The sequence below is a fragment of the Xyrauchen texanus genome, chromosome 32, assembly GCF_025860055.1.
Source record: "Xyrauchen texanus isolate HMW12.3.18 chromosome 32, RBS_HiC_50CHRs, whole genome shotgun sequence".
NCBI lineage: Eukaryota > Metazoa > Chordata > Actinopteri > Cypriniformes > Catostomidae > Xyrauchen > Xyrauchen texanus.
Window position 1 is genome coordinate 19,799,340 of NC_068307.1, and position 144,179 is coordinate 19,943,518.

Below are 144,179 nucleotides of genomic sequence, written 5' to 3' on the forward strand. Positions count from 1 at the left end.
AAAGCTAGAAAGGTGCGCAGAGCTCGCCATCCACACATGCATTCACACACACACACATCTTACATTACTTGAATTTAGGAAATATGATTTTAATATGATATAATCTTGGTTTTTGGAAATATTATTTTGTGTATTTTTTTTTTTTATACATTTTTGAAAATTTCTAATCCATATAAATTTCTGGTTATGTGACTTGATGATGTCAGACCACCAGTAATACATTCACACACACCTAACACACATTTTACAAGACTTGGTTTTTAGAAATATTATTTTGTGTATTGTTTATACATTTTAATTTTCAAAAAAATTTGCTTCCTGGTCATGTGACCTGATGATGTCATACCACATGTAACACTTTCAAAAACAAATCCTACACATAATAATAATAAAATCCATCCCATCACTGCATTTTGAAATATCCCCCTGAACATTTGGACTTGGAGCATAAAATGTTTTAATTTTTCTTGGCTACGTCATGCTTATTAGGCCCTTATATTTATTTAAGTAGTAACACTTACAACACTCACAATGTGTTAGGAGCTGTAGAAAACCAGACTATTACAGTAACAACATGTTTTTACTTTGTATAACTCATTACTTACTTACCTATGTGCTTACACACTAATATAAAGTCCTCACAGTTGAATTGTTACAGCTGTAATTGCAGTGCACTCAAACGCCATAGAAAAGAGGGAAAGGAAATCATCTCTGTTATGTATGTAGCCTCGGTTCTCTGAGATTAAGGGAACGAGACATTGCGTCGCTGGTGCTATGGGAACTTCCTTTCTCAACGACCTAGTTGTAGCCCTTTGTACAATAATGGAAATTCAAAAAATGGCAATGGTGCTTCAGCCCCACCCCTTTGCAAAATTGGCCTATATAAACCATGTGAAACCATAATTTCTGAGGGACAAGGAGCACGACGCTTGCACCTCAAAGCTCTGGGTCAGTAGTGCGGCCAGTATAAGTACTTGACATCCAGGGTTGGGAAGGAAGAGTTTAACAAGAAACACTCTTAATTTTGACAGTGGCCTACATACCAGCGGCTGTGTAAAAATTATAGCATATAGCCCGCTTGTATAAATGACCCTGGGCTCATCTGCTGAGTGTTGGTACAATTAGCTCTCTTAGACCTTGTGGACCTGTGAAGAGAGGCCACATCTAGGTTATAAAACCACTTACCCATACCCATGAAGTGGCCATGCCTCTAGTCGAATGCGCTTTCACACCAATGGGGTAACGCACACCCTGTAACTCATGAGAGTTTTTGTTTGGAGACAGATGCCTCCATTTGTAACATTTGTGTATCCTCCAAAACAAACAAAGAGCTGATCCGACAGTCTGAACTGACGGGTACGAGCCACAGAAATATGTAATGCCCACACTTGGCATAACAAGTGCAGAATCTGCTCCTCATCTGAATTAAATGGCGAGAAGGAAGAAAGCTTGAAGGCAGATGACCTGGGCCCTGTTGGGTGTGGATAAAATCTTAGTCATGTAGCTTTTCTGGTTTGTCTATGCTGTCAGGAAGATTCCACCAAAAAGGCTAAAAGATAAGATCCCTTCTCACCAATGAAGAATCCTCCAGCAACTAAAAGAAAATACACTGGATCAGAGGGTAAAGAAGGTATGAATGCCATCTTGGATACTATAAAACATCTAACTGACAAAGTGGATTAATTTGTCACGCAGCTACAGCAAAACACCGTCATGCTAGCTAGCATAGTTAAGACTGTCAAGTTCAATGCGGAAGAAATTCAAGAATAAAAATACCAGTTACAAACTACTGATCGAGATATGTTGGCTTTAAAGAAAGACAATGCAGAGCCAATGGAACGTGTCTTAGAACTCAAACGGTACAAGCGCTGCTGGAATCTTAGGATTCGTGGACTAAAAGAAAAGGAAGGTGAAGATATACACGAGGTGGTAGCTGATTTGCTGATGAAAATCTCCCCATCATGATCCCAAATATCAACCACATCATGGATTCGGTTCACCACGTGGGCAGACATGAAGAAAACAAAACAAGGCACGTCATCATTCAATTCACTCAGAGAATACACAGAGATGCGTTGTGGCAGATGACCAAGGATCTCGCCATCTGCAAAGAACTTGGAATCGGCTTCTTCGAAGATCTCTGTAAGGCTGATAAGGAGATGCAGGCAGCGCTGTGGCCAAAGATACAACAGGCGAGAGCAGCTGGAAAACGTGCGTACGTGCGTACTACAGAAGCGGTGCTGGGTACATCACTGGACAGAGAATCACTTAGGAGTAAGGTTTACTGACGAGGGCCTGTTGGGTTAAGGATTGAAAAGGTCTTTGTTTTGTTTGTTAGAATTCAGAATGGATGGCATACATGCAATTACTGTATAACGAAGGGACTTTGCCTTTTTCCATGCTTTTTTCTTAATTTGATATAGTCTGTTGGATTCATTAGCATTCTCTTGTGGTTACTAGTTTGTTTTTTGTTATGAATATTTTTTTTCTTGTATTTAACGTAATGCTAGGGGCTTAAAAGACAATATTAAGAGAAAGTCAATATTTTTTATTTGTAAGGGCGAAAAAGCAACGCACTCAACCTGACTATGAAAAATTCTGGGTAAACCAATGGGGAGACAAACATTTTTTTATCACGTTTCATCTAAATCTGGGTTAGCCATTCTGTTTTGCAATTCACCTGGTAAATTAGTGACTTCTAGGGGTAGTAATAACGGTCACTGGTTAATTTGTGTTTTGAACTTTGATCAATATATTTTTCTGATTAATGTTTCTGGTTTTAATAATCTAGTTCAAAACAGACAATTGATGACCTTAAGCTCTTCTATCCTAATGGTAACGTAATTATGGGTGGCGACTTTAACATGGAAATGGCTTGATAGATCCCCTCCTAAATGTCATCATAGCTCATATAACCCTACCCTATCTGATTTCTGTCGCACGCAAAACTTATTGGATACCTGGCGCACCAAATATCCAGACTCCAAGCAATATTCTTGGTTTGAACCAAATAATGCAGCTAAATCAAGAATAGATTTCTGGTTAATCTCTTTCTCTGTGATGAACTTTGTTTCTGACTGTTGTATGTCAGCTGCTTCTCTCACAGATCAGTTACAAACTACTGATCGAGATATGTTGGCTTTAAAGAAAGACAATGCAGAGCCAATGGAACGTGTCTTAGAACTCAAACGGTACAAGCGCTGCTGGAATCTTAGGATTCGTGGACTAAAAGAAAAGGAAGGTGAAGATATACACGAGGTGGTAGCTGATTTGCTGATGAAAATCTCCCCATCAATATATTTTTCTGATTAATGTTTCTGGTTTTAATAATCTAGTTCAAAACAGACAATTGATTTCAGATGTTTCCGATGTTATTGATGACCTTAAGCTCTTCTGTCCTAATGGTAACGTAATTATGGGTGGCGACTTTAACATGGAAATGGCTTGAGAGATCCCTCCTAAATGTCATCATAGCTCTTATAACTGTACCCTATCTGATTTCTGACGCACGCAAAACTTATTTGATACCTGGCACACCAAATATCCAGACTCCAAGCAATATTCTTGGATTGAACCAAATAATGCAGCTAAATCAAGAATAGATTTCTGGTTAATCTCTTTCTCTGTGATGAACTTTGTTTCTGACTGTTGTATGTCAGCTGCTCCTCTCACAGATCACTCTGTTATTAAGTTGGTTCTTAAACTTTCTGATGTTAGCTTCAATAATAAAGGGTATTGGAAATGTAATCATTTATCATATTTATCTAAATTCAAGTAATGTAAGATGTGTGTGTGTGTGTGTGAATGCATGTGTGGATGGCGAGCTCTGCGCACCTTTCTAGTTTTAATACTTTTCATGTCATAAACCGGTGAAATTCGATTTAATAATTATTAAAATGCCAATCATTCCAGGGGGGTATTAAAAATATAATCTCTAATGTTATGAATGATGATTCTCTAACATCCTTTATTGTCAAATGGGAATTCCTTCAATTTAAAATGAGAGAAATTAGATATAAGATTTAAACAACTATTATAACAGGACATCACTCACGGATAACGATAAACAGTAGTTACAATCTCTGCTATCTAAACTGGATGATATGTATTTTCGAAAAGCTGAAGCCTTCATAAGATCCAGGGCAAAGTGAATTGAGGAAGGGAAAAAGAAGCACCCTAAAGTAGGCAGGAGTGACTTTCAATTAAAGCATTATTGATTAATGGCAATGTAGTTACAGATCGAACTCTAATTGCTAAGGAAGCCGTCTCTTTCTATAAAAAATTATATTTTACTCTGATGATGCTGAATCCTTCTTCAGCCAAATTAAAGATCTAGTGCCCCATATAGATGATGAGTGTGTGTTGTTATGTGATGCTGATATTACCTCTGATGAGCTGGATAAAGCTGTAGACAACTTATCGTTAAACAAATCTCCAGGTAGCGACGGCCTTACAGCCAATTTCTATAAACAATTGTGGGACTTATTAAAAGACCCTTTCTCTCTTATGTTAAAAGAAGCAACAGATTCCCCCCTACATTCCATTGTAGAAAACTTTAGACCAATTAGCTTATTAAACACGGATTACAAAATTGTAACTATTATCTATGCTAGCAGATTGAAACAATTCCTACATAAAATTATAAGCGACTCTCAATCTGGTTTTATGAAAGGAAGATCCATCCACAATAATATCTGTTTAGTGCTTGATATTTTAGATTATAGTAATGTTATAGATGATGATGGTTTTATTTTATTTCTCAATTTCTTTAAGGCATTTGATTCAATTGAACACCCATTTATTTTCCACTGTTTTAGTTTATTTGGTTTTGTAGAGAAATCTATAAGCATTATAGAATCTCTTTATGAAAATTCAAATAGATCCATTTCCTTACCAGGAGGTACATCACCCAGATCCTCAATCAAACGTGGAGTTAAACAGGGTTGCCCTTAATCCCCATTTCTCTTTATAATGACTACAGAGCTGCTTTCTATCTTTATTAAAAATTCTAACATATCTCTGTAAAGCAGACCAAGGAAGGGACGGGAACTCAACTCAACTCAACTCAATTTTATTTATAAAGCACTTTCAAAAACCACACTGGGTACCAAAGTGCTGTACATGGAGTAATAAAAAATAAATAAAATCACATTACTACAGCTTAAGAATGCAAAAAAACATTTAAAACCTATAAAACAAGAATAAGATAAAATCTACCTAGTACAAATTATAATGCAATTAATTAAAAGCTAGGGAAAATAAATATGTTTTTAAGGCACCCTGGAAAGAGAATAGAGACGGAGATGATTTTATGACCAATGGAAGCTCATTCCAAAGTCTAGGGGCTGCCACCGCAAAAGCTCTATCACCTTTGGTTTTTAGGCGAGATCGAGGAACTGACAGACACAGCTGATCACTAGAGCGGAGAGACCTTGAAGGTTGATTCAAACTTATTAAGGCAGAGATGTACTCAGGTGCAAGACCATGAAGAGCCTTAAACACATACATCAACACTTTGTACTTGATTCTGTATTGGATCGGTAACCAATGTAGTGAAATCAAAACTGGGGTGATATGGTCTCTTTTCCTGGTTCCAGTTAAAAGCCTAGCAGCTGAATTTTGGACCAGCTGCAGGCGAGAGAGAGAGGCCTGACTCACACCCAGATACAAAGCATTACAATAGTCCAATCGAGAGGACACAAAGGCATGCACAACCTTCTCCAAATCATCAAAAGAAAGGATGGGCTAAACAGACGTCAGCTTAAGGGGTAAGCTTTATTTTTTCAGTTTAATTAATTTAATTTTCACACACACACACACACACGTAATCTCTGCTGTGTTGTCAGCCTCCGGATGCTCTGTGGCTGCTGGCTTTTATCCGCTCTCCTCACGCTACTGCAATTAGAGACAGGTGTTAGACATAATTTAGCTCAGGTGTGAGCGCCCTTACCGCTTTTCTCTCCCGGACGGGCGCTTGACCACGCCCCCGCTGCCACATACCCCCACCGCCCGACTCAGGCCGGGGCGTCATCCGGCCTGCCTACCACTCCCCCCCATTTCTGGAGAGGAAGTCAGCGGCAGCCATCTGCACCCCCGGTATGTGGACCACCTTGAACTTAAAAGGCTGGAGCGCCAGATACCAACGGGTGATCCGGGCGTTAGTATCTTTCATGCGGTGGAGCCACTGCAGTGGGGCATGATCCGAGCAGAGGGTGAAGGCCCGCCCCAGCAGGTAGTATCGGAGGGTGAGGACTGCCCACTTGATGGCCAGACACTCCTTCTCTACGGTGCTGTACTTAGTCTCCCTCAAGGAGAGCTTCCGGCTAATGTACAGCACCGGGCTCCTCTCCCTCCACCACCTCGCGAGTACGGCCCCCAGCCCTCTGTCTGAAGCGTCCGTCTGCAATACAAAAGGGAGAGAGAAGTCAGGTGCATGCAAAAGCGGCCCCCCACAAAGTGCAGCTTTAATCTGTGTAAACGCCTGTTGGCACTGCTCTGACCATTGGACTGGATCTGGAGCCCCCTTTTTAGTGAGGTCAGTCAGCGGGCTGGTGATATCCGAATAGTTAGGCACAAATCTTCTGTAATAGCCAGCCAGCCCCAGGAACTGCCTCACCCCCTTTTTGGTCTTGGGTCTAGGGCAAGTCGCAATCCCCGCGGTCTTGTCAATTTGGGGACGCACCTGGCCATGACCCAAGTGGAACCCCAGATACCATACCTCCACACGCCCAACCGCACACTTTTTTGGGTTTGCTGTGAGCCCCGCCCGCTGCAGCGATCTCAGGACGGCCCTCAGATGTTGCATGTGCCCTTGCCAATCATTACTATAAATAATGATGTCGTCTAGATAGGCAGCGGCGTAAGCAGTATGCGGTCTGAGGATCCTATCCGTGAGACGCTGAAACGTGGCCGGTGCCCCGAACAAACTGAAAGGAAGCGTCACAAATTGGTGTAATCCGAACGGCGTGGTGAAGGCCGTTTTTTTCACGGGATATTGGTGTCAAGGGGATCTGCCAATAACCCTTCGTTAGATCCAAGGTCGAGTAAAATCGAGCCGTACCTAACCGATCGAGCAGTTCATCAACACGGGGCATTGGGTACGCGTCAAATTTAGACACCGCGTTGACTTTTCTATAATCCACACAGAATCGTACAGACCCGTCGCTCTTGGGAACAAGGACGACCGGGCTGGACCAATCGCTGTGGGATTCTTCTATTACTCCCATCTCAAGCATCGCGTCCAATTCTTCTCAAACTAATTTCTTTTTATGTTCGGGCAAGCGATAGGGGTGGCAACGTACCACCGCGCCCGGCTCGGTCTCGATATGGTGATGTATGATGTTTGTGCGGCCCGGTAGAGGAGAAAACACGTCCGCAAACTCCTTTTGTAATTCGGAAACCTCTGCGAGTTGGCAAGGAAGGAACCGGGATGTTGAGATTGCAGGCTTTGTTTACCTCCGGTCCGAGTTCCGCCCTCTCCGGAACTACCGTGGCCAACGTCACAGAGGCCGCCTCCTCTCCACAATTTCAGGAGGTTGAGGTGATATATTTGCCGCGCACCCCCTCTATCGGTACGTTTAACCTCATAATCGAGATCCCCTACTCGTCGTGTGACCTCAAAAGGTCCTTGCCACTTGGCGAGTAATTTAGAGCTCGATGTTGGGAGTAATACAAGCACTTTATCTCCCGGTGCAAATTCCCGTAGCTGAGCACCCCTGTCATACAGCCGGCGTTGGCGTTCTTGAACCTGGAGCAAATTCTCTTGTGTTAATTTCCCCAGTGTGTGGAGTTTTGCTCTAAGATCAAGAACGTATTGAATTTCATTTTTACTATTGGAAGGTCCCTCCTCCCAAGCTTCGCGGATGACGTCGAGGACCCCGCGTGGGCGTCGCCCGTACAACAGTTCAAATGGGGAGAACCCCGTGGAGGCTTGCGGGACCTCTCATACTGCGAATAACAGAGGGTCCAGCCACTTATCCCAATTCCTAGCGTCTTCGTTCATGAATTTACGAATCATATTTTTGAGCGTCTTATTAAATCGTTCCACCAGTCCATCTGTCTGAGGATGGTACACGCTAGTGCGAATCGACTTAAATGCCCAAAAGTTCGTAAAGTTCGCGAAGTGTTCGTGAAATAAAAGTAGTGCCTTGGTCGGTGAGGATTTCTTTCGGAACCCCCACCCGGGAGATTATCTTGAAGAGTGCCCCTGCAACACTACGTGCTGAGATGTTGCTCAAAGGTACTGCTTCCGGATATCGCATTGCGTAATCCATCAGGACTAACACAAAGCGATGTCCGCGTGCCGTTCGTGCTAATGGCCCGACGAGGTCCATTCCAATTCTTTCGAAGGGAACCTCGATCAATGGAAGGGGGCGCAATGGCGCTTTTGGGGTGGCCGGTGGGTTTACGAGTTGACATTCGCGGCACGCCGCACACCACCTGCGGACGTCGCCGCCAATGCCCGGCCAATAGAAACAGGCTATTAGACGGAGAAGTGTCTTTCTTTCCCCTAGGTGACCGGCCATAGGATTATAGTGAGCCGCCTGGAAAACCATTTCCCAGCGGCTTCGTGGAATCAACAATTGTGTCACTTCCTCCTTTGTTTAAGCGTCCTGCGTCACTCTGTACAACCGATCTTTAATAAGCGAAAAATATGGGTATGCAATGGCGATGCCCGGCCGGAGCTGTTGACCATCAATTACTTTCACTTGGTCAAGAGCATGTTTAAGGGTTTCGTCCCGCGACTGCTGTAGAGGGAAGTCCCCCTCAGGGAATTCCCTGAGAGGAGGGGCGGCCACCTCGCCCCTTCCCTCGTCATTCCGAGCAGCCGAGGACGGCCCCGGCTCCGCCTCCCCTGCCAAAGCATCGCACACCGCACACCTCTTTATGCAGGACCCATCTGCACAAATACCCTCTAAAATATCTTTGAAATTCGGCCAATCAGTACCCAAGATTAGCGGATGGGTGAGGCGGGAACTAACCGCTGCCTCCACACTATGTTTTTTTTCCCTGAATTTAATCGTCAAAGTCACCATGGGATACTTGTGAACATCCCCATGCACACACCTCACCCTCACCAGTTTAGCTAAACCCAAAGCCCCGGGTTGAACCAAGCGTTGGTGGATGGTGGTCTGGTTACAGCCGGTATCCAACAATGCTTGGTATGTACCCCCTTGGATCCTTACTGGAATACGGTACGCTCCAGCCCAATCGGGGGCAGCCTGCGGGAAGTCGGAGACCCGCACCACCGTCCCTATTTCCATCAGCGGACACTGATCCCGGAAGTGGTCCGGGTCTCCGCACCTCCAGCAGACCGGCCCAGGCGCCACGGCCGCACCCGTGCTGGCGGGCGCCCCCACCTGAGGAGGAGAGCGGCTGAGGGACGGGGAAGGGGTAGGCGGTTTCTCCCACGGCCGGGAAGTTGGTCTCACAAATCCTCCACGCCTGCGGGGGGCAGGCACTGACCCTGGGGAGAGAGCAGAGCGAGAGGGAAGAGGGGAGGGGAAAAAAACAGGGGAAGACACAGGGGAAGGGGAGAAAGAGAGAGATGGCTCATCCGCCCTTGGAATCGCCGCCATGTGGTCCTCCGCGAGTCGTACGGCTTCCTCCAGCAACGCCGGGCGGTGGCACTGGACCCACTCTGCCGTTCTCCTGGGCAGCCGTTGCGCGAACTGCTCCAGCACCACCTGATCGATGACTTCCTCGATGTCGCGGTCCCCTGCAAGCAGCCACCGCCGACAGGCGTCCCGGAGCCGTTGAGCAAACGCGAACGGGCGATCGGACTTTTCTAGCTTCATGCTCCGGAAGAGTTGGCGGACCCGTTGCAGTATGACCCTCTTCAGGTCAGCATAAGCCAGGAGGTTTGTCGCCGGCAGTTGTTGCGCCACGAGTTGGGCTTCCCCGGACAGGAGAGGGATTAGGCGGGCTGCCCACTGTTCGGGCGGCCAGCAACAGATTTCTGCCGTCCGCTCGAACAAGTCGAGGAAGGCCTCAGGATCATCTACTGCCCCCATCTTCTGTAACGTGGGCGGGGGTAGCGTAGCGTGGGTGTCCGGGGTCGCGGCTGGGGCCGACGCAGTCTCCTGGCTGAGGAGGCTCCGGATAGCGAGTCGGTCCTCTGCCTGAGCCCGCATGATCTCGAAGAAACGTCGATCTTGATCCTGCCGGAGCTCAAGCAGGAATTGTTGGTGGCCTTGATGGAGAGTAGCGAGGGACTGGAGGACTTCCGCCAGCCGGGAGGACTCTATGGGGCGACTCTGTTCCATAACTTGGAACACAAAAAAAAAAAAGGGTGTTCCTTCAATTCCCGGGTTTCGGCACCAGTGTAAAGCGGACCAAGGAAGGGACGGGAACAGACGTCAGCTTAAGGGGTAAGCTTTATTTTTTCAGTTTAATTAATTTAATTTTCACACACACACACACACGTAATCACACGTAAACCTCCGGATGCTCTGTGGCTGCTGGCTTTTATCCGCTCTCCTCACGCTACTGCAATTAGAGACAGTGTTAGACATAATTTAGCTCAGGTGTGAGCGCCCTTACCGCTTTTCTCTCCCGGACGGGCGCTTGACCAAGCCCCCGCTGCCACAATCTCCATTAGAGGCTTTTGGCCAGTAATCATCAGCCGTTAGCTGACAATACTACCATTTTTATGAAGCAGCTGTCAGAAATTCCGTAAATTCTACAAATGATTCACACCTTTGATAAAGCCTCTGGGTTAAAATAAAATCTGAACAAGCGTGAGTTAAGGCCAAATCATCAATGTCAGTTAACCGAGGCCTACAACATCCCTATAAAATCCACAGTGAAATATTTAGGAATATATGTTTTCAAAGACTCAATTGAACACGAAAATATGAATCTGTGGAAAGTTGTTGATATGTGCCAAACTAAACTTAACTCCTGGTTATTAAGAGATATTCGTTTATTGGGAAGAATATTTGTAACTAAAATGGATAGTTTATCAAGGTGCATTTATCCTGCATACTCATAATTGAAGAAAATGATTTTAAAAACAAACCCTAGCTTTTTGGTTTTATTTAATTTATTTATTTATTTTAGTTGCGCTTTTGCACCTGATTTCATTGTTATATTGCAATGATATACGATTATTTCCATGCTGTTTGTACATGATCTTATTCAATAAATTGTAATTTTTTATTTTAAAAGTATTCCGTTTCCTTTGTGAGCAATGCATAGCATATACGGCTGTCACATGACAAAAGAACGAACGACTCGGACCAAAAGAGTTGAAAGGTGAGCTAATAATTTCTGTTTCATGTACAGCGCCTACGCTGTTTTACCATAAAAAAACAAACGGAGGTTGCGCAATGCACATGCGTGGCCAACACAAAATGAACTAATCACTCTCTGAGACTACTCGTTCTTCGGAGTCACATAAAAAATGTTTTCAAAATAAACTACTCATTCATCAACGACCCATCACTAACAATTACATTGAACGAGTCACAGCATGAACCGTAACTATTTTGTGATTAGTATACATCCCAATTAATGTTAAAGGAAGGATTGAATGTCTAAAGAATATCCAATATTAAAACAACTTTATCAGTCTTCAAGCTGTGGATGTACTTTGATAGCCTCCGTGCTTAGTGAAAATCCAAAAGACGATACCAAATATTACAAATATCTCTGTAAGAGACATCTGGCCATCTTCTCGTGTTATAGTTAAAGAGTGATAAACAGGGAGGTAAAAAGGGGTGCAACTACACGCGCACACACACACACACACACACACACACACACACACACACACACACACACACACACACACACACGTGAAAGTACGTTCCGTTTTTCAAAAATTTTAATCACATTTAAGCCTCTTAATAATGTAGAGTGACACATTAATTTTAAAAAGTACAAGTTAAATTTTCTTTAATGTTTTGAACTGAAATAATGTTAGGTCTCACTGTTGGAAATGTAATTTGAACTACACATTTTAACACACATTATTACAGTTTTTCTCAAATGCTAAAACACAAAAGCCAATCCTCTAAACCAAATGACCAGTTGTCTAAACATATTTACTAAATCTAGCCATCATTTTCCAATATCATTATATCAAACACATTTCAAACACATTTCACATGAAGACACAATTCACAAAACACAATCCTCCGTTCTCATAAATCTTAACATATTTTTCCTTGCTAAAACACAAGTTGCAAAAGAACTCTGGTCATATTCTCAAATGAAAGCTCATGTGATGCAAAATGCTTGCCACAGTCAGCAATATTTGAACACAATGAACGCACCTGGCCGTCATTCATTACACACAACGACTCAAAATTGAAGACACTTGTTGCTAATGCTGTGACCACATGTATAAAAGCAAGTTCAGAGTGCACAGTTTGCTGAAGATTCCAAACAAACACAATGGATGAAGGCAGAGTCAGGGGAAGAGGAATTCGAGTCAGAGGAGGGAGAAGAGCTGGCCATGGAAGAAGAGGAGCAGGCCAACGAGGAAGAGGAGGAGGCCAACAAGGGAGAGGAGGAGGCCAACAAGGGAGAGGAGGAGGCCAACAAGGGAGAGGAGAAGGTCCAGGAGGGAGTGCAAGACAACCTCGCACCATCATTACGGACGAGATGCGAGCAACAGTCATTGACCATGTCATTGTCCATGGCATGACAATGGCTGAAGCAGGACTAAGAGTCCGTCCAAACCTGAGTAGGTTCACCGTGGCCACCATTATCAGGGCATTCAGACAACACAACAGGTATTGTACTCTATTGCTTTCTTTGTCACAATACAATTTTACAAGCCTGTGAAAGTAGTCTATTGGTTTCAAATCAGTTGTTACTGTATTGTAAAACATGTCAATTGACAACACATGTTTTTTTCTTTAGAGTTGAAAGAATGCCACATAGAAATGGGAGGGTTGCCATATTTACAGCGGCACAAGAAACCCTCATTGTGGATATGGTTCGTGAGAACAACCTCATCAGACTCCGGGAGATCAGAGACAAAGTCGTTGCCGATTTGAGAGCATTGATGATGTCAGCTTGGCCACAATAGACCGAGTTCTCCGGCGCCAAAAGATGCGGATGAAACAGGTCTATAGGGTTCCCTTTGAGCGCAACTCTGCGCGACACAAAGACCTACGTTACGAGTATGTGCAAGTATACATCCATGTTCACAGTACAGTTAGTGGACATACTGTGTTGCTCAGTGGCCTACATTACTTCTGGACAATACTGTGCTGCCTGATTGACTGTTGTTCTGAACACCTGTGCACTTTCACATTTTCACAGAGGATATTACAGTTGGACGCGATGGCCAGACCTCATGAGTACCTCTTCCTGGATGAGGCTGGCTTCAACCTGCAGAAACGAAGGCAAAGAGGCCGTAACATCATTGGCCAAAGAGCCATCACTGAGGTTCCTGGCCAACAGGGGGGAAATATTACTCTTTGTGCGGCCATGGGTTTGGAGGGGCTTGTCCACCGGCATGCTGTCCTTGGGTCTTACAACACCCAACGTCTCCTCACCTTCCTAGAGGAGCTAAAAGACATCCTCCTGGACCGCCAACAACACCATCCTGGGCCCGCACATCACATTTATGTGATCATTTGGGACAATGTACGCATCCACAGAACAAACCAAATCAGAGAGTGGTTCACCACCAACAGTAACCGCTTTTTAAACGTCTGTCTGCCACCCTACTCCCCTTTCCTGAACCCTATAGAGGAGTTCTTCTCATCGTGGAGATGGAAGGTTTATGACAGACAACCATACACTAGAGAGAACCTCCTAAGGGCAATGGAGCTGGCCTGTGTTGACATCCCAGTGGAGGCCTTCCAAGGATGGATTCGCCATTCCAGGGCGTTTTTCCCGCGGTGCCTGGCAAGAGACAATATAGCCTGCGATGTGGATGAGGTGATGTGGCCCAGTGCAGCTCAGTGACATGATGCCACACAGTGAGTGTGGTGTGAATAAAGTAAATAAAAAACTTCACACCCTGATCATGTTTTCAAGAGTACTGTTGTGTGCAATAGATTCTGTTTTTGCATTGAGTTGTGTTACAGTAGTGTACATGCAGAATTTACTATAGATTTATACTCTTCATATGAAACTCACAAATCTAAATGCCTAATCCTCTGCAGAGATCTAAGAAGATCCATTACTGTAAAGTTTCTAAAAATATGCATTGGCAGTTATGAAACAAAGAACCTTCTCACAAATTGAGCATTGTGTTTTCAATTGTTTTGCTGTAGTGTGTAATGATGTGTATAGTGTTTACATTTTTGAAAGCTTCGAGCTGCTCTTTTGGTGTGAAAGTTTGAGTTTTGAAGTGAGAAGGTGTGGTTGTGTTTATGTAGCTTTAGAAAAGGGTGTTGTGTTTAGACATTGGGGAACATGGAGGAAACGTTTGTGAAATGTGTTGTAGCATTTGAGAAAAACTGTAACAAGCTGAAACCTAAAAATTAAGCAGAATTACATGTATAACAATTAAATGCTTGTATCATTACAAAGTGCAGTGTGTCATAGCTGGCTGAATGTGATCTGCCAGGTCCAATTTACCTCTGTGGGTGTCAGAAAAAACAAATATTTAGAGTGACAGCAGAACACCTCATGAGCATTTTCACATAGTAAAGGGGTGGTGTTGTAGTCACACCATCAACTCTTGGGGAAAAATACTTTCTGTGCTCCCACACATAATCAATTTTAATCGACTCTTCTCAGTAGCTTAAATGCAACCAGGAAGTTAGATGACAAAATGCGAAAGAGCGGAGCGTGGGGCTGAATAAGGTGAATAACAATCCAAATGTCATGGCTAAAGCTACTGAAAATATGAGTAGCCTGTACTTTGCCATATTTGTATCAACATCAATTAAATAACATTAAATTAAACCAAAGCATAAAATATCAATACAGGTATGTTTACAGAACCGAGTAATATATTGAAATTTGTATTATCCATTGGCTTTGGGAGCCAAAAAAGGCAAGAATTACATTATGGTTTGTGCTTTAAAAACCCAAACACTGTAAAAGAGATAGAAAAGAGTAGATAAAACATTCCGTATGTTAGAAAAAAGGAAAATAAATAATTGTCTGAGAGTGAATGTTCTGAGCCAAGCACTTATCCTTGCTCTCAGTTCATTTCATAGTGCCCTGTTTGTTTTTCGTAATAAGTGGTCAAGCAGTCATAAATTAAAGCAGTCCTCCGATCTTTTGAAAGGAAACCCCATTCTTTATCTTCCAGACACAAACATACGCACAGCCATATGCTTTAATTAGGGTACATTTCATAAAGATGAAATTACAAACAAAATCTATCTGCAACATTGATTGAACCGGTAACAGTCAACAGATCTATTATTTAAACAAAGGCACTGGAATAAGCACAAACATTTCCAAACCAGGCAACTTCCTTCTTTTTTACACAGGTCTAACTATCTTTTGAGTCAAATTAGTTTGTTAACTTTGTGTCAAGGTGTATTTGTTAACATTCACAAAGTCAGTGTTTTATGTTTCTTATTTACTGGTTATGCCATTTCTGAGCTGTAGAGTAATTATTTCTTGCACAGTTGCATGGTCTCAGAGTTATGCTTCAAATAAAAACTGCTGAAAGGCAGAAAACAATCTTAGTCATTAGATACTCTTTTAAAAGTGACAAGTGGGTATTAGAGATAAAGTTCAAATTTAGGCAATGAACATTTGGCGGTTTGCTAAGCAATCATTTGTTTTGTAATACTGACATATTTCTCTAACTGACACCTTATAAATGTTCTGCTTCTGTTTAGAGGGTAATACATGTTAGAAGATGATATATTTACTCTGGAAAAAATCCCTTACACCTTGTTTTGACTTTTTCAACTAGTTTGAATGAACTAGAACTTAGCCGTCCATCCATTTAAACACACAAAATCATAATAAGCACCTTAGACAGTTCATCTTTTACTCTTCAGATCCAATCTGGAGCAGCTAAAATGAACAAATCTAAACCAAACACTTGTCTTCTCCTTGCAGTCTCACAAAACCCCTTGAGCCTCAACTTCCTTGTTATGTGGAGATTTAAAAAGGCTCTTGGACTATGCTCTCTCAACCTACTACAGAGAGGTGAGGGTGTTGTTGGTGTGAGACAGGAAATAGAAAAGCACTGCCGTGTGGGTGGTGTTTAGGAGCAGCAGCAGGTCTCTGTGTTACTGGCTGTGCACAAACACATACACATTGATCCAGTCTGTGTCTACACCCTTAAACCTCCTTCTCTCCAGAACTTGTAAATGATGTTCGTCTCAGCTTTTCCTTCACTTTAATGAACTCTGGAGCGTTGAAATGACTGTCCTCAAGTCTTGCTTGCTCTTTCTCCAACTAAAACACAAAGAAAGTTATAATACTTTCCAACGGAGCTGAAATGTTCAATAAAGCCTAAAATCATTTACTCACCCTCATGCCAGCCCAGAAGTGTATGAATTTCTTTCTTCTGCAGAACACAAACAAAGATTTTTAGAAGAATATCTAATCTCTGTTGTCCCTTGCAATGCAAGTGAATGGTGACCAGACCAGGTTGGGGGGTTGTCCCCCGTAACGTAATATATCATTAAAATATGTGTATTGTAAATAATATAATGATATATTCTTAAAATAATTGTTTAAGAAATAAAATAATATAAATTCAAACGGGGCAACAACAAAAAACCCCTTGGTGTCCCCTTCAAAAATTGCTCTTGAGAATTGTTATGTTTATTGTCCCCCCCAACATTTTGATGAAATTTTCGCCCCTGGGTGTGGGTGAGAAACCGATCAATATTTAAGTACCAATATTTAAATTTTTACCATAAATCTCCACATTCACATTTACATTCTTTCACATGTTGAAAGTGAAAGCAGAGATTTATGGTAAAAGAAAATACTTTTTGATCTGTTTCTCACCATCATATTGCTTTTGAAGGTCACTTCATAACATTTCTGAAGAAGACATTCTTTCACATTTTGAAAGTGAAAGTGGAGATTTATGGTAAAAACAGACTTAAATATTGATATGTCTCTCACCCACACCGATCATATTGCTTCTGAATATATAGATTTAACCACTGTCACATGGATTACTTTTATGTGGCCTTCTTGTGATTTTTGGAGCTTCAAAATGTTGATCACCATTTACTTGCATTGTAAGAACTAGCAGATGGCAGAGCTTAGATATTCTTCTAAAAATCTTTGTTTCTGCAGAAGAAAGAAAGTTATACACATATGGGATGGCATGAGGGTGAGTAAATTATGAGAGAATTTTCATTATTGGGTGAACTGTCCCTTTATGGCAAATGACCCATCGGTGGACAGACAGAGTAATAACATATTCATTCTGGCCTATAATATCATGTGCACATTAGCCTACCATATTAATTTATTCACATACTTTGTTGTGACTCTTACATTGAAAAGCCATTAAAATAATAATTATAGATGTACAGATTCATATACCTGTATATTAAAGGAAGATTTCAGGTTCAAAACCTGTTAAGCTGAATCGACAGCATTTGTGGAATAATGTTGATTACCACAAAAATGTATTTATTCCTTTTTTCTTTATAAAATGCACAAATATGAGACTCTAACAATGGAAGTGAATGTGGCCAACCCGTAAACATTAAAATACTCACTGTTTTAAAAGTAAAGCCACATGACATAAACAATAGTTTTTTTTTTTGTGATTTTGATGTGATAAAATTGCTTACTAATTTTTTTTTTGTGTAAAGCTATATACAAGTTATAGCTTTACACAACTTTGTTGCCATGACGACATGACACCATAAACCCTAAAATGACTGTAAAAACTACAATTTACAACAAAATAACTTTACAACTCAAATAATACATGATTTTCAATAGAAGAATTATTGTGTTTTTATAAAATTATAAGCTTCACATTTCTTCCTTTAAACCCTCCAAAAACTGACCACATTCACTTCCATTATAAGTGCCTCATTGTATCCTAGATGTATTTATTTTTTTTTTTTAAGAAAAAGGAGGGACAAATTAAATGTTTTTTTTGGTAATCAACATTATGCCTTAAATGCCATCAACTGAGCTTAACTTATAGTGAACCTGGAATATTCATTTAAATTGTAATTTTACTTATTACGTTTTAAATAGAGAGGGACAATGAAACATTTAGCTGATCTTTAGCTTAACTTTTAGCATTGGTTAAACTTAACTAGTATTGTATTTTTGGTTAACACATTTACATTTTTCACAAAAATGTATTTGAGATTAAACAATAATTGGCAGACCCCCTGCAGTACTGCAGTGGGCCCCTGTTAAAGACCCATATTTAATTTGAACATGGTTGGTACATATTGCACTAACAATAATAAAAAGATACACAGGTGGCATATGTAAACCCCAGACACAGTTTAGTATTGTTAGACGATAGATAAACTGAAAGGTAACATAGAACCTCATTAGCCCAGGTCAATATTACAAAAGTGTAGATGAATGGTTCCTACCTCCTCCAGTTTATGGTGTCTCTTGAGGAGCTCCTGTTCCAATGGAGAGATTTTCCTCCTGGCTGCCTCCTCCTGATTTTTCTGTCTTATTATCTGCTCTCTATTCCTTTTCTCCAAGACTCGCTGCAGTTCTGGCTTGTTCTCTACACCAATACCTCTGAAAAAGAGAGGGAGAGCAGAACATAACATAGCAGAACAGAAACTAGACTGGAGACACAACATTTCATTTATGGATTATTATTATTTATTTTTCAAATAAAACAGCACATTAGAACAGAACAGAATGAACGCCATTGTCCAGTGTAGTCCATTAGCCATCCAGCATGTGGCAGTATTGTCACATTATATAAGATTTACATTCTTACAGTATGATGAATATGTGTGCATGCGTGAAAAATGTATGAATCATGTTGGGAAATCGGAGTCTAATAATCTGTTTGTGTCTGTAAATCTCTAATTTAGCCTGCGAATATGTGTAAAGGATATTTAGCACACCTGAGGTTTGGATTCTGTTATTCTCTGATTTTGAGAAATAAATAAAATAAAAAAATAATTTGGCTTGTGTCATGTTGCAAACTGGTTCTGATTGGTCATTAATATTCGCGCCAGTAAAGAGAGTGGTTGTGGTGGGTGAGTGCTCTCCAAAAATGTATTATTTTTGTTGTTATTTTTATATTTTGACATGAATGAGAATATATTTAGCTTCTTTCTTGCTGCCAAATCGTATTGTAATGGTCAATGTGCACACTCCATTACAGAACTTGTAAGAATGCTGTGAAACTGATCATCACATTTGAATACGTTTTAACAGGTATATTTCATACTATATACGTCTGTATTTTGCATATTGTGTTGTATATTTACTCTGAAAAAGTTCAGATTATTATTTGCACCAGTCAAAAGAGTGGTTGTGAACTTCTTGTAAGAATGCTGTGAAACTGATCACCACATTTGATGTGTTTTAACAGAATTAACCCAAGGCATGAGATGGTGTTGTTGGTCTCCATTATTACACACGACACATATAGGAAGTTAGGAACCGTTACATTAGCATCATGTTAAATGCTAATCAAATGCTAGCAACATCTAGTTAAGTGCTAAAACACTTAGCTACATGCAAGCAACATCTGACAACAAAAACATAATTTACTAGATTTTGCTAGATGTGGACATTAGATTAAACTTTCAGACCAGGCTTTTTCAAGCCAACCTCAAAGTTTGTTCACAAACTAAATTTGTGTAGTTATATTATTATTCTTAGACAAAATGTCTCTACTCCTCTAACACCTCCTAGAGTTTTCAAGCTGCATGCACCAAACTTTGACCAGACATGGAATAATGTGCTATTCTATCTTTTTTAACTGATCAGACATACGGTTTTCCCACAGCTGATAATAAAATGTCACTTTCTTTGACGGAATGTTCAGATGAGCCAAGACAATTCAAACTCCAACTGTCAAAATTCAAATGAGCCACAAGACTTTTAATATGCCTTTAGCTGCTCTATCGAATATGTACGTATTTCTTTCAATTCACTTTATCAATTCAATTTAGCTTTATTGGCATGACAGTTTAATAACATTATTGCCAAACCATTACAAAGTAATTTTTCTAAATAGATTTTAAATAAATAAATATAAAAATATACAAAAAAAATATGCAATAATACAATTTATAATAGTGAAAATGAGTGAAAAATGTAAATACTAAAAAATATTACATAGGGGGAAAAAGCCAAATGACTTTATCTTAACTATATCATATATTGTAATGGAAGACACACATTTAGCAGCTAGTGTGGTTGTGTTGTCATGTTCTCCAAGTACATATGTGAGTTTCTCTGTATCGTCATGGTTACTAATGTAACCTCCGTTCCCTGATGGAGGGAACGAGGCATTGTGTTGATGTAGTGACACTAGGGGTCACTCCTGGGAGCCCCAGACATCTCTGATCTTTGAGAAAAGGCCAATGAAAACTGGCGAGTACAATTTTTTAGAGTGGGAATACATAACATGGTCTTACCGAGTCTGGTAGGAAGAACATCATGTGGAAGTGTCCCCTGGTAGATCCTACCCGAAGGGGGACACAGTGACCAGGGACAGAGAGGCCTCTGCCCAAGTAAGACGTTACCATCGGGAAAACCCATTTGAAAAGACGTCACATGCGGTTATCAACGGGATAACCAATGCATGTGGAGCACCACCCCAGTACAGGGCCTAATTGACATACGTACTAGTCCGGCAGCGAGTTTGCCCGAAAACTCACCAGCCACAGGGCTAAGCAGAAAGGACATCCAGGGTCCACAACTTTGTGAATGTGACTGGGAGAAGTAGTGCACATCTTCACCTCAAAGGCATTATACGCAAGTGGTACACCTGGCCAGCTGTCCTGAGACTTACCTGTTTGAACCTGACAACATGGACGAAACCGGCTCAACACGGAGGTTATAGAACCTCGCATAGAGGTTAGGTGTTGCCCAGCCTGCCGCTCTACAAATGTCTGCTAGAGAGGCGCCATTGGTCAGAGCCTAGGAGGGCGCTACACCCCTGGTAGAATGGGCATGATATGCCATGGCGATGGCGTCAATGACCCAGTGGGTGATACTCTGTTTGGAGACAGCGTTTCCTTTCCACTGTCCACCAAAGCAGACAAAGAGCTGCTCAGAGCTTACAAAGCTCTGTGTGCGATCCAAGTAGATGCGCAAAGCTCGCACTGGACACAGCAATGCCAAGGCTGGTTCTGCACATAGCCCGGTCGGGGTCTCAGTATGAATTGAGAGTAACCCGGACCGAACTCCGGGCATGGTTTGCTAACAGAGAGATCTTGATGGCAGAGAATGCATCAGGAGGGCAGTCTACAAGGAGAGCATCTTTAACTCAGCTGACTCTAGGGGCTCAAATGGAGCTCCCGGTAGGCCCTGAAGGATCATGGAGAGGTCCCACGAGGGAATGAGGCAAGGACTTGGGGGTTAAACCTCCTTGCACCTCTCAGGAACCTGAAGATCAAGTCGTGCTTCCTTAAATACTTACCATCTACTGCATTGTGATGTGCCAACATAGCGGCAACATGCACTTTCAAGGTGGAGGGGGATAGCCGCCCCTCCAGCCTCTCCTGCAGAAAGGAAAGCACTGAGCTGTTTGCGCATCTCTGGGGGTCTTCAAATCGGGAAGAACACAACTTTGCAAACAGACACCTTTTCAGGTCATTCAGGCCCCTCGTCGAGGGAGCCCTGGCCTGAGTGATCGTGTCCACCACTGCCGGTGGTAGGCCACTTAAGTCTTCCACGTCCAATCCAAGGGCCAGACGGGGAGATTCGAGAGGTCTGGTCGTAGGTGCCAGATGGTGCCCTGTCCCTGAGAAATAAGGTGCTTCCTCAGGGGAATTTGCCAGGGGGGACTGTCGCAAGGAGCGTGAGGTCCAAGAACCCAGTCCAGGTGGGGCAATAAGGTGCCACTAGGATGACCTGCTCCTGGTCCTTCCTGACCTTGCACAATGTCTGCGCGAATCAACTGGCTGGTGTTTTTACGGACATTTTCAATCTGTCCCTCTCCCTGTCTGTAGTCCCCACATGCTTCAAAACATCAACCATGGTGCCTGTACCGAAGCAAGCTATAATCACTTGCTTAAATGGCTGGCGTCCTGTTGCTCTGACCCCCATCATCAGCAAATTCTTCGAGAGGTTAATCAGAGATTACGTCTGCTCTGTTCTGCCCACCTCTTTGGACCCATTGCAGTTTGCCTACCGCAACAACCGCTCCACTGATGATGCCATTGCATCTACAATACACACTGCTCTCTCCCATCTGGAAAAAAGGAACACATATGTGAGAATGCTGTTTGTAGACTACAGCTCAGCATTCAACACCATAGTGCCCTCCAAGCTTGATGAGAAACTCCGGGCTCTGGGCTTAAACAGCTCGCTGTGCAGCTGGATCCTGGATTTCCTGTCAGGCAGACGTCAGGTGGTTAGAATGGGCAGCAACACTTCCTCATCACTGACCCTCAACAATGGAGCCCCGCAGGGCTGTGTTCTCAGCCCACTCCTGTATTCCCTATACACACATGACTGTGTGGCAACACATAGCTCCAATACCATCATTAAGTTTGCTGACAATACGACGGTGGTAGGTCTGATCACTGACAATGATGAAAGAGCCTACAGAGAGGAGGTGCACACTCTGACACGCTGGTGTCAGGAGCACCACCTCTCCCTCAACGTCAGTAAGACCAAGGAGCTTGTAGTGGACTTCAGGAAGAAAGACGGAGAACACAGCCCCATCACCATTAACGTAGAGAGAGTCAGCAGTTTCAAGTTCCTCGGTGTCCACATTACTGAGGAACTCACATGGTCCGTCCACACTGAGGCCGTTGTGAAGAAGGCTCACCAGCGCCTCTTCTTCCTGAGACGGCTGAGGAAGTTTGGAATGAACCAACACATCCTCACACGGTTCTACACTAGTACTGTAGAGAGCATCCTGACTGGCTGCATCACCGCCTGGTACGGCAATAGCACCACCCACAACTGCAAAGCCCTGCAAAGGGTGGTGCAAACTGCCAGAAACATCATCGGAGGTGAGCTTCCCTCCCTCCAGGACATATATACAAGGCGGTGTGTGAAAAAAGCTCGGAGGATCATCAGAGACTCCAGCCACCCGAGTCATGGTCTGTTCTCACAGCTACCATCAGGCAGGCGGTATCGCAGCATCAGGACCCGCACCAGCCGACTACATGATAGCTTCTTCCCCCAAGCAATCAGACTGTTGAACACTTGATCTATCAGGATCAATAATTACTACATGATAGCTTCTTCCCCCAAGCAATCAGACTGTTGAACACTTGATCTATCAGGATCAATAATTAGCACTGCACTTTATTCATCTATAATCTCACACTGGACTATCAACATATTCTCCTCAATACAACTACTTATATATATTTCATATACTCTTACTTATTGTATATTGTGTATTTTATATTGTGTGTACTGTCTACTGTACATTGTATATAATTATTGTGTTGTGTAAGTATGTGTACATTTGATATGTAAATTGTGTTGTGTAAGTATGTTGTTTACTGTAATTGGTATATGTCTCGTCACTGTCATGACTGCTATGTTGCTCGGAACTGCACACAAGAATTTCACCTACTGTTGCACTTGTGTACATGGTAGTGTGACAATAAAGTGATTTGATTTGATTTGATTTGAGTAGGCTCACTGGGGGAAACGTATACTTGCGCAGCCCCAGGGGCCAGCTGTGTGCCAGCACATCTGTGCCGAGGGGATCCTCGGTCAGAGAATACCAGTGCGAAAGTGGGAGGATTCCCAGGAGGCGAACAGGTCCACCTGCGCTTGACCGAATCGACTCAGCTGGACAACTTGAGGGTGGAGTCTCCACTTTCGCCTGAGCATGACCTGCTGCAACAGCATGTCCACTGTGCTGTTGAAGTTGAGCCGAGGAAATGAGTGGCTCGCAACAACTTCAGAGGAGGAGACAGCGGGCGAGTTGCAACATTTGATGAGAGCATAAGCCACCTTGGTGGTCGATGTACGCAACCATCGCAGTTTTGTCCGTCCGGACCAACACGTGCTTGCCCCGGATCAATGGCAAGAGCCTCTGCAGGGCAAGCAATACCGCCAGCAACTCCAGGCAGTGGATGATTCCACTCCAGCCTGACGCACGCAGCTGCCCAGGCAAGCATGGCCATCAGCTGTGGATGACATCGGACTGAACCAGCCTGCTCTCCAAAAGCTGTAACCGAACGCTCATCTGCTTTGTGAGCCACGAACAAGATCATGGACTCCCCCTGAGACGAGCCGGCAGTCCCATCGCAAACGAGCATGCTGGCGAATGGGAGGTCCTCGAGGGGTTTCCTGGCGGAGCAGCTCCCATTGAAATCCCCAAATCGCTCCCAGTGCTAACTGACGTGGCCTCGAACCCGTAGGAAGAAGGACCATGGTGGGGAGCCGCTGGGGGGCTTACCCTAGGGAAAGCAGCGAACACAACGTTGCTATAATCATGCTCTCGAAGTGAGAACATGACCCGTCCATGAACGCTGTAGATTAAATGTTTAAAAAATGTTCAAGAATGTTTCTCTTACAGTGTGGTACTTTGGGCAAATAGAACAAAGAGAAGGGAAGAGTTTTTCTTCTTCTATTTGGTTTATATCACACTGTCTACATATCCTTTGCTCTTTTGTTTACAGGATTTGTGATGTCTTCCTCGCTCAAACTCTAGATCATGGTCACTTAGTCTATATTTTTACAGAAACTTTTATTCTTTAAAATGTAAAAATTTATTTGCAAATTTGGTAGTTCTGTTTAGGGCTGAATACCACGTAAGTTTGTTGTGGAGTTCAAGTTTTTAATATTTCATCGCGATCATGTTTTAGGTTTTTGTCAATTTCTTTAACAATATGTTTAGATTTGTGGATATCAATTTTGCTACAATACAGCATGGGTTTCATTGCGAGGAGGGATTTATATTTGATAGATTCTGGATCAGACTATTTGCGGTGATGCCAAAATTGTATGACTCTTTTCTGAATTTCAATGCTTAAGGGGCATAGACCTAAATCAGCCCTACAGGCACTATTTGAAGTGCTTCTATGTACACCTAAATTCTTTTTTGCAAATTGCAAATGCATTTTTTCTATTGAATATTTATCCCAATGGTGAAAATCTGTTATGGGTCCCCATATTTCTCATCCATATAGTAGTATTTGTTTTATTATAGAATTATACAATTTTGTACTAATTGAAATTGGTAATTTTATTTGGCCGAATTGTGATTGGATGGCATTAAATGCCTTCCAAACCTTTTCACCCAATGTTTTTACAGTCAGGTTAAATCCTCCAGATGCACTTATTTCAATGCCAGATAATTGTAGGTGGAGCTGTATTGTAGGACCTCTCCTCTGTAAGTGAACTGGAATCGGTTTCCTTGAGATCTGGTCCTCTTCAACATAACTCTGGTTTTATCCAGGTTGACTGAGAGTGCCCAGTCGTGGCAATATTGGCTGAATCCCCTCTACTGTAGGTAACAGCAGCAGAAGATCATCTGCATACAGCAGACACTTCACTTCAGTGTCATGTAGAGTGAGGCCAGGGATGCTGGACCACTCCAGAGATTCTGCAAGATAATTTATCTAGATTTTGAATAGTCGGACTCAGACTGCATTCCTGTCTCACTCCACGGCCCTGCTGGAAGAATGCACTTCTCTGATTTCTAATTTTTACTAAACATTTACTCTTTGCGTACATGGATTATATAATATCAAATGTTTTCCCACCAATGCCAATTTGAAGGAGTTTGTAAAATAAACCATCATGCCAAATTGAGTCGAATGCTTTTTTAAATCTACAAAGCATGCAAATATTTTCCTTGGGTTGCCCTTGATGGTTTTGTATATTAGGATATGGAGAGAGTAGATGTGATCTGTTGTGCATTGTTTTAGTAAAAAGCTAATTTGTGATTTATTTAGGATTTTGTGTTTTTTAAGAAATTTGACTATAAGAGTATTTAATATACTGCAAAATAACTTCCCTAAGGCACTGCCTACACAAATACCACAATAATTATTGGGGTCAAATGTATCTAATTTTTTTGTATATAGGAGTGATCAGTCCTACTGACCAGATCTCAGGGAAGATACCAGACCATAAAAACAAATTAAATAATTTGACTAGAGCTTAAATTAAGTTGTGGCTGCTCTATTTAAGCATTTCATTTCTAATGTCCAAATGCTTTCTTTAATTTAAAATCTTTAATACGGTATGTTATTTTATTTCTCACATTATATACTGTATGTATCCAAAGAGTTTGGATAGATTTGAATTGTTTTCATTACGTTTTTCGTGAAATTGTATTTTTTTTTTTATGTAGCTTTTTAAAGTAAGATCTCCAAATTCTGGCATTTTGGAGTGGTGTTTCAGATTTAGGTCTTTAAATTTTTTTTATACAGACTACAAAATGTGTATTGGTCTATTCATTGATCAATTTAATTAATTGTAACTTTAAAAGAGTTACCTCTTTTGTTGCATAAGAGTCTTTTGCACTTTTTCAGGCAAAGTGAGCCTTGTTAGGCATACCTCGTCTTGTTTCACTGTTCCCTCTTGTTTGCCATTTTTGTCACTTTTTGCATTCCATAGTTTTCACTTTTGTCCCGTATGTAACTCCATAGTCTCTTTGTTAGCGTTCGTGTTTTCCGTCATTGCTTTCACCTGTCCCTCGTTAACTTGCCACTTGCCTCTGTTTCTTCCCTCGTTATCTTGTTTGGTGTTCTGTTTGTTCATTGGCCCCTTAGTTCTATGTTCATGTATATCCTGGTTTTTGGTTCAGTCCTTGTCTATCGTTGAAAGTTGTTAGCCTGGTGTGTGTGTGTGTGTGTATGTGTGTGTGTGTGTGTGTGTGTGTGTGTGTGTGTGTGTGTGTGTGTGTGCGTGCGTGCGTGCGTGCGTGCGTGCGTGCGTGCGTGCTGCCCGTTTTCATCAGTCTTGTGTTTATTTCCCCATTGTGGGTTTTCCCTTTGTGTTTGTTGATTGTCTAAGTCAATAAAAGTAAGTTTGCATTTAGATCCGCTCTCTTCGTCTGCCTCCATTCGTGACAGAACGATAGACTGCCAAATATGGATCTAGCAGCTTTCTTTATGGAACTGGCCCAGGCGGATCTGACCATCCGCGAGTACTCCCACTTCTTTTCCGCTGTTGCCATCCACACCGGCTTCGACGACACATCCCTGAAGACCATCTACCAGCTTGGGCTACCAACATACCAGCTGTGGGAATTGCCGAACTCCAGAGACCTCACGTGAAGGGAATATGTGAGTCTAGTCTTGGGAGAACTCGCTGCCGGGGAACCACCTCTCTCGAGCCCGGTTTCCGCCTCTGGGCTTTCCGTGCCTGCCACGGCCAACGAGCCAGCGTTGCCAGCTTCGTCCGCCCGGCGGAGGAGAAGAGGAAAGGCTTCTGCTCCCCAGTCTCCGCCTGCCACGGCCAGCGAGCCAGAGCCCACGCCTGCCACGGCCAGCAAGCCAGTGCCCACGCCTGCCACGGAAAGCGAGTCAGCGCCTACGCCTGCCACGGCCAGCGAGCCAGCGCCTACGCCTGCCACGGCCAGCGAGCCAGCGCCTACGCCTGCCACGGCCAGCGAGCCAGCGCCTGCAGCCTCTACCGTCCCAGAGCCAGCGCCTGTAGCCTCTACCGTCCCAGAGCCAGCGCCTGTAGCCTCTACCGTCCCAGAGCCAGCGCCTGTAGCCTCTACCGTCCCAGAGCCAGCGCCTGTAGCCTCTACCGTCCCAGAGCCAGCGCCTGTAGCCTCAACCGTCCCTGAGCCAGCACCAGTAGCCATGACCGTACAAGCCCCAGTGCCAGTAGCCATGACCGTCCAAGAGCCAGTACCCCCCGAGCTTTCCAGAGCTCCGCCTTCCGAGCTTTCCAGAGCTCCGCCTTCCGAGCTTTCCAGAGCTCCGCTTTCCGAGCTTTCCAGAGCTCCGCCTTCTGAGCTTTCCAGAGCTCCGCCTTCCGAGCTTCCTAGAACCCTGTCTTCCGAGCTCCGCCCTCCGAGCTTCCCAGAGCTCCGCCCTCCGAGCTTCCCAGAGCTCCGCTTTCCAGAGCTCCGCCCTCCGAGCTTTCCAGAGCTCCACCCTCCGAGCTTTCCAGAGCTCCGCCCTCTGAGCTTCCCAGAGCTCCGCCTTCCGGGCTTCCCAGAGCTCCGCCCTCCGAGCTTCCCAGAGCTCCACCTTCCGAGCTGCCCGAGCTTTCCAGAGCTCCGCCCTCCGATCTTTCCAGAGCTCCGCCTTCCGGGCTTTCCAGAGCTCCGCCTCTCAAGCCTCTTGAGCCTTCCAGGGCTCCGCCCCTCCAGCCTCTCGAGCCTTCTATGGCCCTTCTCCCCGAGCCTCTTACGGCTCCGCCTCCCGAGCCTCCTACGGCTCCACCTCCAGAGCCTCCTACGGCTCCACCTCTCGAGCCTCCTACAGCTCTGTTCCCAGACACTTCTGAGCTTTCCAGGGCTCCGCCCCTCAAGCCTCTCGAGCCTTCTCCCCGAGCCTCCTATGGCTCCGCCTCCCGAGCCTCCTACGGCTCCACCTCCCGAGCCTACTACGCCTCTGCTCCCAGAGCCTTCTGAGCTTTCTAGGGCTCCGCCTCTCGAGCCTCCTACGGCTCCGCCTCTCGAGCCTCCTACGGCTCCACCTCCAGAGCCTCCTACGGCTCTGCTCCCAGAGACTCCAGAGCTTTCTAGGGCTCCACCTCTCGAGCGTCCTACGGCTCCGCCTCCTGAGCCTCCTACGGCTCCGCCTCCCGGGCTCTCTAGGATTCTGCTCCTCAAGTCTCTCGAGCCTTCCTGGGCTCCACTTCCCGAGCCTCCTACGGCTCCGCCTCCAGAGCCTTCCAGGCCTCCGCCTCTAGAGCCTCCAATGGCGCCACCTCCATCGGCCCCGCCGCCAGAGCCTTCCAGGTCTCCGCCTCTAGGGCCTTCTCCCAGGGCCCCTGACCCTGTTCCTGATCTGTGGCCTCCGCCCAGGTCTCCTGAACCGGCCCCTGTCCTGTGGCCTCCTCCCAGGCCTCCTGACCCTGTTCCAGTCCTGTGGCCTCCTCCCAGGCCTCCTGACCCTGTTCCAGTCCTGTGGCCTCCTCCCAGGCCTCCTGACCCGGTCCCTGTCCTGTGGCCTCTTCCCAGGGCCCCTGACCCAGTCCCTGTCCAGTGGCCTCCTCCCAGGTCCCCCAAACCGGTCCTTGCCCTGTGGCCAGCTCCCAGACCACCTGAACCTGTCCTTGCCCTTTGTGCCCCCCAGGACTCCCTGCCTGCCCTCTGTGCCCCCTTGGACTCCCTGCCTGCTCTCTGTGCCCCCCTGGACTTCCTGCCTGCCCTTTGTGCCCTCCTGGACTTCCTGCCTGCCCTCCGTGCCCCTTGGACCTCCTGCCTGCCCTCTGTGCCCCCCTGAACTTCCTGCCTGCCCTCTGTGCCCCCTTGGACTTCCTGCCTACTCTCGTGCCCCCCTGGTGTTTTTTTTTTATTATTTGTTTTTTATTTATTTCGGATCGTCTGGAATCCGATCCTTGTGGGGGGGCTCTGTTAGGCATACCTCGTCTTGTTTCACTGTTCCCTCTTGTTTGCCATTTTTGTCACTTTTTGCATTCCATAGTTTTCACTTTTGTCCCGTATGTAACTCCATAGTCTCTTTGTTAGTGTTCGTGTTTTCCGTCATTGCTTTCACCTGTCCCTCGTTAACTTGCCACTTGCCTCTGTTTCTTCCCTCGTTATCTTGTTTGGTGTTCTGTTTGTTAATTGGCCCCTTAGTTCTATGTTTATGTATATATATACCCTGGTTTTTGGTTCAGTCCTTGTCTATCATTGAATGTTGTTAGCCTGGTGTGTGTTCTCTGCCCGTTTTCATCAGTCTTGTGTTTTTTTCCCCATTGTGGGTTTTCCTTTGTGTTTGTTGATTGTCTAAGTCAATAAAAGTAAGTTTGCATTTAGATCCGCTCTCCTCGTCTGCCTCCATTCGTGACACTTGTCATATGATTGGCTGGTTCTTAATGTTTTTTGTTGGAAAGTTGTCTTAGTTTTCTAAGACATTTACGTTTACATACAGGCAGCATTTTATATATATATATATATATATATATATATATATATATATATATATATATATATATATTTGTATTGATTTGCTTTATATTTGTTTGGTTGTCTAGTGTTAGATAGAATGGCCAATGTTTCAAATATGTAATTCATTTTGTCTGTTGCAAAAGGTTTTTGTTGCTAAAATTAGTGGACATGAAATAATTAGTGGACATGAAATCATATAACATATGTAATATTGTAAAGTAGCTTATGTTTTTGAGTTTTTCTATATTTGATTGGTTCCATTTAAGTTTGATTTTCAAAGGAAATAACTGTTCAGATTCTTTGTTCAGGTCCATTCGTTTGATTGTTTTTAAGACTGTTTGACTGATCAGAAATTGGGAGTTGAGGTCTGACTGTAAATGCATTGATGAAGTGTCAATTAATGTCTGTAATTGAATAATTAACCAAACTAGCCCCCAATGTGGAGCAGTACATAAATCTGCTTTCCATTTGTGTTGACTAAATTGTCATAGCTGTTTCTTGGACTGATAATTGATGTTGTTTGAGATATGGTGTCTTCATATACACTGGCAGCAAAAAGTTTGGAATAATCAGAATAATCAGAATCGCAATCAGAATCAGCATTATTGCCAAGTATGAGTATAGAGGAGAGTGGTGGCACTCCCAGCACTCCCCTCCAAGGCCGGTAGGACAACATCGTCCCTGATGGTGAAGCGGACATCCCCGTCTTTCGAACCTCTTTGAAGGCCCAGAAGGCTAGCGTATATATATATATATATATATATATATATATATATATATATATATCAGTGGGGATTTCTTTAAGACTGCAAGGGAAGCTCAGCTTCCCCTATAATGTCAAAAAAATAATGGTCAAATATGTACTATTGTGTAAACAATTTATTGACTAAAAATGCATTAGAACACGTTCATCTCGAAGACGAGTTCGTTCAGAATCAGCTACATTACATATAGCAGGTCGGCTGACTCGATTTACTTCTCATACAGTCCCGTAGCGTCAGTGCATTTCCCTGTTGAAGCCGAGCATCCATTGACTTCAATGGGGCTGCTCTGAACAGTTTTTTTCAGTGCTCCGAAAATAGACGGTCATTAGATAAATGCTGCGATTATGTCCCGCCCACGGACGCTCAGCGTCTCTGGGGGTGAATGAGGAGTGGGCTGGCCCGGACTCCGGGCTTCCGCGTGATGATTGGAGGATCTGTCGAAAGACTGCATCTCCTTTTGATTGACAGCGAATCTGTACTATAATAAGTCACTGAAGCTATTTCGCGCTCAGTCCCATTGCGGATTTCTCAAGTGTAGTCGAAAGACAAACTGCTGCAACCTATTTCTTTATAGTTGTTTGGCGAAATTGCTAGTCAATTTGCATAATACATTTCACACAATTATACACCACATTCCTTGTTTCAGTTTTACCAAGTTTAATATATTTTGTTTTCGAGCGTTCGTTCGTTCGTTCGTTCGTTCGTTCGTTCATTCATTCATACAGTAGGCTAGGCTAGCGTCGTATGGGTGAAACTGCGCACAATGGCAGACGGTGCTAATATTGTCGACCTGATTTTGGCGAAGCCATTTGAAAGTCTTCCTTATGAGGAAAAAATTAGAATTAAACAGCAGGGCAGATCAACACCTAAGATTGATTTAGTGCAAAAAATAGGGTAAATAAGTTTATAATGTAGGCCGAAAATGAGCTTCCCCTCTTTGAAAGACCAGCAGCCGCCACTGATATATATACACATACACGGTTCCTGTTCCTGACTGTTCTGGTGCTCAGTGCTCTGTAGCACTGCTCTTCCAGCATTTTTCCTCAATCTGGAAGTGTACAGTTCTTGAAGGGAGACAGGGGGCAACCAATAATCCTCTCAGCAGCCGAACTGTCCTTTGTAGTCTTCTTATATCTGATTACGTAGCTGCACCAAATAAGACACTTACTGAAGTGCAGAGGACAGACTCAATGACTGCTGAGTAGAACTGTATCAGCAGCACCTGTAGCAGGTTGAACTTCCTCAACTGGCAAAGAAAGTACAAACTCTGCTGGGCCTTTTTCACAATGAAGTCAATGTGGGTCTCCCACTTCAGGTCCTGTGAGATGGTAGTGCCCAGGAACCTGAATGAATCCACTGCTGCCACAGTGCTGTTTAGAATGGTCCCATAAAATGGTTCTTCCTAAAGTACACAATCATCTCCACCGTTTTGAGCGTGTTCAGCTTCAGGTTGTTTTGACTACACCAGTGAGCTAGCCGTTCAACCTTGCTTCTGTATACAGACTCATCACCATCTTGGATGAGGCCGATGACACTAGTGTCTTCTGCAAACTTCAGGAGCTTAACAGAGGGGTCCTTGGTGGTGCAGTCATTTGTATACTGGGAGAAAAGAAGTGGGAAATGCACACAACCCTGGGGGGCACCAGTGCTGATTGTACATTCTCTGGAAGTGAATTTCCCCTGTCTCAATAGCTGCCGCCTGTCCATCAGAAAGCTGGTGATCCACTGACAGATAGATGTGGGAAAAGTTGGTATCATTTAGTCTGGAGAATAGCTGGGATGATGGTGTTGAAAGCCGAACTAAAGTCCACAAAAAAGATCCTTGCAAATGTCCCTGGTCTGTCCAGATGTCGATAGGCAAATTGAAGGGGATCAATATAGAGTCCAGTGATGTCGTTCAGGTGTGCCAACACCAGTCTTTCAGATGATTTCATGACCACAGATGTCAGAGCGATGGGTCTGTTGCCATTAAGTCCTGTGATTTTAGGTGTCTTTGGGACAGAAGTTATGATTGAGCATTTGAAGCAGGATGGGACTTCACATTGCTCCAGTGATCTATTGAAGATCAGTGTGAAGATGGGGGCCAGCTGGTAAGCACAGGATTTTAGATAAGCGGTTGAAACACCATCTGGGCCCAGTGCTTTCCTTGTCTTTTGTTTTTGGAAGACACTGCACAGATCTTAAGTGCAGGTGAGAAGCAGGAGTGGGGAGGAGGGTGGTTGCAGGAGGTGTTGATGTTTGTGTGAAGTGAAGGTCAGAGTGAAGGTGAAGAGATGGTCTCTTGAAGTTAGTAATGTCTTTCAGGCCGCTCCACACTGATGCAAGTGTAAGATTATATATGCAGAAGAATTCCACCAACATGATTTGAAACGAGGAAATAAAACAGCCTTTTAATTTGGAATGTTTTAACGTCGTAAATCACCGACCTTCACAAGAACCCCCACCAGTTAAAGCAGACTTTTCTTCTGTGCAAGGTTACCATCAGATTTGCACAACTCTTAAGATATTTCATCTTAGCCTTGCTAGATAATGCTGAAAATCACTTTGAACTGTGGTAAAGTTTGTACCTGAAAAATGAATGATTGTAGACTGATGTAACTCTTTAAAATGTGTGTAGCAATGCACAATCATCTATAATTGATAAATATAAGCTTTAATTCTGTATGATTTATCTCATTCTACTAAGAATGGTAACTATAAGGTTTAACTTGATAAAATGCAATGATGTGTAAAACCAATATGATTTTGAAACCAGAGATTTTCATGTTTTATTACCTACATGTATAACATCCATAAAAACATGTCATGTTTAGTATGCAAACATCTGTTTGTGTATGAAGAAAAATCTGATGACAATGAATTTCATGTCTCTTGTACCATTTGCAAGATATAAAGTTCATGATTAAATATGTGCAATTTTTAAGAGGGAAATGTTTAACAGTCTGAAACAAAGGGCCATGAATCAACTGTCGGAAAAGACAGCCCAGTTAACTCTGAAATTTTTTTTTTTACTTCTGATTGGCGCAGGACACCTTTGGGGGATGTGGCAAATTTCAGTTAAAATAGTTCAAAACAGGAAGAACACGTGCTCTTGAATCTCTTCCTCTGTGTTTGCTCTTCCCACCACTGCCCTGCATCTCGCCGGAACCAAACTCATGCCATGTGAGATCCACGGGAGCTCTGGACTCGACATCCCGAGAAGGAGTGAGAAGGCCTTGCTTCACAGCTGAAGTAATTCAAACAGACAATAAACTCGATAATATAGAAAACATCGACGGAATGATCTTTCGACCAAGAACCGAGCAACATAAAGGACGCCAGGACACGCAAGTATCACCTCCAATATTGTGTTCAAAGTGCTGGTGAATTGATTAAATATTTTGGGTAATCTGATAGCAAATCGATATAGACCCAAAGAAGGATGAAATGGTTCTTAAGGTATTGTCAACAGACTCCATAGAGTTCATCTTCACTGTACTGATCAGTTATTTCACATTCTGTCACTACTCACCAACCTGTCTCATGTATATATGTGTTAGATTAAATTGATGTGTAGAATAGCAATAAAGTTTTTCTGTATTCAAAGATGATTTGACTGTGATATATTTTGATAAATAATCTCATCCCTGTTTCTGAAAGATTTCGCTTCAAAGCTGTACCTAAATACATGTGATATTATTTTCAATAAACCATGAGAATAATATCACTCCAATAAGTGAATTAATCATAATTCACTTATTAAAGCTAATTCCTTACAGTAGAAATTGTGAGCTGATACAACTAGGCGTTGTATTATTTCAATGGTGGAGAATCTATTAAAGACAAATAATCTAGTTATTTTTCATTTATATAATTTATAATGGTTGTCGAACGTGACTAATTCCCTTATACATTTCATTACCTAATAAGGTACAACAAGGATAGTTTAAATCCATGATGTGATCTACTGTGAACAGCGGAATGGCTTCACTCAGTCAGGTTTCTGTGAGACACAAGGCATCAGAGGATGAAAAGTCCTTGTTTGTATTGGTGAGGAGACGTAGTTCGTCCATTTTGTTAGGAAGAGAGTGGAGATTTGCTAGATGAATACTCGGCAGTGCTGTTCGGAAGCCTGACCAGAGCGCCGTCTCTTTTCCTCACAGTGCAGCAATATATCAGTGTGCTTTGTCCCACATGTCATAGTATTCATTTACTCCACGCCCTCGCAGGGGTACTGGAAACTTTCACAGCTACTTCAGGCGGATTAATCCATGTATACATCCAAGTTGAGTGTAAATCACTGTCATTCGCGTAATCGACAACTGGAGTGCGATCAGACAGCATTTCTGCACGTGCACAGCGAGGTGCATGGGCCACGTTTCAGATGTGTAGGCGCGAGCCAATCATTGCAACGAGAGTGGCTGTGTCCACAGTCATTCACTCATTCACTATTTCCTATATACACTACATCTCAGCAGTAAGTGAACGAAATGAGTGTATTCGGATGTGAGTTTCGGAGCTCTGGGGCTGTCACAGAAACAACGCGACATATGACATTTTTAAATATGTGGGCCTTACTTGTTATTCTTATTAAATAATATATTAATACCATAAATCTTCATTCTGTTTGTCATTTTTAATAGTGGTGGTGGCATAGTGGGCTAAAGCACAAGGACGCTGGTTCAAACCCCGCAGCCACCACCATTGTGTCCTTGAGCAAGACCCTTAACTCCAGGTTGCTCCGGGGGGATTGTTCCTGTAATAAGTGCACTGTAAGTCGCTTTGGATAAAAGCGTCTGCCAAATGCATAAATGTAAATGTAATATATACTGTGTGTTAATATAAAGAGTAAACACATATGATCCAATAAACAGTGAATTTTAAAATGTATCTATATGTTTTGTCTCTCTACATGTTATTATGTGATTTTAATCCAGTAATGATTTGTCAAAAAGTAATTTACTACATTCAGAATTGAAATAAAACCTTGCAGGAGTGAAGGAAGCAGTAAACTCTCAGTGTGTACGTCTTCCCCGTGGTGGATTGTGGGTAATTAACCTTCATCGAGTGTACTTGAAATGTACACTTGAAATTAGAATGCATTGTGAGTAAGAATGAGTGAACAAATGTAGTGGCTCACTCAGAATTCAGACACTCCTACAATATAGCGAAAACTCGAAATAGTATACTATATAGTGGATAGGGGTGGTTTCAGACACAGCGCGTGTTCGATCAGGGTTAGTGCCCTACGTAGGTTGCTTACTCTGCTTTTAGAGAGCGCCGGTACTGCTGTACAGAACTATTGATCTAAATACTTACGACACTGAAAACTGTAATTACACTGAAATAAGAATCCACACAGGACATTAAAAGCTATGAAATAGCGAAAGAAGGCATTATATTTCAGCATAATATATAATGTCCTTGTGGGACATTTTCACTGTAATAATTACTAGAAATGTTTCCAAAACTCTCTTCTTATTGACAAATTCATCCAGATCTGACAAGAGCCCTTAAAGGGATAGTTCACCCAAAAATTACAATTCTCATTATTTACTCACCCTCTTGCAACCCCAGATGTTTATGACTTTCTTTCTTCTGCTGAACTTAAATTATGATTTTTAGAAGTATTTCTCAGCTCTGTAGGTCCATAAAATGCAAGTGCAAAACAAACAAACATAAGTGGCAACATTTTAAAGCAAAACAAACAAACATAAGTCATCAAAAAAATAATCCATAAGACTCCAGTGGTTAAATCAGTCTCTTCCGAAGTGATGTGATAGGTATGGATGAGAAACAGAGAAACAGATCACTTTCACATTCTTCTTGTGTTTTTGGTGATTCACATTCTTCTCTGCATATTGCCGCCTGCTGCCTATCAAAAAATGACATATATTGATCTATTTCTCTCCCACACCTATCATATCACTTCTGAATACATGGATAAAACCACTGGAGTCTTATGGATTACTTTTATACTGCCTTAATGTGCTTTTTGGAGCATCAAATTTTGGCCTACAGAGCTAAAATGTTCTTTTAAAAATCTGAATTTGTGTTCTGCAGAAGAAAGGAAGTCATACACATCTGGGATGGCATGAGGGTGAGTAAATGATAAGAGACTGTATATTTTTGGATTAACTATCTATTTAAAGTGATAGATCAGCCATAATTTAGTATTCATTTCTCTACCCTCATTTTGTTCCAAACCAGTGTGAGGCTTTGTATTATGTAGAACACCAAATATGTTAGACAGAATATTAGGGACTGACATTCTCGGTCACCATTCACTTTCAAACTAAATATGTATATATATATATATATATATAAAACGTTCACTGAAAGTAAATAGGAACTCATTTTGTCTAATATCTCCTTATTGTGTTGCATGGAAGAAAGAAAGTCATATGGGTTTGGAACAACATTATGGTGAATGATGACAGAATTTCCATTAATAATAATAATAATAATTCTGTAGTACATGTTCAATGTGCATTATGTAATCGAATATAGGGAAGTAAACGTCTATTATGACATTTGTGAAAGTAACGATTTACTCACTACATTAGTAGTCTTTTAGTTGGATACTTTCTTACTCTTACTCAAGTAAATATTTATGTTAGTACTTTTACTTCTATTTGAGTAATTATGTTTTTGAAGTAATTGTACTTTTACTTGAGTACAGTTTATGGCTACTCTACCCACTTCTGCCTGTAGTTCCTGTCAATCAGACACGCAATGAACCAAAGATGCGTGAGGGTGGGCGGAGCCAACTTACTCATAGACACACACGTAGCAGCCGAGGAGAGAGAGGAAGAACAGCTGTGAAAACAACTGCTGGAAAGTGGAAAATGAATCAGAAGCACAGTAGCATTTGGATGCATTTTAATAATGTAGAGCACAATGTAGAATTTGCCAAAACAAAATCTCATATAAAGCCGGTTCTACGCAGAATCTACATCTGCATATGCAAACTATACACCCTAATAATTTAATTAGAATGGTTTTAATGCCAATCATAGTCAAACTATCGCAAACTGTTTGACTTATAAACAGAAATAAACAGCCATTCCCCTTCTGTCGCTCTCTCCACGTTGTGTCAGAGAAGCGACACTAGGGGTCTCTCTTGAGCGCCGATATTCACTTCTGGACTATGAAAAAAGGCCAATGAGAGTCGGCAGCCAGTATTTGCATGTCCCGCCCCCCGGACATACGGGTATTTAAGCGGCGCAAATACGGGAGTTCATTCAGAAAATTTCTTCGGAGCCGATGGTCGTGCATGCAGTCTGCTGCGAGTTACACACCCAGTTCCTGTTTAATCCTCTGACGCTCTGCATGCTGTTGGATCTGACGGCGCATAACAGCGGCTTTCTCATTCGTGCACGGCTGTGCATTCTTGCCCCTGGGCGCTTCGACAGCGCAGACAACTCGAAAGAGTTATTCTAAAAGAGTGAATTTCGCTCTAGAAGAGCAAAACACAGCGATTTAAAGACGATTTTCCGCCTCTGTGTAGTTTCTGGATGCGTTGATTCTCCCCACCTCTGACGGCCATAAAAACTGCCTTGCATTCCTGGGTTGCGATCACACGCAGGCAGCGTTTTTATGAATGGTCTATGTTTTCAGTACGAGTACATAGCCATGACAGCATTGCGGTCGTAGGCTTTTTCTTGTAGTGAGAAAAAGCCGATTCAGCCGCCCCCGCGCCTCGCCTCCTTCCTACGGGATTGAGGCAGGCGCCGCGGGTGATGAAAACGATCTGGGGACAGTGACGGGCTCCGTTTCGCCGGGTGAACCCCCTCGAAACCCCCCACCTCCCCGGCACGCTTGCTTGTTTCCGTCCGAGCTCGGGATGAGCATTCTCTCCAATGGGTTATGTTTTCAGTGTGAGAACATAACCGCGGCAGCGTTGTGATCTCTGCTTTCTCTTGTAGTGAGAGAGAGCCATTTCAGCCGCCCCCCGAACCTCGCCTCCTTCCTACGGGATTGAGGCAGGCGCCGCGGGCGATGGAGAACGATCTGGGGAGAATAACGGGACGCTTTCGCTGGGTAAATCCCCTCGAAAACCTCCCGCCTCCCCGGCACGCTTGCCTGCTTCCCCCGAGCTCGGGATTAGTGCGGTCCGCTTAACAGCCTACCGTCCGGTCCCTCGAGCTCCCGGCATTGGATGATGACATCACCGCTGCATCGGAGAGCGTAACAGCGGCGTCGGATGCGGATAACTTCGCCTGGGCCGCCACCTTCGGTCTCTGCTCAGTCTGAGCCTGACGCAAGAAGGTCCGCTATGCTTCCCCGGGCTTAATTGGTTCCGCGGGCATGTGCGCCGCTCACCGGATTCCTTCCCGGACGTGCATGACGAGCTGAGCAAGCCCAGCTTCCTCGCTCCTCCACTCTCGCTACCCTCGGTGGTAGAACGGTCCCAGACCGCTCCCCCCTGCACGCCATGGCCCCCTCCTGCAAGTCCACCGGGCCAGGGCACTTCAAAATCTGCACTTGGGTGGTCCTGTTCTTGACGTGCTGCAGGAACTGCACTCAAACAGGCGATGGCCACTCCGTGGTCCAGAAACGCAACGATGGACAGGCAGTACGGGAGGCAGACAAAGCACGCTTTCTCAAACACCCCCGTCTCCCAGCTCCGTCCATTCGGCGACACCACTTGACGACTTCACCCAGCAGTCCTCAGTGGTGAAGAAACAGACGAAGGCTATTTTCAAGCAAAAAAAGCATCGTGCCCTGCCGCAAACCTGCCGCCAGGGGCCATGCCCTGTCTGCTCGCCGAGGGCGTCCTCCTGCGGCTTTCAAGAAAGAAAGAAAATGGTGCTCCGCCTCAACTAACAAGTGAGTGGGCCCAGCTCTCAGCCCCAGCGTTGAGCTCCCCGCAGAAGTTGGATGCCCATCGTCTCACGGACCCCCTTGAGGACCCAGAAGGCTCCCAGGCGCTCCTGAGATGACAGACCCAGAGACCAAGAAGTTAGCTCCGGAGCTGGTAAGACCACTCCATTCCCCGGTGGAGGGCCGGGAGGAGAATTTTTTGTTAAATTCTTTACACTCTATAGAGCTATTTCCTTGTTGTCTCTGGGGTCACCTGGCCCGCAAATGCCGTTCTCACGGCACTCTGCTTTCAGGCCTCAACAGTCCCGGCTCCATGGACGCGGTGTCCCCGCCTTCAGCCCTACGACTGTTTCCCGGCCGGCCGGTTCAGACGAGTCCAGAGGACGCCAGCATCAGACCTCCTCCTCAGTCACGAACCTGCCCCCTGCCGGATGCGCGGAGCAAGGTAAGTGCTTTGAGTTTATTCTCAGCACCAGAGCCTCGGGACGCCACATTGCCTCCCGACGCCGCGTTACCTGTTCCGCACCGCTCGCGAAGCCCGCCCGGTACGTCCAAAAAACCCGTCCCCTTGGTGCCCCTAGCGCGGAGTTTAGAGGCGTGGCTTTCACTGCCCAACCCGTCACGCTGGCTGCACCGGACCATTCGACTCGGTTACGCAATTCAGTTTGCCAGGTCTCCGCCCCCCTTCGTGGGCGTACATTTTTCCGCAGTACACGGCCAACATGCCCATTCCCTACGCGAAGAAATCGCCTCCCTTCTATTAAAGGACGCGATAGAGCCTGTCCCTCCAACTGAAACGAAGAAGGGTTTCTACAGCCCTTACTTCGTTGTACCCAAGAAAGGCGGCGGCTTACGACCGATCTTGGCCCTGCGAGTTTTCAATCGGACCTTGTCCAAACTCCCGTTCAAAATGCTCACCCAGAAACAAATTCTATCTGACATCCGGCATCTAGATTGGTTCGCAGCGGTAGACCTGAAGGACGCATACTTCCACGTCTCAATTCGCCCTCGACATCGACCCTTCCTAAGGTCCGCGTTCGACGGCCAGGCGTATCAGTACAAAGTCCTCCCCTTCGGCCTGTCTCTGTCCCCTCGCGTCTTCAGGAAAGTCACAGAGGCAGCTCTTGCCCTGCTCCGAGTAGCCGGCATACGCATACTCAATTACCTCGACGACTGGCTCATACTGGCTCACTCTTGAGAGTTACTATGCACACACAGAGACCAGGTGCTCAGCCACCTCAGCCGTTTGGGGTTTCAGGTCAACTGGGAAAAGAGCAAGCGCTCCCCGATCCAGAGCATCTCTTTTCTCGGTCTGGAGTTAGACTCAGTCCCAATGACAGCACGTCTCTCCAACGAGCGTGCTCAGTCAGTGCTGAAATGCCTCGCTTCCTTCAAGCCAGGCGCCATGGTCCCGCTAAAACGTTTCCAACAGCTCCTGGGGTATATGGCATCCTCCGCGGCGGCCGCACCGCTGGGGTTGATGCATATGAGACACTGGCTCTGGACTCGAGTCCCGAGACGAGCATGGCGCCGCGGCACGCACAACATAAAAGTTACCTCTGCCTGCCACCAAACCTTCAAACCCTGGACAGACCTCTGCTTTCTAAGGGCAGGTGTACCCTTGCAGCAGGTGTCCCGACGCGTTCACAACCGACGCCTCAAAATTGGGTTGGGGCGCCGTATGCAACGGGTGCGCAGCCGCAGGCCGGTGGAACCGAGGCCCGCTGCGCTGGCACATCAACTGCCTAGAGCTGCTGGCTGTTTTTCTGGCCTTGCAGAAGTTTCTCCCATTAATTCGGAACAAACACGTCCTAGTCAGGGCAGACAGCACCACGGTCGTAGCCTACATAAACCGCCAAGGCGGAGTACGCTCCCTCCACATGACACAGCTTGCCCGTCGTCTCCACCTTTGGAGTCAGCAGCGACTCAAGTCACTGCGCGCCACTCACATCCCCGGCAACCTCAATGTGATAGCGGACGCGCTGTCAAGACAAAGCTTGCCTGGCGGAGAGTGGAGGCTCCACCCCCAGTCGGTCCAGCTGATTTGGGACCGGTTCGGCAAGGCGCAGATAGACCTGTTTGCCTCCCAAGAAACCTCCCACTGCCCGCTCTGGTATGCCTGGACAGAGGCTCCCCTCGGGGCAGACGCGTTGGCACACTGCTGGCCGGCGGGGCTGTGCAAGTACGCATTCCCCCCAGTGAGCCTTCTTGCACAGGTGCTATGCAAGGTCAGGGAGGACGAGGAGCAAGTCATTCTGGTAGCCCCTTACTGGCCCACCCGGACTTGGTTTTCGGACCTCACGCTCCTCACGACAGCCCCACCCTGGCGAATTCCCCTGAGGAAGGACCTTCTTTCTCAGGGACGGGGCATGCTCTGGCACCCGCACCCAGACCTCTGGAATCTCCACGTCTGGCCCTTGGACAGGATGCGGAAGATCTAGCCGGCCTACCACCAACCGTCATAGATACAATCAACCAAGCCAGAGCCCCCTCTACCAGGCATCTCTACGCTCTAAAGTGGCGTCTGTTCGTGGACTGGTGTTCTTCCTGAGCCGAAGACCCGCAGAAGTGCGCAGTTAGGTCAGTGCTCGTGTTTCTTCAGGAGAGGCTGGAGAGGAGGCTGTCCCCCTCTACCCTATCGCGGCCCACCACGACACGGTAGACGGCAAGTCTCTTGGTAAGCACGACTTAATCGTCAGGTTCCTAAAAGGTGCCCGGAGGATAACTCCCTGCCGGCCTAACCTGTTGCCCTCCTGGGATCTCTCAGTCATCCTTACCCCTTCGAGCTGCTTGTCTCAACTGGACTCAGGGCCCTCTCTCTCAAGACTGCCCTGCTGATCGCGCTCGCTTCCATCAAGAGGGTCGGGGACCTGCATGCATTCTCTGTTAGTGACGCTTGCCTGGAGTTCGGTCCGGCAGATACTTTCATGATCCTAAGACCGCGACCGGGCTATGTGCCCAAGGTTCCTACCATGCCCTTCAGGGATCAGGTGGTGAACCTGCAAGCGCTGCCCCGGGAGGAGTCAGACCCAGCCCTTTCACTGCTGTGTCCAGTACGTGCCTTACGTATTTAGCTGGACCACACACAGAGCACCAGATGCTCTGAGCAGCTCTTCGTCTGCTTTGGGGGACAGCAGAAAGGGAACACTGTCTCCAAGCAGAGACTTGCCCACTGGGTTGTCGATGCCATTTCCCTGGCTTATCACACCCAGGCCGTGCCCCCCCCTTGCGGGTCCGAGCTCACTCCACCAGGAGTGTTGCGTCCTCATGGGCACTGGCTAGGGGCACTGCCCTAGCAGACATTTGTAGAGCAGCAGGCTGGGCAACACCTAACACTTTTGCGAGATTCTACAATCTCCGAGTTGAGTCAGTATCGTCCCGTGTTTTCTCAGGTACCGAGTCCGTAGAACTCCGTAGCACGCCCACGATCTGACCGGGTGAATCGCTTGCACCTAGCGCCCTTCCCCCTAACCAGGGGAAACAGTGCGCCTTCATTCCCAGGAGATCTCAGGTTTGGGACACTGGTCGATTCCTCCCTAGCCCTCGTGGGTCGCAGTTCAGCGGAGGAACTCGCTGACCCAAGCCACTGCGGGTACCGCAAGCTACCCTGTACTGGTATAGGTGCTCCACAGGTAAGGCCTCCTTCGGACTCCCCCTGTGTGTAACACCACGGTTCTGTCCCCTCTGGCGAGCGGACCCCTGTGTTTCCCTTAGGCAGTCATGGCTGCCTTGGTTGCCGTGCTGTATGTTCCCCCCTCTATGAGGTTGGATCCACCACCGCACCAACTTTTCCACACAGGCCCTAAGCAGGCCTCTGATGGTTTCGCCACTTAAACTTGCCTCCCCTCTCAGGTAGGCGTGGCCTCCGCAGGGTCTTCTCCGCCCTGAATAAGGGCTAAGACCCCCTTCCCTCAATGTATTTGTCAAAGTGTAAGGGCCCCAGCCTTAGTTGCTCTATGCGAGAAACATAGAGAGAAAAGAGGCCCGGCCAGGCTTGGCCCGTTCCCAGGTTGGCGGCCAGCACCTTGTTCCCCCTCCAGGGTAACGATAAGGAATCCTGATGGCTTAAATGGGGCATTGGGGAAGGGTATGTGCAGCCTGATACAGTTGGTCGTCCTGCACGTAAGAATACCTGCTCGCTCCTGTATCAGCAGTTCACGTACACGGCTCAGCGCATGGCACTTTTATAAGTGGACCCCTAGTGTCGCTTCACTGACACAACGTGGAGAGAGCGACAGAAGGGGAACGTCTAGGTTACGTATGTAACCTCCGTTCCCCGATGGAGGGAACGAGACGTTGTGTCTCCCCTGCCACGTCGCTGAGTCGAGCCACTGTTGTGGCCGGACCATTTCCGGCTCCTCAGAAAAATCCTGAATGAACTCCCATATTTGTGCCGCTTAAATACCCATATGTCTGGGGGCGGGACATGCAAATACTGGTTGTCAACTCTCATTGGCCTTTTTTCATAGTCCAGAGGTGAATATCGGCGCTCAAGAGAGACCCCTAGTGTCGCTTCTCTGACACAACGTCTCGTTCCCTCCATCGGGGAACGGAGGTTACATACGTAACCTAGACGTTTCGGAGCCAAAAGAGCCAGCTCTTTTTAGTGAGCTGAGCCGAACGAGCCGGCTCACTGAAAAGAGCCAGAATGCCCATCACTAATAGACTGGCATGTCTTAAGGTCAATATTAGGTAAAAAAAAATGGCAAAAAAATAAACAGCTTTCTGTATAACCTCATCAGTCAGTCATTGTTTTGAGGAATGAAGGCTATACAATGCTCTAGCAACACCCTACCAACATCCTTGCTTATCACTTATATGCTGACGACACTCAGATCTATCTTCCACAAAAACATAATGATAAATCAGCCTTATAACCCTTGTTGGATTGTCTACTAGAGTTTAAGCTATGGCTTGCAAATAACTTCTTGAATCAAAATGAAGGTAAAACAGAATAAATTTTTTTTGGGTCTAAGGAAAATTGTGCTGCTGACCTCGACCTAGGTTCTCTTGCCCCATATAAAACTCAAAGCGCCTGAAACCTGGGTGTACAATTTGATAACAATTTAAAATGAATGCGGTTGTATATTCATGCTTTTATCATATTCACCTTCTCATAAAAGTAAAACCTTTTTTACCCATGCGCAACTTTCAAACTGTGATTCATGCTTTGGTAAAATCTTGTTTAAATTATTGTAATTCTCTTTACTATGGTGTCTCTCAGTCTTCCCTCTCTCCTCTGCAGATGGTACAAAATGCTGCTGCCAGACTTATCACGGGGACTTGCAAGTACGAGTCAGTTACACCTATTCTAATTGCTTTGCACTGGCTTCCTGTCAAGTACAGAATTGACTTCAAAGTTTTACTGTTTGTTTACAATGCACTACATAATTTGGCCCCTAAGTATCTGTCAAACTTTCTTCAGCCATGTATTCCTTCTAGAAATCTGAGATCTTCAGATTTTGGTTTACTCTTTTTGCCTAGATCTAGACTAAACAAAACGGGGTGATCGAGCATTTGTAGTCGCTGGACCGAAACTATGAATAGTCTTTATATATTAGATTGTCTCCCTCAATTTCAACTTTTAAGTCTTCTCTAAAGACATATTTTTTCTCTTTAGCTTTCAATATTCTTTAAATATTGTGACTGGTTTTATCTTTTTATTTTTTATCTACTTTGTATATTTTTATTTATAACCATTTTTCCTTGTACAGCACTTTGGTCAACCTTGGTTGTTTTTAAATGTGCTCTATAAATAAATATTGATTGATTGATTGATCCTTGCGACCACTCAGAAGACCATAGCCACCACCTAGCAATGCACTCATGACCACCCAGAAAACCTTAGCAACTGCAGAGCAAAGGCTTAGCAATGCCCTAGCGACCACCTAGCAACGCCCTCACGAAAACCCAGAACACCTTAGCAATTGCCGAGCAACGACTTTGCAAGAGGAAGATCAACCTGCCATAGGTGCTGCTGATCCAGTTCTAATCAGCTGTCACTAAGTCTGTCCTCTGCACTTCTATAAATGTTTGGTTCAGCTAACAAGTCAGACATCAGAAGACTTCAAAGATAGTCCACACTGCTGAATGGATTATTGGTTCTCACCTTCCCACTCTCCAAGAACTGCTCACCTCCAATCTGGCCGGCTATCTATCTATCTGTCTGTCTGTCTGTCTGTCTATTTTAAACTTTCAGACCAGGCTTTTTCAAGCCAACCTAAAGTTTGTCATCTAGTTGATAATGGAATCGTTTTGACAGCTTTGACGTCTGAATTGTGTACTTGATTCTCTGACTGCAGTATGACAGTATAAATATATTGTAGCCTATACATTTATATCTTTGCATACATTCTGACCAATGCTGCATAAACTCTCATGACTGTTTCTCATGGTGCCAAGCTGCTGTTAACATGAGAGATAATTATTAAATTTAGTGCCAAGATAGACATACTGCATGTGCACACACAGACTGCTAATTAAATTAGGTGTGAGCTTGTTCTCTCCACGGGGAAAGGAAGTGTGCGTGTATGCAAGTTAAGCACATGTGAGAGTTCCAATTAGCATCCCTGGTAATTTAGATGGTGTCCTTCAAACTGAGGAGACAGCCAGACAACAACAAACAAGTATAAGGGACAATTCATGAAGATAACAAGAGAGAAATCAGGGCTCCGGAGTGTCCTCATAATAATAACAGGCTGGTCTGTAGTCTTGTTTCAGCTTTCTGCGATAAATAGCAACTTACTGAACCTTGCCCAGATCATTGACATTGATCCGTTCCTGAAATAATCCATGGATGGTGTCTATTTACCTGTCATGGTTGAGAACATGTATAACAGTGACATCTGAGCAGTATTTGTCTCTCTTTCCTCAGTGTCTTCTTTTAGCAACTATTCTTTTGACTGATGAAGTCTGCCCTTAGTTTTAAAAATAGCAACATTTTTAATCCAGAATTCTAAATTACGATATTATATCTCACTTCCCTTAAAACCATCCACAAAATTACCTCAGTACTTAGAAAAAAGATTAAAATACACACACACACACACATATATATATATATATATATATATATATATATATATATATATATATTTAAATCTTTTTGTATGTATATATATATATATATATATATATATATATATATATATATATTATACTATACATACAGTAGACATAAATGCAGGTACTGTATCTTTAAAAGAAGAATGAATAGTATGTCCTGATGGAAGGAGGTTTTAACAATATAACTCTTTAATGAAGCTTATCAGCTCTGTTCCTAATTTATGTCAACATTGTCAGCATTTATGAAAGAAAAGTATAAAATAGGACCCCTTTGATATGTTGCAGCCTTATGCTAAAATGCTTTCAATAAAAAAAATGTCACATCAATCTACACTCCATACCGCATAATGGCAAAGCAAAATGTCACGGTTACTGTTGTAACCTCTGTCCCCTGACGGAGGGAACGAGATGTTTTGTCGAATGAAGTGACACAAGGGGGGTCTTCCTTGGGAGCATCATGTACCGCTGAACTTGAGAAAAGGCAAATGAGAAATTGGCAGACAGAATTTGCATGTCCCGCCTCCGGACATACGGGTATAAAGGGAAACGGGCATGTGTCTGTCAGTCAGGTTTTTGCACTGAGGGGCCGAGAATAAGGTACGGCCGTTTACAGTGGTAAGTCTAGTGCCATGGCAGAAGAGACACAACGTCTCGTTCCCTCCCTCAGGGAATGGAGGTTACAACAGTAACCGTGACATTCCCCTTCTGTCACTTACTCGAAGTTGTGTCGAATTAATTGACACAAGGGGTCCAGTTCAAAAGCACCATGCACTAGCCTGTGTTATGTGAACTGTGGAAAAAGGTGCAAGCAGGCAGCTGCGTGCTAGAAGCAGCTGTGTCGGCCGCACGTAACCCTCCCCAAAGCCCCCAGAAAAGGTGTCATATACAGAACTTAGGTTCCCAGCACCCCTGAGTGGGGAACAGGTGCTACATGACCAGCATGGGAGCATGCCCAGCAGCCACTGCCTTTTCTCTCTCTATGTCTCTCGCATAGAGTGTGAATCGGCTGGGACTGCCCAAGGGAGACACGATGCCACCAACAGGGAGACGAGAGTCTGCTGACAGGGGGACCGTACCGTGGAGAATACATCACAGGAAGTTTCCTGAAGAGGGAATTAAGCCTGTGGAGCCCTACCCCAGTACAGAACACTTGTGGCTCGTAGTGGGTCTGGTCGCAAATTGCTCTACTGAATTCGCAGGCCAGGAGGCTAGGTAGGAAGAACATTCAGGAGGCGATGATTAGTGGCTAAACTGGGAGAGAATGCACACTGGATCAACTTGGTGAAGGGCGCTGGATGCAAGTGGAACACCCGGTCGGTTGTTCTGCATTACCGAGTTCTACCGACTCGGATCTGACAAAACACGGAACGAGACCGACTCAACCCTGAGATTGTAAAATATTGCAAAGGTATTGGGTGTTGCCCAGCCCGCTACTCTGCAGATGTCTGCTAGGGGGGTGCCATTGGCCAGTGCCCACAAGGATGTCTCCAAACAGAGGATCGCCCACTGGGTCATCAACGCCACAGCTGTTGCCTACCAGGCTCACCACGTGCTGCTCCCTGCAGGGCTACGAGCCCATTCCACCAGGAGTGTGGTGGCCTCATGGGCTCTGACCAGTGGCACCTGTCTAGCTGACATTTGCAGAGCAGCGGGCTGGGCCGCACCCAACACCTTTGCAAGATTCTACAATCTCCAGGTTAAGCCGGTCCTGTGTCTTAGCAGGAAGGAATGGGTAAGTCTGGATCGACTGGCCGGGTATATCGCTTGCGCTTAGCACCTTTCACCTCCCTTGAGCTGAATATGTGTGCTGTTGATTCTCAGTAGTGTTCACAAATGTGTTCCCTGGTTGATTCCTGGTTGAGAGAAACTTACTACAGCCCAGTACTTGTGCTAACTATACCCCATATTGGGACAGGTGCTCTGTATAACCTGGTTCCTCATAGACAACCCCTTGCGACGTATATTCCGCTGAAAAACTTTTCTCTGTTGGCAAACTGCGTCTTCCTTGGGCAGAGGCACCTCTGCCCTAGTCTCCATTCTTGTAGAGCCTCCTCCCCCATTGGGCAGGACCTACCATGGGACTTCTCCACATGACACACTTCCGACTTGACTCGGCAAGACCCCCTCTCTGGGCTGGGTGTGGTCTCCGCGGTGTCTTCCCCTTGGGAGTGACAACCCCCCAACGTGGACACTGGCATCCCGGTCGATTAGCGAATTCACTCTTTTTCTGGGGAAAAGAGTGAAGGACAGGAGCCTGGCCCTATCCTTTGGGTAGTCGACTCATCCCCAAAAGGGCTGTTCGACACTCACACTTGCGTTAGGGGATGTTACGGGCCGGCCCTGTGCGCTGGCTATGTGGCACAGAGCAGTCTGCCCATCTCGCACCGCCAATCCACGTAACCCACTTTAGCTAGTTGTGGTGTTTTTTTAGGGGACCCCTAGTGTCACTACATTGACACATCATCGAGTGAGATACAGATAGGGAATGTTCTGTTACACCTGTAACCACCGTTCCCTGATTGAGGGAACGAGACATTGTGTCCCTCCTGCCACAACGCTGAACTACCCGCTGAAATGGCTGGGACCTTATTCTCGGCTCCTCAGCACAAAACCTAATGAGCAGTATGCATGTTCCCTCCTTTATACCCATATGTCCGGGGAAGGGGCATGCAAATACCACTCACCAATTCCCAATGGCCTACACATTGTATTCTACAGACCTACTTGTCTAAAACCTCACAGTTGGAAATGACAATATAATCAATAGCAATTGAAGTTCTCATGTTTGCTGTGTCACAGGATTTGAAGCATAAATAGCAAGAATCCATTGTATGCCACTTCAAATAAGTGCTTATTTCCCCTGTGTAAAAACATAAGGCAGGTCCAAAGTGGGACGTGAACACTATTTCTATAATTGGTCTTTATTGTCGGAGACTCAAGTTTTTTTAATCTTAAAAAGGGAGTAAGTGATTCCTAAAAAAGACTTTTGATATTTGAACTCAACAGCCAAGCAAACACACCCCTCCGTTCAGTGCCCCTTCAGAAGCTCCGCCTCCCAAATTCATGCATGTGCATTGCCAAGGCAACAACACTAACAACTGGGCTAGCTTTGCAAACGTTTTATGGACAAATACCATGATAGAGAACGAACAATAACACAGCAAGTAATGTAAATAACGTTAGCTAGGTAGTTGGTTAGCAAATTGTTGCTACATTTGCTGTTGCAAAGATAACATGCAGAGAGGACAAGACGGTTTCCCAGACACAGCACACCAGCTCCAGACATCAACACTCACAACTCTCCTTCTACTATAGCTAACATCACAACAACAGCATATCTTGATTCTGTGAAACAGAGCAAAACTAATGTTACCCACCTATCAAGCAGACACAGAGCAATCTCTCCATCTATCTTCAGGCCTTTCAGCTCTCGCAGGTCTGTCCACTTTTGGAAAGCCTCTCCGATGTTTACTTAGCTTCTAGCCCTTGCCTGATCATACCCCTTCTTTTTCATTTTATACTGTATTCATCTGACATTTATCTCTTGGGCTGTTTCTCTGCCATCTCTCCTGCTCGGAGTTCAGCAAGTTAGCTTTAGCCAGATTTACCATCCCTCTTCTTCTTCCAATGAATTTCCTTCTCACTCACTGCCCCATTTTCCCCATCTCCCCTCCCCTGCCCGTCCCCCCCATCCTGTACAACGTGCATGTTGCTGGTTGGCTGGTCCGATCCACTTTGATTATTTTCCCATTTACAGAGCCAGGGAAACTAGAGGTCTTTATGGGTCCAACCTAACCCGAGGACCTGAGACCTGACCCAGGACCTGTACGTGTTTGGATCCACATTTTATATAGTCAGCCAGGTCCGGGACAGGTCCCATTCTATTGCTACGGGTTCTGGGTCTGTTTAACATTATGTGTAATACCTGAGTGATCTGAGAAGACCCGGCCATGATCAGACAGTGCTGACGATGATGGTGCTGTGTGGGTGTGTGTTGTAACTTGCAAATTGTAAAATTAGGAAAATTGCGGGCTGGAAAATAAGTTGAAAAACGGAGCGGAGCCACAATGAGCTGAGTGACATCAGAGGCAGAGTGGAGTTAAGGCACACGATAGCAAATTAGCAATGCTAACATTAGCAGCCATCGCAATGAATGAGAAATCGTTATTATAGTTCAAAAGGGTAAAGAGTCGAAGTTATCTTATGCGAGATACAAAAATATAACTGCAAAGCTGATTCTAAACAAGTCGCGTTTGTCATCTGTCACCATGACAGCAAGTGGACTTTTGAAGCTGAAATAATGAGTGGATTATCTATGCTGTTTCAGCAAGAGAGGAATCACAGAAAACCTGGATGTATTCAACTTTCTTGGCAAGGAGAATTGATTATATGCATCACGGTCAGGAACGGGAGAAGGCTACTAATGTTACATTAGGAAGACACAAAGTTTTGTTTTCACAACTTGTAAATTAACTTGTTAATAGCAATCAGATGTGAAATCGGTGTCGATCATGTCTGTGGCTTCCGGCCGGGTTCAGGTCCCAGCTTTCAAATAATAGACAGTTCCGGTTCGGGTCAGGCATTCTCGGTTGTGCATGGGAATGGGTCCAAGTTTTCAAATAATAGATGGGTCCGGTTTGGGTCCGGCAAGTACTTTTCCGGGTCTCTTTGTGTTCGGGCACAAATTCTTTGACCCGTAAAGACCCCTAGTACAAACACCAGACACAAACATTTTTTTCAGCGCACACACAGGACAGACAACTAGGGGACCGTTAAGAGATATGTGACCCGTCACGGAAACCAGTGACACAAGTCGGCAGCACAACTTGTGAGCAAAATGAGAAACAAGTGTTTTTTTCCAAAATTGGTGATTTCCGCTTTTTTGCAGAATCTGTTAGTTGAGATCATGAAGAAGCCTCTCCATGTTTGAGATAACAGTATTGGTATATTTAAAAGCGTACATTTTGAGGTTGAAATCGGCTTGTTTTTCGGAGATTCTAGCATGCAGTAGGGGCGTGTCATTGTCTGTGTGTATTTCCGTACTGAATAGCCGCCGGCGCTTTTGCCCCCGCCCCCCAACAGCGTGGCTACTTATAATGCAGCGCTCTAGCCGGCTCTATCTGATATCAAAATTCAATGAAGATGGACGCCGCAAAGAATGTCGCAGACGAGCTGAACCGTGGCCGTTACAACGAAAATGTTTTGAAGTACTTCTTCGACAAGCCGGATGCTTATGAACAAGCGTTCACTGATTCTGAAGACGATCTGAGCGACGATGAAAGTGGCATGATAAGACTGAATAATATCCCTAATCTACAACTGAGCGAAGATGAAGACGAGGAAGAATGTATCGGACTGGCGCCAGACGAGTTGGACCGTAAGATATCAGAGGCTATATCGATAGTAACATTTGATGGGGATATAGATAGAGAAATGGGAAAAATCCGTAACTTTGACTGTAAATGTTACACGAGGAGAAAAGAGAACTCTCTGCATGGGAGACAGTCTTGTAGCCAGAAGCTTTCTCCAGACATTATGTACAACATACGGCTGGATTCTTTAGCTGCGGAAAAGAGTGGCAGGACATGCAATTATTGGACATTTAGAGGCAAACAGACGCACAGTGCAAACTTCGGAGATGGTTACATCCACAAAGAAGACCCCGACAAAGAGAAAGTGTACCCGAACGACTTATTTCATTGGAGGCAACGAGATCTGCAAGAATACTTTTCTGTTTCTTATGGGGTGAGTTTCCATAAACATCAAAGTTTGTCGTTTTTTGTTCATTCTAAGAACACGTACACGTTATCTCATGTTTAGTCCATGTTTAGACCTTCCAATACCTACCTATTGTTTTTAGCTAGCTCAGGACTGTCGTTTTAATTGTAACGTTAGCTGCTAATCGTTAGCATCATATCACTTGCCAAAACCCCCATTACTATAATGAGCTTTAAGATGGTAATGTGAGCTTCTGCTATTAATTTGAATAATGCTTCAATTGCTTGAATTGACTGGTGTTAATGACTTAATTTAGGATTTTTTAATCCTTTGACTCGAACCAGGTCTAACCACTAACTGAGGTCTAAACCAGGACTAAAACAAGACTAAACCAGGAAGTACAGATACAAGCTCTAAAGTAAGTAAAAGTAAAAAGTATTCATCATAAAATTTACTTCAGTAAAGTAAAAGTACCTATAATTTGTACAATACATTTTGATATAGGTGACAAGATGCCTGTTAGCAAGACCATGATGTTAAACGTTTTTTCTTATTTCCCCTTTTTTCAGCATTGGCAGAGACACCCTGGCTGATATAGTCAAACACTATGAGGAGAATGGGGCAAGACCACGTTTGAGGAAGAAGCACTCATTGCCACGTCCACCAGCCAGGTTCATCAGCCCTGAGGATATCAACAGAGTTGTGGACTTCATAAAACACTATGCAGAAGACAATGCCATCATGCTGCCTGGCCGACAGCCTGGGCATAAGGATTGGCATGTGAAGTTGCTGCCAACTCATGTGTCCAAGGCCTCAGTGTGGCGTCTCTACGTGAAGTCTGCTAAGGAGCTTGGTATGTGTAAACATTGATTTAAAATTGAGTGCTTATAAAGTGAAATAATGCGGATCACTATTAGCAATTACAATACAATTAACCATAAGCAATATCTGTTTTTCAGGTGAGCGTGCAGTTTGTAAAACCAGCTTCAAAGCACTGTGGAACCGACTTCTCCCACACATCAAAAGTTGCCGGCCACGCACAGATCTCTGCTGGCAGTGCCAAAGCAATAACGAGCAGCTGATACGAAGTGCAAACCTCCCAGATGATAGAAAGTCTGAAGCAGTAAAGAAGCAACAAGATCATCTTTCCCTTGTGCAGAAAGAGAGGGCTGTGTACAACGACATGACTGCTGCCTGCAGAAAGATTTGCTCTGGCTCCAACCTGTCTTTTGGACCATCCCTACCAGCAAGCAAGAAGATTAGGATGCATTACAGTTTTGATTTTGCTCAGCAGGTAATATTTCACACACATTTACTTCACTTTACTTTATTAATGTCCCTTAAAGGGCGATTTGGTGCATGAGAATAAATAGTGCAAATGCAGAATAGCATCAATATAGTAAGTTTTATCTTTATTAGACAATTATGAATAGATGCAAATTTAATTTAATCTAATCCAAGTTCCCTCTCTCCCTCTGTCTCCTACAGTTACACTTTCCCTCAAACCCTCTCCAGCCAGGACCAATGTACTTCCTGACCCCACGGAAATGTGGCCTATTTGGTGTTTCATGTGAAGGGCTGCAGAAACAGGTGAATTACCTGATTGATGAAGGCATGTCATCTACTAAGGGAAGCAATGAAGTCATCAGCTACATGCATCATTTCTTCGGCAACTTTGGAGTTGGAGAAACAGAGGTGGATCTTCATTGTGACAACTGCAGTGGGCAGAACAAGAACAACTTCATGCTCTGGTACCTTGCCTGGCGGGTTGGACACAAGCTTCACGATAAAATTGAAATCCACTTCCTTATTGCTGGCCACACCAAGTTTTCCCCTGACTGTGGCTTTGGACTCATCAAGCAAGCCTACATGAAGACAAGAGTCAACACTTTGGCAGACATCGCTGAGGTACTTTAACTTTACTTTGCTTTAATGACTTCAGTGCTGTTTTCTGTTCTGCTTCAATGAAACATTTAACTGAAGATCTTTTTTTTCTTCCTCTCTTCTCTTTTTGTCATCAGGTTGTGGAAAACAGCTCTCCTGTGAGTCACCTCAATATCCCACAGCTTGTTGGAACGGCAGAGGGCAAAGTTTTAGTCCAGACCTTCGACTGGCAGCAGCATCTGACTCGCCACTTCCGTAGACTCCCACAGATCAAGAGTTATCAGCACTTCAGGTAATTGAAACTTTCACATTGTGTACATACAATATAACATAGCAACAACATACACATGACAGTTTTTTATAAGAAAATACTTTGCCATGTTTAAAATGTCTTATGTGCTTTTTCTGTCACAGCTTTGAAGCCAAGAGACCAGGTGTGGTGCTTGCAAAAAGTCACCGTGATGCACAACCTGTTGAATATCAGCTACTGCGCGACGGAGCAGATCTGCCCCCTGTCGACGGTCTTCCTGTCCTGGCCCCACCTGGACTGAAAATTGACAGGCAGACCTATCTATATGAAAAAATCAGGCCATTCTGTGCTGACGAGGCAAGAGACATCACATGCCCAGCGCCAAGGGTCACAACACAGAAGAGTCCACAGAAGAGGATGCGAATGTAATTTCATTGGACTGTGTCACAAAGACCTTTTTTCTTGTTTACAACACCTGCAATGTCACTTTATCAACCAACCACCTGAATTTAGTTTTACATTCTTGTATGAAAAGCACTCAGTGTACATAAGAGTTGCCTATACAGTTTTATCGGTAGATGCTAAGAGACATTTATTTATTACCTGTTTGCAAACTTTTTTTTTTCTTTGATGGCACATTTTCCTGACCTTTTTGCTCCCCCCTGTGCTTTACAGCTTTACAGGGGGTATGGCTTATCTAAATGAGATGTAAATGAGCCCTATTGTCACTCCCAGCAGCAGAGAGAGGTGAGAACTGCACAATCTTTTGAGGCCGTTTTCTCCCCTTTTAGCTTTTTTGAGTGCCTACCTTCAAATGGCCACAACTTCTCCAAATATTGTCAGATTTCCATGTGTTACAAATCGTTGGAAAGCTTGGAGACTACACTTTCAGAATCTGTGAATAACTCAAAATGCCCCAAAACCGACTTGTGTCCCTACTTTCCGTGATCGGTCACATATTCACGGAATTTGACAAAAACTGTATTGGATTAAAGGACTTTACAGGTGGTGTTTACACATTAAAACATCCTAAAGTGTCTCAAAAAGAGAGGAATGAAGGGAGGGAGAGGGATAAAGGGTCTTCTGTTGCCCACTCTGTTGCTTTAGACCCTGCTTCTCAGACAGAGAGAGAGAGAGAGAGAGAGAGAGAGAGAGAGAGAGAGAGAGAGAGAGAGAGAGAGTTCACCCTGTTAAGATCACCCTGTGCCCTCATTTACTGGTATCTTAGAGGTAGGGGGCATTGAAGTGTGCTGTTACCAAGCAAATGTACAGTGCTAATCGGTATGCTAACACAGAAAATATCTGACGAGAAACTGAATGACCTCTGATTTCAGACTGACATAATAAAATAGTGACTCTGTTAACAATAACATCACGAGATTACACAATTCAAGGCAGTTCTGAGGCAAAATGTCCACAGTGTGGTGCTTAAATGTGTATAGTACTTTTCTGATACTGTAAACTGTGTAACCTGCGTATAGAGAGCGGTGGAACTGCAACTCTGTACATATCTGTGGGAGGGCAGGGCAGGGTCGTGATTATACACACCCAGTCCCTTATCAGGCTAATCAAGACTCCGAGAGGGATAAAGGCCGACTGCAGAGGATTGTGCGGGAGAGAGAGATAGTTTACGGACATGTCCGTCATATGTGTGTTTGTTGTCTTTTAAGTTTCTCATTAAAATATTGTTTATATCGTAAAGCCAGTTCTCGCCTCCTCCTTTCTATTGACTTCTTTACACTGGTGCCGAAACCCAGGAAGGAGGAGGGATACGCCGTAGTACAGTTCTCACCACTACCGTCCACCCCAACGGAGCAGCCATGGCCACCAACCGCAAGGGGAGAAGGGGCTCCTAACTGACCGCCTGGAGCGGTCAGGGCCGCTGCCAGGGGTGGAGGAGTCACCTACCAGCCATTGAAACACGGCGGGGTCTGAGACCGCCGACCGCGAGCGGGGAAGGGCTCGCTGCCGACCGCCTGGAGCGGGAGAACCACTGCCAGGGGCGGGGGAGACCCCTTCTGTTCCCCAAGAATGCGGCGGGGCATTCCATCCGCCAGGGGCTGGAGGACTGCCTCCGATCCGCCCGGAGTGGCGCGGTTGTCGGCAGTTAGGGGGTGGAGGAGTGACAAAGGAACAAGCTACGGCGTATCGGAGAACTGGCGAGTAAGATTTTTTTATTTTTTTTTCATCTCTCTCCTCTCTCTCTCACTGCCGCTACGCGTTGGCCTTTTCCCTCTCATTTATATTTTACAGTGTTTTTTGGGGGGTACTACACTGTTACAGGAAGTACCCCCCTATTTAATTATTTCTGTTTCTCTCCCCTTGTCCCCTCCCTCTTCCAGGTAGACTGGGATGACCTGCCGGCAGACGGGGCAAAAAGGCACGCCGCTCCCCAGGGAAAGAGGGGAGGGGGTATACGTCATGCCGGGGGCTCCCCTGCTTGAGAGAATGAGGGAGGAATGTGGCAGGGCGGAGGGCGGGGCCGGGTCGTGATTATACACACCCGGTCCCTTATCAGGCTAATCAAGCCTCCGAGAGGGACAACGAAATCCGATGATTTAGCATTTATATTTGTCAAAGATAATTAATGAGCTGTTTTGAGAGATAATGACTAATTTTAATGATAGAAAAGGATTTCAATTATTTAACTTTTAAGCTCACTGAAGTATGTAACATTTTAAAAAGTTTTTATTATTTTTAACAAGCCTATCAAAATTGTAACCTGGTGAAATGAAACAAAAAATAATGTTCATCATAAGGAAAATGTAAGAAAATCATGTTAAGTGTTTTAACTACACCTGTACTACTATAATTTTATTTTGAAATAATGCAGTAATCCAGTTTTTCTTACCTCTCTCTCTCTCTCTCTCTATCTTACTCTCTCTAGCAGAACGAGCTCTGACATATCAAATAAAATGTAATAGCATATCATTCATAAAATCCCAATAGTGGGAAACAATTAAAATGCACATGAATGCTATATGACAAAAATGTCTTGCTTCTGACAGATTGTCATTGATCGTCCGTGTTCAGCAACAGCCGATATCTAACACATCTCACTTGAAAGGTTGTTTCAGGTCAGTTTCTCTCGATTTGTGAAACATTCTCAACAGTTTGAGTGTGTGACGCTAAAATATGGGACAAACAGCATCACATATGGATTTCATACGGAACGCAATCATGGGGTGATTTCTTATTTTACAGGACATTTGTCATATTTTGTTAATTAATATTACCTGATACTGTTCAGCCCTGGGAAAAAGTAAGCATACGGCTGTGGCATGGGGGGTGTGGTCATGTGTCGGTCTGGGGGACAGAGAGAGAGCGGTAAGGCTTGTCACCTGGTTTGTAATTATCCTTTGGTGAAACAATGAATGGACGGTAACCGTCGATAACCATTCAATATTATTTATGTTTATATTTATGTGAGCACTCTAGCTGGGACACACTCTCTCTCCCTCTCTCGACACTTGGTGTCCCTTTAAATGTCTCTCTCCGTATCACTACAACAATACACAGGTGTTAGAGATATTTTTCAAACCAGGTGACAAGCCTTACCGCTTTCTCTCTCTCCCGCAGACCGACACATGACCATGCCCCCCATGCCACAACGGCATATACGTTCGTATGGCCCCAACTACACCACTGGCTTATAGCACCTTTAAAGTATGTGTCATATAGATCTATTTACAGCAGCGCCATTTTATATTTTTGACTGGAATGACAACGAGGCTGTGAGGGATAGATGTACAGTCTCTCCAATGGATTGTACAGTTGGATTTTGGATTGTTCTGCTGATGAAATATTGACAAATATTTTTCCAAGAAATTTCAGTAGACAAAAACTCCAGATAACATGAGTTGTGAAATATTTTATGGGATCTAGGAGCGTTATACAGTTTTAAACAGTGCATATAACGGTAAGTCTATCCCACACAGCCTCATTTTCATTTAAACAATAAAAAATGGCACTAATGTGAATATTGCCTATTAAAGCCTACATTAGAAATAAACATGATTAGGTTAAATGTAAAGTACGTTTTTTTTTTAAGTTAAATGCATCCATGCAATAACCAAATCCTACAAAACATCTTGATATGTTTGGACAGTGAGTCCCTGCAGATTATCAATCAGCTCTGCAGTGCACACAGGAAAACTCCAATCAGGAAAGTATGTTTTTGGCTGATTATCAGAGTGCTGAGTATGATCATAGAAGCTTTCATGAAGCACTGGACAGTCTACACTAAGTGTATCATCCATGCATCAGTGTGTTTGTGTGTGCATGTGTACGTGTGTACACATACCGTTTATGGTTCATGAGCAACTCACGGTGAAGTTCCTGGTGACTTTTAGAGGCTTTCACTGGATTAACCAGCTTTTTGGGCTTGATGAGGTCATTGTCCCCTGTCATGTAATCAGGCTGAGGAGCATAACTGGCAAGCGGAGGGATCTTACAATGAGGATAACTAAATGGATCCCTGTCTGGAATTCTCGGCTGGTGAGGCTGTTCCCATTGGATATCAGCATAGGCAGAGGCTGAATAGAGAGAGAGAAAATAATGTGAGAGGAATGAGTGGTAGAACATTTTATGTTTAAAGGAAGTTACTTTTCCCTCCTGATTTACTCCAAGCCGAAAGAATAATGCAAAAGAGAACATAACAATAGGAAGTAACATGGTGTTCTATAAACAAAACAAGCTTGATCCACATTTTTTGCCACCAAATTTGTTCAATTCCAGACAAGTGCCAATATGCTGTGAATGTTTATATCTGCAAAGCAGTGAAAAAAAAAAGCTTTTGTTTTTGTATTAGGTTTGAAAAGTTTTGATTTCAGTACTGTTATGTTAGGGTTAGGTTCAGGGTTTGGGCTATTAATGTACTACTCAAATGTTTTCAAAAACCAGTTGTGCTGTACCTTTCAAGTCACAACAATTTAAATAAGTATGTTTTTTCCTTGCACAGTGCACAGTTCCAGATTCAGCCACTGGGAAGAGCAGTTGGGACATTCAGAAAGCATACATCAATCTTTGAAAACAAAACATTTAACCTCCTTGCTGTGTCCTGTGTTAAACAGTAGAGGGTGCTCCTGGGGAGAAAGGAGAAGAGAAAAAAGGAGAGAACGGAGTAGGGGTAGTGAGTGAGTGTTATGCATTCGTGTTACAGAAAATTAAGAAGAAATAAAAGGTTCTTCTGCCTTGTTCTGCTTATTTAAGAAGTATAGTTTCTCCACCCAACTCCTGGCAACTTGCAATACAAAACTCCTGATTTTTCATGAGATCAGTCTACCACAGAGACCTTTCACTATTCACTGTGTAACGAATGCCATTTCATTTACTCTATGGAGTCAGAGTTTCAATCCATAATGCAGCCCAGCCCCAGTGCATCATTGGTTGAGCCACTCCTTTCTGGATAGAACAGATTAAAAGTGTAGTGATCCATGCTAAATTGACAGCAGATCAAGTGTCATATGCATTGACGCTTGCTCTGAACAATACTTTGCTTGGAGGAGGAACCAGAGACAGTCTCCACCATTCAATATTTAAAAAGTTGAGCTCAGTTCTTAGCAATTCTCAATCAGAGTCTATGAGAAGAGGAGATGATAATGATGATGACAGTAAGATGATATAAAGAGAATCCATGCATGTAAAAGTGTTTTGGACCCAGTATTTGGTATCAGAGTTCTCAATGATTGGAAGCTGTAGGCCAAATGTATCTGTCCACTAAGCTTAAAACAATTATAGAAAGACATAATACTAAGTTTCCAGCACAATTAATCTAAGCAATGTCCAGTTATTAAACTGCAATACATTATTGAGAGTACAAGTAACACAAATTTTAAGGATGTGCTTAACTGTCATAAAAGTAATGCTGAAAATTGCATATATATATATATATATATATATATATATATATATATATATATATATATATTTCATATTTTTTTTTCTTTTGATTTTGAGGTGGAATGTGACGCAGACACATTTTTATGAGAATTTTTTTTACCTATTCGTTACATATTTTAACTCAAAAACAAAAAGCTCTTTTTGTGTGCAATACATTTTAAAATATTGTTTATAAGTTCAAAGGAATGAGAAGCGGGAGACTTAGGAATGTCACTTTTACTGACAAAATAATGCCTTTGCTTCAATGTGTAAAGATATAGCATCCTGAAGTAAAATTTTCACAACGGCATCGGCCAACACACAAAAACAGCTTGTCAGCTGGGCTCTCTCTCACACTCAGAGGACTGGCCCTTTTATTTCCCCCGTCTCTCACTGTGAACACATAAGCAAATAATTACCTGCAATTCATCTCAGGTGAGAACGGCTTCATCCACTGGACCGGGTCTTGAGCTCCCTTTTTAGTGAGATCAGTCAACGGGCTGGTGATGTCCAAATAATTAGGCAGAAACCTTTGATAGTAGCCAGCCAGCCCCAGGAACTGTCTCACCTCCTTTTTGGTCTTGTGTCTCCAGCAGGTTGCAATCGCCGTGTTTTTATCAATTTGGGACTGCACCTGCCCGTGACCTAAGTAGAGCCTCAGATACCGTACCCACCCAACTGCTCACTTCTCCAGGTTTGCCATGAGCCCTGTTTGTCGCAGTGACCTCAGAACAGCCCCCAGAAGCTGCATATGCTGCTGCCAAACATTACTGTAAACAATGTTTTCATCCAAATAGGCAGCGGCATACGCAATGTGCGATCTGAGGACCCTGTCCATAAGATGCTGAAATGTAGCCCAATCACTGTGGGATTCTACTGTTACCCCCATATCGAGCATGGCCTTTAATTCTTCCCATACTACCTGTTTCTTATGTTTGAGTAGGCAGTAGGGATGACTACGTACCACTACCCTGGGGGTTGTCTCGATGTGGTGTTCATTCAGATTAATGTGTCCATGGAGAGGTGAGAACACATCCGAAATTCCGAATCATATTCTTTAAGGTCTTATTAAATCATTCGACCAAACCGTCCATTTGTGGTTGGAACATGCTTGTCCAAATCGATTTAATACCCAATAATTCATAAAGCTCGTATACTAATCAGTGAGGATTTCAGTGAGAAAATCCCCACTCGGGAGATAATTCTGAAGAATGCCTCTGCAACACTACATGCAGAGATGTTGCGCAGGGGCATTGCTTCTGAATATCGCATTATGTAATCCCGCAGGACTAACGCAAAGCGATGCCTCCATGCTGTCAATTCTAATGGCCTGATGAGGTCCATGCCAGTTCATTTGAAGGGGACCTCGACCAATGGAAGGGGGTGCAAAGGTGCTTTTAGAACGTATTCACCAGTTGACATTCATGGTATGATGCACACCACTGGCGAACATCCCTGTGAATGACAGGCCAATTCAAAATGGGCTGCTGTACCCAAATTGTAAAAAAAAGAGCAGTTTCCTCACTCCTTGGTTCACGTAATCGGTGTCCACAGATTACAGAGTCCCTGCCTTCGCGCCTGGCCAGGCCACACCTATGGCCCGCTGGTTGTGAGGAGTCTCGAGGATGGCCAAAAATGCCCTCCTCTTCAGTCGCTAACCTTCCCTATGCCGGTTTCACAAAGCTAGGTAAGTGCTTTGAGCTCCCCTTAGGCACAGCCGCCTTGGGTCAAAGCAACGCTCCTAGATGCGACATAGCCTGCTCCACCCTGCCGCGAGGCCCCACCCCCAGGTACATCAGATACGATCGTCCCCTTAGTGCCTCTCGACCAGAGCTTGGATGTTTTGCTACCACTTTCCAACCTGTCGTGGTGGCTGGCCAGGACCATCCGACTCGGCTACACGATTCAGTTCGCCAGGCGCCTGCTCCAGTTCAGTGCCGTCCGCTTCACTTCGGTGCAGGGCGAGAATGCCGGCACCCTGCATGCGGAGATCGTGACTTTTCACAAGGGTGAGATAGAACATGGCCCTCCAGCCGAGATGGGTAACGGGTTCTACAGACCTTAATTCATTAGGTCGGTGCTGAACTGCCTGAAGTCATTCAGCCGGAGGACAGCGGTTCCACTTAAAAACTTTCAGATGCTCCTGGGGCATAAGACTTCCTCACCGGCAGTCATGCTACTTGGGTTGATGCATATGAGACCGCTTCAGCACTTGCTTCTGACTTGCTTTGGGCAAAGAACCAACCACCTAGCAACTACCTAGAACACCATAAGAACTGGAAAGCAACAAGCTAAAAACAACCCAGAACAGCTACTGCACACCCTTGCAACCACTCACAACACCCAAGCATTTTTGGCAGCATTTATTTCCATTAAGTAACAAGTCACATTCCGTGCAAATATCATATTCATTAGGAACATAAAGCTCAAAGTTGTCATAGTCCATACAACATTACTGATATGAACCTCATTCTGTTCCAACACCACTAATCCATTAAAAGAGAGAGATGTTATTTGAACATAGACTGTGTTGATTAGAGATTTTCATATGTGTGATGCCAAATCAGCCAAGCATATTTAAGTGATGTTTGAGTGGACTCCACGGTAAATGTTAGTAATGTCACTGGTTTTGCTACAGCACCCAGATATTATTATTGGACCCAACACAGTGCCAAAATTGTTTATCGTAGAAAAGTAAACAGAAATGCCTTTAAAATTGAACATGTAGAATTTATTAATAATACCATGAACTCCATAGGCCCCAAAATATGCAAAATATTAACATGACATAGGCTGAATATGAGAAATTTGAATATGACAAATACTTAACCAGTTCTCATTACAGAGGTGTCCAATACTACCACTTGTGCAAAAGCCTCGCATGCCAACATGTTGACGCCTAAAGCACACTCTAGCACGGAAGCATTTGTTTCCGATGCATCCGGCAAGTGCACTGTTTTCAATGAGAAACCTTTGCTGTCAATAGACTGAAGAGTATCAGAATTTTATCATTGTGAAATTATTTGTTGGGGTACAGTTTTGTCATTGTCACATTATATGTCTGGGTATGATTTTCATTTTAAATTAGCAACATTTATTCACAGTGCTTAATGTTTAATCTGATGTTTTTTGTACACTGTCTTGGAAATTCTGAAATAAGAGACTCAGAAGCAGATGACTGTCTTTCTGTAAGTTTAATTTTCCTTTCCCTCAAATATGCTTCTGTCAGCCAGTCTGTATATGCTTTGCAGTCTGCTGAAAAATTACATGCTTCTTTTGTTTCCTTTTTGACATATTGTTATGTTCCTCTCTACTTCTTTTTTCCTTTTCTTCTAGCTTCTCTCTAAGTTGTTTGAACTGCCTCATACTGAAACTCCCTATTTTAGGAAACCCACACTCTACTACCCAGACTCGCAGTTCATAACAACATCCATTGCCATCATGTACTGACAATTTGGAGAACCCAATTCAGATTTTTCTACAATCTAATTATCCCCATTTTTGCTTTTGATCAAACCCATACCGTACAACTTGCGGTGTCGCTGCAATAGCCCTATTTATACAATTTACAACTAGGGCATCCTGGCTCTAGTGACTGGAGTAGTCGAGTGATTCCAGCGGTCTACCTTGACCTGCCCTAGTGACCTGTTTGCCAAAATAATTCCCTGAATTATTTTGATTACTGCCCTTTACCCAAAATGTCTTATAAGACATTTCCTCTTACCAGAAAGAGAAGTCCTGCTTGAGTCAATATTAGTAAACCACCTCGGTTCTTTGGGCCATGAGGTGATCCAACACTGTTCCCAGCCATTCGGCAGCCTCGTCTCACCCACTTTTTCCAGGCAGGTTTGGCCATAGGGGACTCCAACCCCTGCCTGCAGGCAGTTTTTTTCCTTCAGCACTGAGTTTGTTTGTCAGATCAGATGACGCCCCACCCAGGGTTACAAAAACTGTTGTGGAAATTCTGAATCTAATATTTCTGTAAATTGAATTTCTTGCAAGAAATGTTTCACAGACAACATTTGCAATGCCAAAGCTGCCTCTTGGTGAGTGAACCCAGAACCTTCTGTTAATTGGTTATTTATCAGTATCTGTGAAGTGCAGCACGCACCTTCGCATACTTCACCATACAGATGCTCCTGCTTTCATCTCTGTGAGTTTCAGTTGTTAATTTTCTCACGTTGTTAACCTTGCTGTTATCATAACACCTACGCTAGAGTAAAAAAAAATCTTCTTCAACACACACACAGAACATTAGTTCAACAGAGGACAGCATTTAAAGCAACGAGTAACACAGAAGAATAAACTGTAAAATGATAAGACATATGTAGAATGCACATAAATTCCCATATCAACATTCTTCTCTACTGAAGTGAACTGTTTCATTCAGTTCACCGATGAACCCCCCCCCCCCAACAAATAAAAAATTATTTTGATAAAATAGTGAAAAATGGAACCTCTGAATCACACTCGTCACTGATTATGTGACTGCGATTTCTTCCTGGTTTCAACACGGGATCTTAACCCAGGTCTCCCATGCTGCAGACGCAACTTGCATCCCATTGCTCTACATGAAAAGTCAAAATTGATGGAGCAGTGCAAAAATGTCTAATGGGAGATGGCGCTTGTAGGTGAGTCAGCATAATGTGGAAGTTCCTATGGTACTGGAACTCTCGGAAACAACATATCTACTTTTGATCGTGTAGCTTGTTCCGGGTGTATTCCATGTCTTATTACCGCTTTGTGAGAAGAATGGACTCAAATGTAGGTTTTTATTCAACGATCATGGTCCTCTGGCATCTGCTGTAACACATCCTGCTCTTGACTTGTTCTAACGCATTAACAAATTGCCACACCAAGAAGCATTATCCTTACAAAAAATCTAGAGTTCTGGTAAACTAGCCACAAATTTGCAGCAAATTTGCCACTCATTATTTTTACATGCAAATAAGCTTATGATTCGCCCAAATGTTTGCCAGAAGTTTGCTGCTCTTCACCGGTAGTGGTGAACCTGCTGCAAGTATTTGGCAACAATTTGCCTCAAAGCTCATTTGCATTTGAAAATAATCAGTGTAACCAAGTGTGCTGCAAATTTGCCATAAACTCTAAATTTTTGTAAGGGTAATTTATGACACAGGTTTTAGGTCAGTGATGTCAAACACCATTGGCTCCCATGTCTCATTTGCTGTAGAGCTCCTAGCTAGGATCAGGATGTTATTCATTCCAGCGATTAAATCTGATCTGATCCTCACACAATGTTATCGTATGTTTTGGAATATTATGCTATACAGTATATAGTATAATGGCCATGAAGATTTACTATAGTCTTACTGGGGGTGCGCGAGGTCTTCTGCGACTATTATTGGGTCTATCAATAACATTTAACATGCAAGGAAGGGTAGTCAGTGGACTTTTTGTGACCCCCTAGGGTAAGATGGTGTCCCCTTACATTAGTTGGTGCCCAACTCAGACTGCATTTACATCCTTGCATATGCTTCTTCAGATCTTTTGCCAATTAACTACATCCTAGTCACTTCAGTAACATAAAAATATAACCACTTCATTAACATACAGATAAAAAATCCCAGTTTGTGTGCATATGCCACAGATAGTGTAAGCAGTCCCATGCATATTTACAATTAGCACTCTCACAACAATTGTTAAAGCGCACAGTCATTGCATGTAGCACTGTGCCTAGAGTGCTCACAGGCAGGAATTTCAAAAGTCTGCTTGCAGTGCATGGTCTATTCATTGTGTGAGCATACTGTACAGTAGATGTATGTGTTCCACATAAGGATTATGTACAGGAAGTATATTGCATAATGGTTATAAAATACAAGTGGTTTTGGTGTATTTGACCAGAGCTTACAAATAGACGTCTTCATGGGATAATGTACATACACATACACAAACATAGAGAGAGACAAGGCCACAAGAAATTCAGATCTCCCACATAATCTGCTGCTGTGGAAGACTGTCCTTGTTTTCATTGATTGGGGATCTGTAACATGGTGAAGAGCAGCAGATGCAGTACTGTGTCTGCTCTGAAAGTTAATATCCTTCTATTATGAGCATAATGTATTTATCAACATCCCCCACAGGCCCACAAGTCATGCAGACAGGGAACTCATTGCCACTGATCAAATATGAGTTCATTTCCAAGAATTGCAGATGGGGTCAATTTGATTTATATGGTGTCTGTTGATGGGGCTACAACAGGCAATGTGCTTTTCTCATCTAGGCAGCTTAATTGAAAATAAATATTTGGTACAATTCATGGTTCAGTAATGGTATCAGATGGTAATACCATCCATAGGCATCATTTATGGGTGGGACATGTCCCTACCACGTTTTGCCTGTGCCAATTTTGTCCCAACAATTTTAAATAGTTTTCATTAGGTAAGTGTCTAATACATAAGAAACATCTCTAGATCTTGAGCAGGAGTTTCTATTTCCATTTTAATTTATTCTTTATTTTATAATGAGGGTTTGTAGTGGATATTGTCAGTGGCGTTGAGTGACAGCGGCTGGCGATGTTCTACCGTCTGCAACGTCCTTTTATAGTGTGGCCCAAGTCAAAAAAGACCATCTCCAAGTCTCTATGATATCCTGATCCCTAGATATGTGTGGGTAACCTTTTAATGTCTATGGGATTTTTTTTTCACTCATTTTCACCACCACTGACATATAGGTTGAGCTCTTTGCAGATTAAATGCTACTTACTATAAAAGCATGAGTTTAGTGTTTCAAACAAGCCAATGTCAATGTTCATGTAATCAAAGTTTTAGTGTGCTCTATATCTTCTGTACACTGCCTTGTCTTTTTTTATCCGAACAGAACGGTTGCAATGTATTTTCTCACAAAAGGGTTAATATACAATGGTATTTAAATGGTAATGTAAGGCACAAATGTATTAGCAAAAATGTATTTCATGTCACTTGTTATATAATTTGGACTTAAGTAAACATACCCAAAGGAATTTTGGATGTATCTGATATATTTTGGATTTTATGAGTTGTATGTGTGTTTTGTGTTTTTACCCTATAAAGGTACAAAAAAGTCAAAGTCATCAGTATTTCTGTTATATTTATGGAAAAAATTACGAGTTTCTGACTTTAAAACATATCATTTATGTGTATTAGAGAGAGTGTGTATGTATGTGTCAGAGAGTGTGTGTGTGTGTGTGTGTGTGTGTGTGTGAGAGAGAGAGAGAGAGAGAGAGAGAGAGAGTGTGTGTGTGTGTGTGTGTGTGTGTGTGTGTGTGTGTGTGTGTGTGCCAGTGCTGGGCAGATTACTTGTGAATTTTAATAAGATACTACTACAAATTCCATGAAAAAAAATGCAATCAGTAACGTAATCTTGTAGATTAAATTTTTGGGGTAATAAAATCTGATTACTTTTGATTACTTCCAACCTAATTCTATTTCATTTGATGTCACAGTCATTTGGGTTGGATAACCTATCATTTTAACATAAATGTACAATAAGAAAGAAAATGTATTCCATTCTTTATTCCAAACAAAAAGAGCTCCTCATGACATTTTAAAAAAGTGCATTAAACATTACATGAATGAACATAAATAAACAAAATTTAACAGCATTGACAGTGCATGGCCAAAGTTTATAATTCAAAACACTGAGACATTTTCATTTTCATGAGACAAGTTAATTTTAAGTGCATAAAACAATAGAAACATTACAAATATTAATTGTTCATAAATCAACATAAAATGATTATAAAATGAACAAAAATGAATGACCATAAAATCAACAGAAATGACAATGCTAGGCATATCAGCGGTATGCTGATATAGAATGAAACATATAAAAGATAAAAAAAGAGAATGATTAGGGTAATCAATAAATTATTAACAAGTAACTGTTGTTGACGTCTTAATATGCAATTATGTATATGCAATTAACTATAGTCAGATTACAATATTATAAAATGTAATTTAATCAAATTACAAATACTTGATTTTTGTAATCTGATTACTTAATCCATATTACATGTAATCTATTACAACCCAGTACTGTGTAACAAAACTGAGAAAGGTTTAGTTTTAAGGTTGCATGTATGATGTGTGAAATTGTAATAAATATGTATGGGTAATATTGTGGATTACCCCTTTTTCTTCCATTAATCTGGCAACATATCGCAGGGTATATGCACTGTATGCCAGTACAAGAGAGAGAGAGAGAGAGAGAGAGAGAACTATGGCAGCTTCCTTGTATGTGTTTATGTTTGTGTGTTTTTGTTTAAATTTATTATTAAAATTTATTTATATTGTCAAGCCTGTTCTCGCCTCCTCCTTTCCCTTATAACCCCTTTACACACACGCTTCAAAATGTGCTAATTAAAAGCATGAACAACATATGACTTAATATTCTTCTTCCGCATCTTAAGACAATGTTCTCAATTAATATTAGTAGTTTTTGTTTTACTGAAGAAAAGTATGATTAATATATAATTAATTATCACAAAGTCCGCATGTCCTTCACCATGGGCAGTCAGGCTGACTAAACGATCACAAAAAATTTGAACCAAGTCATTTCACCAACTATGATGAATTATATGAAGATTGGGTGAGATACTCCTTCTCATACCCACTATAAGAAACTAAAGAGAATGTATCTTGTGGTGCACGTTGCCTTATTTAGGGCTAAAGAATATCATTGTTATTGTCCACAAAACATGGTACAGTATTATCATTGTTTTTTCCTTGGTTTACATTTATTGTAATACCATGTCATTTTTATTTAAAAAAATGTAGGGAAATTAAAGCATACAGACTTCTTGGTTATGTAGCACAGTTTAGATTTCTCTGCAACACTGAATGTACTGTCCCTTGGACCACCAGGCATTTAGCATTAAAAATTTTTTTTTTGTTAATATAAAACAAAATTATCTGTTATATAAGAAGTTTGTTCCCACACTTGATTGTATACAAACAGAATGCTGAGAGTTGTCATGGTGATGTCAGCAATCTCAGAGGATCCCCGGGGATCCCATTCTCCCATGGGTGTGTGTGTATATGCGTGTTTGTGTGGAAGTGCAGTGTTATTTCACATACTCCCTTCTGAATACTGGTCCTGGTCAAGCCATAAAATTAAGGCAGAGCTCTCAGACTGGGAATTAGCATTATAAAAGGTCCTCAGGAAGAAGTAAAGAGGCATTCTCTATGGACAATAAAACACAATAACCTATTTCAAGCATATAAATGTAGACTGGAAGAGTAAAGAAAAAGGTGTTCTTTTTTTTTTACAAATCTGTTTTTCCTTCAGATTGTGTCACTTTGATAATTTCTTATTTATTAACCATTTCTGTCCATTATACTAGTTATACTAGTATAAGTTATACTTATACTTTTTTTTTTGCCAATGTGTGAACAACTTGTAATGCAGCTTAAAAAATGAGCCCTTCCTGGACTTCCTAGGCTGCCTATTAAAGCTTGTAGACTAATTGTCATGGGAAGGGAGCGGGTTGCTTTTTCTGGGAAAATCCAAAGGATGTGAGGTTTATCCGCCATTTATGTGATGTTTATGCGTGAGCCTTGACTCAGACAGTAATAGCATCTGTTCTGCTATTCAACAACACCAACAGATAGTCTGCAATACTAGGTAATGTTATCTTAGAGATGGAATCCATCAAACTTCCGGCTCATAGCACAACACTGACTCCTACACATACTCAGAGTAAGCCAAAAAAAAAAAAAAAATAACATTTATCTACTGAATCATGTCTGTCTAAGTGGGAACATGATCGTGGTCGAGCGAAAACTAGAGTGAACATCGGCAAGGCGTTTGATTCCTGGAGAGACCTTTGTTCGGTTTTGGGGATCAAAATTGACCCTGATTTGGCATCCTTCTTATTGCACAGGTAAGCTTACATAAATGCAAAGCATGTGAAATATAGTGCCATAAGGATTGATCTATGTAATTTTATCTAACTTGATCTTGCCTGCTAATGCTGCCAAATTGCAAGCTACCTTGCTTCATAACTTTCAAATAATTTAAACGCTGATGCTGATTCACAGTAATTGACAATGATAATCTGTAATTATTCAGCAAGGTAAACTACAATAACACATGAAATTAATACAAAATAATGCAAAATGCGCCATTCATTAGTGTAACGTAACTTGGTTTTACAGAAAATATATACATTCTACTATTATAAAACAAAAGTATATCAAAATGACAGTTTTGATGGAATCACATCAATAATGATTTGTGTCAACATATTTATAATGTACAGTATATTTTATAAACCGCTACTATCATCATCCACCAAATTTAGCTAACAGCTATTGATAAAGCTGGCTAGCTAGCTAACGCCGACATAGGCTATCGTATAAATGCAAAGAAAAGTTATTACTTAAAACTACAGTCTTGCATAGTTAGACCTATATCCACACTTTGTTTTAGCCCTGTTCCAGCACTGGAGAGTCAAATATAATATACAGTCTCAAAGTTTGTAGTAAAACAATCTTAACTGTGTAATTTTAATTATGCTACCTCATCTGTCAGCATGATATCGGTGAATCACATTCAGTCTCTTTGTACGTTACATCATTGTTTTGGTCGATGCTCACGTCCTTATCGTGTGTGCGTGAGCATCAGCAACAGGTAGTTGGCTGCAGTTCACTTAATGGCCACAGGTGTCATTAATAACATGGGTTTCTGAATCTTACATAGAGCACCTTTAATGGCCCATAACTTTGTGTAAAATAGAAAAGAACAGGATAGAATGAAACATCCAAAATCCACAACAGACTTAAATTGATATTCTATAAAATAAAATAAAAATGATCCCATCATTTTTGCTTGATCTTGCTATCCCAGACGTGTATGAGTTCTTAGTTTTTAGAAAAAAAGGACTTTCTCTTTAACACTTATATTGCATCTGAAGATATGGATATAACCACTGGAGTCTTATGGATTATTTTTAAGTGGTCTTTATGTGATTTCTGGAGCTTTAAATGTCTGGTCACTATTCACTTGCGGAGATATTCTTCTAACAATCTTCATTTGTGTTCAGCAGAAAAAATTAATCATGCACATCTGGGCTGGCATGAGGGTAAGTAAATGATGAGAGAATTGTCATTTTTGGGTGAACTATCCCTATGGTTTAATTCACATTGCCCCTAGTGGATATGTTGGAAAAAGTTTTTTTGTTATTCCTATGGAGCTGGATGATTTAAAATAACTGTTCAAATACACACAGCACGGTTTACTGGTGTAAATTACGGTTGGGCAGAAATGCAGTGTGGACCTTGTGCTTTTCAGCTAAAACAAACATAAAGCCAGTAAAACATTAAATCAACAAAATTGTGAAAGACTGTCAGTAGGATGCAGGGATATTGATTTATGTTAGTGATCTATCATTAGTCTATGAAAACTACACTCAAAACTGCTATGAATCGACATAAAGACTTGTAGAGTAGGACTCTACCTTCAGGTATGTTTCTTTAATCCCATTCAAAGGAGCCATTTTCTTATTTGAATAGCAAATACTGAATTTCTATTTGTCATTGAATTCTGTAGCCTCACTTTGCACCATGAGAAACAATGTGTTTTATGTGCTTAATTTTCCTTTTTATTCTTAGTTTGTATTTTAGAAGATGTCAGAAGTTTGCTCTCAATAACATTCTTTATTTCTTTAACCCTACCAGGAGTTTTCGGAATTCTCCGTTTTTATGGTGGGAAGCAGGCAGAAATCTGAGCGTTTTGAAAAGCATGTATAAATAATATGTTTTAAATCTATTTAATATATGACACTCTATCCATACACTCTACATTGCACTTGGAATGTTACAATTCAACTGTTAAATATCAGTTGTTACAACAAGCTTTAAATAACATTTAATTTTGGCTAAAACAGTTTATCATAAAAATGGAAAGCACTTTGATTGTTGGTATTCTAGATGCTTGGTTAAAGTTTTATGTCTTTAAACTCAGCATCATTAGAACAGCATCCTCTAATCTCAGACATAGTCTCTATCTCTCTTACCTGACTTAACAAGAACATCTCTGGGTCTGCTGGGCTGGCCCTCAGGTGGGTACAAACTGTGTGCAACTCTCTGGTCCATTCCGGTGCTTCCTTTTTGTGCATATGCATGTATGAGATCCTACATGTTCATGTTAGGGCCATTTCTCCTGAGGTTCAGCTGTTCTCTCACATACTTGCCACCTCTCAGAGTGAAAACAATCACATGACCACTGGCCATTCCAAAGCCACACCCCTCCTTTTTCTCCAAACACTTTTTTATTCTCTCTCTCTTTCTCTCTCTCTCTTAGAAGTCCAGAACTGATAGAATTAGTGAAGGGCTTAATCTCTCTCTCTCCCCCCTCTCTCTCTTTCTCATACGCATGCGTGGGCGTTTGCTGAGTGAGTGGAGTGTGAATTGGAGCATGACTGTGGAGTTTTGACTATTTCAAAGGTCTGTTTACTTAAGTATTGTTTCTCTCAATGTCTTTATTTTTTTATTTTTTTACTGGGTATGGTCACAAAGCACTGAAAATATTGTGGTGAGAACGGGGAGGTTGTGTCAAACTGGCTGCCATGGCGAGTGTGGAGATGGTGAGTTATGAGCAACTCAACTGGCAGCATAGATTAAATGTGCCGGTTGGAGTCGAGTGCTCAGTTGAAGAATGCGTGTTAGTGATAGGAGTGGTGCTTGGTCATAGTAGCATAGCAGGTGTTATTCTTGGATAAAGTTAAAAAAGTGAACTGCTTATTAGGACATATTTCAAATATCAATACTCAATCCTGGCTGGCAAGTCTGGAAACAGTCCCACTAGTAAAATATGAACATGTTTATATAAAATAGCATGTCAACTAATGAAAACTAAATGACTTACACGTCCGAAATTGTATCCTAGTCTGGATCAAGTCTCTCTTCAAAATATAAAAGTTCATCGGAGTCCCGCTCTTCTTCTGAGGAAAATGTTAACTCTTCCTTCCTATCCAGGAGTTTCATCGCCTGTGTATCATTACAAACGCACAGTAAAATGAATGAATTGTTTACATCAAACCTTTGAACACTGTCGGGGGCGTGTACCATTTCCCTTGATCGTCTCAGCACATTAGCGTATGAATGGCGCGCTCTGCTGGTGGGTGGGATCACATTATCTATAATTAGATAAACCGGTAAAAACTGTACAGTGCTTTTTTCATACAAATTACATTACAGGAGAATATTTGTTTTAAAATGTAATTGTTTTATTTAAAATTTGAAATCTTAAGCTTTCTTTAGACATATGTTTCATGTTTGTGTGATAAGTATTCGTGGAGTTTCAGTTCATTTTTGTGACGTTTTTCAGAAATATGCTTGTGAACACGGAGACTGCTGAAAGCTCACCCTTTTTATTTTCTTTATTTTACAAAAGCACAAGGTTTTGTTGTTATTGTGAGTGTACACAAATAAAAGTAGACCCTTTATAGTATCTAATGATGTCTTACACTTATCTGTATGCCCCAAAATGACGGAGTATTTTAAGTTGTTTCTGCTGTAATGACGAAAATATCCAGCAGGACGCGCCGGCGTGTCCGTCGACCCCAGAGGGTTAAATGGTACAGAAGATGAAAGTGGGTCTCAAAGTCATAATGAAGGTCACAGTGTGGAAAAAGAATGTAAATGGGGCGAGGGATGCAAGCAAAAGAGCGCAGGTTTATGAATTAATGAAAAGATTAGTCTACCAATATCTTATGATGTTATAGAAGTAATACAAGGTAGATTCATTAAGATAATAGCAAAGTTTGAACATGTTACTATGGAATTGATAAATGAGTATAAATGACTGTAAAGTCATTGGAAAGAATGTTGTTTCTTGAAACTTTATGTGGTTGTCTGAAACAATGTAATGTATGGAAAGTTTTTTTTGTACTGGGTGGAGATTTTAACTGTACAAGTAATTATTTAGATAGAAATCACTTAGAACCTCATATGGCATCAAGAAGTAAATTACTAAATATGATTAAAACTTGTCAACATTGTGATGTGTGGAGGACTTTTCATTGTAATGAAAGGCAATATACATGGGCCCATGTGAAAGACAATTTCACTTCTATAGCAAGATTAGATATATTTTATTGTTTTAAATATCAGACACAATGTTTTAAATCTTGTTATATTTGTCCTGTTGGTTTCTGACCAATCAATGGTAGTAGCATGTGTCTTTATTAATTCTGTTAAACATAAGAGTGCCTAATGGCATTTTAATAGTGCTTTACTTGAAGATGCTAATTTTTGTAAATGTTTTTCCTTCTTTTGCGGTGGAAATCTAAAAAGTCTTATTTTACATCAATACAATGGTGGTGGGATATTGGGAAGGTGCAGATACAAAAACGCTGTAATCAGTACACTTTTAATGTTACTAGAGACATAGTTCAATCCATAAGAAGTCTAGAGATGGATATTTTGGAACTTCAGGCTTTAAATGGAGCCACTGCAAATCAAAACCAATTGCAGGCTCTTAAAGGGAAAAAAAGCATAATTAGAAGATTTATTAGGTAAAAGGTCTGAGGGGCGTTGGTTAGATCCAGATTTCAAAGTCTTTCTGAAATGGATGCCCCGTTCAAGTTATTCTTCAGTTTGGAAAGGAAAAATGTCCAAAGTAAAAATATTCAGTGTTTACGGTCAGAAGATGGAAAAGTTCTTACTGAGGTTTCTGACATTTAAAAAAAGGCTGTCAGTTTCTATAAGGAGCTATATGCCCACGGTTTTGTGGATGGCCAGTTAATGGCTGAATTTGTGTCAGATATTCCAAAAGTGAATGAAGATTAATATGCAAAACTGGTATGTTCCTTAACAATAAAGGTACTTTTCAATGCTTTGCAGAGTATGAAGAATGGTAAAGCACCAAGATTAGAAGGGTTGCCTGTTGATTTTTATAAGGCATAATGGCATTTGTTGGGAGAAGATTTACTTGCAGTTTTAAGTGATAGTTTGGATAAAGGACAACTGCCACTAAGCTGCAGAAGAGCTGTTTTAACTTTGCTCCCCAAGAAAGGTGATCTTAAAGAGATTAGAAACTGGAGACCAGTTTCTTTACTATGCACTGATTATAAGATTTTATCAAAGGTTTTGGCAAACAGACTGAAGGAGGTTATTGGACATATTATGCATTTAGATCAATCTTATTGTGTACCTATTAGATCAATAGTGGATCATATATCCTTAATTCAGGATGTTTTAAAAGTCTCAAGATTGTTTGAGAACAATTGTGGTCTAATTTCCCTAGATCAAGAGAAGGTGTTTGATCAGGTGGATCATCAGTTTTTATAGCATACTTTTGAAAGTTTTGGTTTTCCACCTGCATTCATTGCTTTGATTAAAGTGCTCTATGAGGATATTGTAAGTGTACTGAAAGTTAATGGTGGTTTGAGTAGCCCTTTTAAAATACAAAGGGGGATTCGACAAGGATGTGCCTTGTCAGGTATGCTTTACTCAATTGCAATAGAACCCATGTTAAATAAAATTAGGACTTAGAAAGTCATTTAGGACTCATTTAGTTTTAGAAATGAATGTACCTTTCCAACTATAAAATTATCAGCATATGAAGGTGATGTATTAGTTTTAATCAGTGGACAGGATGATATTGACAAACTGGTTAATATTGTTAACAATTATGCAAAAATCTCATCTGCAAAAGTAAACTGGGCCAAAAGTTCAGCATATATATAGTGTTTCACCAGGTGAAACGGTTTGGTCACAAAGAGGTCTTAAAATCTTGGAGTTTTGGGAAAATATTATTGAGAATGTAGAAGGAAGATTAGGAAGGTGGAAATGGCTTCTACCCAAAATGTCCTTTAGGGCAAGAGCATTGATTATAATAATTTAGTAGCATCCTCATTATGGCACAGATTGGTAGTTCTAGAGCCTCCTGAAGGGGTTCTGGGAAAAATACAGGTCAAGATGATCAATTTATTTTGGGATAGATTACATTGGTTACCATAGAATGTTCTTTATCTTCCAAAGGAAGAAAGTGGAAAAGGAGTTGTTGACCTTATAAGCAGGAAAGTAGCTTTTAGGCTACAGTTTGTTCAAAAGTTTTTATACAGTCAAAGTATATCATGGTTTGGACCAACTTGTTGCCTTTTAAGTAAGTTTGGAGGGTGGGGTTTTTGAAGAAATATCTTTTGGACAGATTGTAGGAGTTTTAATTTGAAGTTTATTTCTTCCTTTTATGAGACTGAAGAAAAGTGTATGGTACAGGTTAATAGATCTTTGTCATAAAAGTCTCTGTATTGTTTTTTGGGAGAACCTTTGATTAATGGTGCTCGACTGGATTTAGAGGAGATACAACTTTATGGTTGATGCAAAATATAACAAAAGCCAAAATTGTTAAAATAAAAGATTTAATAGAAGTGGCTGATATCATGTTGGACAATGCCGATGCACTTGTACAGAGACTTGAAATTAAATCCACATGGATAGTCCATCTTTTGTTAAAGAAGTACAGAGAAATTTTAGTGAAGAAGACTGGAACTGTTTGTCAAGCCGAATAAAACGAATAATTTTCATTGTATGGTGATCTCTAAAAGTCTAAAAGAAAATGAAAATGTTTTAATGATCTCAGAGATTTTGAGAGACATCATTTTGATACAACGGGGGGAAAGATTTTATATAAAGTGTGAAGGTGATAAATAAAGAGAAATTAAATCGTATGCATACACCATGGAGGAAACATTTAAGTGTTATATATCAGAGCATCTCTTTTCTCGGCATGGAGTTAGACTCAGTCTCAATGTCCGCACGCCTCACCAACGGGCGTGCGCAGTCGGTGCTGAAATGCCTCGCCAAATTCAAGCCGCGCACAGTGGTCCCTCTAAAACTCTTCCAGAGGCTCCTGGGGCATATAGCATCCTCCGCCGCAGCCAGTGATATTGAAGTTGCCTAGGTTACGGATGTAACCTCCGTTCCCTGATGGAGGGAACGAGACGTTGTGTCGGAGAAGCGACACTAGGGGTCTCTCTTGAGCACCGAATATACCTCTGATCTATGAAAAAAGGCCAATGAGAAGTTGGCAGATAGTATTTGCATACTCCACCCCCGGACATAGGGGTATAAAGGCGAGGAAATACTAGAGTTCATTCAGGATATTTCTGAGGAGCCGGAATTGGTCCGGCCACTACAGCGGCTCGGCTCAGCGACGTGGCCGGGAAGACACATGTGCCAAGATGACCAGCTGTGTCAGACTGCACGTACCCTTCCCCAATGCCCCTAAAAAGTTTTCTGCTGCTCTACATATGTCTGCCAGGGAGGTACCCCTGGCCAGTGCCCACGAGGACGCAACACTCCTTGTTGAGTGAGCTTGGACCCACAAGGGGGCGGTCTGGGTGTGAAAGGCCAATGCAATGGCGTCCACTACCCAGTGGGAAAGCCTCTGTTTGGAGACAGCGTTTCCTTGCCGCTGTCCCCCAAAGCATACAAAGAGCTGCTAAAGCTCTGCGTGTGGTGAAGCCTCCACTCTCCACTGGGCAAGCGTTGTCGTGACAGCGCGTCCACTATCAGATTGAGTTTGCTAGGGATGTGAGTGGCATGCAGCGACCTGAGGAGACGAAGGGTGAGTCGTGACATGTGGCGGGAGCGTATGCCGCCTTGGCGATTTATGTACGCTACCGCAGTGGTGCTGTCTGACCTGACTAGGACATGTTTGTCTCGAATTAACGGGAGAAACGTCCGCAAAGAAAACAGTCAGCAACTCTAGGATGCTATATGCCCCAGGAGCATCTGGAAGAGTTTTAGAGGGACCGTTGTGCCCGGCTTGAATTTGGCAAGGCATTTCAGCACCGACTGCGCAAGCTCGTTGGTGAGGCGTGCGGACATTGAGACTGAGTCTAACTCCATGCCGAGAAAAGAGATGCTCTGAACCGGGGTGAGCTTGCTCTTTTCTCGGTTGACCTGAAGCCCCAAGCGGCTGAGGTGCCTGAGCACCTGGTCTCTGTGAGCGCATAGTAACTCTCGGGAGTGGGCCAGTATGAGCCAGTCGTCAAGGTAATTGAGTATGCTGATGCCGGCTTCTAAGAGCGGGGCAAGAGCTGCCTCTGCGCCTTTTTTTGAGGACGCGAGGGGACAGAGACATGCTGAAGGGGAGGACTTTCTACTGAAACGCCTGGCCGTCGAACGTGTAGAAAGGGTCGGTGTCACGGCAGTATTGAGATGTGGAAGTATGCGTCCTTCAGGTCTACCGCTGCGAACCAATCTAGATGCCGGACGCATGTTAAGATGTACTTTTGCGTGAGCATTTTGAACGGGAGTTTGAGCAAAGCCAGGTTGAAAACTCGCAGGTCGTAAGCTGCCGCCTTTCTTGGGTACAATGAAGTAAGAGCTGTAGAAACCCTTCTTCATTTCGGTTGGAGGGACAGGCTCTATCGCATCTTTGAGTAAAAGAGTAGCGATCTCCGCGCGCAGAGATTTGGCATGTTCGCCGTGTACTGCGGTAAAGCGGACGCCCGCAAAGGGGGGCGGGGGCCTGGCAAACTGAATTGCATAACTGAGTCGGATGGTCCGGGCCAGCCAGCGTGACGGGTTGGGAAGTGAGAGCCACGCATCCAATCTTCATGCTAGGGGCACCAAGGGGACGAGTAATTTTGATGTAGCCGGCGGGGCTTCGCAGCGGGGTGGAGCAGGTAGTACGGCGTTGGGAGGCGGGGACGCGTCCCGAGGCTCTGGTGCTGAGAAAGGACTCGAAGCACTTACCTTGCTCCGCACACCCGGCAGGGGGCAGGTTAGTGACTGAGGAGGAGGTCCTGTCGTCCTCTAGACTCGTCAGAACCGGCCGGCAGGGGGATAGTCGTGGGGCTGAATGCGGGTCTGGGACCGCATCCAGCATGCCGGGACTGTTGAGATCTGGTGGCAGAGTGCCGTGAGAATGGCATTTGTGGGCCAGATGACCCAGAGACAAAGGAAATAGCTCTTTTATTGAGAATTTGGGTACCCCTGCCTCGTTTAAGGGGAGGGGCAAATTAAATAAAGTCAACTGAAGATTCTCCTACCTGCCCTCCACCGGGGGACGGAGTGGTCTTACCATCTCCGGAGCTAACGTCTTGGGCTCTTGTTCGTCTGTCTCAGGAGCGCCTGGGACCTTCCGGGTCCTCGAGGGGGTCCGTGAGACGGGGGGCGTCTGCTTCCTGCTGAGCGCTCAATGCGTGGGCTGAGAGCTGGGCCCAGGTTGAGGCGGAGCATCTTGTTGTTTCTTCGCAGGGGGACGCCCTCGGCGAGCAGACGAGGCATGGCCCATGGCGGCAGACTTGCGGCGGGGCAGGATGTGAGAGATGGCACTTTTTATTTAACACTTGAGTTAAAAACAGAGGACTCAAAACAGTACAACTAATATTATACAATAGATAATTCTGCATCAAAATTTGGATTGGATGAGCCATATTTGAAGCTGCTGTAAAACAGAAAGTTCACTGCAGAACAATGTTTCAATGTTTCTTTGTTGTTTCTTAAGTGTAAATAATGTAAAGCAGCCCTGTCCACTGACAGTATGGCATGCGGGTAAACGCTGTATAGCAGAATTTCAACTGGTTGACACATTTATACCATGGCATGCCATATACAGTTGAAGTCAGAAGTTTACATACACTTAGGTTGAAGTTATTAAAACAAATTTTTTAACCATTCCACAGATTTCATATTAGCAAACTATAGTTTTGGAAAGTCGTTTAGGACATTTACTTTGTGCACAAGTAATTTTTACAACAATTGTCTACAGACAGATTGTTTCACTTTTAATTGACTGTATCACAAATCCAGTGGGACAGAAGTTTACATACACTTTGTTAACTGTGCCTTTAAATAGATTGGAAAATTCCAGAAAATTATGTCAAGCCTTTAGACAATTAGCCATTTAGCTTCTGATAAGAGGTGTACTGAATTGGAGGTGCACCTGTGGATGTATTTTAAGGTCTATCTTCAAACTCAGTGCCTCTTTGCTTGACATCATGAGAAAATCCAAACCTCAAAAACAAATTGTGGACACCCACAAGTCTGGTTCATCCTTGGGAGTGATTAAAAAATGCCTGAAGGTACCATGTTCATCTGTATGCAAGTATAAACACCATGGGACCACGCAGCCATCATATCACTCAAGAAGGAGACGTATTCTGTTTCCTAGAGATTAACTTGGTTTGGTGCAAAAAGTGCAAATCAATTCCAGAACAACAGCAAAGAACCTTGTGAAGATGCTGGAGGAAACAGGTAGACAAGTATCGATATATCTACAGTAAAACAAGTCCTATATCGACATAATCTTAAAGGCTGCTCAGCAAGGTTGAAGCCAATGCTCCAAAACTGCCACAAAAATTCCAGACTACAGATATTAGACAAAGATATTACTTTTTGGAGAAATTTCCTCTGGTCTGATGAATTTATTTTTTTTACTTTTTGACCATAATTACCATCGTTATGTTTGGAGGAGGAGGTTGATGCTTGCAAACCGGAAAATGCCATCCCAACCATGAACCATGGGGGTGGCATCATCATGTTATTGAGGTGCTTTGCTGCAGGAGGCACTTCACAAAATTGATGTCATCACGAGGAAGGAAAATTATGTGGATATATTGAAGTAACATCTCAAGACCTCAGCCATGAAGTTAAAGCTCGGTCACAAATGGATCTCCTAAATGGCCAATGACCCCAAGCATACCTCGAAATATGTGGCAAAATGGCTTCAGGACAACAAAGTCAAGGTATTGGAGTGGCCATCACAAAGCCCTGACCTCAACCTCAAAACATTTATGGGCAAAACTGAAAAAGTATGTGTGAGCAAAAAGGCCTAAAACCTGACTCAGTTACACAAGTTATGTCTTGAGGAATGGGCCAAAATTCCTGCAACTTATTGTGAGAAGCTTGTGGAAGGCTACCCAAAACAGGAGCAGGAGCCATGGTAACACTGCATTGTTCCATTGCAGGGCTGTTTGGTGGCTTTGTTCATTGTTCTTGAGGACATGTGAGTGTAAACTTACCCAATCCATTCAGGTGTTTTCCATTTTTCACACTCTGCTGCTCAATGTTGTATGCTTTCTGTGTGTGTGAGAGAGAGAGATAAAGGGGGGAGGGGGGGATTGTTATCAGCTTACAAATATTCACATCATTGTCATCAATGCCCATCCTGATTTATATATATTATGAGATACATCAGTGTTCATGGACTCAGGAATAGGCGGGTGCCATTTGCCTGCACATTAACTATGCTTCTATCTTTGTAACATAAGACCAACTGTTCCATTTCTTTTTTTCTTGACGAAGAGTAATAGCAAACCTTTACCTCTACACTCTTAAAAATAAAGATTTTTTTTGGTTATTTGCAGTACCTTAGTCTCAGTTCTTTATCTTAGAACCATTTTTGATTTATAAGGTTCTTGAGTTGGCAGTTCTTTGTAGATTGAAAAAAGTCCAAAAACTAAAATTCTGTCATTCCAAACCCATATGTCTTTTTTACTTACATGGAACACAAAAGGAGATGTTTAGCAGCATATTCACACTGCTCTATTGCATAGTGACCAATGGCTGTGAAGCTCCAAAAAGGACAAAGAAGCACCATAAATGTATAACTATGCCTATGTTCCAAGCTTTATGTGATGAACAGACAGACAAAGAAAATCTTTCACTTAAAATGTCATCCTCTTGCATAGCTCTCAAATGTCATTCATGCTGCCTAATTCCAATTTGTAGCATTGTGATCAGTTACGAGACACGTGAGAACAAATGGTGTTCCCACGTACCCTGAAATTGAGCCCATTCTGAAGAATTTCTGACAAGCATCATCCCCTATAAGATATTTTTGCATCAATTAAAAGGTGGTCTAATGAAGATAATTGAATGTAAAAAAATATATATTTGCAGCGTAAGATTTGTGAAAGTATGAATACAAAAAAAAACGTTATTTTTTTTTGCATGCGCACCAAAAGTTTTGTAAAGGTGTAAATCAAGTCACAAGCATAATATTTTAATTTTTTTTGCAGTATTTAAATGATATGCATACAGTAAGTGTAAATCATGTATTGTGAATCTGCTACATAATTTTCACATGAAATACATTTGATCTGCATTCTTCTGACTTCCTGTTTTTTCGCTCTTACAATTCCGGCTCTGTTCTTTGCCTAAATATGGCCAAAAACTTGCAAACCATGCAATCAGCGATATACAAGCGAAGTAAGGGTGTCATGAAAAGCAAAACGGATTGACCACATACAACCCCAATTCCAGAAAGTTGACACTGTATAAACAATGCTTATAAAAACAAAAAGGAGTGATTTGTAAATTAAATTCACCCTTTGCTATATTAAAAGCACTACAACTAAACATTATATGATGTTTTACCTTGTGAATTTAATAGTTAAAAAAAATAAAATCTTTAATTAAAACATTTAAAATCTGTTGATTGCAACACACACTGCAAAAAAGTAAGATCAGTTGAGGGCTTACCACTGTGAAACATCACCATTTATTTTAATAACACTTATTAAGCATTTAGGCACTGAAGACTCAAGTTAGTTCAGATAAAAAAAGTGGAATTTTCCCCCATTCATTCATTATGCAGGTCTTCAGCTGCACAATTGTACGGGGTCTTTGTTACCGTATTGAGCACTTCATAATGTACCACACATTCTCAGTTGGAGATGGTGAAGACTACAGGCTGGCCAATATAGCACCCACACTCTCTGCTTATTCGGCCAGTAAGTGATTTGAAGTTGTCCTGCTGAAAATTCCAGGATGTGCCTGGAAAAGACAGTGCTGGATGGCAGTATATGCTGCTGCAAAATTTTTGCATACCTGTCTGTATTAATGGTGCACTCACAGATGTGCGAGTTACCCATGCCATGGGCACTGACACACCACTGGCCCATACAGATACGGTCTTTTGGACCTGACGCTGATAACAGCTTAGGTGGTCCTTTTCCTCTTTGGCCCAGAGAAAACGATTTGAAATGTGGACTCACCGGACCAAAAAAAAACACAGTTCCACTGTTCTACTTTCCCTCTAAGATGAGACTGATCCCAGAGAAGTCAGCAGTGCTTCTGGACAATGTTGATATTGGGCTTCTGCTTTACCTATTAAAGCCTTAACTTGCATTTGTGGATGCAGTGGCTAACACTTTGTTAGTGTTGACTAACAAAGGTTTACTAAAATTGTCCCAAGCCCATGTTCATGATATCCATTACAGATGAATGATGTTTTTTAAGACAATGATTTCTGAGGGATCAGAGATCGTGTACATTCAGAAGTGGTTATCATCTTGCCCTTTATGCACAGATATTACCATATTACTTGAAAATGTTAACTATATTGTGCCCTGTATTGTGTGAAATGCTCAAAATCCTTCCAATTTGTCTTTTTTTGCTGGATTGTTTTTCAAAGTGATGGATTATTTGCTGAAGCATCTGTTGGCAAATTGACAAGTTTCAAATAATACTTGCTCTTGAAGGACTATGCTGTATTTGGAGGCTCCTTTAAGGGGTGTCTGTGGCTCAGGTGGTAGAGCGGGTCAGCTGCCAATCGAAGAGTTGGTGGTTCGATTCCCTGCCCACACGACCACATGCCGAAGTGTCCTTGGGCAAGACGCTGAACAAGAAGACACAAGTTGCTCTAAGAGGCAGGCTAGCGCCTTGCATGACAGCTCTAAGGTTAAAAAAAAAAAAAGCCCTATATAAGTGCAGACCATTTACCATTTTTGGAGCATATTGCAGTCATCTGATTTGAAATTTCGGTAACACTTTACAATACGGGTGCATTAATAAGCATTAATTCATGCTTAACTAATGCACAGATAATATTGAGTTAATGTATGACTCGTGATTTACGAAGCCATTCATTAATGATTGCCACATCAGCAACTAATAAAAAGTCTGTATGAATAATACACTCACCTATAGGATTATTAGGAACACCATACTAATACTGTGTTTGACCCCCTTTCGCCTTCAGAACTGCCTTAATTCTACGTGGCATTGATTCAACAAGGTGCTGAAAGCATTCTTTAGAAATGTTGGCCCATATTGATAGGATAGCATCTTGCAGTTGATGGAGATTTGTGGGATGCACATCCAGGGCACGAAGCTCCCGTTCCACCACATCCCAAAGATGCTCTATTGGGTTGAGATCTGGTGATTGTGGGGGCCATTTTAGTACAGTGAACTCATTGTCATGTTCCAGAAACCAATTTGAAATGATTCGAGCTTTGTGACATGGTGCATTATCCTGCTGGAAGTAGCCATCAGAGGATGGGTACATGGTGTCCATAAAGGCATGGACATGGTCAGAAACAATGCTCAGGTAGGCCGTGGCATTTAAACGATGCCCAATTGGCACTAAGTGGCCTAAAGTGTGCCAAGAAAACATCCCCCACACCATTACACCACCACCACCAGCCTGCACAGTGGTAACAAGGCATGATGGATCCATGTTCTCATTCTGTTTACGCCAAATTCTGACTCTACCATCTGAATGTCTCAACAGAAATCGAGACTTATCAGACCAGGCAACATTTTTCCAGTCTTCAACTGTCCAATTTTGGTGAGCTCTTGCAAATTGTAGCCTCTTTTTCCTATTTGTAGTGGAGATGAGTGGTACCCGGTGGGGTCTTCTGTTGTTGTAGCCCATCCGCCTCAAGGTTGTGCGTGTTGTGGCTTCACAAATGCTTTGCTGCATACCTCGGTTGTAAGGAGTGGTTATTTCAGGCAAAGTTGCTCTTCTATCAGCTTGAATCAGTCAGCCCATTCACCTCTGACCTCTAGCATCAACAAGGCATTTTCGCCCACAGGACTGCCGCATACTGGATGTTTTTCCCTTTTCACACCATTCTTTGTAAACCCTAGAAATGGTTGTGCGTGAAAATCCCAGTAACTGAGCAGATTGTGAAATACTCAGACCGGCCCGTCTGGCACCAACAACCATGCCACGCTCAAAATTGCTTAAATCACCTTTCTTTCCCATTCTGACATTCAGTTTGGAGTTCAGGAGATTGTCTTGACCAGGACCACACCCCTAAATGCATTGAAGGAACTGCCATGTGATTGCTTGATTAGATAATTGCATTAATGAGAAATTGAACAGGTGTTCCTAATAATCCTTTAGGTGAGTGTATATTAAGTCATATATTAATTGTTATTAATTATATGTGTCATCATGGATTCATGCCCTAATAACTTATTATATGAACTACTAGTGGTAATTAATGTGTTCATTACTACAATGAGCCGAAGCCATGTAGTTGAACTTCCAATACGGGTGCACTAATATGCACTAGTACATGCTTAAATACTGCATTATTACTACAAATTCATGTGTTTATTACAACAATTACTTAATGATGAGTTAGTACTCGTGCCCCAACAAGTAAAATAATAACAAAATGATATCTTTTCAAACCATTAGTTAATGATTCATTATGCTCATTAACAGCCAAATAACAAATGCTAATACAGCCAAAGTACTATAGTGACTAAAAAGTCATGACTTGAACTAATTTATCATTAATTACAATCACTGGACTTTATAAAAGCTGTTTATTTAACATCGGTTTCCAAAAACATTACCTCACTAAAGAAAAAAAAAAACAGAGGGATGCAGAGATAAAGAGATATGCAAATTATCACATATATGTATGTATATCTCCTTTTTTTAAATGTTGTAATTAACACATGTATTTGCAGTAATGATTCAGTAATTAAACATGTATTAATGCACATTAGTGCACCAGTATTGGCTGGAAGTTCAAATACATGGCTTCAGCTCATTGTGGTAATCAACATATTAATTAACACTATTAGTTCATATAATAAGTTGTTAGGGAATTACTCCACAATGACACATATAATTAATAGCAATTCATATGACTTAATGTATTAATCAGACAGACTCTCTATTAGTTGCTGATGTGGCAATCATTAATGTATGGCTTAGTTAATCATGAGTCATACATTAAGTCAATATTATCTGTACATTAGTTAAGCATGAATTAATGCATATTAATGCACCCGTATTGCAGTGTGATGTCTGTACTTAAAATAAACAATCTAATTCACAAGGTAAAACATCATATAATATGTAGTTGTAGTAGTGATTTCAATTTAGCATAGGATGAATATAATTTACAAATCACTACCTTTTGTTTTTATTAGCATTTTTCATACTGTCCTAACCTTTTTGGAATTGGGGTTGTAGAATCACACAGTAAAAATTAACTACTGAAAACATTTCATGACTTTGTGTTTGTGGTGAAAATATTTTCCAGAAATAATCTGATATATGGAAGGGTAAGCGGTAGTTCTATCACAAAGACGTTTTCATTCAATCAGGCATCTCATCCAATCATTATTCAGCCTCTGCTTTATAAGCTAACACAGCTGTCTTTCATAGCTTGTAATGCATCCTTGTTGGATTATATACTGTGGTCTTCTCTCCTTGATGTTCACGCTCCTCAGCGCAGCTGGTCTCTATCAGGAAAATATGCTAAGTTCTCTGTATATTCTTCTTTGGGGGAACAATAATCAATGCAAATAGCTGGTGGTTGATGGGGCTCTAGGCTTTCTGCAATTAATGTTCTCAATAATCAGTGCATCATATGCCTTATACTGCATCAATATAGCTTCCTATACATATCCTATATAGAAAATAAGCGGCAATATTTCATTTTACTATAGTACTCGGTTCTCATCAATCATGTTAGGTGATTGTATGTTCCGCCAGTGTGGCAGCCGGGTTACGCGAGTAACCGAGCCCTGAGCATTCTCCCGTTGGGGAATCAGGCTTCATGCTATTCTCCGCGGCATCCACGCACAATTCACCATGCGCCCCACCGAGATTATAATGATCACGAGGTGGTTACCCCATGTGACTCTACCCTACCTAGCAACCGGGGCAATTTGGTTGCTTAGGAGACCTGACAGCACACCCTGAATTCGAACGCACAACTCAGTGTCTTCACTCGCTGAGCTTCCCAGGCCCCATTCCAAAACATATTTTACAGTTTGTTTTAATTTCATCATCAAAATGGTGTCTAATCAATAAATTCTTAAAACCTTTAACAAGTGAAAACCAACTTTTCAAAATGTCATTGCAATTTTTTTCCAAACTTTTATTCAACAACTGTCTTCCTTGTGATATTTTGATTCATTATTATCATTATTATTACAGAGAATATTAAATTTTACTACACTGCAAAGGTCTTCACCAGGGGGTCCACGACCCTCAGGAGGTCTGTGGTGGTACAGAAGGGGGTCCGCAAATTATTGTTTGAGCCACCATTGGCACTTGTAATAATCACTCACACGTGAGCGATAGGTAGAGATAGGTGTATGCATTTTAATCCATCAAAATGTTGAAGTTCCTCACAACTGCATGCCAAATCTTCCTCTTTCTTTTCAATCTTTGTTCATTTTCATGATTTAAATTTGATTAATTGTCCATTTCAGTGTAAAGGAGTAACAGAGCACACATTCAAAATAAGCATGTGAGCATTTTAATTAAAGCTGTCATGTGTCAGTCATACTGTGTGCTGCTAACGGATAGAGTCGGTGCTCTGTACTACCACTACTGCAAAAACACTGGTATTGTTACAATGTACAATGTAGTGATTTGTAATATTATGGGTTACTGTAAACTTTTATTATATTTATAAGTGATAGGACTTCCTAACAATGGGGCTTTATCACAAACGTTTGAAATTCCATAGCTTCAATACTCAAATTTCCACATACAGTTCACTTTTCTGCATCTGCTGGTCAAAACAAACTCCCAATAATGTTCTACTACTTTAGCTTAACGACATTATATTTTAAGTTACCTTTGCAATTTTTTAATATTGCTCCGTTCACTATATATGTGCTTGTAGTCGGGCAGTTCTATTTAGTAGCAGGTACATTTTTGCATTACTTTATTGGGATAAAACCCATGCTGGATTAATGCCTCTTTTGAAGCAACTACCGAATATTCAGTCAGTTGAAGCTTCCACATAATGGATTATGCATTTTGTTGTTGGCTTGATGCAGGCTTCAACAGAAGTCTCATCTCTAACATCACATTATTATTCACATTTCCATATTTGCCTTTTGATCTGCATTTTATGGCATTCACTAGTCTCTTGACCTGTTAGTCATAAAATATTTCAATAAGAATGAAGATTTCAAATAGTAAGAATATCATTTAAAGGCATTTTCCATTCCATATCTTTTATTAATAATTGATATGCTTTGGCCTTATTGTTTACTTTTTATAATATATCGTAGCTAACTGCCTGGAATAAAAACATTTTCCTCCTTCTTCTGGAACACTACTCTATGATTACAGTTCATGTGTCATTTTGGATGAATCTAATTTGCTGGTATCATAATTTCATCCAAGAAATCAAAATGATAGAAGTAAAATCTATCTGTCTGCATATATATCTGTCAAAAGCCAAAATGACACAGAAATAGCAGACCATCCATCCAGAAGAAACATATGAACACCAGACTGAGTTTCATATTTATATTAATGAATAATGTCAACTTAACTTTACACACACAATAAAGGAACGTGTATTATATTTTTGTGTTAAATATTCAAGAGACGAGACATACCCAGAGAAACAACCCTAAGCCATGTGTACAAGCTGTTTGTTCCATTATTTAACCAATCAGTTCAGTGTAAACTTGTCAACGAAAACTTCATTTGATTGGTTACAAGAAGCAGGTAGACCCGCCTTTACACTCACACTTGCAAAACTCTTTTGAATAAGAAAGTCATACCAAAGGTTTGAGTGCAGCCAAGGGAAAAACTGAACATTGTGTATCAGATTAGTTCTGCAAAACATATTTGCCACAAACACAAGTAATTTACACTTTTGCAATTGTTTATTTTGACACATGTAGGCTGATTTTATGCAGTTTATCCATTTTGCTGTCTACGACACCCTTACTTTGCTTGCATATTGCTGATTGCAGGGTCTCCTTTACTATGGTCTCCTTTTTCTCTGGTACTACTGAAAACACATTGCACGTGCAACAGCCGAGACGTGTTCTGGTCCCATGGAAACCAGGAAGTAATCACGTTCATATATAAAATGGTGTGCATGATTCAAAATTGCATTTATTTTCTAAAATTGCATTTTATTGACTGACGGTTTGGTTTAGGGTTGGGGTTTAGGCTAGGGTGTAGGTTTAATAAAGTATGAATTCATGTTGACCATCTACAATCATTTAAAACTAAAAATAATAAAACTTGCTTTTGATGCCACCCTGTGTACATTTCATCCAGAAACTGGAGCTCTTGCATACCCATATGTTAAACAAGACTTCCAAATTTGGCAACTGGTAACAGTGTTTGGAATTTCAGTTGGCACACATTGGTTTCAACAGCACACATTTTATCTTACTGTTGCCAAATTCACAGTGTGATGAGTAAAACGTTTTGTATTCCATAAAGATTTGGAATGACATTAGGTCGAGTAAATGAAAGAATGTTCATTTTTGAGTGAACCATTCCTATAAAAAAATGTCTTGGTGTTACATTACAGGTTGTTAGTATATTGCCTACTTCATATATTGTTTTCTAAAGAACTACAGTAGTTACTAGAGAATCCAGAGTTCTTTGTTGAACTTAAAAAAAATGTGGCATCTGCCTGCCCTTTTTAATTCATATTTGAAAATGTTTAAGTGCAATGCCTTGAACATGGATTATTGTTGCTCTGCTGGCAACAGCGCCATAGCTAGTGGGGTGAAAGGTGGTAATGATTCTAGGGGCCCAAAAGTCCAGGGGGGCCCACAACGAATTCAAAACTGTACTTTTTAATAGGTAAAGGGCCCAGAGCAATATACAATCAGGGGGCCCAGAAATCTTTGCTACGGCCATGGTTGGCAATACTGGCTAAAATAACTGTTAGACTGTTCAAGTCCAAGTCAAGTCCAATTTTTTTGCATTCAACTCAACCTTAGTACCAGAATTAATACTCAGTGTGTGAAAGAACATGGTCTTAGGTTAAAGTTTTGAGATCCAGCAGTAGAAACTGCTAAGCACACTTTCCCCACATTTAAGTGGACCCCACATGACCCAGCTTTTCTACTGCCTGCAGTTACAGACTAAGGCCTGAGGGCTCAAACTCTTTTCTGAGCTACATTCAAAGCAAAGCAGCATGCTCTAGCAGAGTGAATGGACGCTGTTGTGGAAATTGTATGCAGTTGCTAGGAGAGGCCTGCTCAGGCTTAGTGTATTCAAAAGAGCTTTACTGTCTAATGTTCAACAAAGCTAGGGGTTGCAGCATGGAAGGAAAGACACTGAGGAAGAATATACCTCTTTAATTTCACCTCTGCCCTAGCTACAAATGCTAAATAGACCTCTTATTACTTATAAGCCAAAAGGGAAAATCTTAGTGTGTGCAATATTTTCCTGCTTAGCCATTCTTTGCATGCCCTTCACAAAGAAAACAAACCGAAAAAAAACCCAAAGATTTTTATTCACCTGCACAAACTGCAATGAAATGTGTTTTCCTTTGAAATTAGATCTTAGCCCTGACGTAAAAAGAAAGGTTTATTGAGATGTAATTAATTTGCTAGTAGTTAAAGGGGATTTGTGTCTCCTCTCATTGGGAGGAAAGAGGCTTAAAACAGAATTATAATCAACAAAGAATTTACAAAGAGGATGAAAGATGCAAAGCCTCCATGTGTAATAATGGAGTCAGGTTGAAATGATCTTATGTTCTTTAATAGTCAATCCATTTTTGGATTAGAAATATTTGAATGTTGAACTTTTTACACATTAACTGCTCCTTTATAGCAATGGAATGGCCTTCAGTCCATTTAAATTTGAAGCTTGAAATCAAAGTTGTCCTCTCCTCCATCACAAGGGACTGAATGTAGACCACAGCTTAAGCAACCTGACATCACTAAACGTTGAGGAGAGCCAAGCGTTACCACCTCTAGAAAGGACCATTGTCCTTCAAGACGGGCTGAATGCCACAGCACCCCATCTGTAGTGTCCAGTTACTGGCCGAAGTGATCATTTGACCATTCTCATGTTTAATTTACATTGTTCAAAATGTATCTCTGTATCCAAGTACTGTAAAGTGATATTGGATTCTCGTGCATAAGTCACAAACAAAAAGGGTATTTTTATTAGATTTTGGCTTTGCTTTGCCAGACTAGTTTCAAGATCAGTGTACTCAGGTTTCCCAGACAACACAAACAGAAGCCGTGGAGGGAACAGACAGCCTGCTAATTATCCTGAGAACCTACTAGAGAACATGAGCACAGATCAACGCACCAGTCTTCTGCTGGAACCCACTACGGCAATGGGCAAAGACTTGAACAGAATGATTTTATGTATGATAAATAAATGTTTTAATAGATTATCTCTCTGTTTATTACATGTGACACAGCCTCACAGATTTCCAAGGTCTTTGTCCTCTGGCAGTTCATTTTATGTTTATGAAAATGTAAATGTTGTTCAAGTAATTACCGTTAAACCTTAAGCCATTAAGAGACCCCTAAAGGCTTCTTTTCTTACATAGGTTAAACTTTTCCAATTGCCTTAATGGTCATTATGTGTTTTATGGCAGACAAAGTGTTAACTACCAGGAAAAATGCACAAGATCAGAGCCAATCTTCTGTTTTCTTGATGAGATGAAAGGAAGTAGAGATGGTGATAAATCTGAGGCTGTTTGGGGCCATGCTATTAAACAAGTGTATGGGTTTGTGTTTGAGTGTGTGTGTGCGCAGGTAGAATACAAATGCCCTTTTACCAACAAACAGACCTGCTTGGCTAAACATCAACATTGTGCTATGCCAAACTCTTGCCAGTAGCTATTACTGGCATCCAATCAGGTCAGGGATAGGTTAGAAAAAAGTATGTTTCCATTTTGTAGGCTAGTAACAGTCACAGGCTTAAAAAACCCAGAAGGCCATCTCAGTTGGACAAATTCTGCCACCTGGTGGGTATCAAACACTCAGTATAGTCTTGGAGCTCTGGTGCAGTAGGTAGCATATATGCTCACAACATTCACTATTTTCCAAAGGTATGTGGACCATTTCAATGGATTCAAATTCTAATTAACAGGTTTGGCTATTCCTGTGATTCAATGGAAGATAACTCAGTATTCATGCCAATAATTTTGAAATTAATTAAGAACATATGGGTTTATTGATTAGGTGTCAACATACTTTTAGCCATATAAGAGCTTGTAGGTTGACAGGGATATAGGTTTGAAAACAGCCTATGTCATGTCTCATACATTTTACCTCAATTTTCTAGGCTAAAAAGGCTAAAAAGCCCAAAATTAATTGTAAAATACCAAGAAACTAAAACTAATGTCATCAAATAATTTGTTATAAATAATTACATCTTGTTTCAAATTAATAGATTGGGAGTACTCGAGTTCAGACTCGGACTCGAGTCCAAGTCAAGAGTCCAATTTTAACGGACTCAGACTCGAGCCTTTGGGTCTCTGGATTTTTTTTTCAGATCCATGGCTTTGATTTGTGATGCAATGAACAAAATAAATAAATACAAATAATGAAACAGAAAAAAATGGACACTCTGTCTGCAAGCAGTTGTATCACCCCTGATGTCGTAGATGTAGCCAAAATTTGTTTCACCATGTTGAACAAACACACTTGCAGAGTGGCACACTCTTTCAACCAATACGCTTTAATGTTACTACGGAGACTGCTGTATTACAATGATTACCGAGGAGCCTGCATGACGAAAACATAAAGTCGAGTATGTAGCCAATGTAGCAGAAACTCTCTCGACTCTCTCTGACCAGTCAGTGATCTGCAGGATTTTGACATCACATTTAGTATTGGCTCGGCTCGCTTGGAACCTCGACCGAGGTGGTACTAAAAAAGCACCAGATACTATCCACAGTGGACGACCCCCAAAAAGTGAGCAGAGTCGGGTCAAATCGAACTGTACTGTGCAGTGGAAAAGCCCCATTACAATTTGGATTGCTCTGGAAATTTGTCAAAATGTTCATTAAATATTGTCCCGATCCAAACCACCACTACCTGTAATCTATGCATGACATATGTTTTCGAATCTAGCTGCTTGGCACATCATGGTGTTGTTGCGAGGTGCCTGGTACTTTTCCACTGCACGTTGAATACCTTTACACTGGTGCCGGAAACCCGGAATTCCCTCCGCCCTGCCACACAGCTGTTGCATGGTGATTTTACACAAGTGTTACAGTTAAATTGGCCTGGTTGTTTTAGAAGCAAGCTTTCCAGTAGCTGGTCTACTAAATAAAGTAAAGCTTTCAAGCAGAGTATAGAGTTAACATACCATCCTCCATCGAGGACTCCAACAACGTTGTGGCTGAGTCCAGGGCAACCTCCCATTGCTCGCTGGTCTAAATAGCGTCCATTTGTTCGAACCACTTCCACTTTTCCTTGATGATTCTGTAGTCACTTTTAATTTAATTTTTTTTTTTTTTATTTACCCTACACTGTTGGTAGGTCCGGTGGTAGCCATGAGCGGACAACAGCTGAGACACTTCCTGAAAGAGTTTTTCATTTCGCGTCAGTCGTCGCTAATGAGAGGAATGTCTGCACCTCTTTTATTGACCACGGAGTGGTTTGCGCAAAGCCATTTCTTTTTCCAATTCAAACTTTGCGTGAACAAATGATACTGCTATAGCTGTTGCTAACTTTAAAACTAGCAAGTTGATGTCCCGTGTCGCAAATCCAGTGACGCTGGTAGTGATGAATCTCTCTGACCAATCAGTGATCTGCCGGGTTTTGACGTCCTATATTTGACACCATATTAAAGGGTTTGCTCACATGCAGTCTGTCTCATGAACGTGCACAGTAGATCAACGGTCAGTGAAGATTTTCACTTAATAATACAGCAGATTTCAGTTTGTTTCTCACCAAACCTTATTGTATTCCTTCAGAACAAGACATGAGTCAAATACAATCATTTGTTAGACTTCTGAATTATACTTTTGTGTCCTTTTGAAGCTTAAACAAGTGCCATTGTGTGACATCACTGAGCACAATTTCTTTCCCACAATTTCTCCCTTTGTGTTAAGAAAAAGAAAGAAAATCATATGGAGTTCTAACAACACAGGGGTGAGTAAACAATGACTGAATTTTCATTTTTGGATTAAATAATCCTTTTAGAACCAAGGGAATGTTAACTTTAGAACCGGGTAATTTGTTTAAATATGGAATATATGAGTGTATCTGTTGTCAAATAGCTTCTTCAAGGTAGTCCTAAATACATTTTTATTACACCTCTTTTTTTTTTTTTTTTTAAATGACAACACACGGACGCATCAGGGTTTTAGGTGCACAAGCAGTTTTCCGCAAATTAACAATCATGTCTGTGTTAAATGGCCCTAATATTAGCAGTGGGCTTTACCAGTGTTTTTGGATGTAGCATTTGCAGTCAAGTCTTGAGATGTAACTTGTGTTGACTCATTATTTTCCCAAACCAGTTGGCAGATAGAGACAAAACTTAATCTCATTATACGTTATTTCTTTAGATATTCCAGTATGGTTCAATCCATCTAAATAAAACAAGACACCCCTACTTCCAAACAGGACAAAGTATTACAATTTATTGGATGTTTAAAGGTTTAAAGTAAATTCATATAATAAACAATATTTTGGCATGAGCAACAATTTAGATTGTCAAAACTATTTTTAACATTTCATAATTAGAAGACTAATAATATTTTGTGAAACAGTCAGCAAAGACAAGCGTTTGATCAGTCATTTTATATCCGCATTATTCCAGACTCTCAAATTAACCTTTATCTAATCCACAATTCAATCCTCAAATTGAAGGGTTAATTTTTTTCTTTAAATGGAGTGAAATGGGACCTGTACTATAATGTTAAGAGAAAGAGAGACAGAGAGAGATGAAAGGAAGAGAGAGAGTGAGATTTCTGCTTGAAAAGACTTCTGTGAGATCAATTGACTCGTTGTGGATAGGTCTGTATATTCGTCTCTAGGATTTTTATCCATTTAGGTGTCTGGACCCATCTTACTTTGAATATGACCCACTTTTGCTGGTATGCATTCACTGTCAAAATCCAGCCAACAGAAGCTTCACTGTAGCTTTGCATAAATTCATCATGGTCAACCATTCAGAAACTATTTAGACTATATACAGCATTTTCCCCCACAATTTAAATGAGCTACCACAATCAAACTAACAAAACAGCTTTGGTTTGTCCAATGCAAACTAGGGCTGAGCAATGGCCATAAATATTCTGATATATTTTTTTCATATTGTTCGATATTTGTCGTGAATATACATTTCACACCATTAATGGGGAAGGAAATGCTTTCCACATGTTTGTTAGACCTCAAGAATGAATGTTAACATAACTTTTTTGCTTACAAGTAAACTCCACAGGTTACCTTTTAATTTAAAAGTTAAAGAAGCATCAGTTTAGGATTTAATCCTACATAAGTTCCGTGATCTATTTTCAAAACAATTTCATCATCTTCATCAGACGTTTGACTCTTCACATAGTCATTCATCTTTACGCTTCTGACAATGCTCTTCTTCCTGGTTTTGGCCAGATGCATTTCAGCTACATAACCCCTACATGATGTAATTTTTGTAGCCTAAAAGTCATTATGCCCACTGAAAGATTTTCTTGTCTGTGTCAAAAATTTGCAGATTTGATCATGAAAAATTATCAACTAGTTCCTAAATAAATAGCCATGGTGTTGATGTCGGAGATTCTGTTGTGTTCAGTTGAGAGCTGTGTTGCATTGTCAGTGCTGTCGTGTTCCATACACAACACTATCATATTAGCCGGACAACTATCTATCTAGCTAGCTAGCTAGCGCTACCTATAGCCTCATTACTGGTTTACATGACAGCAGAGCTATGTAGCTGCTAGCCAGGTAAAACTTACTAATCAGCTGATTTCATGACTGTGATTAAGTTAGCTAGATGTGTATAACTTTGCAGAACTGATTGCGTATTTAGCATCACGCACCTGATAGTATAGATGTAGAACATCTTGAATATTGAAAATTACTCAAAAGTTTATTATATATTTTGAGGATTCTTTTCTTTTTTTTTGTGATACATATTGAGATTGTTTTATCGCTCAGCCCTAATGCAAACAAATTTACTTCCAAAATTAATGTTTGTAGTATAAAGGGATAGTTCACCCAAAAATGGAAATTCTCTCATCATTTATTCACCCTAATGCCATCACAGATGTGTATGACTTACTTTCTCCTGCTGAACACAAACAAAGTTTTTTTTTAGAAGAATATCTTAGCTCTGTAGATCCTCAGAATGCAAATTAATGGGTACCAACATTTTGAAGGTCCAAAAGGACATAAAGGTAGCATTAAAGTAATCCATAAGACTCCAGTGGTTAAATCCATATCTTCAGAAGCTATATGATTGTGAGGGTGAGACACAGATCAGTATTTAAGTCCTTTGCAATCAAGCTCCAAATTCTCTTTCACATTCTTCTTCTTCTGTTTTTGGCTATTTGCATTCTTCGTTCTTATCACGACTACTATACACTCAGGGAGGTTTATAATACCAGGAGAGAGCTATCCATTAGCACTGCCTTTCAATGGTAGATGCTGGGATCATGCATGGAACCCCTGAAGTACCTAAACTCCATGCTGCCATCTTTGCTCATAGTCACACACACAAAACTACACTCAGTTCTTTTCTTTTTCTTCACATAAACGTTATGTGAATATTCACTCTGGAACTAGTGGAAAATGACATCCTGTCATGCTGAAAACGCTGATTGGCTGGCACCACAAGAAAGCACACTAGCAACTACCCTGAGCTGTGACGTAAAAGTCAGCAGACAGGGAAAATGTGTTTTTCAGCAATTTTACGCTTTTAAGAGCCCTCCAAAATCAATTAGCCACAAGAAAACATCTACCATATATAAATGAAATATTTGTGATTTATATCCTTTAAATTTTATAGAAGTTTCTATTAAATATAATTTCATCTGAATATATGGATACTTTAGAATGGCTGTAAATAGAGAAACAGACCTTTTGTGTTGCAGGACAAAAACATTAATAACACACAATTACTTTTGAGAGGGAATATTTATTTTTAGCTTGGCTGTTGGATCATTTAGAAAGGATTTTGTCTGACTGGCCTAATCTTTCTCACATCTCCAGCACAGAAGGCATTAGCTCAACTTGACACCTCATTTAGCAATGGAGCAATCACATGCTATAGTTGTCTGCTCAGGAGTTGGCATATGAACCTTCTAATTCTTATTCCAGACCAGATTTGTTTTACCATTATTACTTACTAAAACATAAGCTTGGAGACAGAGGTGCTTGTTCAAGATTAGTTTCAGCTTTTACTGATCCTAAACAGTTTCCATCCATAGAATGTACAGAGACAAAAATAAATTATCTTTGAAATAGAATAATAGCATTCCCCTTCTGTCACTCACTCGAAGTTATGTCGATGTAGTGACACTATGCGTCTCTCTTGAGAGCCCTGGTTACCTCTAATCTTTGAGAAAAGGCCAATGAGAATTGGCAAACAGAATTTGCATGCCCCTCCCCTGGACATATGGGTATAAAAGGAGGGAAGCGTGCATCTGTTCAGACAGATATTTTCTTCAGAGATGAGCGGTTGTGTTTCAGCGAGCTGAGTAGAACCCACTGCTGTTCCACTCACCTCTAAAAGAACATACGCTGTTGGAGATACGGCGCATTTCAGCAGCTTTTCGCTTCTTCTGTATGCCAGTCCAGACTACGCCCCTGTGCGCTTCGACAGCCCTCTAAAAAAAAAAGAATATAATTCTCTGAAAGAGATAGAAACATTTACGTTTAATGTCTTTTTAAAGATGGGTCTTTTTCAAGATGCCCTTCTGTCTTTGTTTCATTCCTGGATGCAGTTGATACCTCTCCGCTTCTGATGGCCACGGGCACTGCCTCACAAGCCTGGACAGAGATCAAAATGAGGCAGCGTTTGTGGATGGTTCATGTTCTCACTGCAAGAACATGACTATGGGAACATTGTGGCCGTGGCTTTCCTTCTTCCGGGGTAAAGCCTCTCTAGCTCCACCCCCGCATCACGCCTTATACCCACGGGTATAGTGCCGGTGTGGCTGGTGCTGGAGGCAATTTTGGGAATATAACGGCCGTGGTTTCTCCGGGTAAATTCCCATGGACCACCCATTCCCCAGCACGCTCGTCTGCCCCTGTCTGGTTCCGAGATGAGACCAGATTGCATTACGGCCAGTCTGATATCTCTGTCAGAGGCCCCGAGCTGGATGAGAGTTTAGCCCCTGCATCGGAGAGCGTCTTGGCAGACTCCGGCGCTGAGGACTGAACAGGGCTAGCGCCTTCGTGTGTGCCGGTCCAGTCTGAGGCCGACACTGAGATGTCCGCTAGGCTTGCCCGACACTGAGATGTCCGCTAGATGATTGGTTCCTGGGTTTGGGGTGCCGCTCACATTCACGTCCCCCCCCCCCCCGATTCCTTTCTTCCCGGAGGTGTATGACCGACTTCTTTGCTTGTCCACTCTCACTACCTTGATGGCGGGGAGGTCCACGGGTACACAGAGTTCCCCCAGGTGTATAAGGTGGTTGGGTTGCACCTGTGCCAGCAAAACGCCGCCACGTGGTGGGATCGACCGGCACTCCTCTCTGGCAACCAAGGCCTACAGCGCCAGTGGACAGGCCGCCTCCACCTCGCACATGGCCCTCCTGCAAGTCCAGGAGACTACACAGGTGTAGTCCTAATCCTGATGTGCTGCAGGAACTGCGCTCGGCGACCGACTACAAACTCTGGGCCACAAAGGTCACAGCGCATGCACTCGGACAGGTGATGGTCACCCTTGTGGTCCAGGAACACCACCTGTAGCTGAATCTGGTCAAGATGCCCCCATCTCCCAGATAGGCCTATTTGGCGACACCATTGAGGACTTCGTCCAGCAGTTCTTGGCGGTGAAGGAACAGACAGAGACCATTCAACACATCTCGCCCAGGCCCAGCTCTCAGCCCCAGCTCCCCACAGGAGACGGATGCCCCCCCATCTCACGAACCACCTCCTGGACCCGGAAGCCTCCCAAGCACTCCTAAAACGAGCAACCCAGGGAAAGACATGTCTGCCACTGAGCTGGTGTTCAGACCACACCTTGCATCAGTGGAGGGCCTGGTGGAGAATCTTTTGTTTCCTTTTCTTTATTTGCCACACCCCCAACTGGCTGCGGTACCCACATTGTCAAAAAAAAAGCAGTTTCTATACTCCCTGGGTCACTTAGCCGGTGCCCACAACCGCCATTCTTACGGCACTCAGACACAGAGCACTGGCAGTCGGGCCCCCATGAACGCGGATCTCCCGCCTTCACGTGCCCAACTGCACTACACTCGCACCCCAGGCTGGCAGTTGGTGACGAGTCTTGAGGTCGTCGCTACAGAACCTCCTCCTCAGTCGACTACCCGCCCCAGGCTGGGTATGCGGAGGGAGGTAAGTGCTTTGAGCCTGAACCGGACCTTACACAGACTCCCGTTCAAGATGCTGAAGCAGAAACATATTCGGACATGCGTCCGGCATCAAGATTGGTTTGCGTCGATAGATGCATACTTTCACGTCTCATTACCCCATCACAGACCCTTTCTACGGTTTGCTTTCGACAGCCAGACGTATCAGTACAAGGTCCTCCCCTTCGGTCTGTCCCTGTCCCCTTGCGTCTTCACGAAAGACACACAGGCAGCTCTTGCCCCTTTAAGGGAAGCGGGCATTCGCATACTCAACTAGTTTGATGATTGGCTAATCCTAGCACACTCTCGACAGTTGCTCTGTGCACACAGGGACCTGGTGGCTAAGGCACATCAGGCGTTTAGGGCTTCGGGTCAACTGGGAAAAGAGCAAGCTCTCCCCGGTTCAGAGCATCTCTTTTCTCGGCATAGAGTTAGACTCGGTCTCAATGATAGCGTGCCTCACAAGCGAAAGCGAGTCGGCATTCGCTCTCGTCGCATGTCGCAACTCGCCTGCCATCTCCTCCTTTGGATTCAGCATAGGCTGAGGTCGCTGCGTGCCACTCATTTCCCGGGCAACCTAAACACCACAGCGGACGTGCTGTCACGGCAGGTAACGCTCAGCGGAGAGTGGAAACTCCACCCTCAGGTGGTCCAGCTGATTTGAGGTAGGTCTGTGGTCCTCTCGGGCCTTCGGAGAGCCCCGCTAGAATCAGTCGAACTAAAGGCCCTCTCCTTGAAGATGGCCCTCCTGATTGCACTCACTTCCATCAAGAGGGTCGGGGACCTGCAAGCGTTCTCTGTCAGCGACACTTGCCTGGAGTTCGGTCTGGCAGACTCTCCCGTCATCCTAAGACCCCGACTGGGCTACTTGCCCAAGGTTTCTACGACCCCTTTCAGGGATCAGGTAGTGAACCTGCAAGGTCTGCTCTGGGAGGAGGCAGACCATGTGTCCGGTGCATGCTTTGCACACCTATTTGGATTGCACGCAGAGCTTTAGACTCTGAGCAGCTCTTTGTCTGCTTTGGTGGACAGTGGAAAGGGAATGCTGTCTCCAAACAGAGGCTTGCCCACTGTATCGTGCACACCATTGCATTGGCCTACCAGACCCAGGTTGTGCCCGCCCCCTTGTGGGTTAAAGCACACTCTTTGTGGGCACTAGCCAATGGCACCTCTCTAGCAGACATCTGCAGAGCGGTGGGCTGGGCATCACCCAATACCTTCTCAAGATTTTACAATCCGGTTGAGCCAGTCTCATCCCGTTTCTTGACAGGTCCAAACACGTAGAATTCGGTAATACGGAACAGCTGGCCAGGTGTATCGCTTGCGCATAGTGCCTTTTCCCTCCCAGCACATGGAATGGTAAGCCCATGTGATGTACTTTTAGGGTTTGCTGCATATATTTTTTTAATTCCCTTTTTTCTCCCACAGATTTCAAGTGGATTTTTTTTGTTTATTTTTTTTAAATAAAAATCAATAATTGCTTTTATAATGAATAGGCTATTTTAGAAACCTTGAAATATGAATTATATGCATCTGTGAAGCTTATCAGAATTTTTTTTATAAATATGACTTTAAGATAAATATTGCCTTTATAACTTAAAACAATGGCCTGCAAATTTATATATTTGAGTTGGCATTACTTAGGGTTGCATGTTAAAGCATGTGAATCTAATATGTCAAATACAATTTGCTGAGAAAAAAACGGATTTTCAGCAATTGAGTGAGTTGTTGCAGGTGCGTCTCATTGCACCCATGCATGAAATGCAACAAGGGAGTTTCGTGCTCCAGTGGAATGAAGCTTGTAATAGCTTGAACACTGAACAAAGCTTTAATAAAATGAATTAAGTCAACCAGACACAACAGTCACTGCACATCATGCAAGATATTAATATACACACACGTTTTCATGATAAAGTTTAGGCCTTAGCTCACAGGCTATTTTGGAAAATGAAAGGGGGGTCTTGTGATGTGAGGGTCTATAACAGCACATCGATGTCCATTCGAGGTATTCAGCTCATGCCAAGCAGCCCAGAAGCTGGCAGAGAGGATGAAATTACAGCTCTGACAAGCTGACATTTTCTGCTCCCTTGCTGAGAGCTGCTTTCTCTCCTGCACCTTAGGCATTACTGAAGAACTTGCATTCCAATCACTAATAACTATCAAAACAACTATCTGTTCAAGAGGCGTCAAATTCAACATTCTCATTTAATATAAAATATAAGTTTCAAGGTATATGATGCACCATTCCTGCTGAGAGAAAAACCCCCAGCATAAAATAAGATGGGTTGCTGGATAGGCTAGTCTGTTAGCTGGTTATAGAGGGGTTTTGGGCTATTTGGTTTACACATATTACTGAAATAATACTATTTACGCAGGATCTATTTAAAACATGAGTTACATTCATATGTACATCTGTTTACATTTCTGTGACAACTGAAGTGTGTGTATCTCCTAATGAGTCATTGTAAGGGAGAAATCTGTGGTGCTGAATATATGGCTTGTGTGTCAAAATGGACGTGGAAATACAAATATTATTTTTAATTCGTCTAGAACAAACAAAAAAAATTTTGTTGAAAGTTGTCTTAGGGGGTTTGGTAAAGTAACTTAAAGGAACTTTTTCTTTAAAAAAAGCATAAAATTGAGGTTATAGTCAGACAATTACAATGGAAGTGAAAGGGTCCAATTTTTGGAGGTTTAAAAGCAGAAATGTGATGCTTTTAATTTTATAGAAGCACTAACAGAAATTCTTCAGTTAAAAAGTTTGTATTATTAGAGCTGTAAAGTTGTTAACTAGTTGCTTTTATGTTGTAGGATTTACAGCGTTATGTCATCATGGCAACAAAGTTGTCTAATTGGATATAACTAAAGAAAGGTTAGTAAGCTATGTTAACATGCATATTGTTATCTTCTTGTGGCAATACTTTTGAAAAAGTGAGTATTTTAATGTTTACTGATCAACATTATGCACAAATGCCATTGTTTGAGCTTAACTTGTATTGAACCCGAAATATTCCTTTAATAAAATAACCTTTAAATATTTTTTTTTTTACATTTGTGTCAATGTTTTTATGTAGTAACATAAAAGCAATAAAGCACTCAAGACAATGGTATACAGTAATCACAGTTAAAGGGGTTGCAGGGAGCTGTGCATTGTGTTTTACAGCAGCCTTTAGCAGTGACTACATTCACAATTTAAAATAGCCTCTCATACCATATTGCTTTATTCCAGAAGATGGATCTGGATTGTTTTCATTTTGTGTGACTCTTGCTCTGATAAATCTGACACTTGGTTGCACAGTCAAATGTCTCTGGCTCAGACAAAGGTAATAAGAAGATGATCCCGTATCCCACAATTCCTCTCCACAGCAGCAGCAGCTGTCATTTGCAGGTCTGAGCAATGAGTCAACTTCATTCACCACCACACCCTGGTGCAGGTGAATGATGCAGCCCTCCACATAGCCCACATTTTTCAGCTTGAATACAGGTCTCACACATTCAAAAGATGAACAAAATGCTCTTGGGTTATTCAGAAACTTCACCGCATACTTGGAAACTAGACTGAATTTGTTTAATAGTGTAAAAACGGCAACATGTGCTTAGGCAAACAAAGGAGCGATGCAAGGTAAATGTCAAACGCACCTAAACTCAAGGCTAAAAAGAACTGTAACGTTGTAGACATTTCAAACCAGAGTGTGTTCACTCCCATAACAAAGACAAAATATGAGCACCTTAAATTCTTGGTGTTGATTCTGAATTTCAAAATGTCAACAAGCCACAAGAACCTCCTAGACACATGTAAAGTGTATAAACACATTATGGCCTATGTCGTTCACTCAACAGTTCCACAGACACCTAAACTGCTTAATGCTAATTACAAAGCTAAAGGCTTACTTACTTTCTTGCCATAAGAAGCCCCCATGCTGAGACCCTGTGGCGTGTAATGAAAGTGCTGTCTGACTGCTAGGTCCCAGGCTCCAAAGATTTCCTTGTGATTCCAAATCTGCACCTAGGCTAGGCTCTCCTCGATTGGAGCTGTGTCCACTCCAGCTCCTCCAGGGAGGGAGGGGGCCCTCTCGCTGTCTCTGGCATGTCAACAACAGTAGGGTAGTCCAGCAAATGTGGCTGGCTTGGTTTGATAATTATGACAAAGTCTCTTCAACGCAGATTATTTGGAGTCATGAAGGGTTCCAGCTCAGAATCATTGTATACCTTATACTATGTTGCCACCGTGGGCTTCTTAGCACCATTCCAAGTTTTAATCAAACTGAATTGATCTGGCATAAAGCAAACTAAGTTTGTGAGTCAGAGTAAAACAGGCCTTCAAAGCCACTTGTTAGTCCCCTTTCCTTACAGGATTTATCCACTGCACCAAGATTATTCTAATTGGCACTGACAGAGCAGGAAGTCTTGGGGAAAGCTCATGGTAGGAAGGCCGCTGTAACAGACAGGATTTAGGGATAGGTGTTCGATTTTTGCCTGGATTATAGAAGCATGGGTCGACTTGGGGAGTGGTCTTTTCTGTATTTACCTTACAAGGGAAATATAGTGATAATCAGACAACATGATCACATGGGAAGTTGGCATGCTGTTTCTGAGAGTTCCAGTATCCTAAAATAGGCCAAAATATGCCGACTCACTGACCCGTGTTGAAACCAGGAAGTAGTCACGTTTACAGTATCAGTGATGTGCACGATTCAGAGATTAAATTTTTCCCTCTAACATTACATTTTTACTCCACTGATGGTTAGGTTTAGGTTTGGTATTTGGGTTGGGGGTACATAACTCGCTTTTGGCGCCCATCTGTGGTCATTTCACCCAGAAAATGGAGCTCAAATGTGCCCATACACCCAGCAACACTTAACACTTTGACCTCTGGGGGCAGTGTTTCGAATTTCAGTAAAGAAAATTCAACCTACTGTTTCACTGTGAGATCAGTCTGGAACAGATCTGGCCACAACAGGGTCAGCTGCCACCTTGCTATGGTAAGTATCATTATTAAATTTGGTCATACTTAAAGTTGGGGATTTTTCAAAACCTCTAACACCAAGTACTAAACTTTGGTAACTCCAATACCATTTGTGCTACAGATATGAATAATACATCAAATAAGGGTCTTCCTAATGAAAGGTGTGTTATTACTTTTTTAAATGATCGGACTTAAAAAATTTGCCTACCTCTGCCATATAATAAAATGGGTAAAAAAAAAAAAAAACATATACATTTAAAGCATATTTAGTGATATGAATTTGACTTATGCAATGTCAAAATGTACATTATAACTTACAGTTTAAACATTAGAAGCATTCATTCACAATAAATGAGGCCCTGCCCCATTCAGTATGGTGGTGCTGTACAATTGAGTCATTATGATTGGTTTGCACATTTTAGTAGAATGAATCCATAGCATTTCTATCTAATGCATGAGCTTTAAATGCTATTCCCATTAAAATCAGCAGAGGGCATCCTTGGGGAGGTAAGGGCTTTTTGGTCATTATGGCTAACTGCTTCTGCAAACCCTCCAACACTGCACAGTCCAACACTGAAAAATATTTTTTCTTCCAACTCTATCTAATATGTTAGTCCTCAGCATACATAAATTACATTTCACACTTCCAACTGGCTTTCACTTATGTTCGGGAGCTTTCTAAACTAAAAGCTAACTAAATTTAGAAGAAGTTTTTATGTTTCCTTTTGCATTTCTCAAGAAATTGTGTTAGTCAAAAGTGGGAATTCAATCTAAACACAAAATATTTTATTTTTTATTTATTTTTTTAAGTAGCTAAATGTATTTCACTCAGTGAGTGCTTAATGCTAAATAACTCTGCAAAACAATTCATTTACTGAGTTAAGACAACTTTCCTTTTGTTAAAGGTCATAACACATGAGTGCTTGTAGAACTTTGGCAAAACTACTCATAGCAATAATATTGTCAACAATGTTTGCTACAGCCAGTTCCATGATACACAACCATTCATGGTAGCAATTCACCTTTGAGAGCCTCATTAAAAATATTTTATTCTTTCTGATAGTATTTGCGCCTATGCAACATTGCTTTGTTCCCTAAACAGAATGACATTAAGAGAAAAAATATTTACTTGTTGAGACATGTCAAGTCAGTACATGCACAGCACACAGAATTGTATTTATAGCTTAGATGTGATTATTAATAGTAATTAATAGTCATTATAGTAATATATAGCTTTGTTATTTATGTTCATATATTGTTAAAAGTTAACATTTCTTAAAAACATCTGAACAACAGATTTACCATATATCCTAATTTATTTCAGGTTGTTATGTATGCAGAATGTGAGACCAAAATAAAACTAAAATATTTTATAAAGTTCACTGATTTTTGACTAAGGGGACAAAACAGGTTAACCCTTAAACACATACCTCAAGTCTTTAGAGACCCAGGACCTCATTCCACCCCCTGTACCTCATCCATTTTTTTGGAGTTGTGCACACACCTCTTTAGTATTCCTAAATCTATCTCTTAAAAATTGTGTGACACGCCAAAATAAAAAAAAAATAAAACAAACACACATATAAATGTATATAATATATATAAATATATATAATGGTTTATGTACCATAATTCTAGAGACACAAGGTATGTAAGTTTTATTTTATTTTGCACTTCCATAAATTATATATTTTTTATAATAATTTAATACCTATTTAATTTACTATCACAATACATCTATTTCTTTTTGTATTACAAGACAAATTAGTACTATATTCATATAATTAAATACTATATCACGTTGATTTTCTGTGCAACAATGAACTATCAACAAGGGTGAATTATCAGTATTTTATATGTGTAAACACATTCATAATATACGTTATTTCTTACTCAAGGTGGCACTGATGTTTCATTGTTAGACTTGATTTACATTTGAAATTGCTATTTAATGAAGAAACAACATTTAAGTAAACTTATAGCAAGTACAAGACATGAAAAGTATGATATGACTATTGCCATTTTGGTGTACAACTGATATAATGTAAATTGTGCATCTATTTAGACTCAACAAGTGCCTGAGAAAAACACGTGTACATTATGTTTAATGTGTAGCTCAGTATGTGTTTGACAGCCAGTTGCATTATCTCTTTAATTTATGAAAAATAAAACATCAAAATATATTTAATTTTATTGTTTTCTAATTGTCTTTAACATATTTTTAAAATGTTACACTATCTGGGCATTTTTAACATACTTTTTTTTAGATAAAAGTGCCAGGTCTCTAAAGACCCGAATATGTAAGAGTGTTGGGGGAAAATGCCATGTTTTTAAGTGTTAAAGAATACCAAAAATAAAAGTTAAAGGTTTAGTTCACCCAAACATTTGAATTCTCTCATTATTTTCTCACCTCATGCCATCCCAGATGTGTATGACTTTTTTGTTCTTTAGCAGAAGACATCTGAAAAAAAATATCTCAGCCCAATACATCCTTAAAATGGACACTTCAGCTTGTTTGCCATGCCAAGAGACCTCTTTTGTTGTGTCCTGTGGGGAAGACAGATTAAGCACAGTAGAACATTTATTTTTAACCAAACCAAAGTTCTTAAAAAAAGTTTTTAATTGCATCAAGTAGAAAAAGAAACGCAAATGCACACACACTGAATCTCTGTGTCTTTTCCAGAGCAAATGACAACCAGCACAAAATAGCACAAAAACTATTTTGCTCCCAATGCATTCATATAAGCTGCTTCTGGGACTGAAATCAAGCTCACTTTTCACTCAGGGAAAAGAACAAGAAAACGAACATTTAAAAAATTGAAGCCAGTCATTCATTCATCCTTAATAATTAGGAGTCCATCAGATGCATTCCTTCAGAAACATTATGCAATCTGTCTCTCAATTTAAATACATCCATCTGGCATTTCTCACCTTAATAAAGATCATTTGAATCTCATTGCTTTCACTGTGAAGTTAATCTTTAAGAGTCAATACACAAGTACAGATCTTCAGACATCAGAAAGGCTGTGACATTGCTTTTTTTTTTTCTTGTGGCTGTTGCTTTTTTCTTTCACAAGGAATGTAAAAAGGTGGCTGCTAATTTAAAATTACTTTTAAATTCTGCTCACTTCTCCCATCTGATCAAATATTTTTTTTATGTTGCCTTTGTCCTTGAACTAACAGAAGGACAGATTCTATTTATCTGTTTGTGCAGTAATGACCATACTTTTTACACTCAGATCCTGATCTAGAACAATTACATAAGGGGGCAGTAACATACACTCACTGAGCACTTTATTAGGAACACCTGTACACCTACTTATTCATGTGATTATCTAATCAGCCAATCGTGTGTCATCAGTGCAATGCATAAAATCATCCAGATAGGGGTCAGGAGCTTCAGTTAATGTTCACATCAACCATCAGAATTGGTAGATATGGCCCTGTATACATTGAAATGTGGAAAGACTGGGGTATACATTTTACATTGAAACTTTACATGTACTGTCCCTCCTCAGATCCAAATACATTAGCAATTCAATCTAGGCGTCTAGATGTCTGCTTTAATTTGCCTAAAGAATATCTGCTGTAAATAATTTTCTCTCTTGACTTGCAGAAAAACTAAATCCAGTGGTGTCAGACTTACCTGCCCGTTCGAGACCATCTTAAACCTACTAGCAGGGCCATTTTTAGTACACTTGATTAATTCTCCTTCAAGGCTATAAGGAAAGACCTTGCAAACTTAATTGCCGATAGCACATTAAAACTCACTTTCACCATGTTACTTACAGTATATTTCTGTCATTCAGACTAATGTGCAAGTGCACAGATTTTACAGGATTTCACTAAACAGTGATCCCAAAAACTATTCAGACACTTAAAGATATGAATGCTATAAGCACAACATAACTATGGAAGCCCGTTTTGTCCATAGTTTAACTTTTTGTTTTTGTCTTATTTTGTGATCACAACTAAATTTTTTCATGATTTCAACATTACAAAACCTTGTTTTCTCATTATCATAAAAATCATGTTCAAACTAAAAACACTTTAGTTGTGTTAATAAAATTGTTTTGATTTCTTTATAAAATATAGTGACTTCTTAACTCATATGTGAAGCCTTTCAGTTATTACTTATTTATTTATAAACACTTAATTTAGTTAACAAAAATGAAAATGACACAATGGTGTTGACATTGGCGTGCACATACCTTTGCAGAGACAGGGGTGGAAGGATAAAAAAGGGCACTATTTTCTTTTTTTTGTAATGAGTAGTAATGATATATACCTTTCACTTTCATCTCTGCTCCCTCTCTTCATCCTCTCCTCTCTGCTGCTTTCAGTCTGACTTCATCATCTTTATTCAACTGACAATTCTTATTACAATAATATTTAAGATATTACTGCAGTAATATGGCAAAACCACGGTACAATGATGGTGTGGAGCGAGACGTGGTCATGTGTCTGTCGCTGGGGAGAGAGGAAGTGGTAAGGGTCATCACCTGGTGATTTAATGATACATACACCTGTGTCTCATTACAGTGAAGGCGGAGACAGGCTTGAAAAGCCGCCGAGAACACCAGTGAGGAAGAGAGAGAACGATACAAGAAAGCAGTGATTGCCGTGTCCCTGTGAACCTCTTATCTGGCTGAAAAGCCTGAAATTGATTAATGTGGCTGGAAAGTTCAAATTTTGTTTGTGAAGCTGAACGATCATTAAAAAGCTATAGTACCTGAACTGCTTCCCGCTCCTTCTTGCGTGTATCTGTTACACTGGTGCCGAAACCCGGGAACTAGAAGGTCGTCTGGTTGCCATGGACACCTCACCACTGGGCGAAGTCATCCGTGCCCTGGCTAACATCCAGGAAACCCATCATCAAGCCCTGCTCTACCAGGAAAGATGTTTCCAGGAGCTCCTCCAGGTCTAAGCCATGGATCGACAGACTCTACAGGGCTGGCTCGCTCCAGGCGGATCCTCCGCCGTTACCTGCAACGGGTGGGCCACACCCCTGAGCAACATCGTCAGCGGTTCTACTCCCTTACACTGAGTGAAGTTGGCCGCCCATTTGCGTTTGCACAACAGCTCCGGGATGCCTGTCGAAAATGGGTGCTAGCTGGGACATATCACATACCGGTAAGGGTTAAGGGGTGTACATACCAAGCCCTGGTGGATTCGGGTTGCAACCAAACCTCGATCCACCACGGCTTGGTTCATGACGGGGCTTTGGGTACAGTTGGTGAGGTGTGTGCATGGGGACATTCATCAATATCTGGTAGCGACCACTGTTATTCAATTTCGGGGTCTAAAGCATAGAGTAGAGGCTGCGGTTAATTCCAGCAATTGGAAACCAATTGGCCGGGGTTTAAAAAATTGTTAAAAGCATTGTATGTGGATGGGTCCTGCAAACCAAAAACTCTGTGTGTGATGTGTGACGCAATGGCTGGGGAGGCGGGGGGAATCCTCCGACATTCCCACCCTTAGGGAATTCCCGGAAGGTGGACTTCCGTCTAGAGCAGTCACGTGACGAAACTCTTAGGCACGCCTTTGACCAAGTGAGAGTAATCGATGGTCTGCAGCTCCAGCCTGATGTTGCCCTCAAATTTACATATTTTTCAGTTATTAGGGACCGGTTGTATCAAGTGACGCAAGACACTCAAACCCATGAAAATACAACCCAGTTATTAGTCCCGAGGAGCCGTCAGGAAACACTTTTCCAGGCAGCTCATCACAATCCTATGGCCGGTCACCTAGGGCAAGAAAGTACACTCCGCCGTTTAATGACCCGTTTTTATTGGCCGGGCATTCGTGTTGATGTGCGCAGGTGGTGTGCAACATGCCGCGAATGTCAGTTGGTGAATCCACTGGCCACACCAAGAGCGCCATTACGCCCATTACCGCTAAACGAGGTCCCCTTCAAAAGAATTGCCATGGACCTTGTGGGGTGATTAGAGCGGTCAGCACATGGATATCACTTTGTGTTAGTCCTCGTGGACTACGCAATGCGGTATCCGGAAGCAGTGCCTCTGAGCAACATCTCAGCACGCAGTGTTGCAGAGGTACTCTTCAAAATGATCTCCCGGGTTGGATTCCGAAAGAAATTCATGTCACGCACACTATGCAAACTTGAATTACTGGGATTAAATCGGTTCGTACCAGCGTTTACCACCTGCAGACAGACGGGCTGGTTGAATGATTTAATCGTACCCTGAAAACCATGATTCGTAAGTTCGTACACGAGGACACAAGAAATTGGGACAAATTGCTGGAACCCTATTGTTTTCAGTCAGGGAGGTACTGCAAGCCTCCACAGGATTTTCCCCCTTCGAGCTGCTGTATGGACGCCGGCCCCGCAGGGTGCTTGACCTCACATGGGAGGCATAGGAGGAGGAACCTTCCCAGAGCAAAAATGAAATCCAATATGTCCTTGATCTTTGAGCAAATCTACACACTCTGGGACAGTTGTCAAAACAGAATTTGCTCCAAGCTCAAGAGACACAAAGCTGGCTGTATAACAGGGGTGCCTAGCTACGGGAATTTGCACTGGGAGATAAAGTACTTGTATTACTCCCCACGTCGACCTCGAAATTACTCGCCAAGCAGCAAGGGCCCTTTGAGGTTACACGGCGAGTCGGGGATCTCGAATATGAAGTTAAACAAACGGATAGAGGCGGGGCACATCAAATTTACTACCTCAACCTCCTTAAATTATGGAGAGAGGCGGTCCCCATATCCATGGCGACGGTAGTTCTGGAGAGGGTAGAGCTCGGGCCAGAGGTGAAGTCCAATGTCGATCCATTCACCCTGGTTCCTTATGGAGACCACCTCTAGCCGTCCCAGCTTGCAGAGGTGGCTAGCATGCAAGAACATTTTGTGGACGTGTTCTCTCCTCTTCTCGGTCGGACTAACCTCTTACAACACCATATGGAGACCCCACCGGGAGTAGTTGTGCATAGTCGGCCATACCGCGTACCCGAGCACAAGAAAAAGGTGATTCTGGACGAGTTGGAGGCAATGCTCGAAATGGGGGTAATAGAAGAATCGCACAGCTATTGGGCAAGCCCGGTTGTTCTTGTACCTAAGAGTGACAGGTCGGTCCGGTTCTGTGTTGATTACCAGAAAGTTAACACAGTGTCTAAGTTTGACGCGTACCCGATGCCCCGAATTGACGAACTGCTCGATCGGTTGGGTGCGGCTCAATTTTATTTGATACTGGATTTAACTAAGGAATATTAGCAGATACCCTTAACTCCATTATCCCGAGCAAAATTGGCCTTCTCCACACTGTTTGGATTATACCAATTCATCACTCTTCCATTCGGTTTGTTCAGGGATCCCGCCACGTTCCAGCGCTTAATGGATAAAATCCTCCGGCCGCACACTGCATATGTCGCGGCCTACTTAGATGATATCATTATATACAGTAAGGATTGGCAGAGGCATATGCAGCATCTGCAAGCCGTCTTGAAGTCGATGAGATGGGCGGGGCTCACGGCAAACCCGAAATAAAGCGCAATTGGGCAGGTGTCTGGGCTTCCACTTGGGACATGGGCAGGTATGTCCCCAAATTGATAAGACTGCAGCAATAGCGGCCTGCCCACGTCCCAAGTCAAAAAGGAAGTGAGACATTTCATAGGGCTGGCGGACTATTACAGGAGGTTTGTTCCTAATTTCTCTGAGGTAACCAGCTCCTTGACTGATCTCACTAAAATGGGGGCACCAGATCCGGTCCTGTGGATGGAAGCATGCCAACAGACTTTCATGAGAGTTAAATCTGCACTCTGTGGCGGGCCACTTTTACATGCTCCTAACTTCTCTCTCCTCTTTATTTTACAGACGGATGCATCAGAGAGGGGGTTGGGGGCTCTTGCAGGAGTTGGAGGGTGTGTAGCACCCCGTGCAGTGCATTAGTCATAAGCTCTCTCTGAGAGAGACTTATTACAGCACCATTGAGAAAGAGTGCCTTGCCATCAAGTGGGCGATCCTAACCTAAAATAAATAAAAATATATAATAAACATGCATATTAAACTAAACTTCTCTCTCCTCATCCCTTCCCCCGAGAGTCCCCCAAAACTGCCAAATACCTACCCTACTTCCTGAAAAACAGGTCCCCCAACCCCAGCATTCTATCTGTCATCTCCTCAAAAGCTGGTGGCACTCCGTCCGACTTCCAACCCCTTAAAATAATTTGTCTGCCAATCATCATGCTATTCAGAACCCATGTAGCATCTGGACCAATCAGACACACCATTATTCATAATTTAATGAATAAGCCAACAGATGTCTCAAAGAATGTAACAAGCAAAGGTCCAAGTAGGCCCAAGCCAACTCTGTTATATCTGCTCCCCCACAGATCATTATCAGCAAAGGAATCCAGAAAGCATGATTCACTCCTGTCCCCCATAGGAAGTGGACACAAAGCCGAGAACATCAGACCTTCCTTCATTAAATTATAGACAAACTGTCAATAATTTCACATGTATATCCCCAGGACTTTGTGTATAGGATCATTACTGTCTTTTGTACTGTATACTGTTTTATGCATGCCTTATGACAGAATTAGTTCTGCCATGTTTCCAATCAAATTAATTATTGTGTGAAACACTGCAAAGTGGTATATATCTATAATTCTGATAGCATGCATTGCATGCTTGCTATATTAATCAGAGCATAAAGGGGCACACATTAACAACTTACCCCCCAATCATGCAAATGAGTCAGCTTCCAAACAAAGGAACATTTCCCACTTGAAAATTGCATCTGTCTCATTGGTCAAGCCAGACTCGAGAGGAGGGACCTCCATCAGGAGTTAAAAAGACACATCCCGCCTCTTACTAACTCTTTCCCCTGACCCTCTGCTGCTGGTCGTGCTGACCACAAGGCCTGCAGGCAGGCACGCAGGCCTCAACACCTCAAGCCATGTGCAACTACCTGGACCATAGAGTCAATGAACACCAGCGTTCATCCTAATTTCTTCATTCAACATGGAAGAAATTGATTGCAACTTGAACACCATCGACACAAGGAACCATCCAGATGCTCTCCTGCGACTGCATCTGGGCTCTCTCAACAGCCAAGGCAATTGGAAGTATCGTACCAGTAACTAACTGAACTTAGTTTAGTATGAGACATGAAAACCCCTTTGTAACATAGGTGCTTTTAAATAAAAAAACGGATGGTTCTCTCAGATGGTATTTTCACTTTTCCCTTTCCCATGTAGGAGTGATTTCGTGTGCATGTTTTTTTTAGATTAGTTATGTGTTCGTGTTTTAGTTAAATAAACTTTTGTGTACATTCTTGTAAGTAGAGAAACGCGATCGATTCTGGTCTGCTTGTAAATTTAACAATTTGATCTCAGCTCCATGCTAAGAAAGAGTTATTTTTGTGTGGCCATGAAAAATATCCTTTTTGAGAATTGATAGACAATCAATACTGAGTGTTCGCCAGACGAACAGATAAATTGATTGTAATGTTAATTCAACTACCTCAAGTTGATTATGTTAACCGATCCAAATGTTCATTATCAATTATAACAAGTGATGATTAATTATTCACGTTTCCCTTTTAATGATATGTTGACTGTGGTATATTTTGATAAATAATCTCATCCCAGTTTCTAAAAGATTTCGCTTCAAAGCTATACCTATATGTGTAATATTATTGTCAATAAGCCAGGAGAATAATATTACTCCAATCAGAGAATTAATCATACTTCTCTAATTAAAGCTAATTCCCTTCAGTAGAAATTATGAGCTGATGCAATGAGATGTGGTATTACGATTTTAATGGTGGAGAATTTATTCAGACAAATAATCAAGTTATTTGTCATTTATCTAAATTATAACGGTTGTCAAATGCGACTGATTCCATTATAAATTTCAAATTTATACATCTAAAGTAGCTACATATATTGGCGTGAGAATCTGGGCACTTAAACAGATTACTGTTTGTTTGTGCACTGTGGAATGTGCTGACGTACATAGGCATCGATGAAACTGTGTTCATTAGTGTTGAACCAGATCACAAAGCACTGGTGTTGGTTGCTATGGTGACGAAAGTTCACAGGAAGTCCTAAAGAGACACTTCTGGGGCAATCTACAGCACATGCGCAACCTGCCGACGCCATATTGTAAACACAGTACAGCTAATCTAATAGCATAACACAACACCGCCAAACTAACCAGTTAGCAAATTTTCATCGAAACCCCCAAATACGCTACACCCACTTTTTTATTTATAAATCCAAATTTATAAATGCTCCAGGCCGTTACTGGACAGTACGCTGTCAGAGACAAAGGTTTGGATTTAGACAAATTTACTTTGTATCTTGAGAAATTGGAAAAGGAATTAATAATTATGTGGAGGCAAGGCATAGATCTAGTAGGGTCAGAGACAAATAATAAAATATCACCTGTGTAAAACAGAGGTTTATGACACAGCTCCCTCCATCACCCCAGGAAAATCATCCTCCTTTCCTAGCCAAAGGTCAAGCCAAAACAATAATGCGAAAAGAGGGCAACCCTGCCGTGTGCCCCTATTCAGAGTAAAATAATCTAAAATTAATCAGTTTGTTTGTACCACTGCTACAGGGTGTCTATAAAGTAACTTAATCCAACTAATAAATGTACTGCTGAACCCATACATTTTCAAAATCTTAAAAAGATAATCCCATTCTACCATATCAAATGACATTTCAGCGTCAAGTGAGATGTCACAACCGGATACTGATCATTCGCTACTGACCACATGATGTTGAAGAAATGTCTAATGTAATCAGAAGAGCTATGGCCCCAAATAAACCCGACCTGATCTATATTTATAAGAGATGGCCATCTGGATGGCCAACATTTTTGACTAAATATTTACATCTAGCTGGATCAGGGAAATTGGATGCTAACTTTTACACTCACTTGGATCTTTGTCCTTTTTAAGAATCAGACTGATCCGGGCTTGTGTCATGGATGGGGGAAGCTTTCCATTCTTTAATGATTCCATATGAACTTCTAACAAAAGAGGATTCTGTAGCATAAGATTTAAAAAATTCAGCGGCAAAACCAACTAGCCCCGGAGCCTTGCCTGTAGGTAAGGCCTTATTTACCTTGTAAAGCTCCTCCAAGGCTATCTCAGAATCAAGAGAATTATTTTTGCTCAGTCGTCAATTTAGGGAGTTCTAATGGTTCCACAAATTTTCTAATATCTTCGTCAGTAGACGAAGACATGGAACTATAAAGATCAAGATAGAACTCTTTAAAGGCATTATTAATATCAGTGGCTGAGGTAAAAATTTCACCACCAGCAGATTTCACTGAGGGAATGGTAGAAAAAGACTCTCTCTGCTTTATATATCTAGCCAAATGCTTCCCTGCTTAGTCCCCCGACTCAAAGCATGACTGTCTTGCCATGAAAAAATTATTAGTACTGTGGCATGGGGACGTGGTTATGTGTTGGTCGTGGTTAACAGCGCTTCCAAGTCCTGGTCCAGGCAGGTGCTCAGGATCCTGGTCGCCAGGGAGGGGGCTGGCTCTGTGACCTCCTCGGAGCCCGTCCCACCGGTAGCCGTTATGAAAATGGGGCCAAGTGACGATCTGGAAGCTTTCCTCAAAATTTTCAAGAAAACCAAGGAGATTTGGAGGTGGCCCCCTGATAAGTGGGCGCCCCGCCTATTGCCCCTGCTCTCCGTGGAGGCGCAGCTGGTGGCACAACTACTCCCAGCCGCCAGCCTCCTGGATTACAGCCACCTAAAGAAGGCCATCCAGCAACGGGTCGGTCAGACCCCGAAGCAGAATCGGCAGCTCTTCCGCTCGTTGAGCTTCGGGAAGGACGGCCACCCATTTGCTTTTGCGCAGCAGCTCCGTGATGCCTGCTGGAAATGGTTGCTTGTGAGAGGAACCCGCTATACGTCGTGAAAATGGTCGACCTGGTGGTACTGGAGCAGTTCGTCTCCCAACTTCCCCGAAGCATGTCCGAGTGGGTCCAGTGCCACCGCCCGGCATTGTTGGATGGAGCCGTCCAGATGGCAGAGGACTACATAGCAGCATCCCAGGAGGTGGTGAAGCCTTACCGCTCTCTCTCTCTCCCACAGACCAACACATGACCACGTCCCCATGCCACAAGTATTAAATCTGTATTTAAATCGGGTCAATTCTCTGAGACTATCAGGTGACACTCTGCCCTACAGCTCTGCTTCAGCACTTTTAATATTCCCTTCCAACTCCACGAGTTCTCGTATTTTGGATTTTTTGGTAAATGTGGCATACCGTATGATCCGACCCCTAAGAACTGACTTAAGTGCCTCCTAAGCCAAACCCACAGTATATACTGAGGACCAGTTGATCTCTGTATAAACATTGATTTCAGTCTTTAACATTTGTTGGAAATCACGATTTTGCAGCAGGTATTCATTAAAGCGACAACTAAATGATTTATTTTTGTCTGTATGTGGCAACATCTCTAAACTCACCAGGGCGTGATCTGAGACTAAGATGTTTCCAACTGAGCAATCAACAATAGATGAAATGAGGGACTTTATATATATATATATATATATATATATATATATATATATATATATATATATATATATATATATATATATATATCTATTCTAGAATAAATGTTATGGACTGATAAAAAAATGTATAGTCCCTACCAGATGGGTTCAGAAGTTGCCAAATATCTGCAAGACCAAGATTTTTACACATCCTGTGATTTGACAATGTTGCTCTAGGGGGCTTACACATTTTTGCTTCTATATGATCAAGGACTGAGTCCATCAAAACATGAAAGTCTCCTCCCAATATAATATCATGAGGAGTGCCAGCGGCTTGCAACATCCCTTCAAGATCAATAAAAATATCTGATCATCAATGTTAGGTGCGTAAATATTAGCCAAAACCAACCTTTGTCCCTGAATTTCTGCTAAACAATAATGATTCTTCCTAATTTATCTTTAATCTATTTGAGAGATTTTAATTGTAGATGTTTATTTATCAATGTAATGACTCCCCTACACTTACTTGAGCCAGTACTAAAGAAAAAATGCCTACCCCATATCTTCCCAATTTTTTCAGCTTCCTGCGGGGAAAGATGCGTTTCTTGAAAAAACACGATTAAGAAATGACCTTCCTTCTTTTTATGGGGTGCTCCAACCCATTCACATTCCACGTAGAGAAAGATAATCCACTAATATTAACATTTGACATTTTGATATAAAAACTAAAAAAATTGTGTCAAAATCAATATTATACAGACCACATTCCAATATTAGTGCAATAATCGAACCCCGAACTCCACCCCCCCACGAACCAAACAAACATAAAAAAGAAAATTGTGCACATTAACCCCACGCACGACAGCACAATGAATCAATCCCTCTAAACTCAAAGGTTCATTTATGCCTACGAGAGCACCCACGACATCTTTGCCATTGGATTGCTCAAGTCCGGTGCTTCTGCACAAATGTTGTTAGGCAAAATTACTTTGTAAAACAAACCCCAACCAATAAGCAGAATAAACACAAAGAACATGTAGATTCATTCACAGAACTGTCTCGAAAGTTTGTTCCTCCACAAACATATTCCAACCAATATAAAGCCATTCAATTTCCTCAGACAGACAAACAAGTGTTCTGTGAGCCGGCTGTTTATGAGTGCAGCAAATGACGTAATCATTCCAATGTCCAACAAAATAATCCACAAAACAAACTCCAGCCAACAGAGGCATAAGAACAGGGATCAAACAGATTCATCCACAACTGTCCCGAAGCAGTGGTATTCCACAAAACAAACTCCAGCTGCTAGGCGTAACTAGCACAAACAGAAACAAAACAGGTGTCTCAGTTCCTCAGATGGTCAAGAGTCAAATTCACTCAGAGGCCCCATTAAAAATACACCATGATTTACTCAGTCCGTCAACTTTATGAAGACATCCTTTGTGTGGGCATGTAGTTATTTTGTGGTCATCTCCAGCATCCATTCTTGATCTGGCTGGGAACCCCAGTGCAAAACCGATTGTGGAGCGGAGGGGGGCTGGGCCGGGTCGGAATATCGCACAGCCGGTGACGATGGTTCAAGAGAGAGAGAATTACGGGCATGTCCGTCATGTGTGTGTTTATGTTTGTGTGTTTTGGTATTGAGTTTCATTTCAAATATTATTTATATTGACAAGCCGGTTCTCGCCTCCTCCTTGCCCATCCTTAACCATGTTACACCGATCCTCCATCAATGCAAACGTTTCTTGAAGGAGAAATATTATTCCACAAAACAAACTGCAGCCGCTAGGTGGAACCAACACAAACAGAAACAAAAATACTGTTCAGCTTCCTCAGACAGTTGAGTGAATGTTCATCGAGTCAATCCACTCACATGAGAAACACCAAATGGCTTACTCACTCCAATGTATTTATGAAGGACAGTGCTTGCTTGGGGCAAATACTTTGAGGCCATCCTTCATATCTATTCTCATTTTGACCGGAAACATAGGTGCAAAGGCGATCTTCCACTGATGCATGTGTTTCTTATACTCTTGTACACTCTTGAATGGATCTCGTTTCTCTACTTAAATATAATATCTAACTATTTTCAATGATTTCAAAAGGTGGGGTGAAAAAATCTTGTGTTAAGCATCCAAGTTTGACTTAAAAGAGCACTGCAGCTAAATACACACACACTTTGATTAAAAGCATGTTTGCAAGCCTTTTATAGATCTTTGTACCCTATACAACTTGTTTACATGACTTACTGCAGCCACAGTGCACAGTATCAGTCATATCAAAGTAAAAATTCATATTTGCTAGTTGGCATGTTCTTAGAAGATTCTATGAAGACCAAGTCCTAAAGTAAAGAACAGTCTCTGCTTTATCATGTTGCCTTGCTTTGAGCAAAGACAAGGGATTGACACCATCACATTTCTCTCTTTTAGTCGGTCAATACAGACATGAAAACATAAGGAGTTTGTTCACCCAAATATAAAAATAATTTCATAACTTCATCTCAACCTCAAGTCCTTCCAAACTAGGGATTCAATCTGATACCAGTTGTAGGGTATGAATGGAAAATCATGAACTCATTAATTCTGAATGCAATGCACACATTTTTGCGAAGGATCCTAAAACCCCCACACACTGACTCCCCATCTAAATCACCAGGTAGCGCCAGCAAGTCTGGGAGTTAGAATGCTTTCTTGACGTTTTTACAACCCAAAGAGCCTCTCCAGAGACACTCGTGATATCGCCATCTACACACTGAAAATCTATACACACACACGTTCATACCATTTAAAACCAAGAAATGGCTTATTTTTAAGGAAATATGTTTTATTCCCTTATGCTTGGGTATTTCTGCTGTTATATCAAACTAGTTAAGATTGTTTAGTTGTGTAGTGAAACTCTGAGGGCTTATATAAAGAATCTAAGAGTATATATATTCACTTTTAAGTGTACCAAATACAAGTTTCTTGGTATCAAATTAAACCTTACGACTCGCCCTAGCTGAATATATATATAAGGTTACATTAAAATGTATTCTGCTATGTTTTACCATCTTTTGAGTGATTCCAACCACATCCGGACCCTGTCATAAATTAGGCAAATGACTAGCCTTGACAAGACAAAGGGAACCTTCTCGCGCCAAAACTGAGGAGCCTCATTGGGTCATTCCTCCCAAAGGAGGCGTGACCTTCCTACCTTAAAAGTCAGGATCTGGTGTGGAATCACTCTCTTTTTGTCCTCTCTTGTTCTCTTGTCCTCTTGCTTTCTTACTTTCTCTTCTGAACCTCTTCAAGTTTTCTTCAACTTCTCTTCAAACTCTCGTCAGACATGTCTTTTGTTTTATTTGGCGTTTATCTCAGTCTTTTTCTTGTCTTCGGACAAAGCTCAACACTCAACGTTTTTGGAGCAGTCCGATATCCTCCGGGTGAAAGGACTCTCTCTCAGTTTCAACCATTACTCCTAAGATGCTTTGAACTTCCCGTGAGCGATCCACGCTTGAGAAGCACCAAGAGAAATCCTCCATCTCACGGACGCAACGAGGACATTCACGCACACACGCAGTCTTGTTCAGCGACACAAAGGTCCATTTTGCAAGTATTATTCCATCTAAATTCAAATGCGTTAAAGTGTGTAATTCCCTTGCTGGCTCTTAAGGTTTAACTGTTGTAACAAGTTTGCTATCAATAATCTCTTTATTTTCCTTACTGTTTTACTTTGTTTGTTCTATGTTAAATGTTTGTTGTTAAATGTGTTCTACGTTTGTTACGTTTGTGATATATCCTAGTTCCTTGTATTAAACCCAATTATATGCTTGATTGTCTGTGTTTGTTGGTCATAAAGCAAAGCCTCTTTAATGTGTGATCTAAAGCTACGAGCTGATTTTATCAAAGTAAGTTAACGTGCTTTGATTAAGTAAGCTTATACTAAGAATAAACCTTCTGGAGAATTGATACGGAGTATCGAGCAAAGTGGTTTGCTGGACGAACTGGTTGGTTGCGGTACGGGTTAATTCCATTAAGGTGTTCTGAAAATTAATACAGCCTGTCTGCATGTGATGTATATTCCTAATTAATTATAATTCGTTGTGTTTAATTATCTATATATATCTGAAGCAGACTTTTGGGCTATATAACCCCTGTTTTGGGGCAATTTAGAATGTATTGGTATCTCGTTCAAACCCTATGATTAATCATTGATTACAATCATTAATATTAATTGTACATTCCCCAAACCTGAACCAAGAAACCCTACACCCAAAGGTGGAGTCCTTGGTGTCAGACTGAACCAGACCCCTCTCCAGTGCTGCAATCGAGAACTCATCCACTTCGCGAGCCCGAATGAGTCCAGTGTTGTTGTTTTTATTTTCTTTGCTTAATCAGTTTAGAATATCTTTACCTCATTGTGTGGAACAAATTTGGGGGTACACTTTATATGTAAAGAAACACAAATGTCTAACTACACATTATTTCAATGTAGATGTTTAGCCTATTAAGATTTTTTTTATTGTGAAGTAGTCTTCTTGATAATGTAGCAGCAATAATTTACAGTAATTCCAGAATAAGTCTACAGTAGAAAAGAAGCCAGCTTTCTTTTCAAAATTTTTTCAACTTGTATCTGGACTTTAAAGATTGAGATCTCTTTTTTAGTTTTTCAGTTTAGCTGTAAGAAAATTATTATTATTTTAATTATTTTAGAATTTTAAAATACAAGAGTAATATAATTCAGTCATGCACCTTCAACTTGAAAACCATCAGGCTTTTATTTTGATGATCAGAATACTAATACTAATAGTAGTTATACTAATACTAATAGTAGTTTAATTAGCTTCTTATTCAAATGTGCTAAAATGCTCCTCATTCTAAATTCATATTATAAGTGAATCGAACTATTGAGTATCTACAGTACTTCTGAGATGTTGTTCTTGAGTAGTGCTCAAATATGAAAATAACCATGACCGCCTCAGTCTGCACGTGCTATGTATGTGTGTCAACAGAGCAGCGCCATTCACTAACGCACTGCTTATGCATACTATATATTTACTTATTAAACAGCCTTTTGCGATTCACAAAGCTATAGTATGCCTTCAAGTGGCTTTGAATAAAATGCACAAGTGTTATGAACTGCTTTAATAGTGCTTGTATGGTTCTTTTATGGCAGTATTGGAGCTTGACAGTAACAAACATAACTAACGCACAGTATCAAATTTGGATCGGTCTCGTCAGACCGATACCTGTTCTGTCTAAAAACATCAGCATCGTGGCGATAATGATCAAGGTAACAGATCGATGCATCCCTATTTCAATAACTTTTTTCTCTAGAACACAAAAGGAGATGTTAGGCAGAATATCAAAACAACTCTTTTCAATTGTTTGTTTCTCTTTTTCTTTTTTTTTTTATATGTTTATTAAATTCCCATGGTTTTTATTTTTATTCTTGTATAAATTATCTTCTAACTTATTTTAATTCTAAAGCACTTTGGTGTAATCTGTTGTTTTTAAAGTACTTTATAAATAAATTGAATTAGAATATTCCATACAATGTAAATTAATGCGGAAAGAACTGTTGTGTTCCAAAAATGACAAAAGTAGTCTATATTATTTGTGTTCTACATTCCAAGTCTTTTGAAGCAAAATTATAGTATTTTGTGAGGAACTGATGGAAATCTAAGGCATTATTCTCTGACAGTTGTCTCCTCTTCTGTAGCTTTCATATCTCATTTGCACTTTCATACATTCAAAAAAGGTGGATGACGCATTGTGCCAAATTTGACGTCTATAACTATTGCACCAAAGAACCTGTGAGCAAACCTGCATCAATCCTGGGATGCCTTTATACACCAAACTTAATTGTACATGAACATAAATGAGAAGATCGTAGAGGTTTGGAATAACATGAGGCTGGTGAGGAAATTACAGAATTATAATTTTTGGGCAAAATATCCCTTTAAATCACTCTCAGCTAGCATGTCTTCAAGCTTTTTCCCTTTGCTCACTTCATCACCCTCCTCCCCAACAACACCCTCAATACACCCCACCAAATCCAAATAATCCTGTTTGCTGAGAATAGGATCAGTGTAAGTGAAAAGTTGGGATTACTGACATGATGGTAGGAGGGGTTTCAGAGTAGAACAAGGCATACATAGCCTGACAAACAAGAATGTTTGGATGGATGCACTCCAGGTGTAATCAAAAACATCCAATCCAGGGAGGAAATACAGCTGAGAACAACCTAATTCAATTCACCTAACTAAGATCTTTTGCCACAGCTAATGTGAGAGACAGAAATGACACACAAGAGAATAAAGCAAACTCCACACATTTTCTGAACTATACTTTTGTAACATTACTGAGAAATTACAAGGAAAAATAAATCAGGTTGGGGTTACCAGGTTAATATGTGTAATCCGATGAAAATGTAAACAGAAAATTTAAGGCAAATAACCCTTCCACGCCAAGCATTGTGTGCTGAATGAATTATCAGCTGGCTTGAAATGTTTGACTGAAAATGGTTCTCTGTGGTTTTTTGCTCAGAGCTGGACACGGGCCCAATTTAATCTTGTGTACCCACCGTAATTACGTGAAGATCCTCTTAGGACTCTATGTGTGTGCTGGTATAATGGATAAACCCTCATCACAGAGGCAATGTGGGTAAATTAGACCGTTCTCCTCTCCACTCTCATTTTCTCTGCTGTTGTACAAAGGGGCTACACACAGCAGAATATGGTTGTCAATCCTGTTTTAGTTCTAAATATGGTGATGTTCACACAAAACTCATTTTATTTTTGGTCTATTTTTGATGCATGAACATGTGCTTTGTTTGGACTTGTTCATTAAATAACATCTTGTGAGTTATGTTGTTATAGAGGACACTGTCTTTAATATTTGCTTAAGACTTTATAGTATATTAAACAATCCCTATATGTCACTCACTCAAAGTTGTGTTGATGTTGTGACACTAGGGGTCACCCTTGGGAGCTCCAAACATCTCTGATCTTTGAGAAAAGTCCAATGGGAATTGGCGAGTGGAATTTGCAGGCCACTCCCCTGAACATACAGGTTTTAAAGGAGCTGGCTCACAACCACTCATTCAGATTTTTTTCTTCAGAGCCGAGCGGTTGTGTTCAGTGAGCTTAATTCCTCTTACCGATCCAATCACCTCTACAAAAAGCTGTTGGATTTACAGCACATTACAGTGGCTTCTCCCCCTCATGCACCGGTGAAGTGCAGAGAACGCCCCTGGGCATTTCAGCAGTCTAAAAGAGTATAATTTTCCTATAAAAGACTATATTTCCTTCTAAAAGAGTGGCACTCATAGAGAGCTTGATGATGCCTTTCTGTTTGTGTATAATTCCTGGTTGCAGTTGTTACCTCTTCGCTTCCGACGGCCATGATCCATGCCTGACGTGCTTGGGTGCTGACGATGCGGAGACAGCGTTCATGGACAGGTCATGTTCTCACTGCGAAAACATGACCATGGCAACGTTGTGGTCGCGGCTTTCCTTCCTCAGAGGGAAAGCCACCCCAGCGGCTCCCAACCACAGTCCTTCTACCTACGGGTCTGAGGCTGCGTCGGTTATTACTGGGGCCTATTTGGGGACCCCAATGGGAGCCGTTCTGCTGGGTAACCCCCACGGACCTCCCATTCCCCAGAATGCTTGTTCGCCCTGGTTGAGTTCTTGGATACGACCTCCGGCTCATCTCAGGGCAAGTTTGTGGACTCATTCGGGCTCGCGAAGTGGATGAGTTCTCGATTGCAGCACTGGAGAGGGGTCTGGTTCAGTCTGACACCAAGGACTCCACCTTTGGGTGCAGTCACCCCTTTGCATGCTGACGCAGACATGACGGTCGTGCTTGCCCGGGCGGCTGCGAGCATCGGGCTGAAGTGGAACGCACCGCCCTGAACCCTTGCGGCTTGATGATTGGTTCTTGGGCCGCACCCTGCCCCAGTCCCTTACATGAAGTCATGTCGGGCACCTTTTACTGCCCGGACCCGATCTCTGAGCTCCTCCTCTCTCACTACCCTCGACGGTGGGGCTGCCAGGGGGTACTTGGCAATTCCCCAGGTGGATAAGGCGGTTGCGGGAGACGTCCCATGTCTCACGGCCTGAAGCCAAGAATCCGAGGAAGGCTTCGAAGCGGCCCTGATATGGACGACCCAAGGACGTGGAGACCTGCTACAGGCCTGGAGCTGGTGAAAAGACCACTGCATGCCCCGGTGGAGGGCCGGAAGGAGAATCCTTTGTTTCTCCTCATGCCTGATGGGCTGCGGTACCCACATTTCCAGAAAAAGAGTGGTTTCCTCACTCCCTGGGTCACACATGTGGTGTTCACAGCCATCGTTATCATGACCACCGGACACCTCGCTTTTACGGCAGGCACGACGCTGCAGAGGCGGGTCCCCCACCCGGCCCCTAGCTGTGGCACAAACACACCCACATCAGGGATGTTGTGATGAACGGCGAGGATGAGTTCCCATTGCTGACCGGTCCTATGGTGGGTTCCTGGAGGGAGGTAAGTGCTTTGATGTCTCAAGACTCAGCACGGCCATGAGTTCTGGGGTTCTCCGGCTCCGCCCCGCCGCGAGGCCCCACCCGCCAGTACATCAGACGCGATTGTACCCTTTGTCCCCCAAGCCTGAGCAAGCTCTTCCCGTTTCAGAGCATCTCTTTTCTCGGGATAGAGTTAGACTCAGTCTCTATGATGGCACGCCTCACGAGCGCACACACAGTTGGTGCTGAACTACCTGAAGTCATTCAGGTGGAGAATGGCGGTCCCACTTAAATAATTTCAGAGGGTCCTGGGGCATATGGTGTCCATGGTGACAGTCACGCCGATCGGGTTGATGCATATGAGACGCTTCAGCACTGGCTTCAGACTCGAGTCCCAAGATGGGCATGGTGCCATGGGGCACATCGTATGGTCAATTGCCTTGAGTTGCTGGCAGTATTGTTCACCCTGTGGAGGCTTCGGCCATAGATCCAGGACAAGCACGTGTTGGTCCGGGTGACCTCAACAGCGTGGCAGACATGCTGTAATGGCAGGTCACGCTCAGGGCAGAGTGGAGATTCTACCCCCAGGCGGTCCAGCTGACTTGGAGTCGATTTAGTAAAGCGCAGGTAGACCTGTTTGCCAGGTGTTCCAGCTGATTTGGAGTCGATTCAGTAACACGCAGGTAGACCTGTTCTACGTCCAAGCCCTTGGATGGGACGCAGAAGACCTATGTGGCCTATCACCAGCGGTGGTAGATACTATCACTCAGGCTAGGGCTCCCTCTATGTATGCCTTGAAGTGGTGTTCTTCCTGATACGAAGACCCCAAGAGATTCCTGCAGGAGAAGGTGTATGTGGCCGCTATAGCAGCACACCACTATGCAGTTGACCGTAAGTCCCTCGGGAAGCACAACCAGAACATCCTGTTCCATAGAGGCACGAGAAGGCTGAATCCTCCTAGACTGTACCTCATTCCCTCATGGGATCTCTCCATGGTCCTACGGGGCTTGCGGGGAGCCCTGTTTGTGCCCCTGGAGTCAACTGAGCTAAAGGAAGTCTCTCTGAAGACTCCCCTCCTTACTGTGCTCACATCCATCAAGAGGGTAGAGGACCTGCAGGCGTTCTCTGTTAGTGACACATGCCTGGAGTTCGGACTGGAATACTCTCACGTGGTCCTGAGACCCCGACTGGGCTATGTGCCTAAGGTTGTCCAAGCGCTGCGCCACGATGAGGCAGACCCAGCCCTGTCATTGCTGTGTCTGGTGCATAAAGCTACCTATTTGGATCACACAGAGTGCTTTAGATGCTCTGAGCAGCTCTTTGTCTGCTTTGGAGGAGAGCAGAAAGGGAGCGCTGTCTCCAAACAGAGGATCACCCACCGGGTCATTGACGCCATCATTTTGTCATATCACACCCAGGGCGTGCTGCCCTCCTTAGGGCTATGAACACACTCTACAAGGATTGTGGGAAACACCCAACACCTTTGCAAAGTTCTACAATCTCCGGGTTGAGCCAATTTCAGTTGTCGGGCATGAACAGCTGGACATGTGTAATGCTTGCGTATAGTGCCTTTCCCCTCCTGTGCTTTTTACCCCAGCCGTGTTCACGAAATTGTGGACCCTGGATGTCCTTCCTCCTTAGCCCCGTGGCAGACACTCGATGCTGGCCAAGTACATTTGCTAAATAGGCCCTGTACTGGGTAGGTGCTCCACATGTGCTGGTTGCCTGTATGTAATCCTGTGTAATGTATCTTCTGCAAAACAGTTTTCCCATTGGTAAACCTGCGTCTTCCTTGGCCAGAATCCCCTCTGTCACCGGTCGCTGTGTTTGTAGAGCTCCTCCCCTCAGTGTAGGACCTACCACGGGGACTTCTCCAAATGGACATTGCGGACAAAACTCGGTAAGACCATGTGATGTATTTCCACACAATTACCTCCCCCTCGGCTAGGGTGTGGTCTCCGATGTGTCTTCCCCTTGGGAAGTTACACCTCCCCAATGCGGACACTTATGGCCCCAAGCTGAACAATTTCCATAATTTTTGGGGGAGAAAAAGAGAAGAGCCCACGGCTGGGGCAACCTGTCCCCATTTTTGGGCAGTCGACTTGTCCCCAACGTGTGGGGGACTGTTCGTTGCTCATAGGAGCATTGTGGGATGTTATGTGACAGCCGGGTGCGCTGGCTACCAGGCACGCAACAGTTTTCCCGTCTTGCACCGCCAGTCCACTTTACACAGTTCAGCTAGTTGTGGCGTTTCATATATGGACCCCTTTATGATACAACGTCGAGTGAATGACAGATAGGGAACATCCTGGTTACTTTTGTAACCTCCATTCCCTGATGTAGTGACACTAGGGGTCACCCTTGGGCAAATTCCACTCGCTAATTTCCATTGGCCTTTTCTCAAAGATCAGAGGTGTTTGGGGCTCCCAAGGGTGACCCCTAGTGTCACTACATCAACACAACGTCTTGCTCCCTCCATCAGTAACGAGGACGTTACTCTGCTGGGAATGCAAAGCATTGGTCCACTAATGTGAATTGGACTCCTGAACTGGCTCTTTAAAAAAAGAAAGAAAGTGAAAGTAGAAAATGTGCTTGTCTACACCATGTTTTTGAATAAATGGCCAGTTATAACTATTTTCCATCATTTGATCATAATTTAAGGAATTTTTTCTGGAATGAAATAAAAAAAATTATGCAGACTTCAATAAAAAAATCAGTTCTATTTAATACTTGTTAGCATTTAATGTTATGTTATGTTGAGATATAGAACAGTTTCTGTTGTGTTAACAGGTTAACATTATGCTGAAGAGTGGAGCTTGAGTGAACGATGAAGACAGGTAAATGAACCATGGCATACTTACTAAACTACACTCTGTAGTGCTTCCATCCAGCAGGTATTTAGCATGCTATCATTCACTTTCACTTGTTAGTACATACAAAAATAAAGATTTATTTGAGTTACACTGACATGTCTAATTTTGTTAGGTTTACCCAATTCAACTAGGTTCTCTCTACACAAAGTATATGTGTTTAGATTGCATGGTACATTTAAGTAAAGAAACTCATTTCAAACACATGGAACTACTGTCCACGATAAAATCAAGCTATTTTGGCACATTTACCTGGATTGCTGTGGTACAGTAAGTGAATAAGATGCTGATTTTTGCACTGAAATACTGCACACAAAAGTGAGTGTTTAAGGGAACTCATCCCTGATTGTGTGAATATAGCAAGAAAAAACAAAAACAAAAAAATTGTCAGTGTTTGCTAAATGTGCATTATAATTACATAGAACAGGAACATTATGACAAGTCCTCTGCCTTGCTGTGCAGATATAACTTAATCTATACTCATCTTCAAGAAGCAAGGTCAAGAACCTGTGTGACATTAACCTAAAGTGACAGGAAACTGAGATGAGGACAGCAGGCTCCCAAGGTCATTATGTTGCCACTTTCTCCACCTTCAGGGAGCAAGCATATGTTTTGAGGTGAGCCTCTTAGAAAGAAAAACTGCAAGTGAGAGCTGATACATTCTCACTCGATTTGATGCAAATGCAAAACATCTCACATACTTTTTGCAGTGTGGAGAAAAACCATGACAGACCATTGCATGTTCAATCTGATTAATGCTTAACTAATCCATAACAGTTCTGTATTTCGCATAAGTATATTTGTCATTATAATTTGTCAGCATTCTTTTCCAAAAAAAACAAAGAAACAATTGTTCTCTTAATCAACATTTGTTAATAACAATTCATGTATATTAATTACATTTATTTTGCTGCAGTGTTAAACAAAATAACTTCTAGCATCAGAATCAGAATCAGAATCAGAATCAGCTTTATTGCCAAGTATGCTTACACATACAAGGAATTTGTCTAGGTGACAGGAGCTTCCAGTCAACAACAATACAAACAATACCAAAAACAGCAGCAAGACATAGGTAATTAAAACAAAAAAGAACACAAAATAAATAATTATACATATACGTACATACACTCACCTTCATACATACCCACATACACACGTAGTGCAAATCTAATACAATCTGTTATATAAAGAACAAAAACCTGTATATTATGTACAGAGCAATGTAAGTAATGGCAGAAGTGGATAAGTTGGATAATATAAATTAAAATTAAACTGTGTATTGCACATAATTATTGCTCAATGGGGCAATTTAATTGTTCATTAGATGGATGGCCTGAGGGAAAAAACTGTTCCTGTGTCTGACGGTTCTGGTGCTCAGTGCTCTGAAGCGCCGGCCAGAAGGCAACAGTTCAAAAAGGTAGTGGGCTGGGTGAGTGGGGTCAAGAGTGATTTTACCAGCCTTTTTCCTCACTCTGGAAGTGTATAGTTCTTGAAGGGGGCAGGGGGCAACCAATAATCCTCTCAGCAGACCGAACTGTCCTTTGTAGTCTTCTGATGTCTGATTTTGTAGCTGCACCAAACCAGACAGTTATTGAAGTGCAGAGGACAGACTCAATGACTGCTGAGTAGAACTGTTTCAGCAGCACTGGTGGCAGGTTGAACTTCCTCAGCTGGCGAAGGAAGTACAACCTCTGCTGGGCCTTTTTCACAATGGAGTCGATGTGTATCTCCCACTTCAGGTCCTGTGAGATGGTAGTGCCCAGGAACCTGAATGACTCCACTGCTGCCACAGTGCTGTTTAGAATGGTGAGGGGGGACAGTGTTGGGGTGTTCCTCTTAAAGTCCACAATCATCTCCACTGTTTTGAGCATGTTCAGCTCCAGGTTGTTTTGACTGCACCAGACAGCCAGCCGTTCAACCTCCTTTCTATATGCAGACTCATCATCATCTCGGATGAGGCCGAAGACAGAGGTGTCGTCTGCAAACTTCAGGAGCTTGACAGAGGGGTCCTTGGTGGTGCAGTCATTGGTGTACAGGGAGAAGAGTAGTGGGGAGAGCACACATCCCTGGGGGGCACCAGTGCTGATGGTACAGGTGGTGGAAGTGAATTTTCACTTCCATTTGCTGCCTGTCCGTCAGAAAGCTGGTAATCCACTGACAGGTAGAGGTGGGAACAGGGAGTTGGTTTAACTTATTCCGGAGTATATCTGGTATGATTGTGTTGAAAGCCGAGCTGAAGTCCACAAAAAGGATCCTTACGTATGTCCCCGGTCTGTCCAGATGTTGCAGGATATGATGCAAACCCATGTTGACTGCATCATCCACAGACCTGTTTGCTCGATAAGCAAATTGAAGGGGGTCCAGAAAGGGTCCAGTGATGTCCTTCAGGTGGGCCAACACCAGTCTCTCAAATGACTTCATGACCACAGATGTCAGGGCTGACAGGTCTGTAGTCATTAAGTCCTGTGATTTTAGGTTTCTTAGGGACGGGGATAATGACTGAGCGTTTGAAGCAGCATGGGACTTCACACTGCTCCAGTGATCTATTGAAGATCTGAGTGAAGATGGGGGCCAGTTGGTTAGCACAGGAACGAAGGCAAGCTGGTGAGATGCCATCTGGTCCTGGAGCCTTCCTTGTCCTTTGCTTCCGAAAGACATGGCACACATCGTCCTCACAGATCTTGAGTGCAGGTAGTGTAGCAGGAGGGGGGAGGAGGGGGGTTGCAGGAGGTGTTAATTGTTGTGTGAAATGAAGGTCCGAGTGCATGTGGGGTGTGAAATCGGGCCTTTCAAATCTGCAGTAAAACACATTCAGGTCCTCAGCCAGTCGTTGGTCCGCCACAGGGTCGGGGGTAGGAGTCCTGTAATTAGTAAGTTGTTTCAGGCCACTCCACACTGATGCAGGGTTGTTAGCTGAAAACTTTCTCAGAGTAGCTTCTTTTAGCCACTCTGATTTCGTTATTCAGTGTGTTCCTGGCCTGATTATACAAGACTCTATCCCCACCCCATAACCCTCCTCTTTGGCATGACGAAGCTGTCTGAGTTTTCCTGTGAACCATGGTTTATCATTGTTGAATGACAAAAATGTCCTAGTACGGATGCACATATCCTCACAGAAACTGATGTATGATGTAACAGTATCTGTGAGCTCGTCCAGGTCTGTAGCTGCAGCTTCAAAAACACTCCAATCAGTGCAGTAAAAGCAGGCAATAGTCCATCTCCTTATAGTCCTTACAACTGGCTTTGCTGATTTTAATTTCTGCCTGTAAGTCGGGAGAAGATGAACCAGACAGTGATCAGAGAGTCCCAAAGCTGCACGTGGGACAGAGCGATATGCATCCTTTAATGTAGTATAGCAGTGATCCAATATATTCCTGTCTCTGGTGGGGCATGTAATGTGCTGTCTGTATTTGGGCAGTTCGCGTGTGAGATTTGTTTTGTTAAAGTCCCCAAGAATAATAATGACTGAGTCCGGGTATTGTTGTTCTGTGTCTGAGATTTGATCAGCCAGCTGTTGCAGCGCTAAGTTCCCAGACGCGTTAGGAGGAATGTAAACACTCACCAGAATAAACGAAGAAAACTCCCGTGGCGAGTAGAATGGCTTACAGTTAATAAAGAGCGCTTCCAGATTAGGACAGCACATCCTCTTTAGTGTTGTTACATCTGTACACCAACTTTCGTTGATGTAAAAGCATGTTCCACCGCCTCTCGTTTTCCCCGTTAACTCCGCGATGCGATCCGCTCTGAACAGCTGGAAGCCCGGCAGATGTAATGCGCTGTCTGGAATCGCTTCACTCAGCCAGGTTTCAGTGAAGCACAGTGCAGCAGAGTTTGAAAAGTCCTTATTAGTATGTGTGAGGAGATGTAGTTCGTCCGTTTTGTTGGGAAGAGAGCGGAGATTTGCGAGATGAATGCTCGGCAGTGCTGTTCTAACGCCGCGCTGACGGAGTTTAACCAGCGCGCCAGCTCGTCTCCCCCGCCTGCGTCTCGTAGCGCATCTAAACAACACAGCAGCGCCTCCAACTAAAATGTCCAGCAAAACGTCAGAATATTGAAAAACCGGGAAAAGATTATCTGGTATGTGCTGCCGAATGTTCAGCAGTTCGTCTCTGGTAAAACTGATTGGTAAAAATTGCTAAACACAGGACAAGCTAACAAAAACAACAAAAGAATTGAAGAGCTCCACACCGAGGCAGCCACCTGCGGCGCCATGTTGTATGTAATCTAGCATGAACACTTTGATGAAAGTGCAACGAACATCAAGATTTTTACTGACTAATGACTTTGAATAATAATAGTTTGTAAAAGTATTTGTCACTAACATCACTGAATGGAATTGCAAAAATAAACATACATTTTACAGGAGTACATGAAGATTCTTATGTTCACTTTTACAGCCAACAACAGAACACTTATGATGCTTACGAAGCTGAGACATTATTCTTCTAACTGTATCTGCTCCAGTGTGGGAAAAAATGGCGGACTGTGTGTAGATCACTCAGTGGAGGATCTATGATAATAGGGTGGAGTCCGTCACCAGTCATGGGTGAGGTGTGAAACAAAAACCCTTCATTTTGACACATTGTTTTTGATTAATAGAAATTTAAGAAAGAGGAGTGGATGGACTTTCAACATTGTAGGGTGGTTGTGTACACACACTGCTGACTCACATTTATGTACAAACACCACGCAAAAGTGAATTTTGCATAATAGGTCCCCATTAATGCAGAATTGTATTGTTAAATATAATGACATTTTTAAACATGAATTAAATAAACACATTTAAATATGTCTTTTTATTTGTCCATTTATAAATGGACTTATTTATTCATGTTTTTATTTTCTTCATCTTTTTTAAATGGCACTCATGGGCTTCCATATGATTCCACATACATAGTGCAGTGCAGACACAAATCATGACTGATTATTGAGCAGAATTCAGTAAATGAAATGCATTCTTTCAGGCAAAAAAAGAAGAAGCAAGAACTGTGTTTTATTGAAGGTTTAGTTCAAAAACTGAATCTGGATAATGACTATAGAGTGAAATAATAAAAAAAATAACTACAAGTAGAATAAACATGTAAACTATATAAAGAGCCTTAATTTCTTGTTGAATCATAACCCTTTGTTTATGCTGAAAGACAAAAGTTTTGGTAGGGTTAATTAAAAATAGGTAAATAAAAAAAAATTAAAAAGACATTTACCAAAATTGTTATTCTCTGAAAATATTCTCCTCTGCCATAGCTCGCAAAACTCATTGTGTATATTAAAAAAGGACGCATAAAGACACATTGGTCCATGTCTGACCTCTAGAAAATCCCAGTTACTTGGTGCATTGTGGGAAAAGAAAAAAACCCATTATTGATCAGGTCAGTAAAGATTAAATCTATTAAGAATTGAATGCATTCTTTTGGGATACAATAAGCTAGAGCTGTGCTGTGCTTTGCAAAGGTGTTTTATCAGATTTATTGAAGAAATTTAGTCTTACCTTCACAAGATGAATCAGGACAATAACAACTGAGTGATATAACTACAAATAGAATAGAAGTGTACGATGTAGAGTCTTTCATTTTTCCCCATCTTGTTGAATCACGGCCCTTTGTTGGTGCTGAAAGATGTTCTAGCTGGGTTTGTCATAAAAAATGACTCGAAGATACATCTTTAGATAGACCTTCAGATAAAGACAGGAAGAACTAACCTTTTGTTTTCAAAAGCATATTGTGTGGGAAGCTCAGCTCAAGTGCTGTGTAATTGCACCGATTTTCTGAAGTTGGCTGAAGTTCACTTGCTTTCAGAGAAAGCAGTGATTATAAGATATTTCTCATGAGCCTGGAGCTCAGCTCATCGGCTCATAGCAATATCCTACGTGCTTTTCGGAGAAGGTTGCTCGCTTTCCTTGCAACTCCTTCGGATGCACTTCAGTCCCTGTTTCCAATATTTGGACACATGTTATATACGCATATGCCTATGGGCTTTAAAGCACTTAGATTAGTCTCACATCTGTAATGAAATATGTAATAAAAAATTGGGATGAGGAGGTATTTTTAGAGATATAGTTGCAAAAATTATATTTTTGAATCTTCTAAAGCCAGTGTATTTCTGTGAGTAAAACTGAAAGGGTGATGGTACTTTGATATGCCTCAGCATTTCTAAAATATCCCTTGCTTGAATGGTAAACACATTTCTCCTGGCAAAAATCACTTTGATGATGTATAATCTCTAACTGTCTCCTTCCCGTCATGTACTCTGTCAAAGAGAATCCTTCACACAGTCAGATGGTGAAAATCCTCAAATGAATGTTTGCCTCGCCATTCAATATTAACGTTACATAGAGAATGTTGTGAGAAACCTTTCAATGTACCCTTAGCTTGTCTTTTGAGATGTGCATTGACATGTTCAAATGTAGAAATATAATTTGAAACCAAGTGGGAAATTATATATTGTGGATTGGAAGTTGAAATATGAAACTTGAAATAGTTTTTGGAAAGCCCTTTGGTGTGACATCCTATACTCTATTAAAAGTTTAAATGGCATTATGTAATTATTTTATAATTGTTACACATGCTTTATGACCTCATGTTAATCGAAAGACATAAAATATTTATACTTTTAAAATGTATTTTTCACACCGCAAGATCCTTTTAAATGAACCAACGAAGGAAAAAAGGTGAATCAAATGCCTCTCATATCACTCTTAAATCTGTTATTGGTAAAGAGTATACAATAGAAAAGACTTGACATGAATATTTGGCCTTATTTTAATCAAGAGTAAATCACTGCCTTGTCTTTATTCAGATTTTTAAAACGTGTCTTTATTCAGCAGGGGGAGCCATTGAGCTGTAATCCTCAATCTGCAGCTGGAACGAGGACAAGCCTTGGCACAATACAAAATGATGCTTTTTGTTTCAGTCACACCGCTGTGCTGCTGCTGCTCTCTCTCTCTGGTCATTTATTGAAAGCAAGGACATTAAGATGCAAAGAGAGCGCTCACAACTCGACGGCCCTTGTGGAGACACCCACACTGCCCTTGTGGAGACACCCACACTGCTGTTCCTACACACAAACACTACAGCAAACAACAATAGGTTGAAATAAGTGAGAATGTATAGCAATAAGAGAAAACATTCAGGGTGTTTTTTTTTCAGGCCTGTCCTCTGCGACAAGTTTATTAAACAAGGTAGCAGTAAGTGGAAGTGTTACTGTGAGTTACGCACTAGCGACTCCAGAGGATGGCTACTCTAAGCACTAGGAATAGTGAGGAGATAACAGAGTTCCTGATACAGAGACTTTTGGAGATTTTAACCCATACAAATCAGCCAAAGGCAGATTGTAATTAATGACAGACTGATATAGAGACGCTTCTGAAAGTGCCTGACACTCAAAAATAATTGTTTTTATCTTGTTGACACAGATAGAGGCAGACTACTCATAAAACTGAGCAGGATGTATTAATATCAAGAAAAGGCTCTGAAGCCTCCCATGAAGTGTGGAAAGCTTGTTGTATTGGGTCTGTCATGGTAGACTTTAAAGTAAAATTGGTAGGAGTTGAACAGATCTCTGTTGGTAAAATTAGTAAAAACTTACGCTAACTAGGGAGAGATGGTCAAAAAGAATACATATAGTGTGGAAAGCATGCAGTCATGCCATTTTAAGATATTCTCCAAATAAAAAAAAAACATATTTAGACCTCAATATGATAAAGTAGGCTAATCAGTACCTCCACTCCCTATACTTATGTAGCTGCTGATGCTACTATTTCAGGGAAAAAACTATAGAAAAGCTGACTATGTCACATTGTAATTAACAGGGAAATACTAACCCAAACAAAAATAGAAAGGGCACACAGGTTTGTGATTCCAAAACAAAAAGGCAATAAAAATAATTATTTATTTTAAGATACATGTATCAGAAGGGCACTGGACACTCAATAATTTAAAAGTGTTTTAAAATTATGAGCACAGGCAATCGGCTGCATGGTTCACAATAGGCTTTTCACTCAAAGGAAAGACAAAAAAAGCATATCTTTGCTTGTGCAACAAAAAGGGCTGAGGCTGATCGGGGCATTGGGCACAAATAGACAGGTGAAGGTGCAGTGTGTGCATGGGAATAATCACACGTATCCGGTGGTTACCACTGAGATACTATTCAGGGGGAGAAACCATAGTAGAGCCTGCAGTTAGTTCCTGCCTCACCCATCCACTGACTTTGGGGACATGATTGTGAAATGGCCTGATTTTAAGAATCTATTAAGTGAAATATGTGTGGATGGATCTTGTGAAATAATGTCTTGTGTGATATGCAATGCTATGGTGAGATTGGGTTGTCTACATCTGCTCTGTGTCAAAATGACCCCGCTCTGGAGTTCCCTAAAGGGAATTTCCCTCTAGAGCAGTCATGTGATGAGTCCCTCAAACACGCTTTTGACCAAGTGAGAGTAAACGATGGTCAGCAGCTCTAGCCTAACGTCGTGCTCGCATACCTATATTTTTCAATTATTAAAGATTGGTTGTATGGAGTGATGCAGAACACTCAAACAAAAGAGAATACAACTCAGTTATTAGTGCCAAAGATCCGTCGGGAAACTCTCTTCCAGGTGGCTTACCTGCATAAGGGAAGTCAAGACATTTAGGACAAGAAAAAACACTTTTCGAATAATTAATACTGGCCCTGTTTTGGCCGGGCACTCACGGAGAATATCGCAGGTGGTGTGCGCCGTGCCATGAATGTCAGTTGGTGAATCCACCAGCTATCCCAAAAGCGCCATTATGCCCTCTACTGGTAATCCCTTCGAAAGAATTGGCATGGACCTCATTGGGCCATCTCAGCTCGTAGTGCTGAGGAGACTCTCTTCAAAATCATCTCCCGGGTGGGTATTCCAAAAGAAATCCTCACAGATCAAAGCACTACTTTTATGTCACGTACACAACGTGAGCTGTAAGAATTATTGGACATTAAATAGATTCGGACAAGCATTTACCACCCGCAAACGGACGGCTTGATCGAATGGTATAATAAAACCAAATAAAATAAGTATGTGCATGAGGGCACAAGGGATTGGGATCAGGGCTTAAAGTGAAAAAAATTGCTGAGCCTGAACTTTTTTTTGGGGGGGGGGTTGTTTTGCAGAGACGGACTTATCTTCAAATGGAACCATTTATTTTTAAGTATTACGGCTGTATCTTAATGGCATCTTTTTATTAATGAAGGCCAGTATCACTGATATTTTATTTAGTATACTAAATTTTAGGGTTATAAAATAGTCCGCAATGCATAAATTATAAATTAAATTCGATTAATCCTTATTAAAGCTACAAGCGTTCTTTAGTCAAAGAGTAGTTAGTAGTTTTCTCTGTTCCCTTTGTTCTTTGGTTAACTTTAGTGACAGACAGAATTAGTGGCTACTGTCACTTTAAGATCTACAGCTGGTGACAGGATCTCACGCATCTCATTCTCTCACTACTCTTTACTTCCATTTAAGATTTTATTTAACTCATTTAAAGTTAATAATGATTCATTCTTGTGAGGATACTCGACAAAACGGACATTTTGGCATAAATGTGTGTGTTATTGTTCGTTCAAGCGCGAAAGAGAATTCGATACTGGTTCGCGACTTTTTGTGCCTCGTGTGTGTGTGTGTGTGTGTGTGTGTGTGTGAGGAGGACATTTACTGAAGTGCGTTCTCTTTTGTCTTGTCGCACATTAATGGTTTAAAGCATTTGGTGGACAAACTAATAACTAATAAGAGCTAAAGAATGACAAAGAACGGATGCAGCGTTAATTGTGTTAAATATTTTAAAACATTAAAGCTGGACAAAAAAAAAGAAATCGCATACGTTAACGTTGACAGCACTAAAGGTGCGTACACACTGCAACGTTACTTGTCATACATTGCTGACAGAAAATAAAGCGGTTTAAAGTGGACTCGTTTTCATGGTAGGCCTACACATAATGTTTTTTTAGTAAGCTACACAGAATGTTCTACATTAAATATTTAACTAACAGTCTGAAGTTACCTAGCAGCAGTGTATGTTAATGTTAGCTCAGTCAACGTAAGGCTAACATCAAAAGGTGTAGACAGAAAATATGATTATGCTGACCTGAGCTAATTTACTGAAATCAACCAACTCACATCTCCTTTCTTTTCATCCATGATGACATTAAGTCACCTAATGTTGTTTCTGGAGTTCTGCGCTCCATGCTTTCACTGACGACGCTAACGTGAGGTATGGATCTCAATCACACTGTTGCCAGGACCCGCCCTGCTCTGCTTCTGATAGGCTTGTGACGTTAGTTAGAGCTGCGCTCCTCTCATATGATTGGTAGGTGAAATCAATTGACTCGAAAATATTAAACCGCATTCAAGTTCCCAGTTTCAAATGCAGCCGCGCGGTATGCGCGCTCATAATGGAAGCGGCGCACTCGTTTTTTCCAAGCGCGTCCGCGCCGAAAGTGCGTCCGACTGTAATTTGCAGCCTGATTAATAAATTTTGCCTGCGCCGGAGGCCGGACCTGCCCTCAAGCCAGAAATCCGGCCCCCGGCCGGAATACTTTAAGCCCTGTGGGATAAGTGGTTGGAACCCCTATTATTTGCCTGCAAGCCTCCACTGGGTTTTTCCCCTTCAAGCTCCTGTATGGGCGTAGGACACATGACATGATTGACATCATATGGGAGACTTGGGAGGAGGGGCCTTCACAGAGCAAAACATTTATTCAGTACGTTCTTGACTTTAGAGAAGAACTACACACATTGAAACAGTTAACACAAAATAATTTGCTCCAAGCACAAGAACGACAAAGCCGGCTCTATGAAAGGGGAACACAATTATGAGAATTTGCAACGGGAGATAAAGTCCTTGTATTACTGCTCACCTCAAGCTCTAAATTACTCGCCAAGTGCCAAAGGCCCTATGAGGTCACAGGACGAGTTGGAGATCTCGATTATGAGATTAAGCGATTGGATAGAGGCAGGGGACGTCAAATTTACCACCTCAACCTCCTAAAGTCTTCTAGGGAGGTGGTTCCTGTGGTCTTGGCGACGGTAGTCCAATAGAGGGCGGAGCTCGGCCGGAGGTGACTCTCAAGCACAATCAGTTCACTCTGGTCCCATGTGGAGACCACCTCTCACTGTCAAAACAGAGGTGGCCAAGTTGCAAGTGGAATTCATAGACATGTTCTCACCTCTCCCCGGTTGTACAAACCTCATAGAGCACCATATCGAGACCATCCCAGGGGTGGTGGTTCGTAACGACCCCTACTGCCTTCCTGAGCAAATAAAAAAGGAAGATCAGGAAGAATTATAGGCGATGCTCGAGATGGGGGTAACAGAAGAGTTGCACAACGATTGAGCCAGCCCAGTGGTTCTGGTACCTTAGAGCAATGGGATGGTCCGATTCTGTGTGGACTATCGAAAAGTGAACGTGGTGTTCAAATTTGATGCATACCCAATGCCCAGGATTGATGAATTGCTCCAAACTGCTAAATTTTATTAAACACTGGATTTAACAAATTGTTATTGGCAGATCCCCTTAACTCCAATCACCCGAGAAACAAATGCTTTTTCACAAATTGGTTTACACCAATTTGTGACTCTTCTGTTCGGTTTGTTCGGGGCCCCTGCCACTTTCCAGTGCATCATGGATAAAATTATCAGGCCAAATACGGCATATGCAGTCGCTTATTTGGATGATGTCATCATTTATAGTGTGACGGTCGGAGCTCATGGCCAACCCGAAGAAGTGTGCAATTGGGTGGGTGGAAGTTCGGTATTTGGGGTTCCACTTGGGTCACGGGCAGATGCGACCCCAAATTAACAAAACTGTAAAAATCGTGACCTGCCCAAAGTCCAAGACCAAAACAGAGGTGAGACAGTTCCTGGAGCTGGATGGTTACTACCAAAGATTTGTGCCTAGTTACTCTGACGTCAGCCCGCTGACTGATCTCACTAGAAAGGCAGCTCCCGATCCGGTCCAGTGCACTTCATATTTGAGGTGATCCACAGACCAGAGGTGCAGATGGCTGTGGCTGACTTTCTCTCTGGGGCCGGATGTTGCCCCGGCCTGAGACCTGAAAAGTAGCCCAAAACGACAGAGAAGGGGGAGAGCGACGTGTTTGGCATGTTCCAAGAGTTTATTATTGAGAGTTTTATATTGTGAGTTTATGTTTTGAGAGTTTGTGTTATTTGAGTGAAAGCCCACAGATGAAGTATGTGCAGCGTGCATCAGGTCAGAAAAATAAAAGACTTGCCTGAACTGCTTCGTTGTTTCCGACTCCTCCTGTTTCCGAACTTTCAATCTTATGACACTTAAATTCTGCAAATTATGGTTTGGGATCCGTTCTGTGTGAATTAATTTCCATTTGAATGTAAATGTGGTATTTCTCCTCTTGAAAAATAGATTTAATGACAATCAAGTTTGTAATAGTTTGCAATGCCACACTTCTGATAAACATTTTATAATTTATGGCTGTTATCAAAGGAAAAACTCAGTGTGAGAACCCAGATATCACTTTATTTAATGTATAGAACTGCAGCTCTGTTAAACTGGCAGGCATGCACACACACACCACAGATGGAGTAGCCAATAACTGTTAGCTGATATTATTTATATTTCTGTTTCATCCACATTTTCCTGACGTTTTCAACAATTTGCCTGTTTTCAATTTCTTGTATCATTACATATGTAGAAATTTGTAGTAATTTGTCAAAAAACATGGGGCTCGAGGTGACAGTTTTTTTTTATAATGCCTCATCTGAGTATGTAGACGATGGTCTGATTTTAGTTATGTTGATATCATTTAGTACTTTGAGTTGTTATGACAGCTAACAACTGCACACATTGAGCATGAAAATCATTTTTACTCCAATTATGGTTGTTCTCCATCTGGATCGCCCGTTTCGGTTAGTTCTCTTACGAGAGGTTCTCTCGTATTGCGTAAGCTAGCTTACGCTACGGGAAAGATTCATCTTTTCTGAGATATTGAAGCCAAAAAATTATCCTTAATTTTTGTATCCATTGTCAACGCAGTGCAGCAGCTGCAGACCTTGAGCAGGCTAGCTAGCGAGCTCATAGGTTGCTCTGCGGCAACTGCTGCAGCCTATAGACGAGCTTGGGCGAACTCGCATCCAATGAGAGGCGTCCGCGCGCTCACTGCAACAAAGCCCGCCAAAATGGCCGTGACTAGAGTGCATATAAGCGTAGTTCAGTAGGCTGGAACCCTGATTTTCATCTCTTCAGCGAAGCTCTTCGCATCTCTGAACTGGAAGCCGCGTCGCCGTTCGAGGGGCATCAAGCAAGCGTGGACAGCGCTCGAAGAAGCCGGCCGTCTTCGCCACCTTCAGCCGTCCTGCGAGCTACGCCATCCGGCAACGTATCCTTTTTTAAAGCAAGCTAGTTCTTATGAACTTCACAAAAGAGTACGAGCGTCTTTTTAAAGATGCCTCGCTCCACTTGCGCCTCATGCCGCGCCCCTCTCAGCACCGGAGATCTGCGCTCATCTGCGTCATCTGCGCTCTCTGCCTGGGACTGGGGCATGCAGAGCTCGCCCTCGCTGAAGGCGGATGCGATCTCTGCGAGGAGCTTCCGATGTCGACCCTGCGGGCTCGACTCGAAGCGCTCAGGACCGAGCCGCCGCCGCCTTCCATTCAGCCGCGCAGTAAAGCGCCGCTCTCAAAGGCTGCCGGAACCAGTGGTAGAAGCGATTGCCTCGCCGGAGTCTCTCCCTCGAGCATCGCCTTCACCCTCCCCGCCCACCCGGGACGCGCAGTTGCCGCCGAGCGGCTGCTCTGCTGCCATCTCGGACTAAGAAGCGGAGGATAAGGGCTGTTCCATCATGGCTTCGGACAGCGAGGAGTGGTCAGGCTCACACGCCTCCTCCTCGGCCCAGGAATCCAGCAGGACCCGCGCCGAGTCGAAGGGGAACTAACGCCTCCTCACACAGGCCGTCGACCGCCTCGGGCTCGAGTGGTCACCGCCCCTGAGCAGGCTCCCAACAGACTCCACGCCGCACCTTTGCCCGCCCTCCGCGAGATGGCGGTCTAAGCTGGTGCTCCGTCTAAGGCCTGCAGAACTACTTCCGCCTGTGTTGGCCGCGCCTATACCGCTGCCGGCCAAGCCGCATCTGCTCTGCATTCCATGGCCGTCTTACAGACAGAGGCTGTTTCAGATCTGACTAGCCGACTTGGGAGAAGCTGAACGCACTACGCGCCGCTCTCTCTGTCCGGTCTCTTCGGTTCCGCGGTGAGTGGCATTGTTGACCGTTTCTCGAAGCCCAAGCCATGAATCTCTTTCTGCCTCATCGCGCTAGCTCCTCTGCAGGCCGCCCACGTGACCAGCCTCCTGCACGAGCCTCTTCACAGCGCCCAGCTCAACAAGCCAGACTTCTCAGCGTTGAAAGGGCGGCCGCCCTCGATCGCGCTCAGACAGCCGCCGCAGTCTGCTGCCCCCCTGCGGGCCTCGGCCTAAGATTGTACTGAAACCTGAGCAACCGAAGTCCTCCTAGCGTTGTTGAGAAAACGACGGCTCAGTCCCGCCACGGCCGGACCACCGTCAAAGCTTCGCCCCCTGTCAGTCCCCTTCTCTCAGGCTACTGCAGCGGTGGATTCAGCAGCCAACAAGCCGGTGATACTACCCGTTTGCCTGCACTCAAACGCTGTTTTCACGGCGACCCAAAGAAATCTTGTAAAGAGTAAACATGCCTTATGTGTAGAAAATGTGCCCACAATCCAGTGCTCACCCCTACACACAAGCATTACACATCCCGTGTCCCTATCAGAGCACACTCACATAAGCGGTTACGACCCGCTCGAGTGTTAGAGTTAATAACGCACCACGAGCCCGTGCGCGCGCCCCTCCTCTGCCCGCTCTGTCACACGGCCAGCTGTAAGTCCCGTACGCCCCCTGTCAGTCCCCTTCTCTCAGGCTACTGCAGTGGTGGATTCAGCAGCCAACAAGCCGGTGATATTACCAGCTTGCCTGCACTCAAACGCCGTTTCCACGGCGACCCAAAATAAAGCCTTATGTGTAGAAAATGTGCCCACAATTCAGTGTTCACCCCTACACACAATCATTACACGTCCCGTGTCCCTATCAGAGCACACTCACATAAAGCGGTTACGACCCGCTCGAGTGTTAGGGTTAATAAACGCACCCACGAATCCGTGCGCGCGCCCATTCTCTGGCCGCTCTGTCACACGACCAGCCTTATGTGTAGAAAATGTGCCCACAATCTAGTGTTCACCTCTACACACAAGCATTACACGCTCCGTGTCCCCATCAGAGCACACTCAAAAGCGGTTACTGAACCACTCGAGTGTAATAAATGCGCTCACCGAATACGTCGCGCGCCCATTCTCTGCCCGCTCTGTCACACGGCCAGCAAACACTTCTCTGTATGTAAGTCCCGTGCTCGTGGCTATGCTTGCGCATCACTTAACAGACGTGACTCTTTCCCCATTCACCTCAATCGGAAGTCACTCACAGAACAGCCTGT

General features: G+C 42.4%; 1 protein-coding gene across 2 annotated transcripts; it reads right to left on the bottom strand.

The window, feature by feature from the left end:
- Positions 1–14,805: 14,805 nt before the first annotated feature.
- LOC127625790 (protein FAM107B-like) lies at positions 14,806–103,864 on the bottom strand. 2 transcript variants are annotated; one of them, XM_052101143.1, is made up of 5 exons: positions 103,780–103,864; positions 81,423–81,480; positions 58,869–59,100; positions 18,471–18,627; positions 14,806–16,335 (listed from the first exon to the last, which is right to left on the bottom strand). In XM_052101143.1, exons 1-5 carry the CDS (start codon positions 103,801–103,803, stop codon positions 16,219–16,221), a joined length of 588 nt encoding a protein of 195 aa, XP_051957103.1. In that variant the 5' UTR covers positions 103,804–103,864; the 3' UTR covers positions 14,806–16,218. The 2 variants fall into 2 exon arrangements, with proteins under 2 accessions (XP_051957103.1, XP_051957104.1); XM_052101144.1 differs by lacking the exons at positions 81,423–81,480; positions 103,780–103,864 and adding an exon at positions 72,459–72,716 and having other exon boundaries at positions 14,809–16,335.
- Between the last annotated feature and the right edge of the window lie 40,315 nt (positions 103,865–144,179).

Excerpts from the sequence above, each read along its gene's own strand:
- LOC127625790 (XM_052101143.1), bottom strand. The coding sequence starts at position 103,803 with ATGGGGGCTTCTTATGGCAAGAAA. Across the intron at positions 81,481-103,779 it reads GGGCTTCTTATGGCAAGAAA|AAAGCATACAACATTGAGCA; the intron begins GTAAGTAAGCCT and ends TCACACACACAG. Across the intron at positions 59,101-81,422 it reads AAAACACCTGAATGGATTGG|CCTCTGCCTATGCTGATATC; the intron begins GTAAGTTTACAC and ends CTCTCTATTCAG.